The sequence below is a fragment of the Temnothorax longispinosus genome, chromosome 3 (assembly GCF_030848805.1).
Source record: "Temnothorax longispinosus isolate EJ_2023e chromosome 3, Tlon_JGU_v1, whole genome shotgun sequence".
Classification (NCBI taxonomy): Eukaryota; Metazoa; Arthropoda; class Insecta; order Hymenoptera; family Formicidae; genus Temnothorax; species Temnothorax longispinosus.
The window spans coordinates 24,961,171-25,078,132 of NC_092360.1; the positions used below are offsets into that span (position 1 = coordinate 24,961,171).

The 116,962-nt window shown below is 34.6% G+C and overlaps 4 protein-coding genes and 2 long non-coding RNA genes across 11 annotated transcripts; 2 read left to right on the forward strand and 4 right to left on the reverse strand.

The window, feature by feature from the left end:
- Window positions 1–268: 268 nt before the first annotated feature.
- On the forward strand, window positions 269–16,941 carry LOC139809623 (paramyosin, long form). Of its 2 annotated transcripts, XR_011731147.1 has the most exons (16): window positions 269–682; window positions 2,006–2,062; window positions 5,035–5,121; window positions 5,211–5,377; window positions 7,634–7,871; window positions 7,953–8,072; window positions 8,472–8,621; window positions 8,765–8,911; window positions 9,031–9,247; window positions 9,519–9,646; window positions 10,084–10,196; window positions 14,508–14,703; window positions 14,781–14,909; window positions 15,030–15,401; window positions 15,659–16,106; window positions 16,309–16,941. XR_011731147.1 is itself a non-coding variant. In XM_071772656.1 (15 exons), exons 1-15 carry the CDS (start codon window positions 566–568, stop codon window positions 16,049–16,051), a joined length of 2,631 nt encoding a protein of 876 aa, XP_071628757.1. In that variant the 5' UTR covers window positions 269–565; the 3' UTR covers window positions 16,052–16,110. The 2 variants fall into 2 exon arrangements, 1 of the variants encoding a protein (XP_071628757.1); XM_071772656.1 differs by lacking the exon at window positions 16,309–16,941 and having other exon boundaries at window positions 15,659–16,110.
- LOC139809626 (paramyosin, short form) lies at window positions 11,029–14,501 on the forward strand. Its single transcript, XM_071772665.1, has 2 exons — window positions 11,029–11,981; window positions 13,357–14,501. The coding sequence occupies exons 1-2, from the start codon at window positions 11,658–11,660 to the stop codon at window positions 13,948–13,950; spliced, it is 918 nt and encodes a 305-aa protein (XP_071628766.1). The 5' UTR covers window positions 11,029–11,657; the 3' UTR covers window positions 13,951–14,501.
- Window positions 16,942–18,441: 1,500 nt separating the features above from the next.
- Babo (TGF-beta receptor type-1 babo) lies at window positions 18,442–56,403 on the reverse strand. Of its 5 annotated transcripts, XM_071772662.1 has the most exons (10): window positions 55,168–56,403; window positions 45,803–45,917; window positions 41,848–42,002; window positions 40,784–40,826; window positions 39,569–39,726; window positions 28,679–28,912; window positions 27,849–28,082; window positions 26,989–27,329; window positions 26,229–26,468; window positions 18,442–25,783 (listed from the first exon to the last, which is right to left on the reverse strand). In XM_071772662.1, the coding sequence occupies exons 1-10, from the start codon at window positions 55,250–55,252 to the stop codon at window positions 25,661–25,663; spliced, it is 1,728 nt and encodes a 575-aa protein (XP_071628763.1). In that variant the 5' UTR covers window positions 55,253–56,403; the 3' UTR covers window positions 18,442–25,660. The 5 variants fall into 5 exon arrangements, with proteins under 5 accessions (XP_071628763.1, XP_071628762.1, XP_071628760.1 ...); XM_071772661.1 differs by lacking the exons at window positions 39,569–39,726; window positions 40,784–40,826 and having other exon boundaries at window positions 55,168–56,400; XM_071772659.1 differs by lacking the exons at window positions 39,569–39,726; window positions 40,784–40,826; window positions 41,848–42,002 and adding an exon at window positions 35,058–35,266 and having other exon boundaries at window positions 27,849–28,079; window positions 55,168–56,399.
- Window positions 56,404–57,909: 1,506 nt separating this feature from the next.
- On the reverse strand, window positions 57,910–63,263 carry Sgl (UDP-glucose 6-dehydrogenase sgl). Its single transcript, XM_071772921.1, has 6 exons — window positions 62,976–63,263; window positions 61,448–61,921; window positions 60,745–60,942; window positions 59,744–60,190; window positions 59,221–59,376; window positions 57,910–59,162 (listed from the first exon to the last, which is right to left on the reverse strand). Exons 2-6 carry the CDS (start codon window positions 61,910–61,912, stop codon window positions 58,986–58,988), a joined length of 1,443 nt encoding a protein of 480 aa, XP_071629022.1. The 5' UTR covers window positions 61,913–61,921; window positions 62,976–63,263; the 3' UTR covers window positions 57,910–58,985.
- Window positions 63,264–100,219: 36,956 nt separating this feature from the next.
- On the reverse strand, window positions 100,220–101,797 carry LOC139810669 (uncharacterized). The gene is made up of 3 exons (XR_011731457.1): window positions 101,598–101,797; window positions 100,683–100,866; window positions 100,220–100,605 (listed from the first exon to the last, which is right to left on the reverse strand). It is a non-coding gene; the product is annotated as an uncharacterized lncRNA (long non-coding RNA).
- Window positions 101,798–105,815: 4,018 nt separating this feature from the next.
- On the reverse strand, window positions 105,816–106,572 carry LOC139810221 (uncharacterized). Its single transcript, XR_011731261.1, has 2 exons — window positions 106,496–106,572; window positions 105,816–105,935 (listed from the first exon to the last, which is right to left on the reverse strand). It is a non-coding gene; the product is annotated as an uncharacterized lncRNA (long non-coding RNA).
- Window positions 106,573–116,962: the final 10,390 nt, after the last annotated feature.

The window sequence follows — 116,962 nt, forward strand, 5'->3', positions numbered from 1 at the left end:
CGCGTAATCTTGATATATTTTGAAACTCATGTAACATAATAAAGATCATGAGAGAGTGACATTTTCTGCTCTTCGTAGGTGCGCCGTAGCCGACCAAGCTGAAGTTGACTTGGCAACCACCTTTGGGCAACGTGGGCGTCTAGCGCGGTTTAGCGATTTCCCTCGACGATGATGAAGACGACAAGAACGACGACGGTGACGAACGTGTTCACCGTTCCTGGTGGGGATCCAACATCAACGCGCTTGCGTCGGTCGTCATTTTGACGAAGCCATAGAACGGCCGGCGCGCCATACGAACGACGACGGGTCGCGCACTACGAGTAGGGCGCTGGTCGGCTCCGAAACCCCGAAGAGAAGGAAGAAGAAGAAGAAGATCGTGGAAGAGAGTGGAGGTGAACTCGCACCAACGATTGAGGCCGAGGCGATTTGACTTAGCCAGCGGCGAATAAGAAGAAGACGTAGGGTGCCCCAAACTGAGGATTCACGAGAGAAGTTGAATCCCGCAAAGTACGAAGGGAAACCAGAACATTGTTGTTGAAAACAAGTAGAGGACGAAGCGAGGAAGATGTCTTCAGCGGTTGCTAAAACCTCTAAGTACACGTACCGCTCTACTGGCGGTGCGGGTACTGCCGATGTTAGCATCGAATACAGCGCCGACCTGAGCGCTCTCACCAGACTCGAGGTAGGTCCTGCGAAAAAGTGCCTTTGATGTATATCATATCCTTCGGTAGAAGAGAGAACAACGTCAATGATTCAAAAAAATACCTTCTTTAATCGTTTGTTTTACTTGCTATCTTCTAATTATAACTGAATATTTCTGAATAACTCGGAAAAATTCTGAATCTACAGCTTAGTGTCTTTAAGAGTTACCTAAAATTAATTATCAAAATCATTATTGTTTTATGAGGAATGCATTAAAGTACGGATATAAACTTGACGAAATTAAAATAATTAGATATCAGGAAAGTTTCTAATGAGATATATTGAATAAATTTGTGATAAAATATATATTGACTTTCAACGAAAATTTTGTTACACGATACGAGAATTAGAAATTCCTTACAATGAAAATGTATTTAATAATCGGAGAAATTGGAGGATAATTCTTTTCCTAAAAAGTACGAAATATTGCGTTAACAAGATTTGCCAGGCCACTCAATTAATACCGCAGCGATTATATGTGATGGCGGCGAACGAAAGAGGACGCATCGACCGACGTTCTCCAACACTTCCCGAGGAAACGGTCGCACGGTCGCGCCTATTAATCGCTAGATTCTAACGAAGATGAAGCTTCAACCAAAGTTACGGTGCGTCATCAAAAACGTTGACCATCAGTGATGCGCGATGGATTCGTACATGAAGAAACGCGGAGCAGTGACCAATCGCGAAGGTAGTGAATCGCGAAAGTTCAGTGACCATAAGGGATGTTAGTGCCAATCCGACGAGGAAACAAAGTGTACGATGTTCTGTAGCTATCGGATTGCTCGTGCACGAAAATAGTCGGTGAAATATCGGTCTGAAATAACGATCGTGCCAGAGCGCCAGATCGATACCGCTTCGAGATACCGTCTGCCAATGATGTAGCTAAGTCCACGAGACACATTGGCCGATCCTTCTTCTGATCCGAGGATTTGCTTTTCCACAGCGCGTTCCGTCTCAAGTATAAGAGAGCGTATTGTCGCCTCTACATGACCAAGTAAGATCGTTTGTTCATCCCTTGCGAATAGTGGCCTGGTTGGTTTCCTTGGCGCAATCTAAACGTATCAGTATCAGTCTTTCTTGAAATAATCGCGAGCCGTGCGGCTCGAAGACGCGCTAAGCAGACATCGCGACGTCGTCGTTCTCTCCTTCTACCGAGGACGAATCTATTCTACGGAGGCCGTCCGTCTTTCCGAAATACCGAGCCTCCGCTCTTGGATATTTTCGTCGTACGATTACGTAAAGCGTCGACCCTCTATAACGGGCGCCGTTGATACCCTCTAATCCTCATTGCCTCTCTTTTCAGGACAAAATCCGCCTGCTACAGGATGACCTGGAGTCTGAGAGAGAGCTGCGTCAGAGGGTGAGTTCCATGAATGTCTTCGTGTTCTTACAGTGTGTCTGAACACTCTTGAAGCTTCTTAATACATCAAGTGCAATGGCGGACATCGATGGCGCTTGCTGTGATATTTGATATCGAACGTCAAGATTATATTTGAGGAAACTTTGCTATACAGGGTGCCCCAGGTTTTTTCATACAAACTTTAGTAGCATGTTCTATGAACAGAAATAAAAATGTTATATAAACATAAATCCCAAATTACCTTATTAGAAAGTTATAACAAAGTTAAAATTTTATTCAAGAAGTAATAATGGTTTTGTTAGGGAATCTTCGTTGATATTCTCTAGAAGTTCTTGCATTTCCTGCATCCAAATCATACACAAAATAAATATCTTTGTATTCTTTGTTTGTGAAAACGAATTTTGGAACAATGTTCTACAAGGTACTGCTCGTTAGTATTGATACAAGTTTTACCTTCAATCATTTCAAATCAGTAATCACGAGAGGCAGATAAATAAACATCATCGAACGACGTATCACTTATGTATACGGTATGTATGCATGTCCACTTATCCATGGCAAGACCATTATTATTTCTTCAATACGAAATTCTAACTTTTTGCTCTAACTTTCTAGTAAAGCATTTTAAGACTTATGTTTATATAACTATTTTTTTATTTTTGCTTACAGAACATACTAAAATTTGTACGGATAACCCTGAAACTCTGTATACAGAAACAAATAAATGATTAAATTGATTAATTAACTATTTTATATACATTCTCTAAAAAGTTATAGTACACAAAAGTATTTAACTGTTTTATTCTTTTATTAAAATATAATAATTTTATTAATTACTATTTAGTTAGTTTGGATTTATTTATTAATTAGTTAAAAATTAACGCAGGCGCTTAACGTGTTAACTAACTGTTACATCATAATAGCATCAAAATGTAACATTAATATAATAAAAGAAAAATGGTTTTATTTGGTATGCTTATTTCAAAAGTATTTACTTAAAAGAGGAATGTGCATTTTATAACAAGCATGGTTAAAAAGAAGATAAAAGGCCAAATAGGCAATTTAATTACGAATACAACCTCTTTGAAAGGGAGCTAATATTAATTAAAAATCACGTTTGTGTGAAAATCCTGTTTTGTTATTTGTAATCCGAGATTCGCGATACGACCAAACATTTCCATCATCAAAGAGTATCATATTGTCCGAACAGAATTACAATCCCATATCGATGATATACTCGTTAGATATCACTATTTGAAAAATGTACATAAAAAGGAACTAAGGATGCTAATTTATTGCAGAGTGGGGAGTATATAGTAGGTCGAAATGTCCAGCTCTTGAGTTGCACCTATTTTTAGGAACGCGAAGCGCTTCGGGATCGTTCCCGCATTCCTGCGCTGTATTCAACACCGCGCTTGCCTACTTTTATAAACGAGGAAAATACTATCACATAATCTCTACAGAAATGTATATGGCTCATAAATGTCTCAAACCAACATTGAGAGAAGATTCATATAAACACAATCATAAAAGAAACAGCTGTTTCTAGATAATATTTGAAAATTCAATTCTATTTACACAAACGAAAAGACATTTTGTTTTTTATATCACGATTTAGAACTAATTTCTCTATTTACAAAAATATTTTTAATTAAGGAATTGGTTTTTATACGTACAAACATTTTGTGAAATTTTATTCGTCTGACAAGATTGTATACTGCAAAAATTACATTTCTTTGATAATTATATTCATCCAGTTACGCGTGTGTAAAAAAAAGGAGCACAACAGATTTCAAATAGAAAATCAAAGTTTATAAGAACTTCTCAGATTTCATTGTCTGTTAAAATTCCACAGAAATCAGATTGGTGTGTAACGGACGCCATAATACGTGACTTGGATGATTGCCAAAAATTTTCCTCGCGTTTTGAAGCTATAAAGCTCGAAAATTGATATGACGGTTACAGCGCACGGTGTACGCTTTCAGAACACCTTACATATCTTCGTTTATATGTGCAGAATGCATCATATTACATTTAAGAATTCCAAATACTGGACTAAATATGTGAAAGCAAATAGTTCATTAAATTTTTTATAATGCATAAATACATGACAGTTTAATTTACTTTGGCCATTAAATAGAGAACGTATTATATAACTATAATAAAAGTTTAATATTTTTTTACATTAAATTAGTAAGTTTGTACAGTGTTTGTAGTTGCTGATAACAACTACTTTTTATTAAGTGCATTTATTCTTTAGTTATTTGAAATAATATGTTAGAATAATAATTGAAGTGTGGCAATATCTAATAAATCAAAATAAAATCATGATCCATAATTTCATGCAACTGATCGTAAAAGTAGTTAGCCGCGATCTTCTTCTTTCGCGTTAAACGCTTTGCTTGTAATATGAATAAGAGTCCCAATATAGACACGCCGCGCTTGAAAATAGATTGTCTTATTCACGGTATGAAGTAACCTGACGTCAGGCTACCACTCAAGATACTGTGGCAAAACGCATCGTCATGCGATTTCTTTAATCAAAACAATAACCGTAACTTAACTGCATTTGTCATTAAGACTCATTTAAGGACTTTTTAAGGATCTTTACATGACGTCAGCTTACACGAGAGAGCAATATGAAAATGTTTTTAAGCTAAAGAGAACACACTTTGAAAGAAATCTTGTAAAAGAAGTAACATAAAATAATATCGAGTATCATAAAGTAATTCTATTATTTTTGTCATTAATTTTAATTTTAATTTAAAGTTTATTTGTAAAAACATGTTGCAATCTTCTTTTTATACATATACTTTTTTATACATGTCTTTATTGCATTAATTAATAATTTACATATTTTAAAAATCAATTCTTTGCAAAACAGATTTTATATAAAACTTATAATTTTGAGTGTCGGTAATATATTATCATAAATTTGAAAATTATTAATTTTTTTTTATATAATGTTCTAGATCGAACGCGAGCGCGCTGACTTAAGCGTGCAAGTCATCCAATTATCCGAACGTCTCGAAGAAGCCGAGGGTGGCGCCGAATCTCAAGTTAGTATTTGAATTTTACAGAGATAACTCTTTCGCAATATCAAATCGCTAAATCTAAATCATATATAATTAATGACTCTTTCGTTTAGTTTGAGATTAACAAGAAGAGGGACACGGAACTGGCTAAGCTGCGTAAACTACTCGAGGATGTCCATCTTGAGAGTGAGGAGACCGCACATCTCTTACGCAAGAAGCATCAGGAGGTCGTTGTCGACTTTCAGGATCAAATTGACCAGCTTTCGAAAGCACGTGCTAGGTTGGTAACGAGAAACATGACCGTAATTAACGAACTCTTGCCGTTAGTTATGATAAATTTGTTCAAAATATTCTACAATATTTTTTCTATAACTATTTGTCTTACTACTAAGTATTTATAGATTCGATTAGCTATTTTAAGCTTTCAAATTTAATGTTTTGACTATAAAATGACTGACCGAGACCAGAGCTCCGTACATTTCGAAAAATGCGCGGACATATATATACATTCGCGATCGCAGAGCAGCCGCGAATGTAAACGTTTGTTAATCTTCTGTTAAAACGGGAGCGCGCATAAGCGTGTTGCCAGGGAGCGTCAATAAACAGCCGAGAACTGGCCGGAAATTCAGCGAATAGCGGTTTCATAAGGAAGCGTCTCGTGGAAAGGACAAGACGCTAATAGGGAGGAAGTATAATGAATCACGATGTCACGTGTGTAATTATAACGCGGTCCGTCACAAACGAGAGTAACTGTATATAGGTAAGAAAATTTGCGCGAATCTCATACAAGTCGCACTGGCCACCATCCAAGCCAGAAAACGACTCGCAACTGAAATACGCGAAGATTCAGTACCCCGGCTTTTCTAAACATAGTAGCTTCTTCGAGGCGCCGATTCTGTCGTTCGTACAAGGACGATGACAACCCTGGAAATACGCATTAATTAGATCGTTAATTGGCCGCTCAATGGAACGTCCGTGACCGTTTTTAGTTTTACTTTTTTGGTAGCTTTTTTGAAAATTTAACATTTAAGAGAAAACAATTTTCTTTCAGACAGTCGCATGAGCTGTTTGAAAGACAAAGTTTCTACGGTTCCGCAACACTAAATACTATTCATACTAAAACAAAATTAAGCAATTATAAGTACATTTACAAAATATTAAATGCAATTTTTAGTTGAAAAATACAATATCTCTTTCAAGAATTATTATAACAATAGTTTTGTTATTTACAATACATTACACTATTATGTCTGAAATTTGCTGAAAGAACATGAATTTCCAAAATTTAATTCAAAACGGTCGATAGTGCTAAAAATAAATAAGTAATCAACGCAGCTGTTACTTCATTTCAGAAATCCAACGACGCAAGTAGTGTCAAATATCATCTTGTTACATTTTCCTCATGATTTCACTGCCGATTATAAATCATAACTCACGCAACTACGACATTGACAAAATTTTTGAGCATCACAAAAATAGAAGTCAATCTATAAGTAACATATTTATTTTCATTCTCTCAATAATCTTGCAATATATTTTCCGATAATTTTAACTCTATCCATTGTTATCTATTGGTACAACTTTTGTCCCCCAACTTCATCCAAAAATTAATTTTTTAACCGTATCTTCAGTAATAATGCCACGCAAAAAAAATTGTTATCTGTTCATAAAATAGGAAATGAGAAGAGTGATATGATAAGTCTCGTAACTGTGCTATTTTTCTCTCTCTCTTTCTCAATGCGAAAACACACTGTCTTCTTCTATTTCTCTCATGCGTTTCTCGTTCTCTCTCTGTCTTCCTTTCGCTCGCGCAGCTTATGACTATTTTTAACCGTGCGAGTCGCGCGGTAATCCACAACCCCAACGTTGGCGCGCCATATTAGTACACGCGACCGGCCAGAGAACCCCCACTATCTTCAGAATCGGCTAACTGACATCTTGCACCCTCTATCGCATGTAGGAATAGGTCCTGTACTGCCCAAATTTTTTTATATTGCCTCTAAAAAAATGAAATTGCTCATAATATTCTTCTTAAAGCGTGCATTACGTATGGAGACAACGCGACAAGGTATTGCATTATACTTTATTTGAAGATATGTACTATTATCAGTTTAGACACCTAATCTTTAATAATTTTCTCTTTTCAATATCTAATGTTACTGACGTGTCCTACAGAATTTTTAAATTATTTTTAAGAAATTGGAAATATCAAAATTTTAAAATTTGCTTTATGGGTCGATAGAATATTTTAATTTTTATTAATTTGTGCTTATTTAATATAAAAAGATTTGTTTTTTTTTCTTTCTAGCATATTATATAGTTATTTACAAATTTTTGACTATATTTAACCAATTTTATTAAAAACAGATTTTAAATATTGAGTTACAAATTAAAAATGCAGTCAGTATTTAATATATTAATTGTATTGAAATTTAAAACGCTTTAATTGCTTATTTACATACAAATATTATTTTTAAATAATAAAATAACATTCTAAAAATAAAGTTTTCTTAGCAAACATGTTTTGTAATTTCAGAGCTGACAAGGAAAAGTCTAAATTCCAGCAGGAAGTGTATGAGCTCCTCGCTCAACTTGACAACGTTACTAAAGAAAAGTTGATGTCAATAAAAACAGTCGAGAAACTCGAGATACACATATCTGAATTGAATGTGAAAATTGAAGAATTAAATCGTACGATTGTCGACATCACCAGTCACAAAACTCGGTTGTCTCAAGAGAATATTGAATTAGTCAAAGAGGTGCAAGATCTCAAGGTAATAGACATTTTATAGCTTATAGCGTAATTATATTTTTCAATTTAGTACAAATCACGAATTATTTACATAAAATTATAGGTCAACATCGAAAATGTTACCTACTTGAAGACGCAAATCGCGGGTCAACTCGAAGATGCCCGCCGTCGTCTTGAAGATGAAGACCGTCGTCGCGCATTGTTGGAAGCTTCTTTGCATCAGGTATAATTTTATTGATTTCAACAACTTTCTTCAAAGCAAATGGCTAGTCTTAAATATTTAATAACTCAATTTTCTTTAATACGAGAAATCAGTGTTTGTTAAATAATTAAATAAGTAACTTTGATTATTATGTTAAAAATGAATACTTTATTATTTTACATATTAACAATTTTTTTATATAAATATATACCATTAATATAATATTTCTTATATAAAGAATCAAAGAAGGTCGATAAAATGAGCTATTAGTTCCATTTTATATTACATTTTTTATTAAATATTAAAAAATGTAAATCCAGAATACAATTATATTTTGTTTATTAAAAGAAATCTATTAAGAATTAGATAAAGTTAATCTATTAAGAAATAAATAAAATAATTATTAACATGACTTAATAGGTCGAGGTGGAATTGGAGTCCGTTCGCGTCCAGCTGGAAGAAGAATCTGAGGCGCGTTTGGATATCGAACGTCAATTGGTCAGGGCTAATGGAGAAGTCTCGGTGTGGAGATCAAAGTTCGAGACCGAGGCTAACGCTCGTATCGAAGAGGTAATATAAACATTATTACAAAAATATAATTACATTAATTTAATAATTGTTTTCACACCTGTGTCATTAATTTTCTTACTTCTATCCATACCGAAATCCGAGATGATAAATTACTAACTAATATTTAACATAATTTTACACAGGTGGAAGAACTTCGTCGCAAATATTCCGCTCGCATCCAAGAACAGGAAGAACAAATCGAGACTTTGCTTGTGAAGATCAACAATCTCGAGAAGCAGAAATCGCGCTTGCAATCCGAAGTGGAGGTTTTGATCATTGATTTAGAAAAGGTAAGATTTCATTGCTTTCCAGCTTTACGCTAGCATATCTTCTCCTGGGGAAAAAAAAAATATTTCACATTTTTAGACAGAGAAAAATTTCTCATATTTTTATAACTCCTTTCTTTAAGGCCAATGGAACTGCTCGTGAACTTCAAAAGCGTGTTGAACATCTTGAGAAGGTCAACATAGAATTAAAGACTCGTTTGGATGAATCTCTCGCCATGTATGAGCAAAGCCAGCGCGATCTCCGTAACAAACAACAAGAACTGCAACGCGTAAATGCCGAACTCGACAAGACCCGTGAATTGAAAGATCAATTGGCCCGTGAGAACAAAAAACTTGGAGGTGATAGTCATTATTTTTTCATTTATACCTACAATACGCAATCTGAAAATATAGCAGCATATATAAGCTGTGAATTTTGCAATCAATTATTATATTTTACAAGTTACTTTACATTCAGATGCGTTCTTAACAGAATTAAAGTCTTTCTTTATATAGTAAACAGTTTTTTAATGAGCTTTCTCTTTTGAATAGAATAAATTTCTTCACAAAGTAGAAAATTATTTAGACACTTAAATTATGAACTATATTAATCCTAATAACGTTTATGCAGATGATCTTAACGACGCAAAGAATCAATTGGCTGACATGAATCGCAGACTTCATGAATTAGAACTGGAACTTCGCCGATTGGAGAACGAACGCGAAGAATTGGCTGCCGCCTATAAGGAAGCTGAAGCAGTGAGTAATCATCCATGCTTGTATAGTGTGGAATATTATTTTAATAAATAAGGTGTAAAATTGTTAATGGTAATATTTATAATCAGAATTTTTTATAATAGATAAATTTAAATTTAAGAAAGTCTTAAAAAGATTAGTTTTATACTCATCTTAAATTCATCCTAGTAATCTAGTTTTTTGAAATTAGTGTTCCATAAATCTATCTATCTTAAAGACTTGTTTGCTATGATAATCAAAAAACAAAATTTCTTATCAAAGTTCCCTAAGCAGAATATTAAGAAATGAATTTTTTAAAATTATAGATTTTAAAATAAAAAAAAATATATATATATATATGATTTCAAAAGATTAATTAATAATAATATAAATAATATAAATATAACATAAATGATACTAAAAGGAAGTAAGATATTAAATGAAGATAAATTTAATATAAGGGCCGCAAAATTGAAGAGCAACGTTCTCAGAGGTTGTCAGCTGAATTGAGCCAACTGCGTCACGAGTTCGAACGCCGCATTGCTGAAAAGGACGAAGAGATTGAAGCTATTCGGTAAGTTCTTAAATATAGTCATTTTTATCTACTATATTCCACAATATCCCAGTTTTTTGTGGATTCTCTTTTAAAGATTTTGCAAAGAATTACACAAAATCTTTGCGACATATACATTCGTAATTAATTAATATTAATTGATTATATTTAATATTTATTTAATAGAGCTTATGCAACAGCTCATAATTTTAATGTATGTAGATTTTTTTACTACTTATTTCTTATTATTTCCAAACCTGTTATATTAATTTTTTAATTAAAATCATCTAATTTTAAAAAAGAACTGTTATTATTACATTAAAATAAGGTTTACATTATTCCAACCTGGGATTAAAGGAAGGAAAATTATTCTTAAAAATATTATATTAATGTAGTTGCTCTAATATGAGAAAAATTATATATTTTTTGCTTACAATTAGACAAATTCGTGTTTTAGCTTTTAATGAAATTATATTATGGACTATGTGCTCATGTGGTTATTCTTGAAATTTTCATTTTATAATTAAATCATATAACACGTAATCGATAATGCAAAGAAATATTATCGTAATGTAAGTAATAAAATATAGGTTCAATTGTATTATCTTAGACTGATATTATCACTACTATATTTGATCAGTTATCGTAAATCGAGAAGTGCTATTTTATTAGTGTATATAAAATGTTAATTAATTTTATCAATAATTAATTCATATATTTAACGAGTAATGTAAATAATTTCCGTCCATGACTTCTAATTGTCTACGTATATATTTTGATATTACTATTAGTTACATTTACAAGCATTATTTTATTTAAACCTAAGAAAGAAGTATAATATTTAATAAGAAATACTTAATTTTAGAAAATTAGATTAAAAAATACAGTATAATACTCTATAATAGATGTATTTTACATGAACACCTTAATTACGCTTTGCAATAGTCAGATTATATATAATATTAAAATTAATTATATGGACATTCTGATCGCTAATAATTAACGCTGAAATAAAATGGAACATATAGGGTAATAGAGTACTATTAATAAGAACAGACGATGACAATTCATACAAAGATACGATGCTATTAATAAGTACGATCAGTCATGATCCAATTATTATTGAGAGGTGCTGATTGGTTGTCCCCGATGTGGCAATCGCGACGAAAACTACAAAAGATACCACCTAACCATCGGCCCAATTTTTTGTCGACGATCTTGTCGCAAGTATCACCATCATCTGTAAATCTATTCACCAAAATTACAAATGCATCAAAAAATCCATCACGCAATATATTAAATAAAAAATCAGAAGCCTGACAATAACAGAATATAATCAAACTCTCTAGACACAAAAAAGAGACGACAATTTGAAAGATTCTTTACATTAATCACAACACTGTTTTCCATCGCAATCTTTAAATTACTCGAACCAAAAAGTAAAGTGAACATTTGTGTGGACATCTAAAATTTTTATCAGGAATGGCGGGTTACATGCCACCAATTCATATGCCATTAGAACCAAAATGGCGACATTATCCGACGTACATCTACTCAAGAAATTACGGATACGGAATGAATTATTATCAGCCAATGATTGATTATATGGATAACAAGAGATTATCACTCAGTTCGAGATCATCTTTACCAGAGCTTGAGAGAAGAATAGAATTACCCGAATTACCCTGGTCCGACGGTAGAGTCTTATGGGAAGACAAAAAGGTACAGCCCTATACGAGAGACGACCTTATTAAATATGCAATCGACGCTGAGGATGAAGCCAGAGATCACCTGTCTCGTTTTAAGGTACGGTAGCGAGAAACGCTGATAAGTTTTCGCGAATGGGAGTTTCTGGGAAATACGAGGCGATCCGTTCTCCGAGTGCTGCGCGACTTGGTGACTGCTTGACCTTTTCGGTTTCTAAATTTGGTGCCGCGGAAGAGACTGCTTCGTTTCAAGTGGCAACGATCAAAGACGTGTGCACGAATGCCGTGCGTAATTCGTGTCATTATTGACGGCGTTAAATTTTCTCCTATCGCGACTTATTTTGTTTTGTTTTCATGCAGAAATACGCAATAACAATGCATCATCGGAGTTCTTACGTTTATTTAATTTCGTATGTAACAGATAAAAATTAATTATACTAACGAACTTGCTTCTTTGATATTTATAATTCCGTTTATAAATCATAATTTTATAAAAATGATATGCCAGGAATAATACAAAATTAATTTATGAAGAATACATTTTAAAGAAATGCAGACAAATGTGAGAAATTTTATAATTCAAATAAATTGTATTAATTCACTCATCTCGCAATGTTGTAGATACATTATTTACATTTTTATTTGAACAGGATCGGTTTTTATAAATCTATTATTATTAATAATCAGTACATAAATGTTAAATGTGTGGCAAATAATGTTTATTAAAATATAATTATCTATTTGCTTCTCATATTTTTTTATACTTTCAAATGTAATCGTGTATATTTCTTTTAAAATATTGTCACATTACAGAAGATTGCATTATCAAAACAATCTAAGATATTTTTGGCTTTGATAATATTTATAATATTAAAAATATTTTTTCTAGAAAATAATAATATTTTCTTTGAACAACTGACATATCTTAGCATTCAAATACGAAATTTGACTATCTTATAACAATATACAATCTTAAAAGCAATATATATATAGAGTATATGTATAGAGCATTTTCTATTAGTATTTAACAGACAATTCGCTGCGGAAGCTTTCTATCATCAGCTGAGGAAAACTAACCGGGCTAATAAAAATATCGCGAAAGCGCTGCACCGAACGGTTTCTTGGCACCCTATTATTTGGACCGTTCCTTACAGTTCTGATCTTAAGTCAGAACAGTCTGCCAAATCGTACAGTGCAAAAATCCATCTCGTGTCCCCGGACGAAAGGGACACTAGGTGTTCGGTGCATTGGCAGTCGCTCTTGAATCTTTCGGGAGGGTCGGTCCCGGTCGCGAGTAGCGCCGATTACTTTCGCATTCTGGACCGCTGCGGCTAAGTTTAGGTGACCACGTCGCGCAAGTGCGCGTGCATGAACGGAAAACGGTGGCGCCCGTTAGACGTCCGCCCGTAGAAAAACACGAGCGACGTGCGACATAAAATTGACGCTTACCATCTGTCTACCTGACGTGTCCGAAGATAGCAAATCGCTCGGACTTCAGCCTGGCCAAGACCGTGCAGGCCAGCCGCGTGACCAAGGAGATTTTTCCGCGCACCGGAAAGGACCTAAAAAGACTACCCATGCCTCTGATGTTCACCAGCGCTCGTGCCCGCAGCGAGGTCAAGGAGATCCAGCAGGAAGCGAGGAGCGATGTTAAGCTGCAGGCGTTGAAAGATGTTCAGATGATGACCGAGGTGAATGACGCGCTGGAGCATGGCAAAAGTCTGCGTGGCAAATCCGCGAAAGCGATAGAATTCCATCTGAGGACAGAAGCTATGAAGAATCTGTCCAAGAGCCAGGAATTGGCTGACGTACGGAAGTTCCAAAGGGAAACTGTGCACTCTCTCTGGGACGACGCGGCACACGGCAGATTGATGAACGAAAGGGCCAAGGCTCTGATCGATGAGGACAAGCTGACGCAGCCGTTTAATACACTCAGTAGGGAGCTACGTGGATTCGAGCAGAAGTCCAGCAATTATTTCCTAGATAAGAGGTATCAAGATCGTGCGAGGCGAGAACTTTTGTATGGCTGTCGAGGATGCGAGTATTATAATGTTAAGCGTAGTAGATAGGTAAGAGTTGTGTGTTACGACCGAGTTCTCAGTAGAAAAAGGTATAATATTTTATTTTCTAGAAAAGTAGAAATGCGTGAAATAAAGATGAATGATTTTAACAGGTGACATTTGGTTTTATATCTCAAAGAAGCTTATTTCTTTTATAATTTCTTATTTTAATACCCCCTTGTCTTATGACATTATGTACGAAACATATCAGTTAGTATCGATTTTCAAAAGTAGAAATATTAAAAATACTGTAAATGTCTCTAATGGCTCTCTGATTCTTAAGTGATTATGTAAAAACAGCCGAAAACTAAATCCCAGGATGAATAAGGTAAACCAATGGAAATCAAGACGATAATAAGTAGAACAAAATATTGAAAACTTTATAATGGTTTGGATAATCAAGGAAAAATATAATTATTCAAGAAATTTCTAGAAATAGCTGTAATTGAAATTTTAATTATCAAAAATTTCTTAAATAACATTTACCATAATATAAAAAGTACAAAACAATATTTGAGATTAAACTAGATTTGCGTTTACAAGTTTACATTGAATGAAATTAATAGCAAACAGACCAGCATCGAAATCGAGCAGCTGAATGCACGCGTGGTGGAAGCCGAGACGAGGCTGAAGACCGAGGTTCAGCGTATAAAGAAGAAGCTGCAGATCCAAATCACCGAGCTCGAATTGTCCTTGGACGTTGCCAACAAAAACAACATTGATTTGCAAAAGACCATCAAGAAACAATCTCTCACTTTGACCGTAATATCGAGATACTTACACGTAATAGTCAATATATCTAAAATATCGCCCATTATACACATTGAATTATTTTTCAGGAATTGCAAGCTCATTACGACGAAATTCAGCGCCAGTTGCAAGTGACCCTGGACCAACTGGGCATCAGTCAACGTCGTCTCCAATCATTGACGGCCGAGCTCGAGGAAATCCGCGGCAATTACGAATCCGTAAGTAGAGTGATTGATTCGATGTGTTTAACTTGAAAGATATTGATTACGACGAACAAATACTAAATATTATATAAGCGTTACGTAACGGCTGTGTAAAAAGTAGAATTTCGTTGAAAGGCCCTACGCGCGAAGAGGACTGTCGAGCAGCAATACGAGGAATCGGTTAGCCGTATTAACGAGTTAACTACGATCAACGTAAACATCGCTTCGTCGAAGGCTAAACTGGAGCAAGAATATTCCACCTTAGCTGGAGATTACGAAGAAGTCACTAAGGAATTGAGAGTCAGCGATGAGAGATATCAGAGAGTGCAGAATGAACTCAAGCATACCGTCGAAATTCTTCATGAGGAACAGGAGCGTATTGTCAAGATTGAGGCTATCAAGAAGTCGCTGGAGATCGAGGTGAAGAACTTGTCCGTGAGATTGGAAGAGGTTGAGGCCAACGCCATTGTTGGAGGCAAGCGTATCATTAGCAAGCTCGAAGCCAGGGTAAGAAGATAGATGAAACTTTTCTAATTTTTAATAACATATATTCTTCAACCTAAATCATAACTAAAAATTGAATTCTTTTAAATACGTTTTGTTTTACATAATTAAATAAGTACAAAAGTATAATATTATAATAAAATGTCTTTAGTTCTTGTAAACAATATTTCGTGATGTATGAAATAATGTGTTATCAGTGTAATCAGTATTGCGTTAATCTTTATTAAATTTCGTTTTCATAATAATTTTTGTCATCACAGATTCGCGACCTGGAACTTGAGTTGGACGAAGAAAAGCGCCGACATGCCGAGACTGTGAAGATCCTGCGTAAGAAGGAGCGCAACATTAAAGAGGTAATGATTCAAGTTGAAGAGGATTCGAAGAACATCGCCTTGCTGCAGGAATCGCTTGACAAAGCCTCCCAGAAGGTCAGCATTTACAAGAGACAGCTGCAGGAGCAGGAAGGCATGTCCCAACAGAGCGTCACCAGGGTCCGCCGATTCCAAAGAGAGCTCGAGGCCGCGGAGGATCGTGCCGATACGGCGGAGAGCAATTTGACCCTGATCCGCGCCAAACACCGCAGTTTTGTCACCACTTCAACCGTGCCCGGTTCCCAGGTGTACCTCGTCCAGGAGACGAGGCAGGATCTGTAAAATAACCACCGTCACCCTTTACCACTTCGAGCGCCATGTCGTCGTCTTTATGAACGTACGTGTAATACAAAGGCCATAAGTATGATGCATATAATAATGTAGAACAATTAAATTTTTTTAGTAATAATAATTAATCATACGATTAAAGCGTCAGACCTTTTAATGTTTGATTCTGATAAAATTAATAGATAACAGATTAAGTTTTCCAGTTATTATTAAATAAGAAGAAAATTTAATGCGGTGCTTAATTTTGACAGGCACATTGAACACCCTACGAAAAAAAAGAAAAGAAAAGGAGACGCGACATCAATCATGAATAAAGAGGCCGAGAGAGAGTTTTCAACGGGCCGCACGGCATGTTACTTTCGAGGGGTTAAATTGGAGCAACCAGAATACGCGCACCTATAAACGTACGAATATCGATGCCAGTACAGTGTTTACTGTCACGTAACGACCCGTCGTAAATTCGAAATTGCTTGGCCAACGAAATGCGATACATCGCAACGAAACCGTTAAAATGAAAGCAAATTATAATAACACTCATTATCTAATTTAAGAAATTTACTCAAAGCATCAAAAGCGTCAAAATTAAGAATCGATACATCTTTTAACGAATAAATAAATAAAATCTAACGATCTTCTCATCTTAATTACGTGAATGCATATAATTAAACGTAAGGGCAGAGAAAACGGATAAGAAATACAAGAAGAGAACATATTACGCCATTCTATACGCGTAATTGTATTTAAATGGATAATTTTAATTCTATTCTATTACTATATAGATAGGTAACTATTGCCCATATACACAACTCTCACTGTACAACATACACAATAACCTGTGTCAACATTTAATTTAATAAATAAAGTGAAACACGTACGTACGAAAACGTTTGTGTGCTTCATTTTCCATATTTCTGATAAATGTACACTATCTTTAGAAATTTTATCAGCAAGACTTTTTTTATAATAAAATAATCAACAAACTGATTAGCAAATTATTGATTGACAAAATTTTTTATTATACCACAGTATATAGAGTTATTAAATATATCTATATAAAGTTATTAATGGTGGACATGCAATGTCTCGAAAAATCACAATTATAAAAATTGAAAACTAGGACAATATGCTGAAAAGGCATAATCTCGAAAGCTTAGAAATGAGACAATGTCCCGAATATACTTATATAATCTTGAAATATAAGAAACATAAGAAATACAATATATACATATATATATATATATATATATATATATATATATATATATATATATGTATATTATATATATATATATATATATATATATATGTATATGTATATGTCAATTGGCTAGTTTAACGACAACCGCCGTTCAATCGTATAGGGTAACTCCAGTGTATACGCCGCACCTAAGAAAAACTTAATTTATTGAGTACTATTTAATATGTTTAAGGCAAATGAATTATACCAATAAAAACTTTATACTGTCTACTACTATAAAAAAAAAGAAATATGAATTATTTATTCTTTGTATTTAACAAAAAAAACTTTCAGAGATTCTTGCATTTTTGCCATATATTCCATAGGGGTATGGGATAAATGCATGATATTCGTAGGTGGAATAATCGCCTTATAGAAAATTACAAGTAATGTTTATAAATGAGGTAATACAATGTCATAATAAGTTATAAAATGTGTGTAAAAAGTTTATTAAGGTGTAAGAATGATAAACAAATTATAAAACTGGAAAAGTTTTAAAAGAAAATAGACGAACGATAGATGCATTAAAGGTTATTGTTATATGATCCAAAAAAGAAGGAAAAAGAACACAGGAGATTTTGATTTTTACAGAGTGTTTGTATGGCATAAATCCCGCACGCTAAAAATGCCATATATCCTAAACAGGTGGGGTATACAAGATATCAAGCTAAACAAAGAATACAAGAGCTATGCACTTGCATTTTGTTGCATTCCATCCTTTACTATCCCTTTACACTTATGTATTATGAAAGACTCATTAAACCTTTTACACTCTTTACAGTAATCATTTTGCGTAGGTCGTAATATATCGCGCTACTTACTACATTGAAAAATCGATTCCTCTCACGACGGTTTCGTTAATATTAACAGTAAAAAACTGAAATTACAACACAATACTAATATAGCATAAAGGTACATAACGGAATAATTGCGAGCAAATACCTTCATTCCTTCTATTTTTTCTGACTTCTGCGGCGAAAACCCCGCGCGGCGTAAATACCGAAGTTACCCTCAAAATTTACCTTATGATCGTGCTCTACTCTATTAGAATTGCTCACTTTTATTATTGGCAATTATTTATTTCCTTTTATTAATTAAACATGTAATATGATAGAAGGTATTAAGAAAGAAAACACACACAATAAAGTACATTAAAGTAAATTTAATTTATTCGAGCTAATTATTTTTTTCGGACCACTATGGCGTTTATTAGTAGGATCCGCTTAGAAGCCAGATTTGTGAAGCCCAGAACGTAGAGTTCCATTTCTAATCTTACATCTCATAAATACCTTAAATTTATTTCATCAATTTGCTGTTCTTGTTAAATCTTGATCTACACGTTAGGCTTCAATAATCTCGCATTTCCGAATTACAAATCAGGAGTTAATAATTAATAACATTAGGTACGTATATCTATTAACAATATTAAGATCCATCCACACCGCCAGGCACGCTTTATACAGCGGCAGTAATTAATGGTTGATTTAACACACACAAGTCCACCAGTTTTTATTTTATAAATCGTAAAAAACTCGATTCTAGTAACAAATGAGCGTATCGTAAAGAGTCGCGGAACGCGATTGTTGATTCATTTAACGGAAAAATGGGGAAAGAATTTAACTTTATCGGTTTCGATAAAGTCGATTGCTATATTTGCGTCACGAGACACGCGAGATACAATATTGCGATAATTATAAAAAAACGGTAACTCATTGGATCGTCGGTGTTCTCGCATGCTCGTGGCTTCTATTAACGCTATATAGATCGTTTCACTTCGAGAAAAGTAAGCATTTCAGTCTTTCAAATATGTATATACCAAATCAAGAAGCCTTCTAGCAAAATATGTCCGTAGAAAGAGTTGTTGCTCTCCAATTCTTCTTTTCTTTTGTTACAATTATAATTTACGATTTATGTATCTTACCTTTAATACATTTATAGTGCATTATTTCGCAATGTCCGATATCTCACAAACAACTCCGCTCGATATAGATTTTATCCCACGATATATCTTGTATTGAAATTCTCGGGGAGTTGAAACTCTCCGACATAATCTCTTTATTCCTATTACATTACGTGCCACCAACACACTTCGCAAATTTCTTTTATTTCGAGATAAACCTTTAACAGCAACAATCTTCTGCGACACTATATTTTATCGCGATATATTTGAGAGCAGATGAAAAAATAGAGGAGACGCGACATGCCCATTACAAACGTTACGAGTAATCAAAGAGAAAACGGTTACCATTCACCAACTTACCCACCCGCTGTTACGAAAGTTACAAGTGCGCATTCTATCCATTATATAAGTTGTCGATAAACATTTACACCATTATATACAGAGTATTATACAATAAAATGGGAAACACAGAAAATAGAGATTGTGATATAGCAATGATGAAACAATGAACTTATCCTCGATAATAGTATTACTAATAGATATTTCTTCTACGTAACATACTTAAAACAAAAAGAATTGTGTCTACAAGCAATTTAATTTGGAAGCTTCTGTATTCTTTTTTATCTCATAAGTTTTATTTGCACCAAATATATAAACGAAAAATAATAAATTATAATTTAGACAACGATGTAACAACGAAAGAGATAGACAATAAATTATCAAAAGTATGAAAAATTTATCTGATATATTTAAAATTTAATTAATAACGTTCAAGCATACTTATCTTGTGATTAAACAAATATTCGACATTCTATATAATACATTCAATACAATTGTAAGAGCTAATCTTTTTAAATGTAAATAACGCTACAAAAGAACAAACAACACGAAAAGTGATAGAACAATAATTAATTACAAACAAAATATCGCAATTATCATTAGAGACTTGCTTAATTATATAGAGGAAAATAAATAGAATAAAAGCTCTTTGTTCGGAGGTCGTATAATTGTTGAAAAATTTGCAATATCTTCTCCAAACCATCCAAACAAATGGAAAATATTTTTGGTTTATAAACCTTTAGCAATCGCTAATTAACTTATTTGTATAATATTTGTATAATATAATGTATAGTATCATTGATTTAAAAATCGCACTGTTCTGATTAAATCATTACAAATGATCACTCTTGAATTATAAAACTCAGTACAAGTTTTCGATACCCTCTCTTTAACATCGTATCATATAATTTTACTATGGAAAGCAAAATATTATCTTTCTTTTATAAATATAGAAAGGAAGAGAAAAGTTTCTTCCAGTGATCGTTTATGTGATACAATAAATTAATTACTTATACATAAATATCAAACAAAACAACTTGCATTAATATGTTAACAACTATTGTACTTCACATATCTAATTTTCTTATTTATAAAAAATAAAATAAAATGTGAAGCTAAATTTTATGCAGTTGCTACATACAGCAGACAAAATATAAATAGCATAATTAACGTAATCCATAATGATTTCCAAACTTCCTGATTTTCTTCCGACTTAAAATAGAATAATTCTAAAATATATTTAATATATAACTTTCTTAAATAATAACGCCCGATATAAAACATCAGGACAATGCGATTTTCTTCGTTAACAAGTTTTTTTTTCTTTCCACCGGTAATCGTTATAAACACTGGTATCATCTAAAGCGTAAAACAAAATAGACGGTATAAATCGCCTTAAAGGTACAAGTTTCTTCCTTCTAGCGGAATCTTAATGCTGGCATAAATGCCGCCTGTGCAACGTTCTTTTCTAATTTATTGTTACTCTTTTGTACAAGTGTGTGGGGAGGCTTAAACGGTACGAAGTGGAAAAAGGGTGCAGAAGATGAAATATTATTTGGCAGTTCGGCATTTGTCAGATATAAGTCAGACTGTTCGACAATTCGACGACCCAGTTGCAATCTCGATGATTCAATTGACATTAAAACGTGTTTCTGGAGTAACGTCGATAACGTCGCCCGGAAATATAGCTGGCAATGGCTATATGTATGAGGAAGAAAAATATCTTTTAGTTTCGGTAAATTCAAATCTTGGCTCTCTGTCAAGTTAATATTACAATTTGAATTAATTTATTAACTCGGTTACATTTTGAATGTGCATTTTAGCAAAGTATTATCTGCTAAATATATGTAAACTAAAAAAATTTATTTAGCAGAGATCCTCTATGATATTTAGTCCTTATAAAGCATCAGGTTTATAATGTTCATCAAACACTTATTTAATTGAAAATTGCTGTAGTAATGCACAAGAATCGACACCAAAGATATTTTTCCTCGGGAACGAGTGTAACTCGTGGGAATATAACGTACATTATTATCCTGTTTCTCTCTCGTTTTAATTAATACTCGGTCTGGTATTGGCACAGAGAGTTGTACTAGCAGTATGGAAACAGCTGTGGGATAGACATTAGTCGAGCTTGCGACGTGTTACACCGACAGATTTATATGCGTCATGCAATCATCGCGAAGTTTCACCAATGCACAGACTATAGTTATTTACGTATGATAAATTAATCTACATGCTGTAACAGGAATGTATGAGAGCGAGTAAAAAGACAAAATTGTCGCCTTTTCAAGAAACGACAGCTTGTTAAAACTCGTACGATGTATACGTCGGCAACTATTACTTCCAGTTTATAGTAAAAACATTCCCTCTGATTACTAATTATAAGACTAAGATGAAGCTATGTGTAAAGATCAAGAATTTAAAATTTTTCAGGAATAAAAACCCTTTCTTAAAACTTTATATTTATCCTAAGGAAAAAAGTTAGAAAGTGTAGAAATATCTAAATAGCTTTAAGACAGCTCAGTCTTATTTCTATTTTTTTCAGTGATAAAAGATCATTAAAAATAATAATTTTGGTAATAAAATATTAAAAGACATTAAACAATTGCTTTTTTTAGAAGAAAAGAATAGGATTACAATAGCGATAGAAAACTTCTGAAAATTTCTGATCCAATAATATTTCATTTAAAGTCTGTTTCAATAGAAATTAAATTCAAAACGTTAAAAAATCTGTCTGATCACATTTTGGCAAAAGTAATTTAAAAAGGATTAGATTCTAATTGTAAAATATGTAAAAGACATATAAACGAAACTATTTGAAGTTAATATTAAGACCTCAATTAACTTGAAGGTAAGGGTAGATTTTCAACCTTAATTATGTATTATTTACTAATCAATCGTTAGATTCTCAGTCTTTCAACAGATTGCAATCCGCGACGAGCATGTAACGTCACTCCAGAATAATCGAACAGTATTTATGATTCATGATTTTCGCTTTATCTCGTTTACTTCTTTCAAACATTTTCCGAATACTACGAGCTATATAAAATTAATGTTTCGAGATATATTTTGTCTATCTGCAACGCACATTTCTATTGCATCATATATTGCAGTGCAGGTTGTTCTTAATTTATGCGATATATTTACTAATATATTAAACAATTGTGTTTAAAACAGAAAAATTTTCATATATAATGTTCTATTACAATAAGTACATAAAATAAACTTCAAGATTTGTCACGTAAATACATATACACTTTTAACATTAATAAAAATGCTATTAAGTATTTTAATTCAATTATTGACATTGTCAGATTTTAATTTTGAGAAAATTTGTTAAAATATTCTTGCTCCTGTTAAAGAATATAAAACTTATATTTAATAGCATGTCGTTTAAATCAAATTATGTTGGTCACATAAATCAAAAACTATCGGCACTGATCTAAAAAATGAAGGAATATAGGTTCTTTATTATAAAATTGTGCAACTGGATCGGAACGTTGCGAGCATGTAAAAACGGAAGAGAAAAATTAGTACGACGTTCGATCGACGTCACCGGTAAAAAACAATACAAAAATACGATTATATGTTCAAAGGACCCTCCGTTCTTTCGTTCTATAGTATAATAATAATAATAATTGTAACTTCGCAGACTTTTATGTTGACTATGGATGACGAAGATTCTTATTTTTCTGTTCTCCTGCATTCTATCGCACGCTTTGCTAACTTGCTATCTTTCACTCTGCATAAATCGTCTTTCATATTCCTCTCTCACTTTGTCAAAGAAATATACACTATACACTATTACAGATATAATTCATTATCCGTTGAAGAAAAGAAGAATCTATTTGCGGATAGATAAACAATTTCTCCTGTTCTTCGCCGAGAATTACAATTATGTTTCACGGAGAGACATCCCATACGCATACTCGTCGCATTTTTAGTCTCGCAAAATATCAAAGTTACATACTTACTTCAAGCACTACGATTGCTTTTCAATCCATTGAAATACAGCGTAAAGATGTAAATTTATCTCGAGACTTTACGTTCAAAAATTTACATTAAAGAAGATTTATATAAAACGGCATTTTCGATAAACGGATGAGTTTCTTCAATGTCGGTATAATGCAATACAATAGAAATAACCTCGGAAATAACCCAGGATATAATAATCCAAAGAGCACTTAGATATAGTTGTGCCAGAAGAAACCAATGTGAAAATACTGTTTCTTCATTTAGTTTCTCTTAAATATGTTATTATCCTCTTATATACACAATCTTATATTATCTTACATTTATTGTTTAAGCATTATATTTTAACATTAAACTTTTCTTAACATTTCTTTTAGTTCAAACACATGCAGAACATTTATCTGCGGCATTCTTAAAAAGAGAATATTATTAAAAATAAAATAGCAAATAAGACATTGTCTCAAAAATCCACAACTATATTTGTTAATATCGGTTGGTTTCTTCTTGGCTACCTACATCCGCTCATCTGAAACACGTAATCGACCACTCATCTTCGCTGTACTTCGTACTTTTCTTTATTCCACACAAAAATACCCGAAAATATGGATTCTCCAATGAGTCTCTTTTTTTTCCATCAAATTTGTTTTCCACTCTTTCCTCTTCTTCTTGTACCAGTTTTAGTTCAATTCTAGTCTCATTCTCACACGCTTCTCATACTCTCATGTTTCTTTCATGCCACGATACACGCATGCTTTTGAGCTTAATATCCTTCAATTTCAGCCTTCCTGCATTACAAAGGAAACACACTTCGAAAGCTTCGCCGTTCCATTGTGTATCGCGCTCACTTTCCGTATGATTACGCAAAAATATTCGTCTTGAGCAAAACATTCGTATGTATCTACTATACTAAGAGTATACGTATAGGGTCGACAAATAAAACCGGACAATGTACTAAAGTTTCACGACACCTCATGCACGGGAAGGAGGGTCAGCATTCTTCTTAACAGTTCCGTCAGTGAATTTCGTCAGTGAATATGCATAAGCACTCACTAGAGGATTTCTCGTTTCCGACGATAAGATCCACCTTATTCAAATTATCCGCCTCTATTGGACATCGTCATTGCTGTCAATCGAATGTCCGGTTTTCCTATCTACCCTGTATAAGCATTTTTATCGACAAACTCGGCACTTTTTTCGGAAAAAGAAACCAAAAGACATGCATTTCTTTTATGTAACATGATGTATGGTACTTAGACTCCAAATGTGACTCTAATTTCTGCACGCAAAAATAAAATAGCGAATCTTTACGGTGAATCTTCGGAGATAAAAAATGTGTGGCTTTCTTCGCATATGATCTGCCGACACGTCCAGTCGGAGCTGAATTGATACGTTTAAATCTTGCGCAACATCCCGATTACTCCCGACGAATCGGCATATTTACGCGAGCACAATGATCGTTTCACTGAGGTAACTTGTTTATAAGATCGTCCAAACAATATATAGTTCGGTTAATCGAATCGATTATTCCAAGAGAGATAACGGGGAGATATATATATATATATAATATATAATTATATATGTGTGTATATGCGAGTACCGTTACTCATTAGCATTAATCAATAAATGTTGCTATATAATAAATTTGTATATTTTATTATCTTAGTATTATCGTAATAAATATACAGCAGTGTGTTTTTTACGTGTCAGTGTCTGCGTGTGTCGATGTGTGTGGCGCGTAATTGAGCGATCGTTCGATTAACCGAACGCGTATTGCGATTGCCTGTTGACCCATTCAACAGAGTGACCGATCATCAGGCCGCGATATATCGGGACTGAAATAAGGTTTCTTCCTGCAGCTCGAGCGCTACCGATCGTTCGAAACGATCAACAGGCTTAAAAACCCATTCTATTTCTCTGCTCGCGATTCTCCAAAGCGATACCAATTCTATTCATACAGTAATTTACTCGACGGTCTCGCATAAGGAAGAATCTCATAACTCCAGCCAGTCTGTTTCCGATTCTTCTTGACGTATCGGAATATCCCCGCCGGAAGCTCTATCGCATCGAATTTCAAGACAGCGACGTTCGCCTATATGAACAAATCGATTTTTTGTAGTTTTTCCATCGAAGAGCTCCGTCGAAAACGCTTAATCTATTTCAGGTCGTCTATAGCGCCGTAATTAGCGAGCGATTTCTTGATCCTGAGTGCGGTTAGCCTGGCGGCGGCATTATGATACCAACATTCCTTCATTACTTTCGACATCACTTGTAGAGCCTAAATAGATATAATAAATTATCAATTAATTCTTAATCTAATTTTATCTTATCACGATATAAAATTATTTTTGTGCAAATAATTTTACTAGGATATAACTTATTACTTTTTATAATTTTAATAGGATATAACTTAGCTAATAATTTAAGTTTTTAATCAATAACTACAATTTTTTAGATTTATATTTTATTTTTCAATCACTACTGACTGATTTCATTAAATTATATACTTATATAATTTTTATATCTCACTCCGTTATATTTCTAAGTCATGTGAAAGTGACAAGCATTGAAAAGACAAACTTGTCAATGACGTCAATAACGTGACAAGAAAAACTTATCAATTAAAGATCATATAAGTATTTTACCTGCAATTCAGTTTTTTAAGCACTTTTGCTGGGTGCGGTTGAATATTTAAATTACTTTTTGCTTTATTTAATACTTACTTCGATCGACTGCCATCGATTCGGTATCGACGGCCGCTGTCGATCAGTGCACACGACTTTCCGCATTTCCTCGATAGTTGGATCGGAAGGCACCAAGTCGTAAAAGGGCAGTTGATACTCGTCATGAATCCCGCCAACATTGCAACGTCTAGCGATCTCCCAGAGGATCAAACCGAGTGCGTACACATCGGCCCTCTTGAACGAGTCGAAGTGGTTCATGTTGATCGTCTCTTCAAGAACCTGAAAGCAGAAAACGTTCATACACGTTGCCGAAGAGCCGTCTTCCTGACCGAGTATAAACGATCGCGAGTTATCTTCGTTATTTTTATCGTTTAATAATTTATTATCTTTCCATACGTCTTCATCAAAACTCATTTTGTTCTTTCACCTGTTAATAGAAAAATTGTATGTCTAATTAATGCTATGTGTAATACTATCAATATCTTATTTCTTTCAATAAGAAAAAATAAATCGAGTTGAAGTTAAAAGAACACATTAGATCACATTTTATCTAATTTTAAATTTGTCATTAATAAAAATAATTATATAATTGCTACAGCATTTCAGTGGACGCGTTATTATCAACGACATATTGACTATTATTAGTATTATTTGATTAGTTTAATTAATGTTTATCAATATTTGTGTTGTGATTAATATTACAATCTTGTTTTATTCTTCCGAAAAATAGGGACTACAGATACTTCTGCTCTTTATGTATAGAACCAGAGAAATCTTTTTCACATGGCAATATAATTACCTCAGGCGCCATGTATCTCTTTGTGCCGACTCTGTTGTTGAGCTGAATGTCGACGGTATCCGTGATTACGTCGTGCCTGGCGGCCAATCCGAGGTCGCCTATGGCGCAGGTACCATTAGTCTTCACGAGGATATTTTTTGACTTCAGGTCCCGATGAGCGATGGCCGGCTTGCCTTGCGTGCCGACTATTTCCATGTGAAGATGCGCCAAGCCAGTGGCGATCGACAAGGCCATCCTTATCATACCGTTCGTGTCGACGGTTGATCTGTTGAGGTAATCGAAGAGCGAACCCTTCTCATGATAGTCCGTTATCAGCCACAGCTGAGTCCACGTGCCGTTATCTGAAAAGAAACCAAATTAGAGATATCCGCCATTCCATCAATTTACAATTTACTTAGAAGATGTAGCTCGATCGCAGCAGCTTTCATAAAACAATGTGCAAGTTAAAATATGTAACGAAAATCGATGAAGAGGGTATTTCAATGTTCCATGTAATCTGAGAGAAGATCATTTAAACGCGCTCGAAACATTTCCAGAAATAAAATGTTTCCAGTCAAATATTCCATCATAATTATTTCATTTGATCAGTTAAATTAAAATTTTTAATTATGATTTAAATCTAAATCTTCTTGACAATACAAACTAGAACATTACATTTACTTTACAATTACATCTTTTATTTTTTAATTTGTAAAAAAGAAGATCACAATGATTAAAATTCTTTTTTAAATTAATATAAACAAGCATGCACTCTGAAAATGGTGGAAGATAAATGTTGAAAAAGTACACTAGGCTACTTCTTAAGTATTATTCTCAATTTTGCCAGGATTTTAGATTTAATTACGAATATGAAAAACTACCTTTGTTATCGGCAGCGATAAAACCTAGGATATTGTCATGCCTCAGCATCACCGTCTGATAGATTTCAGCTTCTCTGAACCAGGATCTCTCTTCTCGCGAGCTGAAGATCTTCACGGCAACGTTTTCGCCGCGCCAACGACCGCGCCAGACCTCGCCGAAGCGGCCTTTTCCGATCGTTTCCACCAGCTGAATCTGACGCGCTATACTCCGTTGTACCAGAAGTGGCAGGCCTACTTGAGAGAGGATGGGCATTGGAGAACGTAAATTTCAGTATGATTAAAGATGACTCACCCGTCGCGTGTTTGTGTATCAAGAGACGAATAGATTAACGTGTGCACAAATACACACATAATTTTGTAAAAGAATATATTAGTAAGCAAATCTGAGTTAGCTATTAATTTCGCGCGTTAAGTAATTAAATTTTAACGTATAATCACTCATCCGTATTTTTACACACGTTAATATATTGTATATACATATAATAGGAATATAGTTGTATATTACAAAAATATTTTAATAATTTTTTAAGATTACATAAAATAAATTTATGTAAAATTAATGTTTTACATGCAACAACTTGTTACATTTGCTATAATAAAAGACTGTAAAATTAAGGATTACTGAAATACATAATTCTATAATTTTTAATAATATTATAAGAAAATTAATGTAGTTGTTATTGTAAATTGCGTTCTAAATGTTATTGATGAATGTGTCCGAACGACTAATCACATCAGACACTTTCTATAAAAATTCGAGATAGATTTGCCTTTTATCATTCTGTATATCGCTGGTTTCATATGATCAACTTTAATTTAGTTCGACCTACCTGAGCCGCTGCCACTTGTAGTCATCTCCAACATATCCCTGATAGTGACGCCGCCCAGAATTGGTCGGTCCGGAGCCTCCAGCGAGTCGTCCGGAAAGTGCCTAGCCGGCCTCTTTTTGGTCATGTGTACGTGATAGATTGCCATTACGACCACGCAGATTGCGCATATTGGTAGTGCTATCGTCAAGGCCATTTTCCAGGTAACCCACGTTGCGTCATCGCCGCTCGACGATACTTTCGGCAAGATATATTCGGTTATTATTCGCACGTAGGAAGCACCGACGGACAAACGCTAATTTCGTCCTTGATGACGCCGTATTGTACATACGTGTTATCGTACACGATATACCAATATCAGAGGTATTCAACCCATAATGCGTGTCGCGGATGAATGCCGGATGATGCGTTATCTCGAAGTTTACGGACAAATTACGTGAATGCAAAAAAATCTGTTCAATGCAGTTGTATTAATTATTTGTTCTAATACAATTAAATAAAATTATTTTATGACTTTTGATAAACCGGTCTTGAAATTTACATTCACATTCGTGTCAGAGAAAGGTTGAATATCTCTCATCTTGGAAGCGAAAAACTTCGCGAAAATATACGAATTGGTTAAAATCATTGTAAAGTTGTTGATTTAAAAGCAAGCAAGCACAAGTAAAAATTTTCAGACAAGAAAGCTGTGAGATGTAGATGTTAAAAAAAAAGAGAAAAGAGCTAGAGAACAGCGGAAACGTGCGAAGACATTTAACAAAACGTTAACGAAATGACTAATGCAAAGCGAGCTCCGTGTTAGCAGCGGTTAAACACATTCAAAAGGGGTTTAACGTAACATGGATAAGATTTCGGACGATTTTTATATGCAGATTAGTTTGGTGACCAGGAGCTTGATTTATGGCTGAACCTCTGACAAGTCACGAGACTGAAAGAAAAACGTCCTAAGAACCTCTTCGAAAATTGGATGATCAACGTACGACTGCGTCTCGATTATTTGCTGGGTTTTATATTTTTACGATCTTTCGAGAGACAGATATTAATAGTGCGAACTGTTTTTTGTCGTAGTTTCTATCTTTATGCCGGGATGATACTACTTTTTTCATTGAATCAATGATCATTCTAGTGTTAAACCCGCGGTAATTCTTTTGTTCTACGTAATATGCAAGGTAAGCTCACATCATGGTATAGCATTATAAATAGATTCCTCTAACATCTCGAGACGTCTGTAGTACGTTAAGCATATAATTTGACTTACCTGCGAGTAACAGTATTGAAGAGCATCAAGGTATATCTTTCGAGTCACACGAATGCTATTAATCAATTATTGAAATTCATCACACATATGTTAAGTAAAAATGGTATTAAGCAGTGTCTAAAACAATCCAGTTGTTATAAAATATTTAACAAAAACTATTTATTAAAAAATAACTTGTTTATTTCAGCTCACGTTAATTCGATAATCCTCAATTTTTCATCTTCGCAACAAAATAAATTGCGGCAGCCACCCGGAAAAGAATTAGTTTATGATCAAATATATTTTCAAACATACAAAAATGTAAATCACAGGTTGATTATATTTTAATATTTATATTTTCACTTATATAATAGATATAAAGTTAATAATTTTGAATAAAAAAATATTTAACATAACGTATCAAAAAATTGCGACAATTTTTAAGTAAATTTCCGTTAAAAGTTATCTCCACAAATCCGAATTACGAAGAAATAATTAAATCGTACAAATTAATATCTAATTTTTTAAATAATTGCTGTGAATCGAAATATTAATTTGCAGACGTATAAGGATTTGTAAAAGAGAGTTATGACAAAACTGGATATATGTATATATAAAACCAAACAACTATCCAACCCATCGTGGAATGAAACAACCGCGAAATTCAATTGGCAGGATTTTCGCATGAGCCATATGTGTAGGTATTGGATAGGACGAATCGCGATATAATTGGATATTGATCCCTGTGAAGATTTCAATGAGATGACAGGCAACACGGCGAGAAACGATTCACTGATGAATGATCGCACAGCCAACGATGAGTCTCCCAATAACAATGAGAGGTAATACGAGAACGTGCACCTTGCCAACATTAACAAAAGGATATTGTTCGTACAAATACGTCACTTAAACAATAATTAATGTTTATAGGTTTCTGTTTCGTCACATAATATTTTTGCTTATAATGCATAGAAATGTGTGATATCGTAATTTTCACATTTTCAATGTTATAGAAAGAAACTAGACGTTTTCCTAAATATTTGTTCCTTCCTAAGATATTAGTATTTAATATAACATATTTTCTCTTTTTAGTCATATAATAATACAACTATTTTTATACTATTTATTATCTCGTCATATAACTCTCATATAATCTCATAACATATAAATCTCATCAGTATGACTAATAAAATTAAGGAATTGTCAAATTTGATTTATTATTGTTTGCAACTCATTTTTATTGGAAAAGAAAAATATTCCTTAATAAAATAAACTCGAGAATGTCAAACATGCAGAGTTCTGCAGAACTAATGATATGATACGTTTCAATATTGACAACGATGTAAACTAGTGGCTCAATACGAAAATATCTTCCGTGTGCTGCCAGTAAATCCTTGTCGGACGGTCTAATTAAACCGCCACGTGAATGTCGAATTCCATAAGCGAGTACGTAACGAGCACACATCTCGGGCTAATATCAAATCCCTGCTATACGAGAGTATCCACCGATAACTGGCCACCGTCCTCGCGGATTTATTGGAGCGCGTATAATCGATGAATATCACTTCCAGCCTGTCCCATCATCCCTTTGTCCAAATCGTGTTGTGCACGCCTCGTTACTTTATATTCCCGAGGTGAAGTCATTCCATTCGCGCTTGGCAAATTGCACCCTCGTCCTCAACGTACGTTTCTACTCGCAGTTAAAATCCATGATATATCACACAGTTCTACGATTATAGGTAAGTCGCTAATAATTTAAATTAAAAATACAGTACAAATAAACGACTAAATAATCCACTCATTAATTACTGTTGATTATTCAACCATTTTATTACTAAAGTTTATTATTTACGATACTTTATAGTGTTTCTCTTATTTATCATTATACATAAAAAACATAAATACGGATGTCTAAATCTATTTTTAAACATATTAAGATAAGATATGAAGAATACGAGCTTAGTTTATTATATGATATATCAAACTGCTATCTCAAGCTACATATTTGTTGCAATTTCTTACCAATTAACTTGTCCTGTTGTAAACATACGTACAATAAGTAATTGTTAATAACTACTCTTTTGTAAAGATGGATCACCAATTAATTAACTATTTCAAGAAGTAACAGAAAGTTTTCATTTGGTTTATGAGTTATTAACGTCATATAAACATTCCAATATAATCAACTAGATACAATCTTTCCTGAAATAGGAAATTCGATTTATCAGATTCGAGTCTGTAATTAGAACAACTTTATATCGTGTATATCGGATATTTGAATGTTACTAATATTGGTAAAAATTTTACAAGCTCTTCTTCCCGTAAAATATTACTCGCGTGAAGTCGATTATTGTCAATAACACACAAGTATGCTTTTGTTAAACTTATTTAATTCTAAAGAGCAACTACATTTGTTATTCCTATAATTTATTTAGATATAAATCTTTTAATGAAAACTCATACACATTTATTTCGTAATATATTTGATTTAAAATACACGATTTTGCAAAAATTACAACTGCGTGTTAACACGATACCGGAAAGGGTATGTTCTAGGGTTAACATACTCTCACAGTTACATATGAAATAACAGACTGTGGAGAATATATGTCCTCGGTTTTTTTTATCAAATTTTCTCCACGTTGCAAAATTTACCGGAATGTATATATGTATACATATAGACAGACCCGTATTATCTTATCTGCACGTAACGTACACAGCACGTTATCTGCATCCCCTCTTTATTACAAACAAGAGATGTACGAGTAGAAAACTACGATATATTACGATATATGAGTGCACAATTCAATGATGTCAAAATACATTTGAAATCTAGTAGAAAGTAATTTTTATAACTTACGGTCAAAAATTCACTTTTACACGTGTCAATAAATAATAAAACATTTAAATTAATAATAAAAAATTAATTAATTAAGTTTAATTTAAAATTAATTGCTCGACAGTTATTTTTATTTAACAATAAAATGTTAAAAGTTTAACGCAATATTATAAATATGAATAAGTACTGAGTTTAAAATAATTGTAAAATAAAACATTATAAAATATTGTACATTATATACGCTTACATAATCTTTTTAAACGCTCTAAAGATAATGTGCGTATTGCGTAATTCATATATATCTCGCATTATGTAACGAAACAGCAACGCCATTCTGCAGTAACAACAAAATATCGATTTTTTCGATAAAAAGTCGTTTAAAAGCTGAAAAACACGACGAACGTGATCAGGATAGAGAGAACTGTCATTCGATGGTCCGTTCCTTGTCTTGTCAGCTTGGCACAAGCAAGATAAATGACGCGAGAACGTGAAACATGGGGGAACACAGGGGAGAGAGTGGTGTGAAAAGTGCGCGCCCAGACAATTCACAAAAGCGTAGAAAATCGATAATCGATACCCCGCTTTTCTCATCGTTGTCGCACGCGTGCCTTACCAAGGTTGCTATATCAGAAAAGTCCTTTTCTCGCTGATTCATGATCCACGAAATGGAAAGCTGAAGCGCCATGAAACAATGACGCGGCTTTATGTTTATGGCAGAGCAAATTCATATATTTTAAATTAAAATTAAGAGATTGAAAAACTAGAAAATTTGTAAAAGCAGTGAAACAACATAATACAAAATTAAGTATTTTATTTTGTATAATTATGTAAAATGAGTGTATAAAAAATAATGAACGATAGATTCAAATATTTAGAACATATAAATCCGCCATTGTTTTCAAGCGCTATTGACATGAATTAAAGCCTAAAAAAAATTCGCAGATTGCATTAATCGTCAGGATTCAATAGTTCATTTAAATTTTTTTTTTTCGCTTTTTGAGAACTTATAGCCTTATTGCTATAAGTTCTCGGAAAGCCCCGAGCACGTGACAGTTTTAAATACGTAAGTTGTTATATAAGTTGTTGATGTAACAACACACTCGAAAGTTACCAAATCATTATCAGACAAAAAAATAGATAATTCAACAGACGAGAATCGTCAGTCAGTCGATTGTAAAATTATTATCCGATACCTCAATAAAATCGATCAATCTAATTTTATAATCTTTTTCTTTAATAAATTTATATCGCTTATGCTCTTAACGACAAAATGTTCGGGAGCCAATAAATTATTTATTTAATTTTGCTAATAAACTAACGCAATCACACATAATAGATGCTGTTAGTTATCTGTGTAAATTATCTTGTTGCAACTCAACGATTACAAAGGCAAAACCTATCGCTCGCATCACATCACGGACGGCTGATCCATTCAGGACGGACAAGGCAGGAAATGCATTCGACCGTAAATTGCTTTGTCTCGATAAACATTATATTACAAAATAAGCATTACAAATTATTTATTAGTTTTAAAAAATGTAGTAAGTGTCAATAATTTTATTTATATAGATATTACATTATATTCCATTAAGTTAACAAATTAGAAAATCATATATTACATCAAAATTTTTTTATTTTTCTTGAAAAATACAAAATTGTATATTGTACAAAGTAAAACAAAAATGTATATATCTTATAAAATTGTAAAGTTTTAATCTAAACCGAATAGATCAAAAAAGCCTTTTAGCAACAAAAGAAATATAATGATAGCCATATTATTAGCCACTTATTCAATTATTCATATCAAATACTTTATTTACATTTTTCAAATATCATTAACCTAATGGCAATGATCTTCTCCTCTTTCTCTAACACCGTCACATTTTAATATATGCATTTTAATATAAACCTAAGTCACGATTACATTACAAAACCGAACTAACATATAATCATCTTATTAATGAAAACATTTTAACTATTTCTGAAATTCATAATTATTATACAAATAGTTTTAACACATTTATTATTTTAATAAATAGATTGCTAAAAATCTTTTACTAAATAAATATAATATCATAAAATTGTTTAAATTTTCTTTAATTTTTATTTAGAGAAGAATTTATTTCTTTTCTGGCCTAGATAGAGATATCATCTTCAGCATTTCCGCCATTGAATCCTTCGAATTTATCTAACCAGTACGTTTTTGCGAGTATCTCATTCAGCGGAGAAATGAACTTTGCGGCCAAAGCAACCTTGAAGGCGAAGAATTTAAAGGCGGCAGCCGTTTTAGCTGCGATTTATTGTACCTCCTCTGAGGCGGTTCGCGAAGCGAGAATACGACCGACCTCTGGACTCGTAAGTAGGAAAAGAAGGCCTTAGATCGCGATTGCAGTAGTCAGAATGATCGCAACAAGCGACCACGAATTCGTTGCCATCTGGACCGCGTAGCGTACTGTTCGTGGTGCACCAGACAGAGTATTCCGTGTCCGGAAAGAAGTTCATCTTATTGTAACACCTGGGAAAATAATTTACATAACAAGTACTGCCGCGGACCAGACTGACTATGGCGTTTCATGTCGCCGAAAAGTGGGAACACTCGACAGCTGCCGTAAACTGTAAAATGACGTAATACGCTAGAGATTGCAGATAAAGTGTATCAGCGAATCATCGGAGTAAGACTTTGATGGGATAGTATCCAAGAAAAATAAAGAGGAATAAAGGAATGCTAATGGCAGCATTTTAATTGGCTCAGTATGCTACAACGCAGAGTTTAATAAGCTGCAGAAAGATAATTAGCATACATCTAAACTTGACTGCATCGGTTAGCTTTGATCGTGTGATTAATCGATTTTCTTTTCTGTTTATATTACAGCTGAAATTATAATTCAAAGCCATCATAATTAATATAAAATTTTAAAGTTATATAGTTTGAAACGAGAAAAATAATTATTAATCAAAGAACCAGCTGGCCAAAGCTGTTGATGCAAATCTTTAAAAGAATCTACACATATCTGAAGAAGAGAAAAAGTTGTGAAAGTATTATATCACTCTGTTTTTGTCAAAAAGCAATAACAATTTTGAAAAAAATCTACATTTTAATAATAATAAATTTTTTTTATTAAAGAATAAATACTTGGAAAATATTTTAAGAACATATCACATTTTCCTCAGTAACATACATGTGTAGATCAGTATACAGTAATAGTATACACAGTATTTTGTAATTTTTGGATCAAAGTTCTATATGTACATATTATCAAATTTTAAGTAATTTAGTAATTAAGTAATTTTTTATTTGTAAAGAAATTAATTATTTTTTCTTTTCACAAGTCATCAGTTTATAAATATTTTGTCATGTTGTCATATTATTATTTGATAACGTGTCTGTAGTTAAACTTTTATCTAAATAAAATCTTTTCAAGATAAACTAAAAAAGTTTTTACAAGTAACAAAATTTTATATTTTATTTAATGTTGTTAAATTTTATTTAATATTAATTACTATATAAAAAACCTCTGTGTAAAGTTAATTTTTTCGGAGAAATTTATTCTCCGTTAAAGAAATTACTTAAAAAGAAGGATAAATACAATAATAAATCAAATAAAATATTAAAATTTGTCGAAAAAATTCTGAAGTTTGACGCAAATCTTACAATATACTGTAAATTAATCCATATAAACAACAATAATATAAGATATTTTATTTTATCATTCATAAACAAGGAGAAAAATATCATCTACATTTTCTTCAAATTCCATAAAAGTATTCAACGGCATGTACAAAGATAATAAATACATAAAGTCAGGAGGCATGCGGAAAAAAAAGTAATAGTAGTTCAATCCTATTTAAGCTTCACAATCTCAAGAAAGTTTCCTGATAAATAGTATTACGAAAGTTAAAAAGAACTTGACATGAGATCATATATTAACAAAAAAATATGTACTAATGAATGTAACTTGAAACTAAGTCTATGAGTAGCAAATAAGATAATCCATGGTCTTATCATAATGTTCTTTTGCACAAAAATTAGATCTTTCATGTCAGCTTCTTTAATGTTCCTTCACATAATAATAAATCAAGTCATCAAGTGTGTATAATACATTTCTGCGAAAGTTAAATAAAAAACCGCAAGTTTTGCAGAAAATCTGAAGGTTACTACAGGAGGCGAGAAAAATATTTACAAAAGCCACCCTTTTTCGCGTGGGTCACGCTATCGAAGTACATACTACGGGATAGTACTGTCGATAAAGAGTGCAGAGAAGAGAGCTATGACAACATGCTACCGGTCCTTTCCGAGTTCACTCAGGAGGATTTCCGGCGTACAACTTGTAAGGAAAAAAAATACAAGAGAAGATCGCCTTGAAGCGACTATAAGCTCCGGAGGTGGCAAACATCTCGGTCAAACGTCACAATAGCGTCACAATAGCATATTATCTTATCCAAATTTGTTATCTCGTTTTATTTTCTCCTAAAGATACCGTCTATTTTACATTGATCTCAACTCAACATCGATATAATTTTGAAATTTATCCGGATAATTTTGCAATTTACAGTGCATCAACGATATAAATAATGTGGGCGTGTGCTGCTCAAGGAGGACGAAAAAAGCTGGAGAAATAATGGAAAGTAATGAAGTGCTAGACGATTATTGATCACGCTTATCTGTATCACTCCTTACTGCTCGCGTGAAACAAAATGTCGTAGCATTCGTTTCAATAAAATTAATTTATGCATGCATTTAGAAATATAAATATACGTATTTATATGTATATGCAATACGCCTATTATGAAATAATCCAAAACACGCGTGAGCGCATATAATAATAGATATATTAATCAAATGTTAATATTGATAATAGCCTCTAATAATGCTTACTTTATAATTTACTTTGATTCATCTAATTTAAACGTTCAATTCTATGTCTCATTATGATATAGTTCCAGCAATATAGATAGAAACTGTAGAGTATTCTGTCGTCGTTAAAAAAAGTCACGATATATAAAATAGTTTGTCATGTTGCGCTTTATTGGACGTAATAAATGGTGAAAAAGAGCGTATAGCTTATCCACGAATACGCAAATAGTGCGTCGCATATGCACGTCTATGTCTAGTGTGTAGCAGCGTTTCAGACACTTTTTTCTTTACATAATGTACATATAACGCACATATATATAGCTTTGTACAAATATAGAAATCCACACAATGTGCCAAAATCATCGATTGATAGTTTAGAAGATAAGTTCTTTAATTAATTTGAAATAAAAGTAACTTTTCATTTCTAGCATAAATAAAGGTACAAATGTTTTTCAACTTGTAAGCAATTAAAAATCTAAGGAGTTTAACAAATTAAAATCCAAGAGTAAAAGTAGATAAAAAAGGTATATGTGTGTGTATTTTTGAAATAAAAAACCATGGAAGTTTGGGAATCATAACTGGAAGAATATTTCATTTTAATCAATAAAAAATATTAATCAATCATTTATGCTTTTAATAGAAATCGGTATAGATTAAAATAATCTACTCACAAAATATCATGATAATTTCGATACATTTCGTACATTGTACACAGATAACGGCAGCGGGAGCGCGACAGAGAGCGTGTCAGACTGAGTTCAAGATGATAATATATGAGCGAGACAAAAATATATACACTAGCAGAGCCATGACGTAACACTTTATTCCGACCATAAAAAAATAACCCGTGACTTGGCTAATTCTCTTCTTATAGCTACGTAAAAACGCTTTAACCGCTGCTTGAAGCCATTTCTACTCCATTAAAGATAGAAGTGACTTTATATTGAGCACAAATCCTTCTGCAAAAAACCAATATCTTCTTCTTAATATGCAAATAATGCTTTAAATCAAATTCTGACAATAATAAAAGTTCTTGAATTTATTTGTTGATAATTTATCTCATTTATAAAAAAAGATAGAATGTGAAATATTTATACTAAAAACAGATTGCTTATTTCTTTGATATATTGCAAAGATTCTCGCAAACGATTTAATTAGATATATCCTATTGTCAAGAAAATATATGACGGTGTGAAACACTGTTTAAATGATGAATACTTTGAACTCGGGATTACATGACTGAGTATTTACGCGAAATACATGTTCGTAAAATTCAATAGTTCTATTAAATGATAGAGTTTATTTTGATTAAAATACAATAATTTAATAACTAAAAGATTACAAAAAAATCTGAACGGCTAGAACTGTTTGCATCAATTATATGCAGATAAAGTTAATTGAGAGTTAACTTATATGAATAAGAACTTAATAATTTTGAAAGTTACTGTGAATATTATAGAGCTGCCCCTTTAACGCTTTAAGTAGTTGCGTGGGATAGGTCAAACTAGCTTCAAACTTGAAAACAGTTTCTTTGTGCCACGTACACAATTGCGTGTTTCGCTTCCATTCTTGTTAATCTTACAGTTTAGGTATTTTCAGGAATTGTCTCGAATATATGCTATGCTTATATTGCCCGTATTATTGTAAAGTAATTAATATCGTGAATGTCAAGTTCGTCAATATACACACAATTTAGACGTTTCATAATTAAACGTCGTACTCTCTAGTGATGTGCTATTCTCAAATTCGTTATATACACCTCGGTATAGATCGGCAACAAAAACCAACTATAACATTCTAAATAATTAAGATACAGCGAGAATGTATTTTATAAGTCGTGTTGCAGAGATAGATACATAAAGAGAAAAAAAAAGAAAGAAAGAAAGTGAGAGAGGAGAGTTGCAGCTAAAGCCCGTGCCACCTGCAGAGTTTTCGTAACTTCCAGGTCTGTTTGGACTATACCTTCATTGTTGCTAGGATGTAGCAGAGGTTTGAGATCCCGATTGCAAAAATCCTCTTTGTTGCAGCATTCGATGACGAAGGTCGTGTTTCGCGAGTCGCTCGTCATGCAGAAGATGCGCGGCTCGGGCTGCGACGGCGGCAGGTGTTTAAGCACGCACCTTCAAGCCGATTTTGCACCAGTTTCAGAAAACGAGGTGAGGAGAACTCGGGATAGCGCGCGCGCGCGCGCGCGCGACGCGTTCGCATCGAGGCGAACGAGATATCAAAAGGGGATTCGTATCGTGCGGTTTCAAGGCAAAAAACGCAAACGGGGATTCGATCCCTTGGTAACATCACAAAAAGGGATTAGTGCGCTTCTAAGGTTGTATTCTGAGTCTGCCTCTTATTTATACCAATATCGTCGATTTTGTCTTCTATTATTTCATATATGTAATTCAAATACGTTAAGTCACCTATATTAACGAAGTGAACATTCACAAGTTGACGTTTTGTAAATACTTTTTAAGGCTCTTGTATGCAGAATATGCAGATACATATATAGTTAAGGTCGTTAAATCCTTTTCTTATTAATATAATTTTTTGGATCTCTAAATTATTTCTATATTTTTTCAATTTCTCATTTAGCTTTTAAAAGTTCTTAATTTTGATTATATTATTTTATCGAAAGCACTGAAAATCTTTCTCAATGTTCGATCAAATTTCCTTAATCTGATAATACCGTCCAACATTTGTTAATTTAATTATATAATGGCAATTTGTACTTATTATTTCAATTACAATTATACCTATCACTCTTCTCAGAATTTTCTTCTTCAGAAATTACGTTTGAAACGAAGATCAATTTTACTTGAATCTATGAATCTTATAACAATATTGAGATAAAATTGAAAGTTTCGTTGAATAAACTAAGTCTAATTGAATATTATATATGTGTATATTATATATCAATTAGCCGATAATAGCGCGGTAACATTTCGCATTTGATACGTGCACGCGTTGGGAACGCACCCGTTGAGAGTTACTGCGCATCGCAATCCACACGGATGCGGATGCTATCGCGCGAGGGAACAGGGGATCACCGAGCAAACTCCAGCAAAACCGAAAGAGAAATACTCAAAAAGAAAAAAAACCGGGAGAGGATGCGAGAGAGCGGGAGCTGGTAGTCGGGAGGAGCAAATCCGCAACACCGTGCAACTCAACACACTCTCGTGATACCTGACATGTGGGGGTAGCCAGTGGTAGCATAGCTTCGTGATTCCTGAAATTCTGCGACTCCTGTGGGGATAGCATCGGGGCGTACAACGCTATATAACGCGCGGAGACCCCCGGCGTCGACTCGCGACGCGAGTCTTTCTCTATCGATCGGGGTTTGTTCTACTACAGTAACCCCGCGGCGAACTCGAGAAAGGGACAATCTCGAGAAACGCCGTCAGATCGCCGGAAACGATCTTCAAAGCAGGCACATCTCGTACATTCTGAACAAATCGAACTCGGCACAGCAAAGAAAATGTGGGTTAGGGGTAAAACGGTAGACACTACGATGCAACGTGTGTTAGTTGGAGTCTCTCAAACTGATATTAAGGTTAAATTATAAACACACGTATAATTATACAGATAGTACACGCAGAAAATTTTTCTCGAATAATGTAGAATACTCATAATAAAATTTACTAGATTTGCATCGCACCGGTAGGATATACGCGTATTCAACCGGAAATTAATATATGACAATAGAAAAATAATAGTTTGATCAGATACATCTTGTAACCTAAAGGCAAATAAATTTGCCATACTAACAAGGAAATATGAGAAAAGTAAAAAAAGTCCCATATATACTAATAATATATGTATATTCGACGTTGTAGCTTGAATTGCACGTTGTATCTTAAAACAGTATAAGAAAAAATATAATCTAGGGTGGTACCTACTGTGAACTGTATATATAGAAATATTCATTGCGTATCGAGAATTGCCGAACGATTTTCGAGGTTAAAAGCACATTCGACGCCTCGGATTTGCATTGCCAAACGCAGTAATATAGTAAAACGCGCTCTTGAAAAAGGTCCCATACTTGATGAAAATATTTACTTCTGCGTAAGTTTTATTTTTTGCTCTCTAAATTTCTTATACTTTCTTGAAATCTTTTGCATATTATGACTATATCCTAGCCGTGCAAGATTAGTATGGTATTTTACTTTGTTCGTGTATACTTGTATCTTCGAGAAAAATTTTCTGCGTGTAAAAATCTTCACCGATCGCGAACCCTTGGAAGAATATACCTGAAGACAATTCAGACGTGGAAGATAATAAAATTGGGTATAAATTGAGGTTGCAGAGGTCTTTATCGCAGCAGGTCCGCGACAGATCGATGCTCGGCGTGCTGTTGCAGAAACGGGGTTTCTCCGGCGGCAGCCATTTGCTTCGATCGAGGCACCTTTTATATTTAATATATAATATTTAATATATTTATTATAAATATATTTAATATAAATTTAATATATTTATAATAAATATATAATTTATATTTATATTAATTGTTGTTAATATAATTTAAATATTAATGTAAATGTCTAAGTTTGCTATTTCTATACATTTTCCTTCTTGAGAGACCACGAATTATTTATATATATAGGTACACGTATTGAATAAACTGCGATTCTTTTTGCGTTTATAGTGATTTTCTATGATATATGAATATATTTTATACATACACGATGCATTTTCGGCGATTGTTTTAGATGGATCAATTAAAATAAACGTTACGAATGAATGAATTTTTGTGACACGGAAGCGCATTATTCAATGCAATACAATGCGTTTCTTAAGAAGCCTAAAATAAAAAATGTGTGAGGATCTTTTAATCAAAATTTTAAAATTAATTTTTTAACTACCACATTTAAACTTTTTGTAATCTGTCTTTTAATAATACGTTTACTGTTTTATCATTTATTAAAATTTTATCAGAAATTATGTGATACACCGGACGGGTCTAATTCTACAAATATCTGATGCAAAGTTAATTTTATAGCTGGTGCAAGTTTTATTCGCATTACCGTCTGACATTGCTGCAAAGCAATTTGGTATAATCTTTATTGGTATTTTTATGACATCAATAAAATGGTGCATAAGCGCATCTATCTGAAATTTACAATAGCTTCGGAAAAGCTTGCGAACGTACGCCATGATCAAAGAGGTCAAAAGTTGAAAAGATAACGCAGTACGTATATGTGAAATATGCCGCGTACTCGACCTTTGATCCTGCAAAGATCGACATTTTCTTTATCATGTTAGGATGCTCGGTAATACATCTGCATGTCATAGGACATGAAAATCTAATATTGAACAATATATATAATTAAGATCGTGTGCTCATAAAGTTTTACAGTACCACGTTTAATTTCAAAATTTTTATAATTTTTATTTCAGATCAATATTAGTTTATAAACATGTTGTCTATTTTTCAAAATCGCAGTGTAATGTAATCTATTCTATTATCCAGTCTATATTCCAGTTTATTACCATTATACATATGTTATTTTTTTAAAAACATTCTACCAATACATAAGACATAATATTTTACATATATAGGTAAAACAAATTTTATATAAATTGTTTTTCTATAAAACTATATACATAGAAAGTTTATATTTTATATAAGAACTTGATGGAATATTCATGCAATTTCTCTGTTGTAATATCTTTTTTAATTCTACAAAGATAAAATTTAAATTTTGTTATAAAAATAATTATGCATATATTCCATTCTTTGTAAAATATGTAATTAAATAATAACTTATATAAGTGAATAATTTTTTATATCTTTGGCTCTAAAAAAAAGCAAAAATTCGAATCATTTTCGTTACATTTGTGTAATTTCACAATTTCTATTCTTGTTTATTATACATATGAATATTATGAATAAATAAATATTAATTGTATTGATATCAGTCTCGAAAAATTCCGTGTCTCTTTTGTCAGAGTCTGCGTCTGGTCTTTTTAATTTTATATATGAATTAATGCACTACACATTCTGAAGGAATCTCGAAACGCGGTCGAATTGATTTATCTCATCTTTATAATAATCGCCGGTGTAATGATTATAAGATATCCCGATTTGAAAACGATGCACTCTTAAAATCAAACAAGATCGACCGAGACAGTCCATGAACCAATGCGACGATCTGAGGTCGCAGACGTGCGGACGGCTCCTAAATGCTTAATGCGCCAGACGGATAATTCGGATAATTCGGCCGGAGATCGCATTGAAAATAGCGCGACCGAGATTACTTGATCCGGCCGTAGCGTGAAAGCAGCACGAGGCAATTTTATATGCGATCGCATGAATGCAAAATATATTGACGTGTCGCGTCGCAAGCGAATTCGCGTCATATGTGTTGAGATTTCAGTGTACGTCAATCCGACAAAAGTAATAAATTAGAGTCGAAGGGGAAATTGCAGATTATAGTTTTCCTTGTTTCTATTTGTTTTCTAAATAGAAACGGAGCGCAAAGTAGTATACCTATAGACATTTTATTGCGCAAAAATTGTAATTAATATGTATAGAATTATATTGTATCGTATAAATTTATTCTCAGTAATTCTCGTCCGCACTATGATGCGTTTCAAAAGTGAGCCCTTATATAGTTAGGACAGTGTCATCTCATCTGCTTGGATTGAATTGAAATTTGTATATGGCTACCCCCACGCTTGCGCGTAAGAAACTTCCTCGACGTATTCGAAATCGATACCGCGGAAGAAGGGAAGGTATAACCATCGAATTTCGCCCCGAGTTTGCCCTGCGATCGATCGCGACCAGAATTTCCATGGCCCATAGCGGTCGAACTTGAAGTCTTAACCACGCATCGCGTTCGGCAGCGTTACCAACGCGACGACTAGCCGACAACAATAATTCGTTTCCGCCGAAAAGGGCGCTAATCATGGCCCGGGTGAGAGCGCGGACTGGAAAACCGGCTAAATGTTCATTCGTGGAAACCACGAGGGCATCGATCGCAATGTCGAGGCGAAACCGCCGAAGGCCGTTCGTTCGATGGGAATGGTATACGCGGGCATTTTCTCGCGGATGATCAGTGACCTGAACCGTTAAATACACAAGCCTCATATGTGATAAACATTACGTAAGGGAACTCTAAGTAAATACACTATCCACTAGTGAGCCAATGATCCAATCAAACAAAAGAAGATATTTTTTTATGGATTATTAATCCAAAATTCAACAAAAAAACATTAAATGACAAATTAAGTTTTAATGAAAAATATGATGGAAATATATAATAAAGCTCATAAATATAAAAAGATAAAAAAATAGAAATTTATATTCATGTATGTCCATCAAGGATATGTATTGTCTACAAGTTTAAAATTAATAACAAATTTTAAGAGAAAAAGTATGTTTATAATATTCTTAAAAAATTGGGATACATTTTAAACATGAAAAACTTACATACAAACAAAAATATATACTGTAGATATATAAGAATATAATTTGATTAGAAAAAAATATAATATAGTTCTAATTAGAGAATATATAAATGTTTCGTATAAATATAACAAGTTAATAATTGCAAATTAAAAATAAAATAAAATAATAAAAAAAGAATAACTAAATAAGAAAATCTTTTGAAACAATCGCGTCTCACCTAACTAAATAATTTTTCAAGTTTTTTGTTAATGTTGAGTAGATATGCAGTCGTTGCAACATATTATTATGACGCATACGATAAATATTATAGATAACACGAAGAGGATGATAACGAACCGGATCTTGTTTTGTTGAGAGAGCTTAGAAAATCTGTGTTATAACATTAGTGTCATTGATCGCCCATTAACAAACATCGATCCAGACACCATAATGACTATCCGATTCATTATGAACGTCAATATGCCCGTGTCAAACCTTCCTTTCGAGACGGACTCGATTTTGCGCTCCTAATTGATAGTACGTAATAAATCATTTTGTTAATATTCAATAATCTGATGTATACCTTATGATGTATATCCTAACTGATACTACACACTGAAAACTAACAAATTTTATATAAAACTTAGTAGGAGGGAAATAAGTGAATATAATTTATGGAGGGTTGGGCCGGTATCGAACAAATGCTATTCCATTGACGGTAAATCTACCGGCGACCAAGAAATGAGTCAATAAAAGGGAGTTTCGAGTGTAAATCGCGTATACTCATCAATAAAATCCACGTGCAAATACGTTACCTCCGAGCATACGTAATGACGTGGTTTTTCAGGCTCGTACTAGCGAAACAATAACCATCGGTTTCGCAGGTGTAATTGGTTTCCGGGCATATATCGCAGTAGCACTTCAGTAATCCTGAAAATAAAACAGAATCAATTAACCTAAAGTATTTCGTAAATTGCCAACAATATAATAAACAATTATATATATATATATATATATATATATATATATTTATTGTTAACTTCAGCTACATAGCCAAGAAGTGGACTTGGTTTACAAGTAACTAATAGCCTTAATCATCCTTCCATTCATACATCTAACCAAGTCCAATATAATAAACAATTAATTAAACTTTCATTTCTTCCGGCTATAATTGGCAAACAATCATCGTGACGATTCGACTATTGGTTTTGGTTCTCGTCGTCAAGACGTTGATAATCTTTGATACTTATATATATATATAAGCATCTTATTTTTAAATTAATTTAAATTAAATTAAATTATATTAAATTTAATCAATTAAGAATCAATTATATATATAAGTTATTGCACAAAATATTTGAAAATTTTTTATTTTTCTATTTTTTCTATGTATCAAAAAAATCAATTCACAAAATCAAAAAGGTCCTTTTGTGATCAATGTTTGATTAGGTATTTATACGCTTTTCTAAAATTTCCAAATTTCTCACATTAAAATCTAGTTTCTAAAATGTTTATAATTGTATGCTGATAATGTTAAATTAACAGTAAGATTCGAATATTGTGGATAATTACATATTTTCCTTTTTAAAATTTATAAAATATAACTTAAGAATTTACTTTAAATTGTCTCTCTCTCTCGATATTGCCAAAGTATCGATTTCTTTTAACAGTATATATACATTGCACGTCACTATTACGTCGTAATTTCTTATTGTTATTAGTTTATGATATGACTATATCAATAAATAAATATCAATATAATCATAAATGCAATGTAGATGGATTTAATATATATATTTTTTCTATTTTTCTTACGCAGACTTTTGCGAATAAATATATATGGATTATTTGATGATATCGAATTCTCGAGGTGAAATAAATTTCGCGAAAGAGCGCTTGCGTGGTTCGGATCGGCATGGAATGGAAGAAATATGGGAAGGAAGATATTATCGTGAAATGCTATACGGCACTTACTACAATTGAGGGGCAGTTTATTTTACGATAATATAACATCGTCCTGAGTTTCGCAAATATTGACACACAATTTTCAAGATTATACATTATATGAATGCTTATCAATTCCAATTACTCTTTGAAATAAATTTAGAAATTTTTACAAGCAACATTTATGGAATTTTAAATCGTCAAGAATTTGGAAAATAACTAAAAATATAAAAATCTAAACACCCCAAAATCATTAATTTTGCTACAATTAATTTGAAAATTTTACCACGTTTAACTCATATAAAAAAATGTATTTGCCTAAAATTTAAAATCAACGATATAATATAATTAAATATGGGGATTCACAAATTAAACGGTAAGAAAAAATTAAGAGATTTCAAGAATATATAGAAATTCGATATAAGTCTGACAACAGTATAATCATTGACTGACAGGCTTGCTATTCTTTATATGGTTTCTGCTTGCCAAAATGAAGAGAAGAAAATAGGTGACGCGTAAAAAAAATATAGTGGGCTCAAGAGAGAAGACCTTGGAGCTTGAGTGATTACACTCAAGTATTGTTACTTTTATAGAAGCTAATGCAGACTTGTGATGAGTGAGCGGAAACTTTAGCAATGTGTCTTAATATAACTTGTATTTCTTCTATGCAAATAAAAAACTCTGAAGAATTGCTTATTTGATATAATGTTTGGATAAGAATGATCTTTATATAAATATAATTATAATGCGAAATTGTATACAATATATTGATATTTACTCACATGTATTTTTATATGCATGAAACTTAATTATTGTTGTAAAACATACATTAAAAGAAATTTTATATATGCAAGAAAGAGAGAGAGTTAAAAAAATTAAAATTTTAATGAAATTTTACTTGTAATATTCCGCACTATAAATATAAATCTGTTATATAATTCGTATATATGAAATACAACTGAAAACGTGAAATATGTTTTCTTCAGGTCAGTATATCTCATTTATCATAATTTTATTATAATCATATAATGCAATATGTTTTTGTTAATTACTTTTCTATGTGTGTAATTCTTTGGGAATTGCTGAAAAGAAAGAAAATTATGTCGAAAGTAAGTACTGTTTCCGATGTCCGTGTGTTCTATATTCTTTTGAAATATATCAAAATTTGAATAAAATAAAATAAAATATATTAATGTTTACGTAAATGCAAAATAATTTAAGTCAAAATTTAGTTAATAATATATTACACAAATCTTTTATTTATAGTCCGCTGACACAAAATTATCATAAATCTAATCATCATCAAAAAAATATTATGTAGATACTATTAATATTAATGAAAAGATTATACGAAAAGAAAAATAAATTTTTACATTATATAGAAGTTATGTGTATCTATATACACGACGTGATAATGCACGATGGCCTACTCTCTACATGTGATTATGCTATATAAATAGATATATTTTTAATACGTTTTCATACATCAATATAAGAGTCTTCACTATCAGTCAACTTAAAAGCTTTGTGATAGGAAAAGTACTCTACTATTGATCGATAATTAATTCAATATGGTCGTGTTGTCATCGCGCGATTTCTTTTTAAATCTAATTTACAATTCAGCACTCAATATAGAAAAAACACGATCGTAATCTTAAATTCCGCATTCATAATCGAGTGTGCGCTCGATAACGTAAAACAATGATTATATTTTTATTCAACATTTAAATGTATCCATAAGTTTCCGAGTTTTATCTTTAATATCAATTGATAATATTAATATTAATATTAACTAAAACTTATATCTAGAATTCCATAGTCAAGTAAAATAATAAGAGATATTATAATACGATATTTCACATAAATACACTGAGAAAAAAATGTTCTAGATTTTAGTAAATATTAGTTTGCATACAACTGTGACTCCATTTATTAAAATAAAGAAAATTTTCCTTTTTATTAGTATATTTTTTCTCAGTGAATAAACATGCATATACTAATACTAATAAAAAAAAATTTCTTTATTTTAGTAAATGGAGTTACAGTTGTATGCAAACTAATATTTACTAAAATCTAGAACATTTTTTCTTAGTGTATGTATATGTATATGTATAATTGTAAACAAATTATTTAAAATAGAATAACATTAAATAAAATTTTTTACGGTTGTCTTGCATAATGTGTATATTTTGTAAAGAGCTATGCAATCCTTATATTTTCAACATTAAACAACAGAATAACCGGATTCTGCAGAAGAAAACCGGTCAATCGTACAGAATGTATCAAAAGTAATGCTGTTATTACGATATTGTGCAATTTGTCATAATAAAATCTTTAACATTGAGGAATTAAAATTTTTTCAAAATTTTCTGCAGTTATCCAATTTTTAATTTTTAACTTAATTTTATTCAATATAATTATTTTTTATTCAATATGATGTCATAATTAAATATAAAGTTAAATCCTTATTCAACTAATTTTAATTTGAAATAGTTTTAATTCTTTCAAACCTTTTTTTACTTTTATTTTTAATAAATCTGTAATTAAATCAATTATCAAATTTTTACTGGAAAAGGAATGGACAATCTATTTTAAACTTTCAAAAAGTACTGCAAATAAAAATATAACAATTCTAAGAGACAGTATTATGCTGATGATTTTTTCTTAATAAAAAATTCAACTTATTGTTAATTAGACTTATATCATTTATCAACAATAAACTGCACATAAATTACATTAGAAATAATTTATTTCTGACAGCTTTGTTTGGAATAATACATATTTTCATTATGATGTCTCAAGAAAGATAGAGACACATGGATATTTTTTTCGCTACCTGATATCGATCGAAATCACGTTATTCAACCTCCCTCCCGTATCTCGCCGGGGAAAATATTATGACTTCGACGTATTATTGGATAGTAAGATGACGTGCGTGTTAAATATTATCTATACGTATTGCGCTCGATCGCAGGAAAATAAGCAATATGATTGTGCAACATAATAGTAGTAGTTATCACGCGTTTAGCGCCGATATGCTGCTTAAATAATCATCGTTTGTCCTATATTTTACAATGTGCTATTGTAAAGCCTATAAAATTGCACTACAATTTGTAAAGAAATGTATACACACATTGTGTTTTACAATTTTGCTCTCTCTCTCACACACACATCATATATGTAGACACAATAGAGATGTTCTATTTTTATACATATGTTTAACAATTTAAAATATATACGTTTGGTAGATAGTTTAAGTAAAAGAGAGAGAGTTTAATTTACAATATTATAATTTGTCAATAAAATTTGAGAATTATGCGACTACTTATTCGTTCATAAAAACTCTGTTAACGAAATAAAGTATTTGTAAGTAATAAAAACAATATTAAAAAATGTATAAATAATTTTATATAAATAAATATCATGTAAATAATAACTCTTATTAAAAAAAATAAATATAAAATATTTATGCGTTATCTATTCTAAGAGTTATATATCTAGTATTTATCAGTTATATAATCAAAGTTCCAAAATAGAGCGAGAATAATTTATGAATTTCGTTTGTGTTTGCCTATTGTCCCTTCACTTTTTTAACAACTCTAAGACTATGTCTTCTACGAGAGACATTAATCAATGTTTGCGTTTATATGTATAAACACTACGTTATGTTATATCATATATAGACACTCATAATATACGTATAGAAAATTGTTAACGTCGTTACAGCCAGTCTTTCTCCCGGATTTTACGATCGTTTTATCAAACAACTTGCAAACTCCTAATAGCTCGTAAGAATCTGAGGAATAACAATGCACCGACGGGATAAAGAAACGACCATGCATGGTGCTTTGACTATCGGTTGCAGGAACGTCCGGAACGTGTATTGCTTTTTTAATGAGAATTCGAGGGCCCGATTTACATGCACGACAATTACCCAACCATTGAATCCATCATCAGCTAGAGCGGAACCGAGCGTCGTAAGAGGAAAGGATATAACGAAGATACTAGAGAATGAATAAAGTAGGCTATAGGGCCGATTCGGAGAGATAAAAAGTATATGTACATATATATGTATGTATGTAGTGTGTATACATATATTTGGTGTCTGAGAGATAAAGAGACATGGCAAGCTCCTTTCATTACGCCAACGATATCGTTAAATAGGGGTGTTTCCGAACGAGGTCTTTCTTGCTACAGCAACATGACAAGTATCAAGCATCTTCTTTTATGTTATTTACACAATTTACTATACTTATTGATACTTGCTTGTTTTTTAAACAAGAAAAAATATTTTTGCAAGAAATATTCTTGCTAAAACAATATTATACATGTAATAAAAGATACCGAATAAATTAAATATTTTAATTATTAGATATATTAAGTTACACTATAAGTAATTTAATTATTAAAGTGGTTAAATTAATTTCTTTCCTAATTATAAACATAAATTAAGTTTGTACAAATTTGAAATAATTATTACAGTAGTGTCAGTAGTTAAATGTTAGTAGCTAAAATTATTATGCCTTTGCCAATATAACGGTTAATTTAAAATTTTTGCGATTGTTGAATCATCACTCGGTGCTTCAATTCGGATAACACAATTTCTTATACGTGTCAGAGAAACAATAATACGCGTATCTATTAAATGTTGCGTAAGTTAGTTAACGCACACAAATCAAAATTAAATAATGTTTTTCCATAGAATGTATATTGATCAGAGTTCGACAGCACTGAAAAAAAGTGAGGCATACAGAACTCGGAATGTATAAGTATGTATTTTAATTAAATATATAAATGTGAGATAAAAATGCAAATAGTATAGCGATATATAAATCAATATATAAACAAATTCGTGTGATCGCTAAGTTCGCGTCTCGAAGATATTGTTTATTAAAAAATCATTTCCACCTGCAATATATTTATGTATTCAAAATATTACGTATCTGCTGCAAATGGTTAAATCTTAAAATCTTTAGACATTAACCTTTCCTTGAACTCTTATCGTAAACTTAAGCAATATCGCAGTTGAATTACCTTGATGATAAGAGCACGTGGCGTTGGCAAAACTTCGATATCAAATTGAAAATACGTTGTTATTTCATTTCATGTATTTTTTGGCAATTGAGATACTTTAAAATAAAATTATTATCATATCTAGAAATTATTATCATATCTGGAGCAATTTATTTGTAGATATTTTTCAAATAGAAGTAATATAAATATACTATGTAAGATCTTTCCAACACTATATCTTAATTACTTTATTTTTACACTTTTAATCATTATTTAAATGTATCAAATATATAAAAATAACTGCAATGTAAAGTAACAGTGTTTTATACGCTGCAGTTATTTTAAAACGCAATTTCAGTTTTGAAACAATTTTAGTCTTGAGGATATTCCTTTGTAAATGTGTTATCTGATCCAAGGTTTACGAACTCGAATCGTATTGCTAAGAATTCGGTGATCTAAAAATCGCAAAAGCTCGAGCAAAAGCTATTACAATGCTCACCCACAACGAAGAGTTACCAGTTATATAGACAATAACAGATCCGACTGTTTACATGCTTAATATCTCTCTCGTCGGAGTGAAACACGAGGCAGTTGTTTAACAGATTAAACAAGGATGGGCGAATGTAGCGATTACTCGAGAGTAACTATTGCCCCGAGTAATTCTATTTCTGAATTCCATATAGATAATTAGGCTACAAAGCTCCCAAGAAGATAAAATCCAAACAATTTTATCCAAGTTACATTGTTCCATATTGATCCGTGAAAAAAGTCCGTGATAAAAGTGAGGAATTTAAATTCTGCATATATAAAAGATAATATTAATATATTAATTATAGATTTCTATTTCTACTAATGGAACAAACTATATCATGATGCGTTTGACATATTATCCAATTATTTTAAATTTTGTTTTTATTTTTGGTTCTTGTTTTAATCACGGTAAAATAATATTTCTCTACTCAAAATTTCTTGTGTCATACGCGGAGTGGTAGGACCAGAAATCAAACCCGGGTCTTTCGCTTGATAAGTGACTGCTCTATCATTAAGCTATCCAACGCCCCCGGTATATCGTGATACCGAAGGGGTAAATCACGCTCCGATGCGGCGCGGCGCGACTCTTGAAAAACTGCGGGAGTCGCGGAGAGAGCGTACATGCCGTACATAGGAACCGAATGCACCGGCTCACCCTTCCGCATGCTTTTCGGACCTCGTGCAGCAACGAGATTAAACGGCCCTTCTGCACACCACGGCGCGGCACGTTACTTACGCAACGTTATGTGCGCGCCGTTGAACGGGAGAAGGAGCGAGGAACGAGCGGGATGAGGAGGCGAAACGGAGACTGGAAACGGAGGGACAGAGGAGGAGACAGAGACGCGCGAGCTACACAGAGAAACGGTGAAACGAGCACGAGACGAGGGCCCGACGAAAATATAGAAAGAGAAAGGTAGACTTCGCGCACGTATATACACGCACGCACGCACGCACGACGCACACAGTGATGAAGGGATCGTCTACAAAGCACAACGCGTGGGACAAACAAAAGTGCGTTCAACAAAGAGGCTCGCCGAAATCATTGTGCCTTTTCTTTCAACATCCTGATTTTCTTTTATCGCACTGCCTCCTCCTCCCCCCTCCTTCTCTAAGCTGACTTTTAAACGTAACTTTAAAATAACTTTAAATGCAAAGTGTAGTTGTGTAGTTGCTCGGCAAAGTGTTAAATTCTTCAAATATGTACACGGATTATATATATATTTTTTTGTGGATAAATATACTTCACCCTTTTTCATTATACATCCCTCTCTCCCCCCCAATTTCAGTATCTTCGATATCTTTGATTTTAAATTGTAAAAACTTTTGTTTGAATCAATTTTGTCTGAAACTGGAATGAACGTATCTATGTCATCTTCTATTATCTATTAGTTACACAGAAAAAAAAAATCTTAAAATAAGATTATATTTTGTTAAACGAAAAAAACTTGCTTAAATGAAATCATTATATTATATAGTTCAACCAAGAAAAAATGTTGAAATAAAAAGTCGAAATTCTTATAAGATATAGATTGTTTCGTATATAAGCAAGATCACACTATAATCTTCTTATAAAAATTTCAACTTTTTATTTCAACATTTTTAATGGTTGAACTATACATATAAATAACTTTATTCAAGCAAGTTTTCTTCGTTTAACGCAATCTAATCTCACTTCAAAATTTCCATGTTGAAACTAAAGATTCAAATCAAAAACATTCTTTTTTTTCTGTGTATAAATAATAGAAAAATACTCCCTTATCAGTTAACGTTATAAAAAAAAAACAAATTTTATTTAATTAAAATTTAATTACTTCTCAATTAGCGCAACTGAAAGAGATGTTGTATATGATATTTAGACTTTCGAACCAAGCTCTGTGAATTTGCTAACAAATTCTGATGTTACAAAAGACTTGAATAGTAAACATATTTTGCAGTCGGCGCGAACTCTGACTATCACCTACTTTTCATATCTCGAATTTGCGTTGTCACGTTCAAATGTGTAGAAATAGCTTTATGTATAATATCACCGCGTCCAAGAAATGTATTACTGTGCATGGAAACTTCTTAATCTCATGCCGCAAGGTGCTACACGGTGAAAAACATTTTGCATTTGAGTGGATTTCTGTCCGTGTAGAAATTTTCAACATACACTGGTGTTAATGTAACATATTGTCATTGTGTTATTTTTTTACTTTACTGCCTTAAGTCAATATTCAACGTTTCTAAAAGTTGAAATAACATAATTTATATGACATATTTCATAATATGTCAAAATGAATACCTAAAGTTGTTACTTTCCTCTCTACATATAAGAGTTTCCATCTGTTAAATCGACATTTTCTTATGTGATACATATATTATAAAGAGATATCGCTGTCTTCTATTTTTCGCAAGAAAAAGAGACGAAAGAATAGCATGTAATTTACGAATAACATTATAAATATGTTAATTCAACATAAACTTTGCTTCCAGATAGCGTCTGTGTCCAATTTCTTATTAATTTTTCACACATGACTTGTGGTTATTTATTCACATAAATTTGCCTTCTGTCAAATTAACATACAAATTAGAGCTGATAAACTGGTACACCGTGAAATGTGTTAAATTAAAAAACGAAATTGTTTACCGATTGTGAGTATCGCTGCGAGATAAAGGTTTCTATAGCGATAAAAAGAGAGGATATATATCGTACCGTTCACAGGGCACGAGGCGTGGAGTATACAGAGGAGCGCCAGGGCGAGGAGGCTCGCCATGCCGCCGTCGCGGACGCCTCTCATCTTTCCGGAGCTTCCGCGGGAGCAGCCGGTGGTCCGCCGTGATGGTGGTGGCGGCGGTGGTGGTGATCACGCAGTCCGCTGTCGCCGCGGATCCGCCGTCGGCGTCGCGAGGAATCGCTCTCGCGGCCGGCCTTGGCCGCGGCCGGCGCGGGCGGCGCGGCTCAACGTCGCGAGCGGCAGGATCGCGCGCGCGGTGGCTCGCGGGCGGCGACGGCGACGGCGACGACGACCGGCCGACGCGGGATCATCCTCCGCGGGTGGCGGAGACCGCGGGGGTGAGGCGAGGTCGTGCCTTGCCGCCTCGCCGACGAGACACTTGTCACCGCGACTGCTGCCGCTGTCCGTGCCGCTGCCGATGCCGCCGCTGACCCGCGGCGCCCACTCGCATAAGAGCACTTGCCGTTCGCGAGCTACTCCGAGAGCGAGCGAGCGCGACTCGCAACGCGTACTCGACGCACGCACGCACGTACACGCGCACGCACACACACACGCGCGCTAGCGTGTGCGCTGTTGTTTTCCTATGACCGTTGTTGTCCGAATATGTATAACACCGTACGGCGTTCTCACATCGTCCGGAGCAACGTCGCACCGGCCTCGCCACTCGCGAAATGTCGCGGTTACACCGCGATTCGTCGATCTCCAGGCGACACCGCGATCCCGCGGGGATCGTCTCCGCGACAGGAGACAAGGGAGAACGGCGATTTCGCGCGAAAGAAGTCGCGGCTACTTCGACGCGAGCGACGATCCCTCAGATGTATTATCTCGTCGCGCGACGTCGCCGCCGCGGAAGGCGCGCCGCCATTTTCCTATCGACAGGCCCGGCCTATTGCGAATTCTCGCCGACGAAACACGCTCCGAGGAGCACACTCGCGTAACCGAAGGATTTCACCAATAATCACGAAAATAATCGATGTTAACCGTGCGCCAACGAATTCGAAACTTGCGAAAATGACGTTTCGCCGCGCGTCATCATCATCGTTGTCGTCGACACTCCGAACAGTCCGAACACCGACTTCGGGCGCAATCTCGATGCGAACTGTCACGCGGCTCTCGCTCGGGCTTTTCGCGCTGATCGTCCGACAGCGACTCGTGTTGCTACTACCGGTACTACTGCTGCTACTGCCGCCGCGTCGCGCCGCTAGAAATTGTAACTGCGCGTCAGAGAGAGGTCATCCCGGCCTTCTCCGTGGAACTGGAGACCGTCGAAAGCCCCCCCTGTAGTACACTATCGCCAGTACATCCATTTTCGAAGGTACTACGTAGCCACGTTCATTTTCCGACGCTGCCGATAAAACATCATTCTGGTGCGCATCCGCGGCATCCGCGCTACATCTGCAAATGTATTGATGTTATACATATGACACTATCTGCAAATGGAGGGGTAAAAACCACAGTGGTGTAAGTCAAATTTTTAAAAATATTTTCTTGTGTGCATAGATGCAATATAAACAATATATAAATTGCATCCTATGCACACAAGAAAATATTTTTAAAAATTTGACTTACACCGCTGTGATTTTTACCCCTCCATTTACAGATGGACCAATTTCGAAATGGATGCACTGGCGGTAGCGTACAGGTATAAGGGCTTTCGACGGTCCCCATTGGGCGCGTTCAGCAGACCAAGCTGCTCAGTAGCAGTCGAACGTGATTGGCTCTTACTTTTAGAACCAACCAATCAACGCAGCGTGTTGATAAGACGAACTCAACAGTTGTGTCTGCTGAACGCGGCCATTAAAGACGAAGCAGGCACAGAGTAGCGTAATCAACCAATCACCATCGATTCAATCATACCATCGATCACCATTCTTGATTGTAATTGGTTGAGGATTAGTTTAATGTTTACATCTTACATGTATCGATAAATATTAACTTATTTTATATATTTATATTGTATATGAAATATCTAATAGCCCTCTTTTTCTCTCTCTCTCTCTCTCTCTCTTTCTCTCTCTCTTTCTTTTCTTTCACTTTCACACTTCCCAGACAGCACAATATCCCAAAAAGAAGCTTGGGAGGCTTCTCTCTGATTGCGTACGCTACTTTATTTTTGTTATTTTGTTTTGAGAGCGTATTGAAAAACATCGACATATATTATAGTATGGACTGCGCTCAGGTATAGCAATTATTTCGGTTGAAGTGATGACAAATAATAAAATTTAAAGTATCTAGTAATAAAATTTAAAGAAGCATCTTCTGTCCAAAATCTATAATCTATTTACTCTAATACATTGTAAAAGTTGAAAATAGAACAAATGATATATGACTTTCGTAGTATAAAACGCTGTCTTGATAATTAAAATAATAAAGAATTTCAATTAATTAAAAATCTAGATAATAAAGAAATTAATATTTTATAATATTTATATTTACACTTTGTATAAAAATATAAAAAAATGCATATTTCATTTCTCAATATACCTGCATTAAAATAATCAAAAAATCAAAGATTAGTTAAGGGAAATATATTAGTTATAGCATTTATAGAAAATATTGAACAATCTGATTATCACGTTTGAGCTTATGGATTTTTTTATTACAGTTTGTAAAGAATTACAAGGTGCAAAATATTATCTTCTATATCAGAATTAATAAAACGAATTACTTTTATATTTTATTATTAACTTATAAATAATTGAAATTAAATAACTTCAATATATGATTCATACTTTATAATATATATATTTTGCAGATGTAAATTCTTGCAATTATTTTATTATATCTAATATTTAATTACTTATTTAAAAATATACCGTGTTAATAGCAGGGTTTAACGAAAAATTGGTACATAACTGCCAAGAAATTTACACGCTTGCGCTTGTTTTAAGATATTTTTAGTTTCACTAGCATCGAAATTCGTAAGGTAAAATAATTTGGCGTACTTAGTTCATTTTTGCATTGTAAGAGAATATTATTACAAATTAATTTTTCTGGATAAAATTGAATATTTTCAGTTTCTAAGTATTTCTTACATTGTTTAGATAAAACATAAATTGCAAAAACTCTGTAAAGAGCAAATTTTTCTTTTCATTCTTTTTTAAAAATTGCAGTTAGATGTAATTTTTTATTTAACATATTAAATTACATACCGAAACTTAATACATTAATTATGAAACAATTTTTCTGTAAACATTTATTTATAAACTTTTATAATATATGTATACTTATGAACTGTGCACAATATACGCACTACGCAGTTAGATGTAATTTACATATGTATAAGTGTGAATGTATGATTAAAACAATATTGAAACTTTATAAAAACAGTAACTTTTGCTAATTATTGTAATATATTTAATAATATATAATACTAATATAATAATACTAATATAAAATGCCATTAAAATTGTTAAAATAATTGTAATAAAAAGAAACAAATAAAATCTATGTAAATTCATAGCACTTCAAATTTATCAGTATTTTACTGCGATTTGACAGTGCATATGTACTCTTTATTTGATGCATTTGATTTAGTTTTGTTGAAATTGATATCTAAATAGATAATACGATACGAGAACTCAAAAGATTTCATAATATTTCTTTTTAGGCGATACCGCGTACATCGCATGTGATCTGAATCAAATTAAAATTAAAAACAGTTAAAATAGTAAAATTTAATTTCTACGTTTTACAAATGCATCAATATGATTGGATTAACTCAACAAAAATTGCAATAATTGTTGATGTTTTTTCTTAAATTGGAGGTATTGCTTATAGTTTGGTCCGTTTTTTCTTAAACTTGTGTCTGACTACCCCACGCTCTCGAAATTGCGGATCTCGTGAGTTTTTTACCGATAGTTTGAACAACAAAACCGATCCTTTGTAACCGATCGTGATTCAAAATCTTCCTTCCGTCGAAAATATACGCTGGTTTCATCATATCTGCATAAATCTGAGTGTAATCCAGTTCCTAAAAATTATATAAAATTTATTATATAAAATTATATAAAATCTCTTTTCTTACTTACGATAAATTCGTCCCATTCTGTACATAAAACTATCGCGTGTGTATTCTTCGTTGCGCTATAAGCATCTTTATAAATACTGATTCGACTTTTTATATTTTCAGGATTGCTCGTTATGTTTGGATGAGTCAAGTCTTGAATGATTTGAGTTTCTTCAACCTGTGAGTTAAAAAGGCGTCGTGTAACAAGCTTATTGACCATGTAATACACTTATTGACCATTACTAATTAGTAAAATGTATTTTTTCAATTTTTATCTAATGTAAATATTATCTAAACTGAGAACAAAAATATGGAAAATACAGGATATAATTACATACCAAAATATTTAAAAGAAATAAACTAGATTTTTAACTTAAATTGAAAATTTCTAAGATCTTAGAAGTTTAATTTAAAGAGGAATCAATAAAAAAAAAAACATTAAATGCCACTCGTGATAGATTATAATCAAATTTAAAGAATCTATTATTAAGAACAAGTCCGATACATCTGAAATACATTGTACATAGAAAAGAGAAAGAGCTGACCTTGGGATCATAAATGTGAAGAACAGCGCCTTCATCCAACAACGTCTTGGCGACGTGAATTGCTGGTGATTCACGCGTATCTCCTGTGTTTTTCTTGAAGGCAAAACCCAGCATGGCAATCCTCTTGTCCGTCACAGTGTTAAAGAGAGATTCTATAACTTTCGCAGAAAATCTTGACTTCTGATATTCGTTCATATCAATCACCTGTTGCCAATATGCCGCCACTTCGGGCAGATTTAAGCATTCGCAAATATATACTAAATTTAGAATGTCTTTTTGGAAGCAGGAACCTCCAAAACCGACCGACGCATGAAGAAATTTTGAACCGATTCGAGAATCAAGCCCGATTGCTCGTGCGACTTCGGATACGTCGGCACCCGTAGCTTCACACACTGCTGATAACGAATTTACACTGGAGATGCGCTGAGCGAGGAAAGCGTTTGCAGCCTAAAATCAGAGTGAATATAAATGAATATTGCAATTTATCAGTTTATTCCTTGAAAGTATATAAATTTAATTTGATTAAAAAGTTACATGTCTCTATCTTATTTGCGGAAATACACTTACTTAAAAGATTTTATGAATAATATTATAATAATATTAAATTATATACTTTTATAAAGCAAGGAACTTCAACAGCGATATATGTATAAACATGTTTTAAATTGATAATTAAAACTAATTAGCTAATATTTTAATGAGTTATATGTTATTTTTAAGTAACTCAAATATGTATAACATTTAATTAATTACATAAGTTAGTAAAAATATTGTTTCAATAAAAAAAATTTAATTAAACATCGCAATTTCCTTTACATTAAATTTAAGTTATTTATTGCGTAATTTATCTACACTTGTGAACAGTATGTTGCAAGACAATCAATGAGATTTACACAGCTTATTTACATAAGTAAATAAGCTGTGTAAATCTCATTGATTATCTTGCAACATACTGTTCACAAGTGCATTTCATATTCTGGTTGTAATGTATGATTACTTACTAGCTTCGACAGTTCTGAGCTCCATGTATTAGTTGTTAAAATATTTTCTCTTGGAATCCAATGTTCGTAAACTTTACAAAGTTCTTCGATAGCTGCCTGTCCTTCTGGCGAAGACTCTCCGCCAATCAACACTCGATCTGCGTTGACCAGATCTTCTATAGCGGTTCCTTCGGCCAGAAATTCCGGATTTGAAAGAATCTGAAAAAAATTAATATTCCAGTAAATATCAAGGAGATAAATAATCTCAGTGAATATGCAAATAGATAAATAACGCGCAATAATAGTAAACATCTGAGCGACGAAAAGGTCATGAATAATACGGTGTAAAGCAAGAGCGTTATCTTGAATGAACGACGATTAATTTAAGCAAGTATGAAATCATACGATTACTATTAGCGGTTCGACAATCAATCAACTACAGGCACAGCAAAAACGCAGTAAAATCTTGCATGCCGTGTGTTTTATCGAGTGAATTAATTCCGAAAATGCGATTCAACATTTTACAATTTTCACGCAACATTATGTTACAATATCGATATACTTAAATGCATATTAGAAGTAAATATACAGAAAGAGATACATCTTAAAAATTAAATGTATTAAATAATGTATTAATTGTATTAAATAGATTCTACAGAAGACAACTGTTAGAAAAACTGTCGTACTCTTTCGTTTAAATTATTGTAAAAAATAGTTATCTTACCTGATAGGAGACACCCGGCTTGTGATTAGCACGAAGGATGTTCATGATACTCTCGGCCGCTCTTACCGGTACGGTACTTTTTTCTACCACAATCTTATCTCCAGTTGCAACTTCCGCGATCATTCTGGCAGCGCTTTCCACGTATTTCAAGTCCGCTGCTCTTCCCTTGCCGTTGCCAAAGGTCTTCGTCGGCGTGTTCACCGAAATAAATATCAGATCGGCCTCCTTGATCGCTGTCTCAATATCGGTGGAGAAAAACAAATTTTTCCCACGACATTTTCGTACCACTTCGTCCAAGCCCGGTTCGTATATCGGCAACTTTTGTGAATTCCACTGCGCTATTCTCTCCTTGCTCTTATCAACGACAGTCACTTGAATTTCCGGACATTTCAATGCAATAACGCTGCACGTAGGGCCACCCACGTAACCGGCTCCGATACAGCAGATTCTTCGGATTCTTGTCATTTTGATTGACTGCAATATTATTTGACGAAACGTTACGTTTACAATTAGTTATATTTGAAGTTGTACATAGAAAAATCACGGTAATAAAATATTTAGAATAAATATTTGATCATATTTTATATTAAATAGAAAAATATTTCTTGTAACTTACTTAATTGAAAATAAAACATTGGAGCGAAGGGAAATTCAATAGCTTAAATTTTACTCTTTTTCTCTATTTCATAATTACTATTACTGTTAAATCTATTATATAAACAGAAATATATATTACTTTTTCTTGATATAATTATATATTGTTCAAAATTAGAATCAAATAAACAAAACTGTACAATACATTATTTTATAGTTTCATGTCAGATTATTTTTGTTTATACGCTTCAACAAATGTTTATGACTTGTGATAAAACTAACCTAATCTAATAGATGATAACAGAAATGTTTACAAAAATTTATATTATTATAAAATATTAAACTAAAAAATTAAACCAGTCATGTAAAATTTGTATTAAACAATTGTTTTACAATACAGTATAGAATTAGATAAAATATGATAAGAATGTCTATGTAAAACTATAATAAAAGTTCACGCAGAATGACTTTTTCGGGCTAACGAATGAAGATTCCAAAGAAAGCATTCTCTCATCTATCTCCGTCACAAGGAGATGTTTAAAATTATCATTGCCCAAATAATGCAAATGCCCGGAAGCTGATAAAAATATATCTGCGAGCTTTTTCAATATGTGTCATGACAACGGATGAAGACCAAATATGTTATCTACTTGCTTTCTTCCACTCGCTCTATCATTATTTGACAGTATATCGAGACCCTTCCGTCTACATTCTTATCCATAATATTACGTGTAATTTATTGTGATATACACCAAAATTGTTTTTAATTATTAGAATAATTAAAAGCTATATTATTTAGATCTTAGGTAAACATTGAAAAATAAACCGATAAGCTTCTGTTCCTAGGCCTTTGTTTCGGAGCACGATTGGGCGCTGCAATATGCTCCAATTAAAGAGATGTTCCAAAGAAAATCGAATGTCTTTGTTTTGTTACCTGTTTAACTGAAACAATGGATAATTCTCTGGTGATCAGCAGAAATACGGCATGTAGATGGACGCAATGCTGAGTGCGGCGAGTTACGGTCTATCACAATCGTAACGCAGCTTTCACGATGGAAAAACGATTTTGTTCATGAGAGAAAACTGCAGTGCGGCGATGTTGAGTCGCGTTGCACAGACTTCTGCCACTCTGAACTCTTTGGACGCTACGCGTCCGTCATTTCGCGATGCTACGAGGTGTCGAGGCTGCAACCAGGCCGCGCCATTGTGGCCACGTTGCCATGTTAGAGCATCACAAGCGACACAAGCGCGTGCGTAAATAATTGGCAACGCTGTAATTCTTTCTGAAATCTTTCATGATGATAATCACACTATAAATGATCTGCACTTAAAAAAACACATTTAATATCGGTGCGGAATGGAACGATGAAGATCTGACTTATGAAAAAGTCTATGTATCTCAGTAATAGATAGCTTAATTAATTGTGCGGATTTTTAGTATTTCATAATAAGAAAATAATTGGAGTTAAATTTATATTTGCTAATAGAAACGTTAATAAATTTAAAAAGAGATGATTGACGATTACGATGATTAATTGATTTTACACAAATCAAGATTTTTGATAATACATTTCTTATGGAAATGTTTTATATTTTGTAATTTTGAAGTAATACAACAGGATTGTTTTATTGTGTCATCAATTGTTGCATTGAGAAAATTTAGAATAATAACATTTATGTTTATTTTTCATGAAATTGTGCAAATTTTCAATCTAAAGTTAGTTAATGCATAATATTATTTACAATTAAGTATAATATTTTTACATTGATTAACAAATAACATTTAATATAACGCTTTAACATTTTTTTATGTTACAGTAATTAAAAATAAATAAAATAAGGTATGCAAAATTTAATTGAAACGTTGTTCAAAAGCGCATTGAAGTAAAAGTAAAATCATAACTGTCCGTAGCATATATAATACAGGATGTCATTAAAATTTATTATTTCCGATGAAGCAAATATATAAGTAATTCAATATACAGTGTGTGTGTGTGTTTCGTTTTAATTTCCCGAGGCAAATATCTTGGAAAATATGGGAGGTACAGAAAAACGTTTCAGACAAAAGTTGTAGGATATCAAAAGCGACAGAAAATATGGACTTGAGAGACCTTTTCAAAACCAGGTTAATGTGATCGATGTTTTCTTAAATGGAACCCCCATTTTTTATTGCATATTTACGTAGCCCTTGTCGAGACGTTTTCAAAACACTATAATAAAGCTCTCTTTCATTAAGAATTTCTTGAGATATTTTAAATTTTGTTATGATACTTTTAATATAAATATGAAATATGAAATATCTCATAAAGTGCGTATTCACTTTTCGATGATTTTACCTTGATATATATTCATATATAGAATAGTAAAAGAAATTTTTTAAAATAAAAAAATCGCATCAAGAAAATCTGAAAAAATTCTCAAAAATCATGTGTTATATGTACCGGTTCTTGCACCGGTATACTGCATGCATACAGATCAGTATGACGGGTTGCCCATTCGTGCAGGCGCACATGATCGTTTACAACTATATATAGGTTTTGGCACATCATAATTATAATTAGTCACATATAATGCGCTTGCAACTCGTCATATTGACCTGTGTGTCGCTGCAACACCCTGAATATAAACATGTTTAAGCAACAGTCTACAGTGGACTGACTCCTGTTTCTAATTTTTTCGAAATATATGTAAAATTTATATTTTGTATTTATATAAACACACACGCACACACACACACACACACACACACACACACAAAAGGAAACAAAAAATCATGCAAGATATATGTTAATAAATAGAGATAGGCAAATTTAATACAAAGAAACTTTCACAAAATACAATAAATTTTATATTTTATTATATTAGTATTTTATTATTACAATGATCAATATTATAATAATACTACATAGCACTATCTGTGTTTGCTAGGATATTTTACCGAATGCAAATCCACTGAAATTTTTTTCTTTCTGTTTCTTTTTATGGATAAGATTAACAAAAAGAACATTCCATTTAGAATAATAGTCTGCACGCAGAAAAGTGTTTGGTTGTGGAAACCAAAAATTTGGTTAAAACAACAGAAATTTTTGGTTGTATATGGCCCAATGAAACACGCTGGTTGTAACAACTAAAATAATTGGTTGACGAATTTTTGGTTAAGGCTAACACACTTTTGGTTGTATTGAAGAATAACCAATTAATTTAGTTGTCATTACTAAACTCAAACTAGTGTGGAGTACCATAATTTATGGTTGGTAACAAATATTCACTCAACAAAAAAAAATTATTTATTTCGAAATTTTATTACTATTTTTTAACTAAATTTGTTTCTTAAGATGCAGTCTATGATTATAAATATTTTCTCGTATTTAAAAACACATATAAAAACACATTTACCTTGGTGGGATTCGAACTCGGGACCTCTGGATCGTGAGCCAACTGCCTTACGTGTTTTTTTTTTTTTTTTTTTTTTTTATATATGTTTATTGCACACCATATAAATTGTCGGGATTACATATATTTCCAATAAACAAGAAAATTCTTATGAACTAGGGTACAATCAGTCTGGCCCAGCTTGGGCTCTCGCAATCGAATACATATTAGTCTTTGGTAATAGAAAATAAACGATATCTTATTGTGTTGCACTTAAGTCTAGTGTGTTCCGTAACTCATTGTAAAAGTATGCTAGAAAAAGGTGAGTAAAAAACTAGCTATTTTATTTTAGGCCTTACGTGGTAGACCACTTCTTAATTTAATGTTAGTGTTATATTTAGTCTACATATGTCAACCAGCGCAAATATATAATTTTTCAAAAATCATCTTAAGAAACAAATGCAGTTTAAAAAGAGTAATAAAATTTTGAATTGGATATATGATATAATATTTCTTATAATGTCGGGTGAATGTCAGAAACCAGTGTCGGCTCATTACGAAATTTTGTGTTCGTAAATATATTTATGAAAAAAGTATATTTATAAAGGCCTATCTACGCATAAGACGCAGAACGCGAGTCGCAAGACACACGCACAGTCTACATGTCAATCTAACTTCTACACAAGAGGTCTCGTCGCGCAGCAGCGTGCCTCGTGCGACGCTGAAGCGCGCGGCGGCAAATTCGCTTGTACTAAACTGTTTGGTTGAGGTCGGCTTCATACCATACATTTTGGTAGGCGTTATCTCATAATGCCAACCAAACTTTATACCCTTTGACAACTAAACATTAATAGTACTCCCAACAAAACGTACAGTTACCGGAACCAAAAAAAGCTACCAATATTTTATGGTTACTGCAACTAATGCATTTTTCTGCGTGTGGGAGGGTCTCTAAGGCTGCCGGCTCGAAATGATAACGAATCATCGAATCATCGAAGGCTCGGATAGTCTCGCGTCAAGTACGCGCGGAGTGAGACGCACCGGACTCGCAGTGCACGTGAAAGGACTTCAATATGTGTCCTTCGTAAAATTATCCATATTGAAGTCCATTATCCACCTTGCGCGGCCTAGAGACCCTCCCTGGAGAATCCCCTCGCGACAGACGAACGCACCGCGAGCGAATTCATCCCGGGACATGCGTCCGATCTACTCGATCTACCCAATCGAGATGACCGAAAGCGAAGAATTCGAATAGCAACCTTGAACCCTAAAAGATATTCGCGCGCGCCCGACCGACCATCAGTGCCGGCAGTTGCCTCGATTCGCGGTAATGTAAAGTAAAATTAATTATATACTTTGCGCAAATTTCATAATGTAATCACGTTAATACATCCGCACGTGCTACGTTGAATGGAAGACTTTTATAACATCTGGAAACTTGTAAATAAGTCTGTACCATGGCAGAAGCAAACACAGTTTCTCACAGTTTCAGTTTCAGTTTCAGTTTGTGCAATTGGTTATTTCGTGTACAAATGGCGCGCAAGAAATGGGCCATTTTCGACGCACATGTGATATAAACAATTATAAATTGGATTCATCAAGACATTCAGTTATCACGAAACATATGCTTAATTTTATGTGTAAGATGAAAAACCGTATTATCCGATAATTCTCTCAGTGGATCCGCCGAGTACAGATTCAATCATCATATTTTCCATGTCGTACTTATAAACTTACAGAATTTATTATATTTTGTCTTCAAACTGATTCTATTTAATTGCATAAAAAGACACAGTACCATCTCTGTAAGATAACTCTTTCATAGTGAGAAAAGGAGAGGAGTAAGAAATAGTGATTTAAGTGTTCCTCGTTGTGCGAGTCAATATTACAGCAGCGATAAAGCCTTCATAATAAAGATAGAATCTATGCAGGTATTATACGCGCGAATTAGTCGTGCGAATTCAGAGCAACTCAGAGATATGAGATTCAGAATAATTACCGTAGTTTCTACAGTAATGTACTGAATCAGTTGTTTGTATTGAAGTCTAATGGCTCGTAAGCCAAAAACGAAATCTGACAACTGTCAGCAGCAACAGTCCGGCAACCCGCCGGTAACAAAGTCCGACAACCCGCTGACAACAAAGTTCAAAGATCGTCAGCAGCAAAAGTCCGGCAACCCGCCAGAAACGAAATCTGACAACTGTCAGCAGCAAAAGTCCGACTACCCGCCGGTAACGAAACCTATGCCAACAACCGTCGGCAGCAAAAAATCCAACAATCGTCGACAGCAAAAGTCCGGCAACCTCCCAGAAACGAAATCTGACAACTGTCAGCAGCAACAGTCCGGCAACCCGCCGGTAACAAAGTCCGACAACCCGCTGACAACAAAGTTCAAAGATCGTCAGCAGCAAAATCGACAACCCGCCGGTAACGAAACCTATGCCAAAACCACCGCAGCAAAAACGCAACTCACCGGTAACAAATTCGACAACATTCGGCAGCAAAAAGTCCGGCAACACGCCAGAAACGAAATCCTGACAACTGTCAGCAGCAACCCGCCGGTAACAAAGCTTGACAGAGGAAGAAGTTAAAAATGTAAGTGCTGATAGCGACACAGCGCATTAATAATAAATGTCAGAGGGCGAGAATATTATCCTACAAAGCGAAACGCGTCATGGCTACACAGCGAACCGTCGCCGCGTCAACGAGTATGTAACGTCAACATTTTTCTTTTTTTTTTTTATTAATGATACATTTATACTAATGTACTAATGTACATTTGTATTCATATAATCGCGCATTTCCAGGTGGATGTGTGGAGGAAGAGGAGGTATCGGCGGTACCGTACGTGTGGACTTGCTGATCTCCCATCGGGCGCCTCCCCAGTAGGGTTCCTATAAGGGAGTTGGGCAGATACCGTTGCCCGATTGTGATTGACTCCGCCATTTTCCTATTAACTTTCGGTAGTTCCGACAACACCGGCACAGCCGCACAGCTTGGCAATCTTGGCATAGCTATCATCGATGATCGACGCAATAACGTGATAAGTGCTGTATATTATTCACATACGAAGAAAACTGTTTATTTTGAAGGTAAATATTGTGTAATTGTAATAGATAATTAAAGTGAAAGTGATGGAATGCCCCGTATATAAAATACCTTGTGATTAATGTGAAAATAGAAAATGCCGCATTGTGGTATGGATGCTACAATTCGCACAAGGGCTGGCCCAGGTGGCTGATTCTGCGTACATTTATTCTCAGTACGTATAATCGTAACAAATTCTTACATTTACTCGCTCTTAAAAGTTTCTTATTTACACATTTATTAGTTTTAACAAAATTTTTACATTTATTCGTTCTTACAAGTTTTCTATTTATATTTATTACAGTTCAGACACATTCTATTTTAACTATTGACTCTTAATTGTGACGGGCTAACTTCGCTGGACTCGATTCATTCCCACTGCCGACCGAGGAATGGAGCCTAATATATATATCGGTAATAATTTCGTCCGCCAGTGAATAAAATCAGCAAAATCACTTTCCTTAATCTACAGAAAAATATGATTAAAACACTTCCGCCTCTGGTATTTGAAAATCTTAATTCGCTAGAAACTCTAAGTTTCCAAAACAACAGACTCACACATATCCCAGAAGTAGTTACGGAGAACATCGTTGACACAAAGTCCGGCAACCCGCCAGAAACGAAATCTGACAACTGTCAGCAGCAAAAGTCCGACTACCCGCCGGTAACGAAACCTATGCCAACAACCGTCGGCAGCAAAAAGTCCAACAATCGTCGACAGCAAAAGTCCGGCAACCCCCCAGAAACGAAATCTGACAACTGTCAGCAGCAACAGTCCGTCAACCCGCCGGTAACAAAGCCCGACAACCCGTTGACAACAAAGTTCAAAGATCGTCAGCAGCAAAAGACAACCCGCCGGTAACGAAACTTATGCCAACAACCGTCGGCAGCAAAAATCCGGCAACTCATTGGTAACAAAGTTCGACAACCGTCGGCAGCAAAAAGTCCAACAATCGTCGACAGCAAAAGTACGGCAACCCGCCGGAAACGAAAGATTATCGTAGTACGTGAGAATTGTCAAGTGTAAGTGGCACAGCAAAACCGTAAGAAAATTTTGTTTTGCCGTAAGAAAAGCTTGATTGCACTAATTTATAAAATATTTAATCTTGGATAAATATTTGAGAAAGGAATTAAACACGTGCCTAACTCATTTAATAACTTATTTCCTATCTAAAGACAATTTTGTAGATACATATATATCCTATAATATTAATTTTTTTGTGAAAAAGAAATCACTAAAAAAGCTGTATATTTTCAAAATGTTAATATTTTGTTCTCAATGCGATTTTAATTTTCTTATATCTTCTTCATCATTTCAGCAATGTAACCAAGAATTAAATGTTTCCATAATTTTTTTCTAATATCTATGGAACTATTTATCTTTATTAAGATACAACTCTAGATATAGATATAAATATTTTAGTTGTCTTAATTCTATTGTCTAGGAAAAAACTTTACAGTTTTACTCTTTTAAATTAAAACATTCAATATATTACTTTCAATATATTTAAATAAGTATAGTTCACTATCTTTAAAACGTTAAAACTTTTAAACTTTAAAACGGGTCTGTATTTAATTATATTAATAAAAAACATGTGTCTGTGAAGTTGGCATATCATTTTTACATTAATTGATTCGTATTGTTTGCAAAAATAAAAAGTAAGGAATTTGAATTATAAATACTTAACAAAATATTATGTCACAATACTGTAACTTTCAAGCCTTATAACTCGAAAAGTACTTAGTAAAAAAATACTTAATTATAGTGTTTTGGAAAGCTCTCGACATAAGCTATAAGTAGCTTAGTTTTTGAAAGAAAAGGGGTGGGCGGGTGGTCTCAGACACCCGGTATATTTCAAACTCGGGAATGTGTATATGTTTGTGCGTGCGTATAAATGTGTGTGTATGTCCGCGGTGTCAGGAACTCGGGTTGATGCCGTAGGTTCGTTGAGCCCAAGGAACTGCGCGGATCACTTCCCCCTGCGGCTAATTCGGCAACCCGCCGGTAACAAAGTCCGACAACCCGCTGACAACAAAGTTCAAAGATCGTCAGCAGCAAAAGTCCGACAACCCGCCGGTAACGAAACCTATGCCAACAACCGTCGGCAGCAAAAGTCCGGCAACCCGCCGGTAACAAAGTTCGACAACCGTCGGCAGCAAAAAGTCCAACAATCGTCGACAGCAAAAGTACGGCAACCCGCCGGAAACGAGAGATCATCGTAGTACGTGAGAATTGTCAAGTGTAATTCTTTTTTTCCGAAGGAGTGGCGTCGTGCACACCACCGCGACTGCTCTATATACGATTGTGTCGTTAGACGCTCGTGGTTTTTTCCCCAAGCTGCAAGATTCTCATCAGAATTATTTATCCAATTTAGCCACGGGGCAATTTGTCTTGATAGAAAAAGGCAGAAAACATGATTATATAATTCTCTTAAATTTTGCTACATTTCTTTTGCTTATTGAAGAGATTATGATCCAATAAAATAGCAATGAAATATAGAGATAAAATTGTTAATCTAAAAGTATGATTACTTTAAAAAAGATTGAATGTAGCAATGTAAAGCTTTGAGTTTAATATATTATTTTTTAGTGCAAATATGTGTGACAAAATCCTAACTTGAATAAATTTTGCTTTAATTCGTGGCTTGATAATCTTAACAAATTTTTGATAATATCACAAAATTGATCCCAAATAGTTCGAATTCGTTGTCGGAGAGATATCCTATACCTGAAATGATAAGTAATAATCGAAGAGGAAGGAGTTATCGCGAGCGACAAGATATATATAGAGTCCGACAACCGTCGACTGCAAAAGTACGGCAACCCGCCGGAAAACGAAATCTGACATTGTCGGCAGCAACAATTCGGCAACCCGCCGGTAACAAAGTCCGACAACCTATTGACAACAAAGTTCGAAAATCGTCGGCAGCAAAAGTCCGGCAACCCGCCAGAAACGAAATCTGACAACTGTCAGCAGCAACAGTCCGGCAACCCGCCGGTAACAAACTCTGTGCCAACAACCATCGGCAGCAAAAGTCCGACAATCCGTCGGTAACGAAACCTATGCCAACAACTATCGGCAGCAAAAATTCGACAACCTAGAGACCCTCCCTGGAGGGTGCGACACGTGGCTCGCCCTCGATTCTCTCGCGAGCAACGCATCGGTCCTCAATCTGCTCATCATCAGCTTCGATAGATATTTTTCCGTCACGCGCCCGCTCACCTATCGGGCTAATAGGACCGCAACCAAAGCAGCCGTCATTTAATAATCGAAGAGGAAGGAGTTATTGCGAGCGATAAGATATATATAGAGTCCGACAATCGTCGAAGATGATTTGTTGTTGCGCGGCACTCGCGGGCGCAGGCTGGCAGTCGTAGTCGCCGCGCCAGACCGCGATGTGGCCATTGTGGGCCGAAGATGCCATTCAGGCATTATCGTACATTTCTATTGCCGCAATAGTGATTTTAGTTATTGTCTTTGCTATTGTTTTGTTATTGTTTTTGTTATTGTTTTTGTTATTGTTTTTGTTATTGTTTTTGCTGCTTGTTGCCGAAAAAACTAAGTCCTCGTCTCGCCCTGTATCGTCACTCTGTGAAATCTGGGAGTAGCATACTTTGTTATATTATTGCAGCTAGTGCAGCAATATTATTGAGTAGCAGTATTATTGACCTAAAACTCCCAAGCTCCCCAAGCTTGACGACCAATTTCAAATTTAATGAATATAGGTACCGAGACATAGAATATGTCCCAAAAACCTCTGTACAGAACTTTCCTTAACGCTTTGACCAAAAACCCCGGCCACGAAATTTCTGCGAAATTCGGATCTGAAGCCATACGTTGTGTTTATCGCGCCTCCGAGCCTCGAGAAGCTGAGGCAGAAGAGGATCAAGAACAACGAGAGCTTCAAGGAAGAGGAGTTGAAAGACATAATCGAGAAAGCCCGTGAGATGGAGGATAAGTATGGCCATCTGTTCGACATGCTTATCTTCAACAACGATACGGATCGGGCGTATAACCAGCTTCTCACGGAAATCAATTCACACGAGAGGGAACCTCAGTGGGTGCCTGCGTCTTGGGTTTAGTAACTTGTATCCTTATTGGTGAATGTACAGCATCGACAACTCAGTCGAGCAACAACACGAAAATCTACAATATTTACGACTGCGGGAGATAATAATTTGCATTCGGTACCGAGTGACGCACTGCGACGTTTGCATCGCTTACGTCACCTTGAAGTCAAATAACATCATTCTGGAGGATTCATTGTAATTCTGGAAGATACCTTCACGGGATACGAAGATTCCATCACATTCCTTAATCTACAGAAAAATATGATTAAAACACTTCCGCCTCTGGTATTTGAAAATCTTAATTCGCTAGAAACTCTAAGTTTCCAAAACAGACTCACACATATCCTAGAAGTAGTTACGGAGAACATCGTTGACACAAAGTCCGGCAACCCGCCAGAAACGAAATCTGACAACTGTCAGCAGCAAAAGTCCGACTACCCGCCGGTAACAAAGTCCGACAACCCATTGACAACAAAGTTCGAAAATCGTCAGCAGCAACTGTCCGGCAACCCGCCGGTAACAAAGTCCGACAACCCGCTGACAACAAAGTTCAAAGATCGTCAGCAGCAAAAGTCCGACAACTCGCCGGTAACGAAACCTATGCCAACAACCGTCGGCAGCAAAAATCCGGCAACTCACCGGTAACAAATTTCGACAACAGTCGGCAGCAAAAAGTCCGGCAACCCGCCAGAAACGAAATCTGACAACTGTCAGCAGCAACAGTCCGGCAACCCGCCGGTAACAAAGTCCGACAACCCGCTGACAACAAAGTTCAAAGATCGTCAGCAGCAAAAGTCCGGCAACTCGCCGGTAACAAAACCTATGCCAACAACCGTCGGCAGCAAAAATCCGGCAACTCACCGGTAACAAATTTCGACAACAGTCGGCAGCAAAAAATCCGGCAACCCGCCGGTAACAAAGTCCGACAACCCATTGACAACAAAGTTCGAAAAACGTCGGCAGTAAAAGTCCGGCAACCCGCCAGAAACGAAATCTGACAATTGTCGGCAGCAACAATTCGGCAACCCGCTGGTAACAAAGTCCGACAACCCATTGACAACAAAGTTCAAAAATCGTGAGCAGCAAAAGTCCGACAACCCGCCGGTAACGAAACCTATGCCAACAACCGTCGGCAGCAAAAATCCGGCAACTAACCGGTAACAAAGTTCGACGAGCCGTCGGGCTACGACTTTCAGAAGGAGGAGAACGCTGCCAAGTGGAAGGGAGTGTTTGTCAACTCTCTGCGCAAGGTACTAGAACAAGTACATCCTAGTCTCGAAGCTCGCTAAGATGCCTTAGACTATGTGGAGAGTTAAATTTTAAGAATGATAGGCATGCTTTGTGGACATCCACCTCCACAGACTCCTCAAGATGTAGAGGACTACCAATGTCGCGTAATTTTAAACCTTTTTGATATTATAATCAATTTGTATAAATTTCAGATGCCATAGTATGCATCAGTTAATAATATCGCACTTAATGAATGATTTTAAATCACCATCGCATGCATTCTTATTCATTTAAAATATTTTTAGGGGCGCATTTTAATCAACTGTTGAAAAGATATGGATCACCAATAATTATATTAAATTTAGTAAAAAAAAAACGGGAGAAAAAGAAACATGAAAGTACATTAAGAGGAAAGAGTAAGACGGACGTTTCCTACATCTATTGATAGATGGGCTCTTCGTGATGCAAGAGACGCTCTAGAGAAAGGGAAAAAGAAGTCGCCGTTAGTACTACCAGTTGACAAGATTCATCAGTTATTACAAAAAGAAGTGTTACAGCACAAAATTGACTCGCAAGTTAGCCTGTTTGTAGTCGGTGTTTTGGAATATATTTCTGCTGATATTTTGAAGCTAGCTGGAAATTATGTCAAGAATATTCGTCACTTAGAGATTTCGTGTGAGGATATAAGAGTTGCGATGTACGCGGATATGGTACTGATGGACATGTTTCACGATCATCTTCCGATTATTGGCACTAGCTTTCCTTCTCGGTTATGCATCGGCCATTATTCAATTCGTCTAATAACTACGTAGTATGATACTTGGTACTGGTGCAATTATATATTTCAAACTCGGGAATGTGTATATGTTTGTACGTGCGTATAAATGTGTGTGTATGTCCGCGGTGTCAGGAACTCGGGTTGATGCCGTAGGTTCGTTGGGCCCAAGGAACTGCGCGGATCACTTCCCCCTGCGGCCAATTCGGCAACCCGCCGGTAACAAAGTCCGACAACCCATTGACAACAAAGTTCGAAAACGTCGGCAGTAAAAGTCCGGCAACCCGCCAGAAACGAAATCTGACAATTGTCGGCAGCAACAATTCGGCAACCCGCTGGTAACAAAGCCCGACAACCCGTTGACAACAAAGTTCAAAGATCGTGAGCAGCAAAAGTCCGACAACCCGCCGGTAACGAAACCTATGCCAACAACCGTCGGCAGCAAAAATCCGGCAACTAACCGGTAACAAAGTTCGACGAGCCGTCGGGCTACGACTTTCAGAAGGAGGAGAACGCTGCCAAGTGGAAGGGAGTGTTTGTCAACTCTCTGCGCAAGGTACTAGAACAAGTACATCCTAGTCTCGAAGCTCGCTAAGATGCCTTAGACTATGTGGAGAGTTAAATTTTAAGAATGATAGGCATGCTTTGTGGACATCCACCTCCACAGACTCCTCAAGATGTAGAGGACTACCAATGTCGCGTAATTTTAAACCTTTTTGATATTATAATCAATTTGTATAAATTTCAGATGCCATAGTATGCATCAGTTAATAATATCGCACTTAATGAATGATTTTAAATCACCATCGCATGCATTCTTATTCATTTAAAATATTTTTAGGGCGCATTTTAATCAACTGTTGAAAAGATATGGATCACCAATAATTATATTAATTTAGTAAAAAAAAAACGGGAGAAAAAGAAACATGAAAGTACATTAAGAGGAAAGAGTAAGACGGACGTTTCCTACATCTATTGATAGATGGGCTCTTCGTGATGCAAGAGACGCTCTAGAGAAAGGGAAAAAGAAGTCGCCGTTAGTACTACCAGTTGACAAGATTCATCAGTTATTACAAAAAGAAGTGTTACAGCACAAAATTGACTCGCAAGTTAGCCTGTTTGTAGTCGGTGTTTTGGAATATATTTCTGCTGATATTTTGAAGCTAGCTGGAAATTATGTCAAGAATATTCGTCACTTAGAGATTTCGTGTGAGGATATAAGAGTTGCGATGTACGCGGATATGGTACTGATGGACATGTTTCACGATCATCTTCCGATTATTGGCACTAGCTTTCCTTCTCGGTTATGCATCGGCCATTATTCAATTCGTCTAATAACTACGTAGTATGATACTTGGTACTGGTGCAATTATATATTTCAAACTCGGGAATGTGTATATGTTTGTACGTGCGTATAAATGTGTGTGTATGTCCGCGGTGTCAGGAACTCGGGTTGATGCCGTAGGTTCGTTGGGCCCAAGGAACTGCGCGGATCACTTCCCCCTGCGGCCAATTCGGCAACCCGCCGGTAACAAAGTCCGACAACCCATTGACAGCAAAGTTCGAAAATCGTCGGCAGCAAAAGTCCGGCAACCCGCCAGAAACGAAATCTGACAATTGTCGGCAGCAACAATTCGGCAACCCGCTGGTAACAAAGCCCGACAACCCGTTGACAACAAAGTTCAAAGATCGTGAGCAGCAAAAGTCCGACAACCCGCCGGTAACGAAACCTATGCCAACAACCGTCGGCAGCAAAAATCCGGCAACTAACCGGTAACAAAGTTCGACGAGCCGTCGGGCTACGACTTTCAGAAGGAGGAGAACGCTGCCAAGTGGAAGGGAGTGTTTGTCAACTCTCTGCGCAAGGTACTAGAACAAGTACATCCTAGTCTCGAAGCTCGCTAAGATGCCTTAGACTATGTGGAGAGTTAAATTTTAAGAATGATAGGCATGCTTTGTGGACATCCACCTCCACAGACTCCTCAAGATGTAGAGGACTACCAATGTCGCGTAATTTTAAACCTTTTTGATATTATAATCAATTTGTATAAATTTCAGATGCCATAGTATGCATCAGTTAATAATATCGCACTTAATGAATGATTTTAAATCACCATCGCATGCATTCTTATTCATTTAAATATTTTTAGGGGCGCATTTTAATCAACTGTTGAAAAGATATGGATCACCAATAATTATATTAAATTTAGTAAAAAAAAAACGGGAGAAAAAGAAACATGAAAGTACATTAAGAGGAAAGAGTAAGACGGACGTTTCCTACATCTATTGATAGATGGGCTCTTCGTGATGCAAGAGACGCTCTAGAGAAAGGGAAAAGAAGTCGCCGTTAGTACTACCAGTTGACAAGATTCATCAGTTATTACAAAAAGAAGTGTTACAGCACAAAATTGACTCGCAAGTTAGCCTGTTTGTAGTCGGTGTTTTGGAATATATTTCTGCTGATATTTTGAAGCTAGCTGGAAATTATGTCAAGAATATTCGTCACTTAGAGATTTCGTGTGAGGATATAAGAGTTGCGATGTACGCGGATATGGTACTGATGGACATGTTTCACGATCATCTTCCGATTATTGGCACTAGCTTTCCTTCTCGGTTATGCATCGGCCATTATTCAATTCGTCTAATAACTACGTAGTATGATACTTGGTACTGGTGCAATTATATATTTCAAACTCGGGAATGTGTATATGTTTGTACGTGCGTATAAATGTGTGTGTATGTCCGCGGTGTCAGGAACTCGGGTTGATGCCGTAGGTTCGTTGGGCCCAAGGAACTGCGCGGATCACTTCCCCCTGCGGCCAATTCGGCAACCCGCCGGTAACAAAGTCCGACAACCCATTGACAGCAAAGTTCGAAAATCGTCGGCAGCAAAAGTCCGGCAACCGCCAGAAACGAAATCTGACAATTGTCGGCAGCAACAATTCGGCAACCCGCTGGTAACAAAGCCCGACAACCCGTTGACAACAAAGTTCAAAGATCGTGAGCAGCAAAAGTCCGACAACCCGCCGGTAACGAAACCTATGCCAACAACCGTCGGCAGCAAAAATCCGGCAACTAACCGGTAACAAAGTTCGACGAGCCGTCGGCTACGACTTTCAGAAGGAGGAGAACGCTGCCAAGTGGAAGGGAGTGTTTGTCAACTCTCTGCGCAAGGTACTAGAACAAGTACATCCTAGTCTCGAAGCTCGCTAAGATGCCTTAGACTATGTGGAGAGTTAAATTTTAAGAATGATAGGCATGCTTTGTGGACATCCACCTCCACAGACTCCTCAAGATGTAGAGGACTACCAATGTCGCGTAATTTTAAACCTTTTGATATTATAATCAATTTGTATAAATTTCAGATGCCATAGTATGCATCAGTTAATAATATCGCACTTAATGAATGATTTTAAATCACCATCGCATGCATTCTTATTCATTTAAAATATTTTTAGGGGCGCATTTTAATCAACTGTTGAAAAGATATGGATCACCAATAATTATATTAAATTTAGTAAAAAAAAAACGGGAGAAAAAGAAACATGAAAGTACATTAAGAGGAAAGAGTAAGACGGACGTTTCCTACACCTATTGATAGATGGGCTCTTCGTGATGCAAGAGACGCTCTAGAGAAAGGGAAAAGAAGTCGCCGTTAGTACTACCAGTTGACAAGATTCATCAGTTATTACAAAAAGAAGTGTTACAGCACAAAATTGACTCGCAAGTTAGCCTGTTTGTAGTCGGTGTTTTGGAATATATTTCTGCTGATATTTTGAAGCTAGCTGGAAATTATGTCAAGAATATTCGTCACTTAGAGATTTCGTGTGAGGATATAAGAGTTGCGATGTACGCGGATATGGTACTGATGGACATGTTTCACGATCATCTTCCGATTATTGGCACTAGCTTTCCTTCTCGGTTATGCATCGGCCATTATTCAATTCGTCTAATAACTACGTAGTATGATACTTGGTACTGGTGCAATTATATATTTCAAACTCGGGAATGTGTATATGTTTGTACGTGCGTATAAATGTGTGTGTATGTCCGCGGTGTCAGGAACTCGGGTTGATGCCGTAGGTTCGTTGGGCCCAAGGAACTGCGCGGATCACTTCCCCCTGCGGCCAATTCGGCAACCCGCCGGTAACAAGTCCGACAACCCATTGACAGCAAAGTTCGAAAATCGTCGGCAGCAAAAGTCCGGCAACCCGCCAGAAACGAAATCTGACAATTGTCGGCAGCAACAATTCGGCAACCCGCTGGTAACAAAGCCCGACAACCCGTTGACAACAAAGTTCAAAGATCGTGAGCAGCAAAAGTCCGACAACCCGCCGGTAACGAAACCTATGCCAACAACCGTCGGCAGCAAAAATCCGGCAACTAACCGGTAACAAAGTTCGACGAGCCGTCGGGCTACGACTTTCAGAAGGAGGAGAACGCTGCCAAGTGGAAGGGAGTGTTTGTCAACTCTCTGCGCAAGGTACTAGAACAAGTACATCCTAGTCTCGAAGCTCGCTAAGATGCCTTAGACTATGTGGAGAGTTAAATTTTAAGAATGATAGGCATGCTTTGTGGACATCCACCTCCACAGACTCCTCAAGATGTAGAGGACTACCAAGTCGCGTAATTTTAAACCTTTTTGATATTATAATCAATTTGTATAAATTTCAGATGCCATAGTATGCATCAGTTAATAATATCGCACTTAATGAATGATTTTAAATCACCATCGCATGCATTCTTATTCATTTAAAATATTTTTAGGGGCGCATTTTAATCAACTGTTGAAAAGATATGGATCACCAATAATTATATTAAATTTAGTAAAAAAAAAACGGGAGAAAAAGAAACATGAAAGTACATTAAGAGGAAAGAGTAAGACGGACGTTTTCCTACACCTATTGATAGATGGGCTCTCGTGATGCAAGAGACGCTCTAGAGAAAGGGAAAAAGAAGTCGCCGTTAGTACTACCAGTTGACAAGATTCATCAGTTATTACAAAAAGAAGTGTTACAGCACAAAATTGACTCGCAAGTTAGCCTGTTTGTAGTCGGTGTTTTGGAATATATTTCTGCTGATATTTTTGAAGCTAGCTGGAAATTATGTCAAGAATATTCGTCACTTAGAGATTTCGTGTGAGGATATAAGAGTTGCGATGTACGCGGATATGGTACTGATGGACATGTTTCACGATCATCTTCCGATTATTGGCACTAGCTTTCCTTCTCGGTTATGCATCGGCCATTATTCAATTCGTCTAATAACTACGTAGTATGATACTTGGTACTGGTGCAATTATATATTTCAAACTCGGGAATGTGTATATGTTTGTACGTGCGTATAAATGTGTGTGTATGTCCGCGGTGTCAGGAACTCGGGTTGATGCCGTAGGTTCGTTGGGCCCAAGGAACTGCGCGGATCACTTCCCCCTGCGGCCAATTCGGCAACCCGCCGGTAACAAAGTCCGACAACCCATTGACAGCAAAGTTCGAAAATCGTCGGCAGCAAAAGTCCGGCAACCCGCCAGAAACGAAATCTGACAATTGTCGGCAGCAACAATTCGGCAACCCGCTGGTAACAAAGCCCGACAACCCGTTGACAACAAAGTTCAAAGATCGTGAGCAGCAAAGTCCGACAACCCGCCGGTAACGAAACCTATGCCAACAACCGTCGGCAGCAAAAATCCGGCAACTAACCGGTAACAAAGTTCGACGAGCCGTCGGGCTACGACTTTCAGAAGGAGGAGAACGCTGCCAAGTGGAAGGGAGTGTTTGTCAATCTCTGCGCAAGGTACTAGAACAAGTACATCCTAGTCTCGAAGCTCGCTAAGATGCCTTAGACTATGTGGAGAGTTAAATTTAAGAATGATAGGCATGCTTTGTGGACATCCACCTCCACAGACTCCTCAAGATGTAGAGGACTACCAATGTCGCGTAATTTTAAACCTTTTTGATATTATAATCAATTTGTATAAATTTCAGATGCCATAGTATGCATCAGTTAATAATATCGCACTTAATGAATGATTTTAAATCACCATCGCATGCATTCTTATTCATTTAAAATATTTTTAGGGGCGCATTTTAATCAACTGTTGAAAAGATATGGATCACCAATAATTATATTAAATTTAGTAAAAAAAAACGGGAGAAAAAGAAACATGAAAGTACATTAAGAGGAAAGAGTAAGACGGACGTTTCCTACACCTATTGATAGATGGGCTCTTCGTGATGCAAGAGACGCTCTAGAGAAAGGGAAAAAGAAGTCGCCGTTAGTACTACCAGTTGACAAGATTCATCAGTTATTACAAAAAGAAGTGTTACAGCACAAATTGACTCGCAAGTTAGCCTGTTTGTAGTCGGTGTTTTGGAATATATTTCTGCTGATATTTTGAAGCTAGCTGGAAATTATGTCAAGAATATTCGTCACTTAGAGATTTCGTGTGAGGATATAAGAGTTGCGATGTACGCGGATATGGTACTGATGGACATGTTTCACGATCATCTTCCGATTATTGGCACTAGCTTTCCTTCTCGGTTATGCATCGGCCATTATTCAATTCGTCTAATAACTACGTAGTATGATACTTGGTACTGGTGCAATTATATATTTCAAACTCGGGAATGTGTATATGTTTGTACGTGCGTATAAATGTGTGTGTATGTCCGCGGTGTCAGGAACTCGGGTTGATGCCGTAGGTTCGTTGGGCCCAAGGAACTGCGCGGATCACTTCCCCCTGCGGCCAATTCGGCAACCCGCCGGTAACAAAGTCCGACAACCCATTGACAACAAAGTTCGAAAAACGTCGGCAGTAAAAGTCCGGCAACCCGCCAGAAACGAAATCTGACAATTGTCGGCAGCAACAATTCGGCAACCCGCTGGTAACAAAGCCCGACAACCCGTTGACAACAAAGTTCAAAGATCGTGAGCAGCAAAAGTCCGACAACCCGCCGGTAACGAAACCTATGCCAACAACCGTCGGCAGCAAAAATCCGGCAACTAACCGGTAACAAAGTTCGACGAGCCGTCGGGCTACGACTTTCAGAAGGAGGAGAACGCTGCCAAGTGGAAGGGAGTGTTTGTCAACTCTCTGCGCAAGGTACTAGAACAAGTACATCCTAGTCTCGAAGCTCGCTAAGATGCCTTAGACTATGTGGAGAGTTAAATTTTAAGAATGATAGGCATGCTTTGTGGACATCCACCTCCACAGACTCCTCAAGATGTAGAGGACTACCAATGTCGCGTAATTTTAAACCTTTTTGATATTATAATCAATTTGTATAAATTTCAGATGCCATAGTATGCATCAGTTAATAATATCGCACTTAATGAATGATTTAAATCACCATCGCATGCATTCTTATTCATTTAAAATATTTTTAGGGGCGCATTTTAATCAACTGTTGAAAAGATATGGATCACCAATAATTATATTAAATTTAGTAAAAAAAAAACGGGAGAAAAAGAAACATGAAAGTACATTAAGAGGAAAGAGTAAGACGGACGTTTCCTACATCTATTGATAGATGGGCTCTTCGTGATGCAAGAGACGCTCTAGAGAAAGGGAAAAAGAAGTCGCCGTTAGTACTACCAGTTGACAAGATTCATCAGTTATTACAAAAGAAGTGTTACAGCACAAAATTGACTCGCAAGTTAGCCTGTTTGTAGTCGGTGTTTTGGAATATATTTCTGCTGATATTTTGAAGCTAGCTGGAAATTATGTCAAGAATATTCGTCACTTAGAGATTTCGTGTGAGGATATAAGAGTTGCGATGTACGCGGATATGGTACTGATGGACATGTTTCACGATCATCTTCCGATTATTGGCACTAGCTTTCCTTCTCGGTTATGCATCGGCCATTATTCAATTCGTCTAATAACTACGTAGTATGATACTTGGTACTGGTGCAATTATATATTTCAAACTCGGGAATGTGTATATGTTGTACGTGCGTATAAATGTGTGTGTATGTCCGCGGTGTCAGGAACTCGGGTTGATGCCGTAGGTTCGTTGGGCCCAAGGAACTGCGCGGATCACTTCCCCCTGCGGCCAATTCGGCAACCCGCCGGTAACAAAGTCCGACAACCCATTGACAGCAAAGTTCGAAAATCGTCGGCAGCAAAAGTCCGGCAACCCGCCAGAAACGAAATCTGACAATTGTCGGCAGCAACAATTCGGCAACCCGCTGGTAACAAAGCCCGACAAACCCGTTGACAACAAAGTTCAAAGATCGTGAGCAGCAAAAGTCCGACAACCCGCCGGTAACGAAACCTATGCCAACAACCGTCGGCAGCAAAAATCCGGCAACTAACCGGTAACAAAGTTCGACGAGCCGTCGGGCTACGACTTTCAGAAGGAGGAGAACGCTGCCAAGTGGAAGGGAGTGTTTGTCAACTCTCTGCGCAAGGTACTAGAACAAGTACATCCTAGTCTCGAAGCTCGCTAAGATGCCTTAGACTATGTGGAGAGTTAAATTTTAAGAATGATAGGCATGCTTTGTGGACATCCACCTCCACAGACTCCTCAAGATGTAGAGGACTACCAATGTCGCGTAATTTTAAACCTTTTTGATATTATAATCAATTTGTATAAATTTCAGATGCCATAGTATGCATCAGTTAATAATATCGCACTTAATGAATGATTTTAAATCACCATCGCATGCATTCTTATTCATTTAAAATATTTTTAGGGGCGCATTTTAATCAACTGTTGAAAAGATATGGATCACCAATAATTATATTAAATTTAGTAAAAAAAAAACGGGAGAAAAAGAAACATGAAAGTACATTAAGAGGAAAGAGTAAGACGGACGTTTCCTACATCTATTGATAGATGGGCTCTTCGTGATGCAAGAGACGCTCTAGAGAAAGGGAAAAAGAAGTCGCCGTTAGTACTACCAGTTGACAAGATTCATCAGTTATTACAAAAAGAAGTGTTACAGCACAAAATTGACTCGCAAGTTAGCCTGTTTGTAGTCGGTGTTTTGGAATATATTTCTGCTGATATTTGAAGCTAGCTGGAAATTATGTCAAGAATATTCGTCACTTAGAGATTTCGTGTGAGGATATAAGAGTTGCGATGTACGCGGATATGGTACTGATGGACATGTTTCACGATCATCTTCCGATTATTGGCACTAGCTTTCCTTCTCGGTTATGCATCGGCCATTATTCAATTCGTCTAATAACTACGTAGTATGATACTTGGTACTGGTGCAATTATATATTTCAAACTCGGGAATGTGTATATGTTTGTACGTGCGTATAAATGTGTGTGTATGTCCGCGGTGTCAGGAACTCGGGTTGATGCCGTAGGTTCGTTGGGCCCAAGGAACTGCGCGGATCACTTCCCCCTGCGGCCAATTCGGCAACCCGCCGGTAACAAAGTCCGACAACCCATTGACAACAAAGTTCGAAAAACGTCGGCAGCAAAAGTCCGGCAACCCGCCAGAAACGAAATCTGACAATTGTCGGCAGCAACAATTCGGCAACCCGCTGGTAACAAAGCCCGACAACCCGTTGACAACAAAGTTCAAAGATCGTGAGCAGCAAAAGTCCGACAACCCGCCGGTAACGAAACCTATGCCAACAACCGTCGGCAGCAAAAATCCGGCAACTAACCGGTAACAAAGTTCGACGAGCCGTCGGGCTACGACTTTCAGAAGGAGGAGAACGCTGCCAAGTGGAAGGGAGTGTTTGTCAACTCTCTGCGCAAGGTACTAGAACAAGTACATCCTAGTCTCGAAGCTCGCTAAGATGCCTTAGACTATGTGGAGAGTTAAATTTTAAGAATGATAGGCATGCTTTGTGGACATCCACCTCCACAGACTCCTCAAGATGTAGAGGACTACCAATGTCGCGTAATTTTAAACCTTTTTGATATTATAATCAATTTGTATAAATTTCAGATGCCATAGTATGCATCAGTTAATAATATCGCACTTAATGAATGATTTTAAATCACCATCGCATGCATTCTTATTCATTTAAAATATTTTTAGGGGCGCATTTTAATCAACTGTTGAAAAGATATGGATCACCAATAATTATATTAAATTTAGTAAAAAAAAAAACGGGAGAAAAAGAAACATGAAAGTACATTAAGAGGAAAGAGTAAGACGGACGTTTCCTACATCTATTGATAGATGGGCTCTTCGTGATGCAAGAGACGCTCTAGAGAAAGGGAAAAAGAAGTCGCCGTTAGTACTACCAGTTGACAAGATTCATCAGTTATTACAAAAAGAAGTGTTACAGCACAAAATTGACTCGCAAGTTAGCCTGTTTGTAGTCGGTGTTTTGGAATATATTTCTGCTGATATTTTGAAGCTAGCTGGAAATTATGTCAAGAATATTCGTCACTTAGAGATTTCGTGTGAGGATATAAGAGTTGCGATGTACGCGGATATGGTACTGATGGACATGTTTCACGATCATCTTCCGATTATTGGCACTAGCTTTCCTTCTCGGTTATGCATCGGCCATTATTCAATTCGTCTAATAACTACGTAGTATGATACTTGGTACTGGTGCAATTATATATTTCAAACTCGGGAATGTGTATATGTTTGTACGTGCGTATAAATGTGTGTGTATGTCCGCGGTGTCAGGAACTCGGGTTGATGCCGTAGGTTCGTTGGGCCCAAGGAACTGCGCGGATCACTTCCCCCTGCGGCCAATTCGGCAAACCCGCCGGTAACAAAGTCCGACAACCCATTGACAGCAAAGTTCGAAAATCGTCGGCAGCAAAAGTCCGGCAACCCGCCAGAAACGAAATCTGACAATTGTCGGCAGCAACAATTCGGCAACCCGCTGGTAACAAAGCCCGACAACCCGTTGACAACAAAGTTCAAAGATCGTGAGCAGCAAAGTCCGACAACCCGCCGGTAACGAAACCTATGCCAACAACCGTCGGCAGCAAAAATCCGGCAACTAACCGGTAACAAAGTTCGACGAGCCGTCGGGCTACGACTTTCAGAAGGAGGAGAACGCTGCCAAGTGGAAGGGAGTGTTTGTCAACTCTCTGCGCAAGGTACTAGAACAAGTACATCCTAGTCTCGAAGCTCGCTAAGATGCCTTAGACTATGTGGAGAGTTAAATTTTAAGAATGATAGGCATGCTTTGTGGACATCCACCTCCACAGACTCCTCAAGATGTAGAGGACTACCAATGTCGCGTAATTTTAAACCTTTTTGATATTATAATCAATTTGTATAAATTTCAGATGCCATAGTATGCATCAGTTAATAATATCGCACTTAATGAATGATTTTAAATCACCATCGCATGCATTCTTATTCATTTAAAATATTTTTAGGGGCGCATTTTAATCAACTGTTGAAAAGATATGGATCACCAATAATATATTAAATTTAGTAAAAAAAAAACGGGAGAAAAAGAAACATGAAAGTACATTAAGAGGAAAGAGTAAGACGGACGTTTCCTACATCTATTGATAGATGGGCTCTTCGTGATGCAAGAGACGCTCTAGAGAAAGGGAAAAAGAAGTCGCCGTTAGTACTACCAGTTGACAAGATTCATCAGTTATTACAAAAAGAAGTGTTACAGCACAAAATTGACTCGCAAGTTAGCCTGTTTGTAGTCGGTGTTTTGGAATATATTTCTGCTGATATTTTGAAGCTAGCTGGAAATTATGTCAAGAATATTCGTCACTTAGAGATTTCGTGTGAGGATATAAGAGTTGCGATGTACGCGGATATGGTACTGATGGACATGTTTCACGATCATCTTCCGATTATTGGCACTAGCTTTCCTTCTCGGTTATGCATCGGCCATTATTCAATTCGTCTAATAACTACGTAGTATGATACTTGGTACTGGTGCAATTATATATTTCAAACTCGGGAATGTGTATATGTTTGTACGTGCGTATAATGTGTGTGTATGTCCGCGGTGTCAGGAACTCGGGTTGATGCCGTAGGTTCGTTGGGCCCAAGGAACTGCGCGGATCACTTCCCCCTGCGGCCAATTCGGCAACCCGCCGGTAACAAAGTCCGACAACCCATTGACAGCAAAGTTCGAAAATCGTCGGCAGCAAAAGTCCGGCAACCCGCCAGAAACGAAATCTGACAATTGTCGGCAGCAACAATTCGGCAACCCGCTGGTAACAAAGCCCGACAACCCGTTGACAACAAAGTTCAAAGATCGTGAGCAGCAAAAGTCCGACAACCCGCCGGTAACGAAACCTATGCCAACAACCGTCGGCAGCAAAAATCCGGCAACTAACCGGTAACAAAGTTCGACGAGCCGTCGGGCTACGACTTTCAGAAGGAGGAGAACGCTGCCAAGTGGAAGGGAGTGTTTGTCAACTCTCTGCGCAAGGTACTAGAACAAGTACATCCTAGTCTCGAAGCTCGCTAAGATGCCTTAGACTATGTGGAGAGTTAAATTTTAAGAATGATAGGCATGCTTTGTGGACATCCACCTCCACAGACTCCTCAAGATGTAGAGGACTACCAATGTCGCGTAATTTTAAACCTTTTTGATATTATAATCAATTTGTATAAATTTCAGATGCCATAGTATGCATCAGTTAATAATATCGCACTTAATGAATGATTTTAAATCACCATCGCATGCATTCTTATTCATTTAAAATATTTTTAGGGGCGCATTTTAATCAACTGTTGAAAAGATATGGATCACCAATAATTATATTAAATTTAGTAAAAAAAAAACGGGAGAAAAAGAAACATGAAAGTACATTAAGAGGAAAGAGTAAGACGGACGTTTCCTCACATCTATTGATAGATGGGCTCTTCGTGATGCAAGAGACGCTCTAGAGAAAGGGAAAAAGAAGTCGCCGTTAGTACTACCAGTTGACAAGATTCATCAGTTATTACAAAAAGAAGTGTTACAGCACAAAATTGACTCGCAAGTTAGCCTGTTTGTAGTCGGTGTTTTGGAATATATTTCTGCTGATATTTTGAAGCTAGCTGGAAATTATGTCAAGAATATTCGTCACTTAGAGATTTCGTGTGAGGATATAAGAGTTGCGATGTACGCGGATATGGTACTGATGGACATGTTTCACGATCATCTTCCGATTATTGGCACTAGCTTTCCTTCTCGGTTATGCATCGGCCATTATTCAATTCGTCTGATAACTACGTAGTATGATACTTGGTACTGGTGCAATTATATATTTCAAACTCGGGAATGTGTATATGTTTGTACGTGCGTATAAATGTGTGTGTATGTCCGCGGTGTCAGGAACTCGGGTTGATGCCGTAGGTTCGTTGGGCCCAAGGAACTGCGCGGATCACTTCCCCCTGCGGCCAATTCGGCAACCCGCCGGTAACAAAGTCCGACAACCCATTGACAACAAAGTTCGAAAATCGTCGGCAGCAAAAGTCCGGCAACCCGCCAGAAACAAAATCTGACAACTGTCAGCAGCAACAGTCCGGCAACCCGCCGGTAACAAAGCCCGACAACCCGTTGACAACAAAGTTCAAAGATCGTGAGCAGACAAAAGTCCGACAACCCGCCGGTAACGAAAACTATGCCAACAACCGTCGGCAGCAAAAATCCGGCAACTAACCGGTAACAAATTTCGACAACAGTCGCCCAAGCAGCATTTTTCGGTTAACTTTCCGACTAAGGACTACTTTTTTACTAATCACAACGTTGTAAGCGGTCCAAGAAAGTTATAAAATGTAACTTATAATTACTAACGTTTTTTGGACGTTGTCTTAACGTTAAAATTACGACGTGCTTTTTTTATCACTTTCCCAACGTCAAATTCGAAACAGTTTAAGTCCTATTACCCGACGTTAAGATATTTAACGTTCGCCTGACGTTATACTCCGCACCACACTTTTCGAGCGACTTCAATACGTAATTCCCAACGTAAACCAACGTTTTGTTATCAAACGTTGTAAAACGCTAACGTTGTGAAACGTCGCCTGTGGTCATTTCTGACTGACGTTAAGGAATCGCGAGAAATGGTAACAAATTCTGCCTAAAACAATGTAGAGCAGATTACTGCTGCGTCAAGTGGGCATCGCCGACGGCAATTCGCGGCGTCGTGCGTGAGCTACGAGGACTATGCGACGAATGTTGACGATCCACGGCCGAACCGGTTCATCTCATCTCACGCGGTTATCGTCGCGTCGTCGGGAAGCAACGCGCGCGCGCCGCGTGATTCACAGCTCGAGAGCGTGTTCGCTCGGCTGTACGGCTGCCATAACCATGCTCTAGATCACCATAGATGATATTGCATAGGTCGGATTTGGTTAAGATATACGACTCATTCGCAAATCTAGTATAGAATTTTCAACTAATCGATACTTTATCGACATGTTAAGTCAGTTTGGCGACCTTGTTAAGACTTTTAGTCAATATAGGTACAATTTTGTCTACACAGTGGTATACTACTTAGTTTGCAAAAGTCTGAAAAAGTTCATTATTTTATACGAGAAGACAAATCTTAGTAGAATTTATCGCACCTTTTACTACGTAAAGTTTGATATAGTGTGGAACGCTGACTTCGCCATTTCATCCCTCAAAGAGGAAGGCAAATAATCCGCCATTTTCCAGTATATTTAGATTTATATTTTTTAACGCACTTTATTAACAATTTAAAGCATTTATATAATATCTGTTGTTAAGGTTTTGATAACATATTTATCTTAAAAGTAATTTTGATGAAAAAAAAATTAAAATCTACACTTTGAAAATTTTAGTTATTTATTAGAATATTTAGTAAATTGGAATATTTTAGAAGGGATTCGTGTAATTTCGACCTATCATTTCCACATTTATCAATAAAGTGGGTTTCGTTATACATTTTCAGTGCTGGGTTCGTGTATTTATGGCAAAATTACAATAGTATCAAAGACTGCGCAAACTATATTTTTCCTATAAAGCCATTTTATTTGTGCCAAATTGATAAGTACGTATTATGATACATTTATTACACCAATGCCGTCATATGGTTTGAATGGAAGCACGAAAACTACACCTAAAATGTACGTTGTGAAAAAATAACCTCAGGTCTAGCAGAGTGTACAAAATCAAAGTTTACATACCAACGTTAAAACTGGTGGAAAAAATGTAACCTCAATTTAACTTATATAAGTCGGATTCCAACGTTGGTACAACCTAAATTTGATTCCCCAAATTAGTGCAAAAGAGGGTTGAAACGACGTAGCGAAAACGTTGGATACCAACGTTAAGTGTGTTTATCTTAACGTCGGGCGGACGTCAAAATGCTGCTTGGGCGGCAGCAAAAAGTCCGGCAACCCGCCAGAAACGAAATCTGACAACTGTCAGCAGCAACAGTCTGGCAACCTGCCGGTAACAAAGTCCGACAACCCATTGACAACAAAGTTCGAAAAACGTCGGCAGTAAAAGTCCGGCAACCCGCCAGAAACGAAATCTGACAATTGTCGGCAGCAACAATTCGGCAACCCGCTGGTAACAAAGTCCGACAACCCATTGACAACAAAGTTCGAAAATCGTCGGCAGCAAAAGTCCGGCAACCCGCCAGAAACGAAATCTGACAATTGTCGGCAGCAACAATTCGGCAACCCGCTGGTAACAAAGCCCGACAACCCGTTGACAACAAAGTTCAAAGATCGTGAGCAGCAAAAGTCCGACAACCCGCCGGTAACGAAACCTATGCCAACAACCGTCGGCAGCAAAAATCCGGCAACTAACCGGTAACAAAGTTCGACAACCGTCGGCAGCAAAAAGTCCAACAATCGTCGACAGCAAAAGTACGGCAACCCGCCGGAAACGAGAGATTATCGTAGTACGTAATAGTGACAAACGAGAACAATCGACCAAGACGAACCGTCGATATCAAGATCCCTTACGACGAGAAAAAGAGGCGATACAAGAACTCAAAGAGCTGGAAGAACATCCACATGTGTTAGAGGCTATGGAAAGTCGAGTAGAAGTGCTCGAAAAGCGAGTACGTGAATTTTCACCGATTCCGTTAACCCATGCCGAACTGCTAAAAAGGGAACAAAAGTCACATAAAAAAACTCTTAAAATAATATTGAGCTGACAAAGCTTTTGATAAAAAAACGGGAAAATTGTCTATCCATATATTTTCAGTATTATTGTTACATTAGAAAAATTATTGGCATTTAGGATACGAATCTTTTTCCATTAGTTTGTAAGTTTCATGATTAAAAAGATCATGTCGTATTATTAATATATACCTAAGATTTATAGAATCGTTATTAATTTTATTATATATCTCAATAGCGCGAATCTCAAATATGTTTTGTAAAAATTATGCATAATATTCCTATATGCAAAGATACTTGTTTAATTATTTCTTCCTATTGCATTTAAGTATAGAAAAATATACAATTTCTATGTGCTTGCACTTTATACTTAATGAGCAGGCAATTAAATATATATGATTCAATTTGCGTCTATGTCTCTTTATTGACTGACATAGTTATATACTTTTAAATCTTTTTCTTTTCTAAAATTCAATCAATTAAATAGCAAAAACTACGTTATCATATTATATATTTTTGGTACGTCGTGTGCAAATGTATTTTGAAATAAAGATTATATATTTTTTACTGAATTATTTACACACACGTGCGGTTTCAGAGAATCATTTTTCGCCAACTCAAATATGTTCCTACTCAACTGTCAAAATATGAAAGATAATTTTATCTAGTTGTGACATTCGCTCGAATTCCCGAAATAATTTTCAAGGATGTGAGTACAAATATATATATATCGTACTATTTAATATTTATGTGACATACGCATTTCTTTTTAGACCAGACCAATACCAGCAAATGACCTCGACACAAATCACTATTAACCAGAATATCGCAGGCGATATTTTGCTTATCGAAAACCAGGGAAATAACTCTAGAACTACTAAAAAAAACACAGGTCGCGTTGCTTACGCTTCCGCCCGAAATGATGAGTAATAGTCGAAGAGGAAGGAGTTATCGCGAGCGACAAGATATATATAGAGTCCGACAATCGTCGACTGCAAAAGTACGGCAACACGCCGGAAACGAATTCTGACAACTGTCAGCAGCAACAGTCCGGCAACCCGCCGGTAACAAAGTCCGACAACCCACTGACAACAAAGTTCGAAAATCGTCGGCAGCAAAAGTCCGGCAACCCGCCAGAAACGAAATCTGACAACTGTGAGCAGCAACAGTCCGGCAACCCGCCGGTAACGAAACCTATGCCAACAACCATCGGCAGCAAAAAGTCCAACAATCGTCGACAGCAAAAGTACGGCAACCTGCCGGAAACGAAAGATTATCGTAGTACGTAATAGTGACAAACGAGAACAATCGACCAAGATGAACCGTCGATATCAAGATCTCTTACGACGAGAACAAAAGGCGATACAACAACTCAGAGAGCTGGAAGAATATCCACATGTGTTAGAGGCTATGGAAAGTCGAGTAGAAGTGCTCGAAAAGCGAGTACGTGAATTTTCACCGATTCCGTTAACCCATGCCGAGCTGCTAAAAAAGGAACAAGAGTCACATGAAGAAGCTCTTAAAATAATATCGAGCTGACAAAGTTCTTGATAAAAAAACGGGAAAATTGGATGCAGATCCACGTATTTCTTATGGACGAAGCTGCTAAACCCTTGTCCGTCTATTTAAATAAATAAACGAACCGCAGTCGGTTCGTCGCGTTTGCTTTGGGAGTGCCGCTCAAGTAATCGGACTCAAATAAAGGACTTTTTCAAAGCCAATTTGAAGAATATTGCGGCGTATTCGCACACTTTTTGCCTATTTATTACAGCAATAAAATAATCATCAATTTTTTTCCGAATTTTCAGGATTCCGAACAAATTTTGATTAAAAAAATATTATCTAGCAGCATCTCTTGCTTGCCAATTTCCAGCCCATAGGTTCAAAAACAAGAGGAAGCAATGTTCGGGATGCGGCAAACGATCGCGAATGTGACATACGTATTTCTTTTTAGACCAGACCAATACCAGCAAATGACCTTGCCGGAGGGTACCGGGGAAATAAAATACACGGGGCGGACCAAAACCAGCGCACCATTCGGTTTCAACATTATTCAATGGTAAACTTAAGCAGAACATTGCGGTTGATACCAATATGAGATCGAAGATAATGATTCAGATGAAAATATTAAAAGAAAATTATTGTAATTTCATTTATCAACAATATTTCGAAAAAAACAGCTCACCATTTTGACAAAAAAGAACATTTAATAGAGTATAGAGTTTTGAATAAATTGGACAAATTTATTGAAACAAATAAAGACGTCAACGTATGGTGCTCGAATAACAATGTAATTTATAAGATTAAATGTAATGATTGCGATACCTCTTACGTGGGGCAAACAAAACGACAACTGAAAACAAGAATTAACGAACACAAAAACAATTATAAATTGGATTCATCAAGACATTCAGTTATCACAAAACATATGTTTAATTTTTTGTGTAAGATGAAAAACCGTATTATCCGATAATTCTCTCAGTGGATCCGCCGAGTACAGATTCAATCGTCATATTTTCCATGTCGTGCTTATAAACATACAGAATTTATTATATTTTGTCTTCAAACTAATTCTATTTAATTGCATAAAAAAGACAGAGTACCATCTCTGTAAGATAACTCTTTCATAGTGAGAAAAGGAGAGGAGTAAGAAATAGTGATTTAAGTGTTCCTCGTTGTGCGAGTCAATATTACAGCAGCGATAAAGCCTTCATAATAAAGATAGAATCTATGCAGGTTTTATACGCGCGAATTAGTCGTGCGAATTCAGAGCAACTCAGAGATATAAGATTCAGAATAATTACCGTAGATTCTACAGTAATGTACTGAATCAGTTGTTTGTATTGAAGTCTAACGGCTCGTAAGCCAGAAACAAATCTGACAACTGTCAGCAGCAACACTCCGGCAACCCGCCGGTAACAAAGTCCGACAACCCATTGATAACAAAGTTCGAAAATCGTCGGCAGCAAAAGTCCGACAACCCGCTAGAAACGTAATCTGACAACTGTCAGCAGCAACAGTCCGGCAACCTGCCGGTAACAAAGTCCGACAACCCATTGACAACAAAGTTCGAAAATCGTCGGCAGCAAAAGTCCGGCAACCCGCTAGAAACGAAATCTGACAACTGTCAGCAGCAACAGTCCGGCAACCCGCCGGTAACAAAGTCCGACAACCCGCTGACAACAAAGTTCAAAGATCGTCAGCAGCAAAAGTCCGACAACTCGCCGGTAACGAAACCTATGCCAACAACCGTCGGCAGCAAAAAGTCCAACAATCGTCGACAGCAAAAGTCCGGCAACCCCCCAGAAACGAAATCTGACAACTGTCAGCAGCAACAGTCCGTCAACCCGCCGGTAACAAAGTCCGACAACCCGTTGACAACAAAGTTCAAAGATCGTCAGCAGCAAAAGTCCGACAACGCGCGCCGGTAACGAAACCTATGCCAACAATCATCGGCAGCAAAAATCCGGCAACCCGCCGGTAACAAAGTTCGACAACCGTCGGCAGCAAAAAGTCCAACAATCGTCGACAGCAAAAGTACGGCAACCCGCCGGAAACGAGAGATCATCGTAGTACGTGAGAATTGTCAAGTGTAATTCTTTTTTTCCGAAGGAGTGGCGTCGTGCACACCACCGCGACTGCTCTATATACGATTGTGTCGTTAGACGCTCGTGGTTTTTTTCCCCAAGCTGCAAGATTCTCATCAGAATTATTTATCCAATTTAGCCACGGGGCAATTTGTCTTGATAGAAAAAGGCAGAAAACATGATTATATAATTCTCTTAAATTTTGCTACATTTCTTTTGCTTATTGAAGAGATTATGATCCAATAAAATAGCAATGAAATATAGAGATAAAATTGTTAATCTAAAAGTATGATTACTTTAAAAAAGATTGAATGTAGCAATGTAAAGCTTTGAGTTTAATATATTATTTTTTAGTGCAAATATGTGTGACAAAATCCTAACTTTGAATAAATTTTGCTTTAATTCGTGGCTTGATAATCTTAACAAATTTTTGATAATATCACAAAATTGATCCCAAATAGTTCGAATTCGTTGTCGGAGAGATATCCTATACCTGAAATGATAAGTAATAATCGAAGAGGAAGGAGTTATCGCGAGCGACAAGATATATATAGAGTCCGACAACCGTCGACTGCAAAAGTACGGCAACCCGCCGGAAACGAAATCTGACAATTGTCGGCAGCAAAAGTCCGGCAACCCGCCAGAAACGAAATCTGACAACTGTCAGCAGCAATAGTCCGGCAACCCGCCGGTAACAAACTCTGTGCCAACAACCATCGGCAGCAAAAGTCCGGCAACTCGCCGGTAACAAAACCTATGCCAACAACCATCGGCAGCAAAAATTCGACAACCTAGAGACCTTCCCTGGAGGGTGCGACACGTGGCTCACCTTCGTTTATCTCGCGAGCAACGCATCGGTCCTCAATCTGCTCATCATCAGTCCGGCAACAGTCCGGCAACCCGCCGGTAACAAAATCTGTGCCAATAACTATCGGCAGCAAAAGTCCGGCAACCCGCCGGTAACGAAACCTATGCCAACAACCATCGGCAGCAAAAATTCGGCAACCTAGAGACCCTCCCTGGAGGGTGCGACACGTGGCTCGCCCTCGATTATCTCGCGAGCAACGCATCGGTCCTCAATCTGCTCATCATCAGCTTCGATAGATACTTCTCCGTCACGCGCCCACTCACCTATCGGGCTAATAGAACCACAAAAAAAGCAGCCGTCATTTAATAATCGAAGAAGAAGGAGTTATTGCGAGCGATAAGATATATATAGAGTCCGACAATCGTCGAAGATGATTCGTTGTTGCGCGGCACTCGCGGGCGCAGGCTGGCAGTCGTAGTCGCCGCGCCAGACCGCGATGTGGTCGTTGTGGGCCCGGTGGGCCGAAAAGGCATTATCATACATTTCGGTTGCCGCAATGGCGGTTTTTATTATTGTTTTTTTTGTTGCTTGTTGCGAAAAAACTAAGTCCTCGTCTCGCCCTGTATCGTCACTCTGTAAAATCTGTGAGTAGCATACTTTGTTATATTGCAGCTAGTGCAGCAATATTATTGAGTAGCAGTATTATTGACCTAAAACTCCCAAGCTCCCCAAGCTTGACGACCAATTTCAAATTTAATGGATAAGTACCGAGACATAAAATATGTCGCCAAAACCTCTGTACAGAACTTCCCTTAACGCTTTGACCAAAAACCCCGGCCACGAAATTTCTGCGAAATTCGGATCTGAAGCCATACGTTGTGTTTATCGCGCCTCCGAGCCTCGAGAAGCTGAGGCAGAAGAGGACCAAGAACAACGAGAGCTTCAAGGAAGAGAAGTTGAAGGACATAATCGAGAAAGCCCGTGAGATGGAGGATGAGTATGGCCATCTGTTCGACATGCTTATCCTCAACAACGATACGGATCGGGCGTATAACCAGCTTCTCACGGAAATCCTATAGTAGCGGTAGTTACCGACATTTTTTCATTTTAAGGAATCTTTGAATTGGCTTTACAGAATTGCAAGTTTTTGGACTAGAATTAAAGTACGCACAAAAATCTACATCGCGTTATACGATTTCATATTGGAAACAAAAAAAAAATCGCCGCGCTTAAGACGAGCGTTTCTGTACGTGTCTCGGTGCTGAGGATGGCGATCGGAGGCCAGTATTGCGGTATCTGTTTGCAAGACAAGGATGGACAAGCCACCATGAACCTCACCTGTTGTATCGTTATTGGTGAATGTACAGCATCGACAACTTAGTCGAGCAATAGCACGAAAATCTACAATATTTACGACTGGGAGATAATAACTTGCATTCGGTACCGAGTGACGCACTGCGACGTTTGCATCGCTTACGTCACCTTGATTTACAGTCAAATAACATCACTGTAATTCTGGAGGATACCTTCACGGGATACGAAGATTCTATCACTTTCCTTAATCTACAGAAAAATATGATTAAAACACTTCCGCCTCTGGTATTTGAAAATCTTAATTCGCTAGAAACTCTAAGTTTCCAAAACAACAGACTCACACATATCCCAGAAGTAGTTACGGAGAACATCGTTGACACAAAGTCCGGCAACCCGCCAGAAACGAAATCTGACAACTGTCAGCAGCAACAGTCCGGCAACCCGCCGGGAACAAAGTCCGACAACCCATTGACAACAAAGTTCGAAAATCGTCGGCAGCAAAAGTCCGGCAACCCGCTAGAAACGAAATCTGACAACTGTCAGCAGCAACAGTCCGGCAACCCGCCGGTAACAAAGTCCGACAACCCGTTGACAACAAAGTTCAAAGATCGTCAGCAGCAAAAGTCCGACAACCCGCCGGTAACGAAACCTATGCCAACAACCGTCGGCAGCAAAAATCCGGCAACTCACCGGTAACAAAGTTCGACAACCGTCGGCAGCAAAAAATCCAACAATCGTCGACAGCAAAAGTATGGCAACCTGCCGGAAACGAGAGATTATCGTAGTACGTAATAGTGACAAACGAGAACAATCGACCAAGATGAACCGTCGATATCAAGATCTCTTACGACGAGAACAAGAGGCGATACAACAACTCAGAGAGCTGGAAGAACATTCACATGTGTTAGAGGCTATGGAAAGTCGAGTAGAAGTGCTCGAAAAGCGAGTACGTGAATTTTCACCGATTTCGTTAACCGAACTGCTAAAAAAAGAACAAGAGTCGCATGAAGAAGCTCTTAAAATAATATCGAGCTGACAAAGCTCTTGATAAAAAAAACGGGAAAATTGGATGCAGATCCACGTAACCCTTATGGACGAAGCCTTAATTACGTAGCCGATAAACGGTCGCCCCGAATCGAATCGGGAGAAATTGTGTGCGAGAGAGAAAGATAGTGCGTGTGTATGTAGCTCGCAGCTTCTCTATTAGATCATTGCATATGAGATGTCACTCTTTTGGAAAAAAGTGAACTTTTAATAATCAGGTATATTTACACAATCACGTATATTTACAATTCTTTTTACACGAGTATACTACACGTGCATGATTTTACTTTTTTCTTCCTTTTTCAAGTTGTAATAAATAATCGGGAAAATTGAAAAGTTTAGCATATTATTTTTCTATTTTAAAGATATTTCAATCGGCCATTAATAATACTATCCCTCGTCCGCTTATTTAATTAAATAAACGAACCGCAGTCGGTTCGTCGCGTTTGCTTTGCGAGTGCCGCTCAAATAATCGGAATCAAGTAAAGGACTTTTTCAAAGCCAATTTGAAGAATATTGCGGCATACTCGCACACTTTCTGTCTACTTATTGCAGCAATAAAATAATCGTCAATTTTTTTCCGAATTTTCAAGATTCCGGACAATCTTTGACCAAAAAATATTATCTAGCAGCATCTCTTGCTTGCCAATTTCCAGCCCATAGGCTCAAAAACAAGAGGAAGCAATGTTCGGTATGCGGCAAACGATCGCGAATGTGACATACGCATTTCTTTTTAGACCAGACCAATACCAGCAAATAACCTCGACACAAATCACTATTAATCAGAATATCGCTGACGATATTTTGCTTATCGAAAACCAGGGAAATAACCCTAAAACTACTAAAAAACACACACATATCGCGTTGCTTACGCTTCCGCCCGAAATAATGAGTAATAATCAAAGAGGAAGGAGTTATCGCGAGCGACAAGATATATATAGAGTCCGACAATCGTCGACTGCAAAAGTACGACAACCCGCCAGAAACGAAATCTGACAATTGTCAATTGTTAATTGTAATTGTAATTGTAATTGTCAATTACAATTACAATTACAATTACTTTTACTTTTATACTTTTATCGGCAGCAAAAATCCGGCAACCTAGAGACCCTCCTTGGAGGGTCTCTAAGGCTGCCGGCTCGAAATGATAACGAATCATCGAATCATCGAAGGCTCGGATAGTCTCGCGTCAAGTACGCGCGGAGTGAGACGCACCGGACTCGCAGTGCACGTGAAAGGACTTCAATATGGATAATTTTACGAAGGACACGATTGTGTCGAACGTAAAATTATCCATATTGTAAGGTGGTGTGTGGAAATGATAACGTTATCATCGTTATCATCATCAGCGTCGCTCTATTATTTTTTTGCCACAGAAAGAAGAAATAATTATTTTTTGGCTCGCAATCTTATATCGCGATTGCTATTTATGTACGCACAATTCACACGCAAAAAATATTATTCTAGTCCTAAGAAAACCAATTACTCCATTTTAGTTCTCTTCTTTTAAGTAGGGGAGACCAGGGCTAAGCCGACAGCGAGGCGAACTTGACACTAGGCTTTTTGCCAATTTAAATCTATCGTAGAAACTTGCCTTTGCTACTGTAAATGCGTCTTTATGTGCCAGTATTATCAACGGAATTTGGTAACATTCTGAGTTATAGTGTAATTTTTAACGCGACATAAGTGTTTTTGATAGTAAAAAGTAATTTTTCTGATCTTTCGAAAATGTCTACTCTTTCATCGAGCTTTACTCTTGCGAATCTACCGCTAAGTGATTTTGATGGGAAATTCGATGCTTTATACGAATCCGATAATAATTTTTGCATATTTTCCAAATTTATATATTTTTGGAGTAACAATAGTAAAAAACGACGTTCGGGGCTAAGTCGACACGCACGGGGTGTCGACGCCACCGGGGCAAAGACGACACTAACCTAAAGTGACATTATCGCAAAAAAGGTCACTGTTTCGTCCGATTCTGATGACGATTTAAGGAACATCTGTTGCGTGTGTTCGGAAAACATTTTATTAGCTTCTAATAACAAACAATGCATCTTATGCAACGTACCGTATGGCTCATGACGAATGTGTGCGCACATCTGATCGCGAGTTTACGTGTATAAATTGTTTTTCAGACAGTTCAGAAAAAGATAATTAAAAGTTTAATCTTTTTTTTTCTTATTATTTTAAATAATTGTTTACTTTATTCCGACTTTTTGTTTCTAATACACAATGTCTTTTCATTTGATAAACAATGTATTTTTATTTTTAAACAATAAAAAAATAAGTTCCAGATCAAATTGTGTCGATCAAACAAAGTGTTGAGTTTGCCCCGGCGGGGTGTCGAGTTCGCCCCGTCATTTTTCAATTCAAAAATTTGTCTTCGCGTCACTTTTCCTTTCCTGGCGGCAAAACAAAGCAACGTACAGCAAAACTTCCCGAATCAATTTTGTACCTGAAGAAACATTCTTTAAATACATATCATTGAATTTGCCTAAAAATTTTAATTAAATATTAAAAATTGCCTTTGAAAAAATAGTGTCGGCTTAGCCCCGGTCTCCCCTAACTGTTATCTTCACAAAGAATATTTTTTTGACAATAATCTTAAAATACACTCATCACTTTCTTTACTTAAAATAAATAATATTCTAAATTCTAATTGTTTAATTCTTCAATTAAGAATATAACATTAAAACAAAAATTCAATTTGCTTATTATTTTGACTTTTCTTCGATAAAATATTATAATGTTCTTTAAATAAGTATAAATTCTTCTTTCGAGTACATGATAATGACTTTTTATAAAATTTGTAACGAATACATTTTAAGACTATTATCAAGAAAATTTCTGTGTATGTATACACGTATGTACATCGCTCAGGATGGGGGTCTAGCGTTACGCGCCGCTCGTGCGTAGCCATCGCCGCTTGCATCGCACGGAGTGAATAAGCAATTGCCCGCGCGCCGATCGCGGGGCGGCTGCATCTCGCCGCGCGCCTGCATTTGGCGGTGGGCCGGGCTAATACGGCGTTTGTAGATGCTTTCAGATAGGAGATATTTCCAGAGGGATTCACTTTTTTTTTTTAAACAATTTGTGAAAGTGGTCGAAGAAATTGTATTCTTTCTGAAACTTGCCTGACTACCCCACGCTCTCGAAGTTGCGGATCTCATGAGTTTTTTACCGATGGGGTTTGAACAATAAAACCTTTGTAACTGATCGTGATTCAAAATCTTCCTTCCATCGAAAATCTTTCCATCATGTAATCCAGTTCCTAAAAATTATATAAAATTATTTAGTCAATAAAACATTAATTATTTTTTTTATTATTATATTAATTTTCTTACTTACGATAAATTCGTCCCATTCTGTACATAAAACTATCGCATGTGTATTTTTCGTTGCGTTATAAGCATCTATATATAAATAGCCCGATTGCTCGTGCGACTTCGGATACGTCGGCACTCGTAGTTTCACACACTGCTGACAACGAATTTATACTGAAGATGCGCTGAGCGAGGAAAGTGTTTGCAGCCTAAAATCAGAGTGAATATAAATGAATATTGCAATTTATCAGTTTATTCCTTGAAAGTATTTAAATTTAATTTGATTAAAAAGTTGTAGTGTACATGTCTCTATCTTATTTGCGGAAATACACTTACTTAAAAGATTTTATGAATAATATTATAAAAATATTAAATTAGATACTTTTGTAAAGTAAGGAACCACAACAGCGATATATGTGTAAGCATGTTTTAAATTGATAATTAAAACTAATTAACTAATATTTTGATAAGTTATATTTTATTTTTAAGTAATTCAAATATGTATAACATTTAATTCACGGAAAAAAAAGGTTTTGCTGCAACAGCAAATCTATTTGTTAAATATAGGACAACTAAGATTTTTTGCTGCGAGAGCTAATTAATTTTGCAATAATAGCAAAACATTTTGTTGCAATAGCAAACAATTTTGCTGAACTTTGCTATTGCAGCAAAAGGTTTTGCTATTATTGCAAAATTAATTAGCTCTCGCAGCAAAAAATGTTATTTGTCCGTATAGTAGCAAATCCTTTTTTCCCGTGAATTACATAAGTTAGTAAAAATATTGTTTTAATAAAAAAAATTTAATTAAACATCGCAATTTCCTTTACATTGAATTTAAGTTATTTATTGCGTAATTTATCTACACTTGTGAACAGTATGTTGCAAGACAATCAATGAGATTTACACAACTTATTTACATATGAAATGTATGATTACTCACTAGCTTCGACAGTTCTGAGCTCCATGTATTAGTTGTTCAAATATTTTCTCTTGGAGAGAATCCAATGTTCGTAAACTTTACAAAGTTCTTCTATAGCTGCCTGTCCTTCTGGCGAAGACTCTCCGCCAATCAACACTCGATCTGCGTTGACCAGATCTTCTATAGCGGTTCCTTCGGCCAGAAATTCCGGATTTGAAAGAATCTGAAAAAAATTAATATTCCAGTAAATATCAAGAAGATAAATAATCTCAGTGAATATACAAATAGATGAATAACGCGCAATAATAGTAAATACCGAAGAAAAGATCATGAATAATACGGTGTAAAGCAAGAGCGTTATCTTGGATGAACGACGATTAATTTAAGCAAGTATGAAATCATACGATTACTATTAGCGGTTCGACAATCAATCAACTACAGGCACAGCAAAAACGCAGTAAAATCTTGCATGCCACGTGTGTTTTATCGAGTGAATTAATTCCGAAAACGCGATTCAACCTTTTACAATTTGCACGCAACATTATGTTACAATGTCGATAAAAATTAAATGTATTAAATAATGTTTTCTTCCAGAGTAAAGTGAGTCGAGTTCACACACACACATTCCAGTTTAGTGTATAGTTCATCACTGATTAGATCATATTATGTTCCACATAATTATAAATTTTAAAATCATAATCTTTGTTAATAATGCAGAGAATAGTAAAAAGGATAAATACAGAGTATTTAAAAGCTGTATATATCTATAAATGTATATCCATGAATGTATATCCATATCCATAAATGTATATGCATAAATATATATCCATATATATCCATAATATATATCCATATGGATATATATATATATATATATATATATATATATATATATCCATAAATTATTATTTCAATTGTCATTTCCTTACTTGCCGACATTGTGATATTAATGTATGTATGTATGTAATGATTTAAGTGTATTAATTATAATGAGTGTTTAAAATTTAAAAATTTTAAAGGAATTGGAGAGAGTGCTGTTATACTACATATTTAACTTTTAGAATACTCTGTATTTATACTTTCTATTACTATTAATTAATATTATTGTTAGAATTAAAAAGATCAAAACTTTTATCATTAGTTGTACCTATAATACTCATAGTACATATATTAACTCTAACTTTTGCAAATTTGGAGATATCGATGTATTTCTAATTTTATTATATTTTTCAGTCTTTTTTTTTACGAACGCTATGTCTTTATTTTTTTAGCATTAGTTACACTCAAGTTACAGTAAATGGAGAACATTGTAATAAATTAAAAAAATTCGGAAAATTTTCAGATAAGTCGAATAGTTGAATCTGTCGAGAGCAGATTTCGAAAGTATTTCCTATAAATTTTGTCGATAGATGCCAGCAAAAATATATCAAAATCTGCTGACAATAGCAAATGGACTACAGAAATTGAGCCAAATCCGCTGTTTTATAACCATTTGAATGATTTATTTTTTATTTAAATGTTTATAAAATGACAAATTCTGTTCAGTTTTGCCGACAATCTGCTATCAGATTATGCTGGCAAATTGCCAGCATTGCACAAGGCACAAGGTTTAATGCAGTCAAAGATGATACCGGATCTTTTGCAATATCTGAAAAAATCTGATGCCAATCTGTTGTATTGCGGGCATTTTACTTACTGGGCAATTATTGCTATTAAATATTTCTATTATAACTCGGATCTGGTTTTTAATAAACCCTGATACATGCTAAATGTACAGATAAGGTGCAATAATTTGATGGATCATAGTAGGTATACCTGACTATCAGCGTGAAAAAATGCAAAATGAAATGGACAGAGAAAACTAGTTACTTCTTATTCTTCTAATTACAGATACAGTTTAATATTTCGAAGATCAGATTTAACATATATTTATGAATCATAGTTTACGAAGACACACACACACACACACACACACATATATATATATATATATATATGTAGGTCTAGAGGTATGTTCCGGGACTGTTTACGTTTTTTGAAATGTACAGTCCTGGAATATAACGCATATATATGTAATCAGATTCAAAAAATTGTCCCGAAACGTGCCGTAGGACATGAATTTTTTCCAGGACAGTCCTGGAAACTGCCAAATGTCCTGGAATATACCGATGTAAAAAAATAAAAGTCCCGGAACATACTTCCGGACCTACATATATATATATATATATATGTATGTATATATATATATATATATATATATATATATATATATATATATACATATATTGTATATATATATATATGTATATATCACAGGAATGTCTTGAAAAAAATTTACGTCCTACGGTAGTTTCTAGGACAGTTTTCGAAATCTGATTACGAATGTGAGGGTATATCCCAGGACTGTACATTTTAGAAAACGTAAACAGTCCTGGAACATACCTCTGGGCATATATATATATCTTTGTATGTGAGTGCACGCGCGCGTGTATGTGTGTGTGTGTGACAATTTACATCAGAATTTAAAAAAATCATACAACTTGAGTGACAGAATAATGATGAATTGGTTGATCATACGAACTTTTCAATATTACGTAAGTTCTTCAAGATTTGGGATCTTGCTTCAACTTTCTGCATTTGTTTATAAACAATTTATAAACACAAAACTTCTTATAATTTATAAAAGTTTTTAAGAATTTTAATTAACCTTTTCTTTGAAATTATAGTATTATAGATATTTCATGTTCTTTTTTTTCTCAATTTGGTCGTGCTATTGAAGTTCGAAGTGAATTAAAGTATTTAATATTTCTGTCATCTTTTGTTACGTTATCTCAACAGATCGTCGATCGAATTCAATACCAAGATATCTTTAAATAGCAGAATTTAGAAATATTTCAAATTTAAATTTAACTTTTTTAAATAAAAAGTTTTTATAAAGGTCAGTTGTTATTTTTAAGAACTATAAAAAGCACAGGAAAGAAAATTTGCTCACGCGCGGGCATCATATATAAATGCTACCTTAACTGTCAAATAAATTATACTAACGTCGCTAATTGAACGTAAATTAAAAAAAAATCAAACCGACTTTGATTCTCCTTTAGATTGTCTATCTGGTCATAACAAATAGTTTGATATTTATATATTTTTAACTCTGTCTTTATATTACTGGAAACTTATTTTGTTCATAGTAATATCATGCTACTCTTCTTTAAAAAATCTATTTTGTGAGTTATTGTAGTGCCTTTTCAAAAAAGAAAAGAATCAGTAAAAATGTAGAGCATTGTAACGATCAATAACCACAAACATTTGTTTGCAATTTTTCGAATTTCTTCATAGTTGGAAGCTTAAATTAAGAAAATACAGCAATACATTTGCATAGTTTATGTAAAGAGTTAAATTATATCTATCTCTTTAAAAGATCTAAACTATTGCTACTATTCTTTTCCTTACAGATACAGCAAGTATCTATTTATTTCCTGATCCTCAACTTGCAGTTTAAAATTTACAGTATATATTATATTAACTTTAACATCGACTTTTACATACGTACTACATATCATATATCAGTTTTAACTTATAGCAGCATAGTTATCATTAGCAGTTTCATAATTCTATAACTCTGCCTCAACATAACTACAGTATAGAGACTACATTTTTCATTTTTTACTAATACTTAATTTACTTTACGCCCTGCTTGCAATGCTTTAAACCTCTGTCCTTTGATAACTCGTTCTAAATATATGTGTTTCCATATCTATCCCCTTACATTCTCAATATTTTTTTCCTTTACTTTCCCTCTCTCTTTTTTTCAATTCTAAATTATATTTCTCTCCTTCACACTTATAAAAAAATTCATGTATTTGTGTATTAGTTCTAATCGTTTTACATTCCTTTAATAGTTTAATATATGTAACATATTTTCTATTGCGTTCTTACTCTAAATATTCTGTCACCCTCTTCTCTCCAATCTTTCAAAAAACGTGTTCCCGCATATTTGTTACTTCTTCGGGCAATAACGGTGATCCCAGCCAAGTGTTCTGTAATAGATAAAATTTATAATACAGCTAATTATAAGAATTTTATACGAGATTTAATTATCTCAAGTTAAACTACTTATATACTTACTTATAAAGCATAATATGTTTAGGCATAGAGAAGAGACATACCTTAAATCTAATACAATAAGTCGAGTCCTTCAGGAGCATTTCCTTAATTTTATCCTTAGCAAGATGCCGACACCTGTTGTACTTGGGTACTTGTCCACACTTGATCGCCTCTTTCCTCAATAATTCCAGCCTTTTTTCCATACAGAAGCAGTAATAAGTGGATCCATCATTCAAGAGTTTAAGTACCTGCTCGCTGGAACAAATAATGGATTTGTAAGATACATTATATACACATACACACACATGCGCGTAGGGATTAGCTTTTGGCAAATTCCTAATTTACACACTTAAAAATGATGAGAAAGCAATGTACAAAATTCTAATTTTTTTTTTAATTTTTCATGTTTTAAATTTATAAATAATTTTGTAAAAATCTTTAAATTTTAATTGACATAAACACATATTATTTTAATTAGTTATATACTATAATATAATAAAAAATAATAATATAAAAAGTAAATATTTATACATATTGTAATTTTGTAAAATTAAATGCTTCTACAAAATGCAATCTAATTTTTTAAATTAATTTTTTTTTTTTTACAATTTCTTTTATTATTTTATAAAAAGCTATAATAAACATTATAATAAAAGTATTAGGGTTCAGACACAATGAGAAAAATAAGGAATAATATTAGGTTAGCCAATAAGTCGTGCAGTTATTTATAAGTAACATTTATAAGTAAAAAACCGCACGGACTTATTGGCCAACTTAATATAATTATTGGGATGTTGCAATATGTTTTCAATTACCTTATGACGGACTGTTTACTTGAATATGCGAAAGGACTACCTTAACCAATCAAGAATGCAGCAGCAGTGAGCAGCCGTTTAGTAATTTCCAGGAGGGAAAAATGTCACTAGCAACTTTAAGATGCATATGGAGAAAGAACTATGGCCGCGTTCAGCAGATAACTGCTGAGTTAATACTCTAGGTTGTTTGGTTGGTTCAAAAAGTAAGAGCCAATCACGTTTGATCTCTACTGAGCAGACGTCGGCCGCCATGACGGCCGTTATGACGCGCGCGCGCATTTCAACTCAGCAAAAAAAGATTGTGTAAATACTGGTAAATACATAATTTTATTTAAATAATAAAGAGACAATATAGGCTAACTAATTGTAGTAAGGTGTGAGCTCGCACCGCTCGAGCATAAACGTGTTCTGTTAAAATGTGATCTACAGTTTTTTCTGCATAAATTGTAGTAAGTGCTTCTTAGGCTGATCTACATGTGCTCTTTGCTTTCTGTTTTTTGCTCTTAACCTCTTTGCGACTTATCTCTTATTTCGCAATTCCGTCGCGTAACGTGATGTTTCTTGTCTCTTCTGAAGTTCGTCAATTTTTATCTTAGGCGACAGAGAAAAAAAAACATCGCGTTACGCGACGCAATTGCGAAATACGGGATAGTCGCAAATAGGTTAAGAGCAAAAAACAGGAAGCAAAGAGCACATTGTAGCTCAGGCTTATTCCACTGCCTCCCATTATATAACCTACAGCCAAGAAAAGACATTAATAAATGAAAACCTCCTAATTTAGCGACAATATGCATATTCTCTCTCTCTCTCTATATATATATATATATATATATCTCCTCTCTCTATATCTCTCTCTATATATATATATATCTCTCTCTCTATATATATATACATCTCTCCTATATATATATATATATATATATATATATATATATATATATATAGATAGAGAGAGAGAGAGAGAGAGAGAGAGAGAGAGAATATGCATATTGTCGCTAAATTAGGAGGTTTTCATTTATTAATGTCTTTTCTTGGCTGTAGGTTATATAATGGGAGGCAGTGGAATAAGCCTGATCTACAATGTGCTCTTTGCTTCCTCTTTGCTTCCTGAGAGAGAGAGAGATAAATACTCGGATAAATACAATATAATGCATTCCTGAAATACTTAATTCTTCTTTTTATAGGATAATACTTCTATTTTATATGCATATATTCGAAAAAATATTTGTAGATATACATGTAGCTTGATTGCACTAATTTATAAAATATTTAATCTTGGATAAATATTTGAAAAAGGAATTAAACACGTGCCTAACTCATTTAATAACTTATTTCCTATCTAAAGACAATTTTGTAGATACATATATATCCTATAATATTAATTTTTTTTGTGAAAAAGAAATCTCTAAAAAAGCTGTATATTTTCAAAATGTTAATATTTTGTTCTCAATGCGATTTTAATTTTTCTTATATCTTCTTCATCATTTCAGCAATGTAACCAAGAATTAAATGTTTCCATAATTTTTTCTGATATCTATGGAACTATTTATCTTTATTAAGATACAACTCTAGATATAGATATAAATATTTTAGTTGTCTTAATTCTATTGTCTAGGAAAAAACTTTACAGTTTTACTCTTTTAAATTAAAACATTCAATATATTACTTTCAATATATTTAAAATAAATATAGTTCACTATTTTTTTAAAACGTTAAAACTTTTAAACTTTAAAACGGGTCTGTATTTAATTCTATTAATAAAAACATTAATAGAATTAAAATATGAACCTGTTTTAAAGTTTAAAAGTTTTAACGTTTTAAAGTTATTGAACTATATTTATTTTAAATATATTAAAAATAATATATATACACTTGTACAAAAAAAATAGTAATAGCTGGGTTTTATTCAAAGGATTTTATTATGGAGGAAGTATATATATTTAGGGTAAATATGTTTTTAATAGTATTAATTTTAATTTCTTTAATGTTTACAGTTTCTTATTCTGTGCGCCTATATTATTACATATTTTTTGCTGGGATAAAATTTTATAGTTATTTTAATTTAAGGGAGAATAAGTTAATGAATTTATCTATAATAATTTTAGTAATTATGAGGATTTTTGTAGGGTCAATATTAAGGTGGTTATTTTTTTTTGATGTCCATGGGGCTTATTTAGAATTAGGGTTAAAATTATTGACTTTAAGAAGATGCATTTGTGGGTTAATTGTGGGGATTTTTTTTATAGTAAATAATTTTATAAGTAAGTTTTATTATTTAAATTTTTATGTGAGTTCAATATGGTATTTAAATTATTTATATTTATGATTATATAATCCTTTAAATATGGCGGGGGTTAAGGTAATAGAGGCGGATTTAAGGTGGCTTGAGTATTTAGGAAAAAATTCGTTAAAATATATAATTCAATATTTTCAAATTATATTTAGATACAAAATATATATATATATATATATATTTATCGGTATTTTAGGGGGAAGTTATTTATTGATTTAAAATTTAAATAGCTTATATTATAAAGCATAATATTGAAGATATTAATAAAATTAATAAATTTTTAAATAAATATAAAATATTATTTTTATAATGAAAATATAATGTTTTTATAAACTATATTTAAATTGTTTTTTGTATAAAGATAAATAAAATAAATAAAATGATTGAGTAGAATATAAAATATTTTAGTCAAATTAAAGGTTTAAAATACGTTAATATAATTATTCATATAGCTTGATTTACTGAAGAATATCTTAAAAGTATCTTAAAATTATATAAATTAAATATTATATAGGGGGGGATGATAGAGCATAATAATAAAATTAAGTAAATTAATAAAATATGAATTTTTATAAGGGAAATTATATAGAAGGGCATAATTTTTTGAATGGTTAATAGAATAAATAAAATATTTCAAGATAGGTACTTAGAGATAATAGGGAGCCAAAGGTGGAATGGGGGGATTCTTAATTTTATAAGTAAAGCCATGATTATTATTATATTAATATAGTTATTATATATAAAAATGTTACTTAAAATAGTACAAATGATAATAGGGAAAGATGCAATGATTTGAATTATGAAGTAAAAAAAAATTAATTTTTTATTTTTTAAGTTTAAGTTTATTAAACAAATAAATAAAAAATTAGTAATTTCTATGAAAAATCAAATTATGATAAAATCAATGAATCTTAGGGCTATAAAAGAAAAAATAAGTAAGTTTGTAATAATAAAATATTTGGCGAATAAGTTATATATAAAAATAAAATAATAAATTAATTAAAATTAATTTAAAATATTAATATTAAATTAATTTTTATTATATTTTGATGTAAGAAGCATAAAAGTTTTTGAAGTTTTTTGTAATAGTTTAATTCTATTAAATATATAATAATGAAAGTATTTAAAATTTTATACATAATTTATTCTATCAAAATAATCCTTTTGTCAGGCATATCATTTTATGGGGCTAATAAATAAGAGATGAATAGATCTATAATTAGGGTATGAACCTAGTAGCTTTTTTAGCTTACTTATTTAAGTATGAAAAATTAATAATAAAGTAATTAAATTTGATTATTTAATATATATATATATTATGAGTAAATAAGAATTAAGGATAATTAAATAATTTTATTAATATAATAAAAATAATTAATTATTATTTAAGAAATTAAGTATAATAATTAAATTTTAGTTTAAAAAAAATATTTTATTTACATTAAAAAGATTTTCAGTTTAAAAATAATTAAAAAATTTATGTATGAGATGAAATTATTACATAATAAATGTAATTATTATTTAATTTATTTTATAAAATATAATAAATAAAAAAAATTAAATAATAGAATTATAAGAATAATTATGATGATCAAAAATTTTATATATAAAATCCGGTATTTCTTTTTTTTTTTAAATTAAAATAATTAATTTTCGGGAAAATGAAACTAATTTTCGGGAAAATGAAATAAGAAATTGAATAATACATTAAATAAAAATTAAATAAAAAGATTTAATTTTTCTCTTTTTTCCTATCTTTGGGATTTATTTTGTATGATATGGATAATTCTTAAGAATGCGAATTGATTATTAGGGCAGTAATGTAAAGATAGAAAAAATCCTCTAATGATTTGAATAGACAAGAATATTCCTAATAATGAACCAAAGTTTCATCAATATGAGATATTATGGGGGGTGGGGAGTTTTAAAAGAGATTTTTTGAGTATATTAATAATTTTATTCATATTTGATTAAGAAATTTTTCGTAGGGGGGATGATTTAATTGTGCATATTTTAATAATAATAAATATAGCGACCAGTAGAAAGAATATACATAGGAAAGTAAAATTATTGTAGGGGTAGGAGTAAATTATAAAAAGATTTTTAAATATTTCTTGATTGAAAGTCGGGGTAAATTGTGTTTCTAAAAATAAGTAAAGAGGTGAGTTATAATTAAAGTTAATAAATTTTAAGTAAAAGAATAGAATTAGGTTAATCATAAAACTAATCAATATTAAAAAATTAATAGACAATTTATTTTGTATATTAGTAATTAGACTTGAGAAATAAAGAAAAATAATTAATAGGCCCCTAATTATAATTAAAAATAGTAAAATAGAGTATATAGGGTTAGATTGTCAAAGTGATATTAAAATACACACTAATAAAGTGTTGAATAAAATTATTAAAATTATAAGGATAGGGTGGGCCTGATGGGCATTAATAAGTAAGTGTAAAATTAAAAATAATAGTATTAGTAGAGAGATATGAAGGAAGAATAATTTTGGCATAGATCATGTTTGTTTAATAAAAAGTTAAGATCTATATAAATTAAATTAGATTTAATTTTAGTTATTGATAAAAGTTTTAAATTAAAAGTGATGTATAAATGTATGAATATTAGTTATTATATAGGGAATAATAGTTAAATAAAGTTTTGAAGATTAGTTTAAGTAGATAACAAAATATAGTTTATGAAGAATTTTAATTTTGGAGATTAAAGGTATAATAAATTAAATTATTTTTTTGATAGTTTTAAAATTTTAAATTTATTTTTAATTTACAAGATTAATATTTTATTTTTAAATTATAAAACTAATTTTGTTAGATTTGATATTAATTAGAATGCAAGTTGTAATAGTTTCTTTTGTTTTATTGTTTTATACTTATAAATATATGTTAATTATTTTGATACTAGTTGAATTAGTAGTTGTTAATGTGTCTTTAGTAATGTATTTTTTTTTAAGATTATTTAGTATGGAGTTTTATTTAATTTATTATTTAATTTTCAGGGTTTGTGAAGGAGTTTTAGGGCTAGGCTTATTAGTTCAGATTGTTCGTTATTATGGAAGAGATTTATATTATAGATTAAGGGGATCCTAAAGCCGTCTGTAATACCGGCTTTTTTTCTTAGCACTAATCTTTTAATTGACTTTATAGAAATGCAAAATTCTTGTCTAGAATTAAAGTACGCATCAAAATCTAGGTCATAGTGGTCAAATTTATATCAAAAACGAAAAAAAATTAATATTTTTGTTAATTTTTGGTATACGTGATGACAATATTTGCTTTGTACAAAAATTCCACGATAAATATCCACAAAATTAGACCGGCATGACCTAGGGACAACATTTAAGAACAATATCGTGCAATTAGATCTAAGATTGAAAACCTAGAAAAAAAGATTACTTTATATAACTTTTATATGTGCAAAAGCACATTCAGGTTGACAGGATAAGCAATATTGCGTGTGGCAAGAGATGGCGCAGTAATCGAACAAAGACAGATGCCTCTCGTTAGACAAGGACGAACTCTAGATATATGACAAGAAAACAGAATTAGAAATGTTGACATTACCGACGTCGTTAAATATTAGAAAGTTTTAGTAAAATTTTTAAGAAAAAATTTTAATAGTATGATAAAATTTATACTAGTGATTTTTTGTATAAATTTTATGGTAGGAAAAAATAAAATAATTATATTTTATTATAATATTTGTTATTTGTTAAGACTAATAATAATTTTTACATATATATATCATGAAATTAATGTAATTTTAATTTTTAAATATTTAGGGGGAGATTATTATTCTATTTGATTGGTTATGATAAGGTTTTGGGTAGTAGGGCTAATATTAATGTATTTATTAAAAGAAAGGGGTATAAAAATCATAGTTTTTATTAATTTATTATTTGTTTTGACAATATTTTTTTTATCTTTGGATTTATTAGTATTTTATTTTATATTTGAGGTGAGGTTAATTCCTACTTTTATATTAATTGTTTATTGAGGGAGTAACCCTGAGCGGCTCGTATCTTCATATTATTTAATAATTTACATATTATTGATTTCTTTCCCGCTATTAGTTTATATTTTTAAATTTTATTTTTATAGGATGACTTTTAAATTTGTTTTGATAAAAATTTTAATAGGAAGAGTCGAGTTTAGATTGGGGGGGTTCTTGATAATTTTTATGGCTTTTTATATTAAAATGCCAATTTATCTCATACATATTTGGTTGCCCAAGGCCCATGTAGAGGCCCCGGTTTACGGGTCTATAATTTTAGCAGGGGTACTATTAAAAATATTGTTGCAAATAACTTCTATAATACTATGAAAAACACAATAAGAAAATATAATTTAATATAGATCTTCTTTAAAAAGAAATAATGTTTAATTCTGTGGATATTCTAAAAGGAAAGATTTGTTTTCTTCAATTTTTTTGTCTCGCGACTTTGCAAGCGGACGACAATCCTGTATGCTTGAAACATTTGGCAGCCTTGAATACAGTACGAATTGAGTATAGCGTTTAGAATAGTTCCTTTGACAGCATTCATTAGTCTAATCAGTTTTTCAACCGTTTCATTCAGAATGAATGAGCTTCTCATTAAAGCTCGTATAATTCGTGCTATTTTTTTTTACTCCGCTGAAAGTTTATCTATGTTGGAAGCAATTCTTTAACCGTGTATTCCGCTCTGTTAGTCTCTGTATTATTTTCAATAGGCATGCCCGAACATTTTGTTTAACAAACAATACTTTACTTTCAGAAATTGTTGGTGTGAATGAACGTACACGATCGCTGAGAGGATAACATTGGTGAAGCATCTACGAAGCAGTAACCATGGAGGACGGCCATTGTAAAACTGTGGAAGAAGTGGTAAATTACTTCAACGTCGATCCTGACCAGGGATTGAGTCCCGATCAAGTCAAGAGGGACCAGGAGAAGTATGGTCTCAACGGTAAGTAATTCGTTTTCTTTTTTTTTTTTACACATTAGGCGTTCTCGATAGATTCGTGGATTATTATTCGTTCGCGTGTCTGTCAACTCGAGCAATTTGCTCGTGTCCAAGAAGCACATTCTCTTAATGTCATATAAATTGACGTTGCCTGTGAAATATTCATGATCCGCGTTTGAGTTAGCTCGATTAATAAAATAAAATCAAGTTAGTGAAAGGAGAAACCGTATATTTTAATTATTTACTCCAGCTTGTGGGTGGGATCAAACTCTTTAATATGCAATCGCACGTGGACTGTACAATGACGTTTTAGAATATTGTCGCCGTTCCAAGTCGTTTCCTTTCAAGTTTCCTTATCAGCGCCGAGACGGCTGTATATGTTCTTTTGGATTTAATCACCCTGCAATTAAATTCTAAATCAACTTTCCGCCACTAAGCGCACTTAAAACCTACACAAACGTAAGGCTTTTATTGTCAATTAGCAACACGGTTCTCCAATCGCGCTCGTGTTTAATCAAGAAGGAGAAATCTACTATACAGATCGCTCCGAGGAAGGGAGGGGAAAAGGCGCGACGGTGGTCGCGGGGGCTGCCCTGTTAGATATTTGCGCATTATTGCGCGTAACACGCGCGGCCACGGAAGCGCGATATCATCGTGGCGCTCGCGGAAATAACGCGCGTTTATTCGCCGCGGTGCGAGAAGCACCGGATAAAAGTGTGCCCTTATCAGCCTGATACGTCGTCGTGCGTGCCACGCGTGTTGCTTGTCCCCACCATCGGCGCACCGGGGTTACCACCGCCAGCTAACCGTATCCATCGCCTCCTCATGCACGTGTTCGCAACCGTAGTTTTCTCGCAATAATGATTACGCATGTGTCGTTTGCTTCCGATAGGATGGTCTTCGTCTCCGCCGTTTCGCCGTTCGTACACCTGAAAAACGTTACCGTGATGTGCGCAGAGTATCTTTTTCCATCCAACGCGTAATCTATATAATATATAAAGACTCGAAATGAGAAATTGGTGCTTGCTCGTCACCTTTGATCTATGTCCCAGGTAGTAATTTATTATCGTTAAAATGTCTCCTGTGTTATAGCCACGTGTTTGCCAGGGGATTATTTGTATCTATATTTCGCGAGATTAAATCACCATTTACCAGAAATATAATATAATTAAATAATATAATATAATATAATTATATAATATAATATATAATTATATAATTATATAATTATATTATATATTATTATATAATATAATTTAGGATATCACCATTTACCGAGGGATTTATGCATAACATTCCTAAAGAGGATGTGCCTTTTGCGACGATACATGTTGATCATTTCGGTCCGGTAAATCGAGCGAATGCAATGCGTCAAAAAAACATGTATTTTTAGTCGTCGACGCATTCACGAAATTTGTAAAATTGTACGCGGTTAAGTCAACGACATCGCGCGAGACAATTGGTTGTCTTAAGGATTATTTTAACGCTTACAGTAAGCCAAAGATTTTGATATCGGACCGCGGAATCTATATATATAAAGGAAGATGTCCTGAGAGAGAGACTGACTGACTGACTGACTGACTGACTGACTGACTGACTGACTCATCAACGCCCAGGCCAAACCCCTGAACCTAGAGACTTGAAATTTGGATTTAATTGACCGAATCTCAAAGAATTGTATATGAAACGGGGGTAGAATTTTCCGGAGAGTGCTATAAACTGTATCGTTTTTCGTTACCGATCTTTTTGGGAACCGGTATCTTTTTGAAGATTGGTTACGAAATTTTCCAGAGAGGGAGGGGGAGAGAGAGAGAGAGAGAGAGAGAGAGAGAGGGAGGGAGAGAGAGAGAGAGAGAGAGAGAGAGAGAGAGAGAGAGAGAGAGAGAGAGAGAGAGAGAGAGAGAGAGAGAGAGAGAGAGAGAGAGACTATTTGCGTGTCTGATTACATATGTCCTCCGGGGCGAAGCCCGGGTAACCAGCTAGTATATATATATATATATATATATATATATATATATATATATATATATATATAAAGATATTATATATGACTAAAACAATTTTTATAAAACATTGCATCAATTTATACATAATGTTTTATAGCTTATCCATCAAATAATTAAAATCTGGTTTTACAACAAATAAAACAAAATAATGTGAGATTCTTTGTCGTGGAATGTGAAATTATTTGTCATAAAACGAAAAAAAATTTTAAATATAATTATCAGTGTTTATATAAAAATTTCCCTGTTAATAAAGATATTTAATTTACAATTTATATATATATATATATTTTTTTTAAATAAATATATTGTTGCAAATAACTTCTATAATACTATGAAAAACACAATAAGAAAATATATACCTCGGCATGCAAAATCGTAAAAATACAGATATATTGTGCGATAAAAATGTCATCACGATATTTAATAGCTATATTGGTTCAATTGGCTGTCATCAAAATTTAGTATCCTTTTTGGATCTCATGTTATTATTTTTGAATTTCTCACTTGATATGGATTTGAAGTGAGATTCGAGTAACGATCAATCAACCAAGATTGCATTAAAAAATTATATAAAAAGATTTATATGTATATTTTTATATGTATATACCGTGAGTTGTTTTGAAAAAAAAAAGATGTAAAGGAAAAGAATTAGAGCAAGACTGTTTTATGCTTAAGTTATGCTCACATAACTTTAGATAGACACAACTTTTAAAATTTGTTTGTCTATTTCCTTAGAAGCTTATTAGTTGATGAATATGGGAGTTGACGTGAGGTATCCAATTTTGGACATGAAATCAAAACTAACAAGCTTATCTATATTTCCAGCCCATTAGAATATGTAGGACTGAATAAGAGAATATGCGCTTACACTTAAATACACATTGGTAAATTGGATTGACGGTAGTAAATTATTTAAAGTTTTTATGTTATTAGATATTTTATAAATGATGAATTATGTTGTGCAATATTTAATGAATACTATATTATTTCCGTTTTTGGAAGCAACCGCTGGACGAAGAATTGTAACAATCTTCATTGGACGTGAGTCATTCTTATCGCTTTGTTGAAAATTAATGGTTCCTATTGCAGAACTAGAATTGGTGTATTAAACTCGGATTTCCAAAAGCATGATTTCGGCATAAGTTGGCGACAACGCTCATGCAATTTCTAAATTGAGTTATAAAATTAATTAGTGTGTTATGAGAGAATATTT

Excerpts from the sequence above, each read along its gene's own strand:
- LOC139809623 (XM_071772656.1), top strand. The coding sequence starts at position 566 with ATGTCTTCAGCGGTTGCTAAAACCTCTAAGTACACGTACCGCTCTACT. Across the intron at positions 9,248-9,518 it reads TGAGAACAAAAAACTTGGAG|ATGATCTTAACGACGCAAAG; the intron begins GTGATAGTCATT and ends ACGTTTATGCAG. Across the intron at positions 14,704-14,780 it reads AACAATCTCTCACTTTGACC|GAATTGCAAGCTCATTACGA; the intron begins GTAATATCGAGA and ends ATTATTTTTCAG.
- LOC139809626 (XM_071772665.1), top strand. The coding sequence starts at position 11,658 with ATGGCGGGTTACATGCCACCAATTCATATGCCATTAGAACCAAAATGG. Across the intron at positions 11,982-13,356 it reads ATCACCTGTCTCGTTTTAAG|ATAGCAAATCGCTCGGACTT; the intron begins GTACGGTAGCGA and ends ACGTGTCCGAAG.
- Babo (XM_071772662.1), bottom strand. The coding sequence starts at position 55,252 with ATGAGAGGCGTCCGCGACGGCGGCATGGCGAGCCTCCTCGCCCTGGCG. Across the intron at positions 28,083-28,678 it reads TACAAGTGGCAGCGGCTCAG|TAGGCCTGCCACTTCTGGTA; the intron begins GTAGGTCGAACT and ends TCCTCTCTCAAG. Across the intron at positions 25,784-26,228 it reads ATCGATGGCAGTCGATCGAA|GCTCTACAAGTGATGTCGAA; the intron begins GTAAGTATTAAA and ends ATATCTATTTAG.
- Sgl (XM_071772921.1), bottom strand. The coding sequence starts at position 61,912 with ATGACAAGAATCCGAAGAATCTGCTGTATCGGAGCCGGTTACGTGGGT. Across the intron at positions 60,943-61,447 it reads AGCCGGGTGTCTCCTATCAG|ATTCTTTCAAATCCGGAATT; the intron begins GTAAGATAACTA and ends AATTTTTTTCAG. Across the intron at positions 59,163-59,220 it reads CAGAATGGGACGAATTTATC|GAACTGGATTACACTCAGAT; the intron begins GTAAGTAAGAAA and ends TATAATTTTTAG.